Genomic DNA, 137,227 nt, shown 5'->3' on the forward strand with positions numbered 1-137,227 from the left:
TGTCACCACCACCAATAACACTGTCCAATGTTACAGACAAACCCTGGGACAGAACATGCTTAAAATATTGCCGTCGTTGAGAGTTGAAAGAAAGTAAAATGTGGCTTACAGTGATTTGAGTGTTACATAAACTACACACTGGTGCATCAGTTCCAGATAAAAGAAAACGATGAGTTAAAAAAATTGTGACCAATGCGTAGTCTAGTTAGAACAACTTTCTCCTTCCGAACCTTACGGAAGATAGACGGCCAAAGCCCAATATAGGGTTTTATTTGAAAAAGCTTGTTGTCACGTTGCTCACTCCAAGGAGGAAGAGGTCAAATGTACCTGACCTTCCTGGGTATTTAACAACATCAATACCCAAATACCCACACAGTCAAACTTGGAACTCACTCCAAGTAAACTGCCAGCTGGCATGGAGCCAAGCCTTGAATACAGGACCATAGTCCCTGTACGGAATAGGCACAATGGTGATAGTGCCAGAGCAGATGGATTTAGCTGCCGTGTTTATGGAATTGTTGCTCCAGACATCATATTTATTGTCAACGTGGTACCCTTACTGGAACCTATCTTCTCTTTGTTCTATAGAGACTTAGGTGCTACTAAGGATGTACTTAGTGCTGGGAAGCTCTACTTCAGGTTTTAGTTGTAATGATACTCGTGGTTATACTATACCACACAATGGGAACTTTATCATACCTCCTCTTTTAAGTCTTCACTTTCACTGACGACAATATTAATGGCACTGAATACTGCTGCTGGCTTGCTAGAAAGCTTTGGTTTTCCAACTTTAAAGGCATCAACACTCTAAATACTAGATTCTCCAACCTGACATCATCCTTAGCCTGCACTCTTCTTGTCATAGAGACAACTTCCAGCTCCAATAGGTAACAGTGAGGATGAGATTTCATAAAACCTACACTATTTCGATAATTTTGGTTAAGCAAATGAAACTTATCGTTGACGAATAACCTCTTGCTAACACTTTCATTGTCGTCTTTCATTAAAGACGTTGATACACAAATTACAACTTTCACCATGTGGCTGGTACCTTCCATACCCTCCTATTTTATTTGCAGCTAGCAGTTTCATGCTTTTATAAGGGAACATTGTTAAGAAAAAATAACACTTTGAGAGCTAATATGTTCTCAAAAGTTACCTAATATACACCTGATCTGTATAAGCGAAATTCTTTCAACAATAACTTTCTATGAGCTCATTGACCACACAGCTGGTCTTTGGAATAATTGGAGATTCAAATTTATTATGTGTAAAGTAAGATTCAGTGGTGTGTTACAGGTTGAATAAAAGAGATAAAACTTAGCGTGAGGTTGAACATAAAGTATAACTATGTGCTTGAGAATAATCTACAAACTCGATGAAATAGTTGTACCTGTTATATTGTGATAAAGATTAAAAGAAATTGTATTCATACAAAACTTATAATAAATAAAAATGTATAAAGTATGAAGATGAAAATGAAATTTATTTAAAGTTAAACAAGTACACAATTACTACAAATATAAAACATAATAATTCTTACCGCTCTTCCACCTCATTGGTTTGAAAATATCCAAACTTTACCATTCACCATATCTCTGTAGTTGACAGATCAGAAAATTTGATCACAAGTAATTAAAATCCTTACACTGTTCCACATGATGATAGTTGTAAGGTAGTTTCAAATACCCTAATTGTTGTACAGCACAATACAACTATCAGTGATTGCATTCTACCATGGAATTAACAAACACTCTTGACTTCACGTAATTTATACTAAACGCTTATTGCTACAGAATATACAGCGTAAAAGAATGAGACGTGCAGTTGTAGGCCACTGGTGACAAGGATTTTTCTCTGGGGACTATTTCGTACCATTAGAGAGAACCACAACATTGTTCTGTGGTTTATTTGTTTAATTGAAATCTGCTTTGCAGAGTCGCCAACTGCAATTTACCAGCTGAGCCATTAAAGGACAGTGTTTAATGAAATAACACTCTAAGAATTAGACAAACGATAGCATTGGATACGTTTAAACTAACCTTAAATGGACCTTTTCAAAGATGAACTTCAAAGAATGTTAAATACTGACTCCAAATGATTGTCAGAATCAATTTTAAAGACATAAGAGGACTAACTTGAAGATATGATCAACACTAACTCAGCAAGATGAGCTACACAAACATTCAAAATAATCATATCTAACTTTCTAAATGATCATATCTGACATCCAGAATGATCATATCTAACTTTCTAAGTGATCAGAACGAACTTGGAAAACTGATTTGAGCTTGTTTATAAAGATATTAATTATCTACTTTGAATTATATTTTTTATTCCACAAAAATAAAACAAAAGAGATGTATATTTTAAAGACAGCAATTTTTCATCTTCGTTATTATTTCCAGGTCTTTCGAATAGTTTAGTAACACTATAGAAATAGTTTAAAATATAAATAAATCCTTTTTTAGGTCATGCTATACCCAAGGCAGCTTGTTATCAATAGGTGCGATTACAAGTCAAACAATATTTAAACACAGCTGATAGTGTCGACAATTTTGAACTTTTGAACTTAGAAGAATTTACTAGTCGGTGAAGAAAAATAAGAGTGCTTTTAATAAGCTATTTCCTATCAAATATGAACCAACATTTGGGATCAGTTCTTTACATTATTAACAATGGAGTTAATCTAACATCACAGAGTAACCTTATTTAACCATTTCATCGGGCATTGGTAACTGGATTATCCTTATTAAATTAATTTATAATTTTGACGTAACTTAGAATTTTGGTTAACGTAATCTAACACTTACAAACTAACGTATAACATTGTAATTTTGTAGGTTAATTATCGAGTGCTTTATTTTTTACATTGCAGTGTTTGTTTGTTACATTGAAATCTCATATTTAGTATCGTAAGTAAGCAAACAAAATTGTCACTGATGGGGTATTACTATTTTATTATTTTTATTTTTAAATTTCAAAAGCTAAAGAAACGTTAGAAACCGAAGCCCCTAATTTTTGTGGTTTACGTGTGTTTTGTAATAAATGTTAAATATTACAGTGAATTATTTTTGAACATTTTTTATCAAGCTCAAAGTAAATGGTGAAAATATTTAGGTGTCTTATTGGTTTATAACAATTAGAAAAATGTTGATTGTCTAGAAATATTAAGTGAAAATAGAAAAAGTTAGAAAATAGTTTAGAAAGAGTTTTGAAATGTAGTTTGAGTGGTGTTTACTAGCTTAATTACTTTACAAATAACTCATGTTTTATCACAGTTTATAAACACTAATTCGTACTCCACATCTCAGGAAGTACAATAAGTTATGTTTCTAAATGAATAAATTATCAGATTTTACAAGTCTGGTTTGCAAAATAAATGGACTAAAAGATTTGGGCTGGATCTAAATTCAGTTTTGGTCATTTTGACACATTGTGGTCACCATATAACCATCAAAATATATAACTCTGAATAAACTAGGTATACCTTCACAATTTTGAAAGCATTAATTAACACTCCTACGAAAAGACGTTTCTAGTCCTGATTTCTCCAAACCCGTTCCCCTGGCTGTGGTTTCGCTAGATAGTAGATAGGGACAGTGGGAATCTCGTTAATCCATTCATTAATGGATTTAAATGGCAATTTCATTTAAATACAAAATTATTAGCCTAATATTAATAACCTTTCAAGTTGCTCTGGGGCCTATTAGGCCCCACTTTTCGTAGGAGTGTTAAACGTTACAAGTATTTTGCACACCAAAAATCTGATTTTATAATGAGATATTTTCACTGAAGAGTAATTTATGAATTTTCAAATATTTCTGGGTCAATCTTAATGCAACACTCCAACCAGCCTTAAAGAATAAGACAAAATTATATATATATATGAAAACAATAAAGTTAGTACTTGTATCTTTAGTTGGGCATTTTGCTGCCAACAGGTGAAACACTCTAAACCATTTTTGTTTTGAGTGAGACAATGTTTATCCACAAAAATTTGTACTGATTTCAAATATACATGTTTTTTTACAATACAAATAGTTATCACTCACTGTAGTAGGAGGTCTTATAATTACTGTAATTTTATCTTTCTAATGAAACTGTAAATAAGTTAGACATTTATCTGAATTATCTAATTGTGAAATAACCAACATAAAGTTCCTTCTAAAGGGAATTCTTTTTCTGTTGGTTAGAAATAATCCAACAACAATTTCAAAAAGAATTATTGACTGTTTTTTAAATAATAATGTAAGAGGGGATGTGTCATGTAGGTTGGATATTTTCTATGTAAGAAAAGGAAGAAGACTGGAGGTTTACATTCTGACTTGTCAGTATCTATAATATGTTTTTGTAATTTAGCCTTGTTCAACTATGATATATTTAGTGTGTGTGTGTGTGTAGGAAAAACATCTAATTAAAAATCTGATTTCTTTTCTATTCAAAGTACTTTATATATAAAAGCTTACCACATATCATGAAGATACAATTACTAAATTAAAAGTTATGTATACTTTATTGGTTACAGGTCAGTTAAAGTGACCAAGCACATATAGTGTGGTAGCATGCATTGATATTAAAGTAGTTTAATTAACAATTTTGAATGCAACCTGTATAAATTATTGTGACATGCATACTTTGGCACGTATATCTATACACAAGTTACCTATCTTATCTAAAAGTTATACAGAAATATTAAGATATGACTTTTTCTGTTTTAGAAAGAAGATAACGATACTAAAGTCTCCACACCTTCAGGCTTATCTTGGAAACAAAAAGTGACTTTAAAGATATTCTCAAAAACAGCATCTTGAATACCCAAATTTGATTACTGCTCATTTTGAATAATAGCTTTTTATGATATTTGATTGAAATATCCTTTTACCACATAAATAAACACTGACATGATTTTATTTAATTTTTAAGACATAGTTTATTTCTCCAGTGCTCTGTTTACCCTTCACAACACATTCAGATACTGAAGGTAGTGATTATAAAGTTCAGTTTGAAATATATGTATGTATGTATTTCATAGTAATGGATAACAAATAAAAATTAAATTGGTTATACTGTTCAGATTGATTTTTTAAAAAATTTAACCTGTATGGTCCAGATGGCTTCCAATGTTACTGGTACCATAAGGATATTCCACTGTAGACATTTTCTACACGACACAATGAAGGAAGTTCCATCATGATCTGGGGTGCTTTTTCCTTCCATGGAACAATGGATCTTCAAGTTATACAGGGGCGTCGAACAGCAGCTGATCACATTGGCATGTTGGAGAGAGAGCATCCTTATTGACTGAATGCCCTCGGTTGTGTAGAAATGACTGGATCTTTCAACAGGACAACGTTGAAATCCACAATGCCCGCAAAACAAAGGACTTTTTATGGCGATTAACGCGGTTCTTTTGCACCATTTTGCATGGTCGAATCAATGTCACACATACTCGCCCTTTCGTCGGTAGGGGTGTTATAAAGTCATGGTAAATCCCACTATCTATTCTTAAAATAGTACCCTACAATCGTCGGTGGGTCTTTAACTGCTATATTAAGGACGACTAACGGAAATAGCCCTCGTATAGCTTAGTGCGAAATTCAAACAAAAAATTATTTATCAACTGACATTTTCTGATCAAGCAGTTGATAAATAAAATAGAAGCTCCCTCTTTTACAGTTATTAGATTTGTCCAATATTCCTAACAATTCTCTTAAAAATAGTGAACTTAATATTTAATCAAATATAAAAATTATTAGAAATAACCACTTTATAATGAAGCATCTGATTTTCTAAATCTATCCTCCTCTGTTTAATAGCACGATGGCAATCATTGGTATTTAAAATATTAGAATTATTCTGCACTATGCATCAGTACTGCTATCAGTTAAAAATTGTTTTCCTGAAAAATGTAGTTCATGAAAGAATAAAAATCTGAAGTGTTCGTGATTGTGGATATTCTGCATCGAATTTAAAAGTGAAAGAACGGTTTAGTTTTAACATTTATTTCTTAAACTAATAAAATATTCGTTTTATCGTGTGATGAATTGTATTAAGTTTTTGTCCTACACTTTCTGCCAGGACAAATTAATTAAAAACAAACAACCACGAAAAAGAGAATATCTTCGACTCCAGCCACTAGAACAACAACTAAGTTACAGGCAGAGCACGTGTATTGAATATGATGATAGTAAAACTGATGATAAGAAAGTTCTAGTTGATTACTGACTTATACTCCAAGAATGTTGCTCAGTCGTAAAATGTTGCATCAAGTTGTATGTAGTCCTACAATAACAGATTTAAAGCATAGCTGCCTGTTTGCACTTTGATCGACTTCCTAGATGCGCCCAATCTACAATAATCTAACGGAAACCTTGATTCTGAAAATACGAACTCCCAATAATAATATAAGACTGGCGTCCTATTCTAGAAAACAAAACATGTCCCCATGTTATCAGATGATGGAAAGAGTCTTGTTCTTTTTGCAGAGGACACGCTGCACGTGCACGTGAACTATTTAACCATGGTTGATAGTCAGTTAAGCTATCTTTTTTCAGAGTTCTAGCACATCTGATGGATACAAAGTAATAAATGTACTTCAACTTTCAATTTATTGAACTCAGGCATAAATTGTAACAATCAGTGTGACGCAACCTCTAATAGCTACACGTCACTCTGAAAGATGACACATGTCAATGATATTTTAATAACCGAAAATGGTGCATGTAAATTATATCTTAACAGTGATACACGTTAATCACTGAGTACCATTTGAAAACAATAAAAATAAACTGCAGGCATATCACAACAATTCTACTGAAAATGTTGTATAATTAATACGTAGTTCGACATGTAGACAAAGCACAAAAAAACTATAAATGTCACAAGCTAATAACAATGTAATAATTGAAGAACCAATACGTGACTTAAGTGTAGTAATAAACGATGTGAAACACATTAAATGTTAAAATTGAAGAAGCTCATGTAGATCCTGCGTTTCAGTAAAAAATGTCGCATGTAAATCTTAGTGTAACAACTGTGAATTATTGGATGTATATTGTGACAGTTAATATACTTAGAGCTGTATTACAAACAATATAAACAGACACACAATTATTACTGAAATAAACATTTAATGTATAATAGCTGTTACATTTAAATGAGCGAAAAATATGTAAACAAACATTTCATTACTTTTGGTTTAATATTTCACACAACGTTTAACATTATATGTCGTAATAAGTAAATCGTGCATGAAAAGAAATCATAAAAAACATGAAAAAAACTCTTGTGAATTGTTGAACTAAAGCCACAGTCTCTTAAATTTAAATAATAGTTATGAATGTTCCGATAATATGGTAAAACTTTAAGTTTTCAAAGTTTATATTTAATTTGCTTGTACATAAACGTAAATAGTTAAATTACTAGGCCTGGCATGGCCGAGAGCGTAAGGCGTGCGACTCGTAATCCGAGGGTCGCGGGTGCGCGCCCGCGTCGCGCTAAACATGCTCGCCCTCCCAGCCGTGGGGGTGTATAATGTTACGGTCAATCCCACTATTCGTTGGTAAAAGAGTAACCCAAGAGTTGGCGGTGGGTGGTGATGACTAGCTGTTTTCCCTCTAGTCTTACACTGCTAAATTAGGGACGGCTAGCACAGATAGCCCTCGAGTAGCTTTCTGCGAAATTCCAAAACAAACAAACAAAACAAAAAACAAACAGTTAAATTACTGTGTAAGTTTCTGATAACCCAATAATATCAATGATACTGAATTGAAATATTTTGTGCAATTTTGTAAGTATCAATCACATTCATGTAGCTGTATAGTGTGGAGATAAAATCCATTTTTATTTCTCTTTACTCTAGAGAAAACATATTAACAATGGCGGTTTTTTAAATTCATTTATTAATTCTATTTCGCAGTTTTGAAGAAAAATCAGGTTGGTTTCCGAGCTTTTCCATCATAAATGTATCTTGGCTGTCAGAATTTTCAATAAGAATAACAACGTTTTCCTTGGGATGTCCTTGTTTACTGTTAGGTTTAACGATAATAAGTTCATCATAATTTTTCACATGTCTATCAGACAGAGGTCGCTGTATATATTCTTCAATAGCTTTTGTTTGTTTCGACGCTGGTGTTCCTCTCTGAAGATGTAGAATACAGTAATGTTTAGTGGCGCAACACTCAAAATTTGAGTAATAATTTTGCTATAACATGCATAAAAATAAATAAATGTTTCTATGAAAACTATAAGTTATGAAATTGGTTTCAGTTATCTCATAAATGTTTTCTTGAAACTAGGAACACTATTTCACACTTTGTTTCATGTAGTAAAAATAGCTTAAATACTGTTTTCCATTTATATTTACACGTTCACAAAGGATAACTAGATTGTTTATATTATTGCCTAGACAAGATGAAAGTACGGTTATAATTAAACGTCAAGTGTTCTATTAAGTTTATTGTTATATAACTAGACAAGATGAAAGTACGGTTATAATTAAATGTCAAGTGTTCTACTTAATTTATTTTTATATAACTAGACAAGATGAAAGTGCGATTATAATTAAATGTTAAGTGTTCTGCTCAATTTATTGTTATATAACTAGACAAGATGAAAGTACGGTTATAATTAAATGTCAAGTGTTCTACTCAATTCATTGTTATATAATTTAAGCATGAAAAGTTATGTGATCTGAACTACAAATGACTGGTTATTTACTTTGAGTTACAAAGAGAAATAGTTTTCAAACTGTCTTGTTTTTTTGCAACTTTGGAGTAAATCACGCACCTTATGGTGCTTTAAAATATTCAATAATTCATTATCAGTAGTAGTAGTATGTATGTGAATGAAAAATTACGAAAGGACATTCTGATCTTTATGTTTTCCAGATGTTATTGATGCTATGTACATTAGTAAAGGTAATCAGACTTATCAGATCTCAATGGTATCGAACATATATTGGTCTATTTTGGAAAAAAAATCGCATGCATCTAAACGACTCTGAACATTAAAGATTCTCAGAACGCATCTTTCTCAGTAATTGGGGATAACTCAAGGTATTAAAAACATTGATTTTAAACATGCAACATCTATTTGATATTGTACACGTAGTTTGAGGTAGTATACATTATATTAAAATGGAATGTTTTTAACTGTAAAAATGTAAAGTTACTTGTACCAAATATTAATTATAACGTAAAATGAATAAGAACTTAATTGAATTTCGAACCAAAGTATTCATTTTTTCCAGGTCGTTTTCATATATCGTCTCCAGGGTTGTTCGTTTGGTCACTTTTTGCTTTCTTAGTATATTAGTTTTTGTCTTCTTAACGTTCTTTGTAGGGACCTTGTTCCCACATTCATTGATCAGTGGCATAGCCTCCAATATATCCAATTCATTAGTGGTTATCTTTTTAGCACCAGGCTGTTTGTGTAAAACACGGTTTTTCAAACATTCCCGAGTTTTTTTCTTTCCAGTTGTAGAAACAACAAAGAACGCTGCACGATCATTACAAAAAGTAAATAAATAAGAATCACGTGTTTCAAGACCATTAAAATACATATTATTATTAAATAAGCTATGGATAATGGGTTACAGTTATAACTATAAATGTTTTTCATGCTTAACCAACAAATAATTGTATGGATTCTTTAGACAAGTGTATTCAGTTATAATGTTTCGAACCATGGAACGTAGTACTTCACATGAAGCCACATGTAACAACGTAGTACTTCACATGAAGACACATGAACCAACATGACACGTCATATAAAGGTGGAGATCTCAAATTAATACCTTGCTTGAAATCAGATCTATCAACATAGTGGGCTCGGCATGGCCGAGCGCGTTAAGGCATGCCCTCGTAATCTGAGGGTCGCGGGTTCGCATCCGAGTCGCGCTAAACATGCTCGCCCTCCCAGCCGTGGGGGCGTTATAATGTGAAGGTCAATCCCACTTTTCGTTGGTAAAAGAGTAGCCCAAGAGTTGGCGGTGGGTGGTGATGACTAGCTGCCTTCCCTCTAGTCTTACACTGCAAAATTAGGGACAACTAGCACAGATAGCCCTCGAGTAGCTTTGTGCGAAAATTCAAAACAAACAAACAAACAAATCAACATTGTGTCTCGTAAGAAGGCAGATACATGAATATAGTACCTCACGTGAAAACAGATGTTTCTAACAGCAGTGTGAGTACAGAAACCAATATTTTCAAATGATTACTCCCTGTTTTCCATATACTTTAATTATAAAGAAATTGAAGATAACATGTAACTTACAACAAAGCAACAAGACATATCGAAATGAGTGCTGTCCACCATGCGCATCTTGTAACTGTAGATTTTGAAACCGAAGGGAGCGTAGCTTTCGGAACCACTTCAGTTGGATCTTCAGACAGAGAGTCGTATTTAAAATCAGTTTACTTACTCTACCGATTTCGTAAAACAGATAAAAAATTTCAAATATAAGTTAACAATAATAGTAATGTGTATAATTCTTTAAGCCCACCAATAATCTTCATTTAACATATTTAAAATTATAATTCAATAAATACGATATTTCTTCACGACGGGAAATTCACATGAAATAAAAATGCATCTCAGAATGGCTGGTATGGGTATTAACACTTTTATTGATAAGCAGAGAATAACGTTTCAAAACGTTACGGCATGGCCAAATCCTATCATTATGGTCATAATGCGCATACGTTTGCTATGAATGATGTGGCCCGGCATGGCCAAGCGTGTTAAGGCGTGAGACTCGTAATCTGAGGGTCGCGTGTTCGCATTCCCATCGCGCCAAACATGCTCGCCCTTTCAGCCGTGGGGGCGTTATAACGTGACGGTCAATCCCACTATTCGTTGGTAAAAGAGTAGCCCAAGAGTTGGCGGTGGGTGGTGATGACTAGCTGCCTTCCCTCTAGTCTAACACTGCAAAATTAGGGACGGCTAGCACAGAGAGCCCTCGAGTTGCTTTGTGCGAAATTCCAAAACAAACAAACCAAACAATTCTTTTTTTTTTTAGAATGACGTTTTTAATTTCTGTGAGATGAAAGAAACTATTACTGAAATACTTTCTACTGTCTGTAAATTCCTAATAAAGTATATTACTTTAACACTTTTGATCCAAAATTGGAAGTCTTGAAATTTTTATATTTTGAAATTAATTCATACACTTTGCACTTATTGAAAAACATTGAACTTATATTACATACATTTGTCTGTTGAATTTCGCGAAAAGTTTCACGAAGGTTATCTGCGCTAGCTCTCATTAATTTAGCAATGTAAGACTAGAAAAAAGGCAGCTGGTCATCACCATCCACCGCCAACTCTTCAGCTATTCTTTTACCAACGAATACTGGGGCTATCTGTCATTTTACAACGCCCCAACGACTGAATGGGCGAACATGTTTGTGTGATGGGGATTCGAAGTCTTTCTTTGGATTATAACGAATTATGGTAATTCTTACCAAGTCAGTCTTGTCTTAATAATACCAGCAAAAATAACAGGATTTACCATAAACAACAGTCATCAATGAATCGGTTTAACATAAATGTATCTTTCACTTGTTATTGAATATTCTATTAAGTGATATTTACGTTACGAAATCGCTCAGGAAAAAGTGTTAGAAACGAAATGTTAAGCAGGTTATTATTTAATTCTTCTGGTGTTTGTGGTAGTTAAATGTACACAATATTCTCCAGTCTGAACCAAAGCAAATTTAACTTTTTAGAAAGTTTTGAAGGATTTGTACGAAAAGAAAATAGAGAAAAACACAAATTGTTATTTACAATGTACGAGTGAGGGTTTGAGAACTGCATTTGATACATAAAAGTTCAAGCGTGTCAATAATAAATGAGTTGAAACATCATTCACGAACAGATACAGTAAAGAACCAGCTTATTTGTTTACAGAAGGTTTTTACTTCATGTAAATGTAATGTAAAATGAATGAAAGAGTATGTTGTGACCAGAGTCGTATTTATATTCAATAACGCAAGGTTGATGATTGTGCTCGTTTATGTTGGTGCTTTCCTCCCTATTTCTCTGACGTAGCTTTGTGTACTGTTATTTGTTTTTGAATTTTTCGCACAAAGCAACTCGAGGGCTGTCTGCGCTAGCCGTCCCTAATTTTGCAGTGTAACACAAGAGGTAAGGCAGCTAGTCATCACCACCCTGATACTTTATATTTTTTTAGGTTTAGAAAGTTTAAAGAAAACTTTGTATTCGTGAGATTGATTTGACAAAGAGCATCATCTTTACTTTTAACATTGTTAACTGCTAAAACAGAATAGTCACATCTTTGCATAACTCTAACCAACGCATTCAAATGAGCTTAAACAAAAATATCACAAACATGTGGTTACATTTATAATCAATATTGTCAGTTAAACTATAATTTAAATGCTTTCCGAACAGTAAATATGGAGGGAATTCATTTTTAATCAATACACATGGTGGGGGAAATATCAAATTCAAAACTAACGGCTGAAGTACGTTCAAAATCGAGAAGGGTGATTTCGAGTTAAATGTTATTTCTATTAAATTAATATGGTTTAATAAACGAAAATAAGACCTAAAATAATAAACAAACTTTCAATTTACCTATGACATAACCTAACCTAACCTAATGTAGTGTTGCAAGTTGGTAATTTGATTTATCCAAAAACAGCTTACATCAATAAGGGCTTATATTCAATTGTAATTATTTCAGTCCCAGCAAAAATAGTTGCATAACTCAGTGTTACAAATGTGTAACTAAATAATTGTACATTTTGATTTAAAGGGGATATTCGACAAATTATGAAGAGTTTAAATAACAGTGTAGAAATATATTATTTCCAAGGAACTTTCAAAGTGTGATCACAGTAATGGTTACAAGGTTTATAGATCAAAATAATCCATAGTGTTATTAATATTGTAAGAATTAAAACCATACATTTACTAAAATGTATTAATTTCTGCATATAATCTTAGCAGAACTGCTGTATTAAATACTCAAAACTAACATCATATTATGAGGACATCGTGAATGTAACAGCTACATGCACTTCCAAAAGGTTATTAATATAACTTGGAGGAATGGTGCTTACTTGTGTGAATATAATGCACCATTTATTTTTATCAGTATTTTAGAGTAGAATTCATATAATTAAATAGTAATTGTGCACAATTTTCTAACTGCTGCATAATAAACTTACAAGGAAAGTATACAGTTTTATCACCTCACAAAAATATAAGACTAGAAACATATTAATCCATTACTTTTTAAAAGGTACAATAATTTTATATATAGCATGTGGTAATATGTTCACGTACCAGCACATTACAAATTATTAGTATACATAATGAATAATGGACTATTTTTAAAAAGGGTCCATGATAAGTCTGAAAACGTCTCGTGGTAGTCGTTTTTCGAAGATTGTTTTTTCTCTGTAGGAGTAAAAATGTTGAGAACACGAGACAGTAATAGAAGATTCTGTCGAACACAGCATCAGTTCCGTATCTGTGGGGTGAATGAGACTCTCTCGATAATGAGTGTCGGAATCTTCAAAAGTCGCTAACAGGTTGTTTGTCTGTCTTAGTTCTCCAGGCTATCTTGGAAATACATATCTAGGTTTCAACATGCTTGTTTGGAAGAAATCAGTTGATGTTTGAAAGTGCGTTTGTGATGATTAAGTTTTCATTATATCCTTCTTTGTATGGAGTGTCTGTGTAAATTTGTCTATTGACTTAAATAGCTTCTCGACTTGTGTATTCTGCATGAACATGTCTTTGAAATTTGTTTCTAGCTGTGGGTGCTTTTTTGGTAAGAATGGCTTGGGTGAAGGTGGCGGATGTCCAATGTTTCGGGGCCCAGCATGGCCAGGTGGTTGAAGCGCTCGAATCGTAATCTGAGACGTGCGGGTTCGAATACCCGTCTCACCAAACATGCTCGCCATTTTAGTCGTGGGAGCGTTATAATGTCACGGTCAATCACACTATTTGTTGGTAAAAGAGTAGCCCAAGAGTTGGTGGTGGGTGGTGATGACTAGCTGTCTTCCTTTTAGTTTAACACTGTTTAAACACTTTTAGTTTAACATCGGCTAGTACAGTTAGCCCTCGTGTAAATGTGCGCGAAATTTGAAAAGAAAAGAAAAACCAATATTTCATTGAAGTTTTCTATTTTTCTACCTAAAAGTTAAAGCTGAACGTCAAGGCCACTTATTAACGAGTGTTTTATATCTTGAATATTATGAAGTGTTTGTTTATTATGATTTATATGTTTATTGTAGAGCATATTAAGCGGGGGTATCCACCGTGTTGGAAGTCGATACACTTATCTCTGTCCCATTGTGGATCTTTTATAAAGTGAATGGAGTCAGTTGTTTGTTTGTTGTTAAACGCGATGTTTCGTGAAGGACTCTTTGTATGCTGTCGAAGGTTTTTAAAATTCGAATTTTACCTTATATGTGCTATCAGAATTGTTATCACTTGCAGCATTCAAATCAATAAACGATACATTCTACTTAAGTTGGTTACTTTTGTTGTGTTTGAGAAACGAGCTTTTGCTGAAAACGTGCTAAGTGTCTTAGTTTTGTTTCTCTTTACACGTCCCTCCCAGTGCCACACAGGTATGTCTGCGGACTTGCACCGCTACAAACCGGGTTTCGATACCCATTGTGTAGCTTTGTGTTTAATTCCAAACAAGCAAGCAATTAAATCTTTAGACGTAATATGTGAAAAAACAAAAGTAATTTATCACGTGACTGACTGGATAGTGATCAGCGTTTTGGACTGTGAATCGGAGGTCTTACATGTTGCCTTAAAATCGCGCCTCGCACTGTGGGTCTGTGTCAAAAGATCGACATTGAAATTACATTATTAGAGTGGCTCAAGGGCTGGATGTCAGCGCTGTTGTAGCCACTTTAAAATTAGGGACTACTAACCCAGATAGCCCTTGTAAATATCCGAAACAAACAAAATTATTTCTCTTTGTGGCCGTTCCCTACACAGCTTTGACCCTCACTGAGCTGAGACTCCGTCGCCTTTCGACTATGAGATTTCACTGACCCCTATGTCCTTGGGTTAGGTCTTGATGGGAGATAAATCGCTTGTACTTGTCGGGTTTTAAAAGACTTTCATAAAAGCAGTCTTCACGTATCAAATTGTTTAGATAGTTTGCAATAGCGTCTGTTTGTACAAGTTTGCACGAGATATTTCTATTACCTAGATTACTGAGACAAAACTAGTACAGTTTAACTGTTGTCTCCTGGCGACATATATTTCATAATAGTTTTTTACTTTTATGAGAGTTTTTTATTTGTTTCAAGTTCAAATTCTTTGGTAACAAGTTTCTCCAGTATAGCTGTTTACATGGAACACCAATCAAATATTACTTTGTTATTATATGGTTACAAGTCTTATTTTACATTGTAGGTTATTAGTAGCGTGTCAACCGTAGTCAGGATTTTTGAGATTGGAAGAAATATTTTTACCCTGGCATTGATTACGTAAAACAAACCGTAAAAAAGTTATAACATAATTGTTTAAAATTAATGGATTAAAATCAATCAAGCATGTCTTCATTCGTTGAATTTCTTTTTATTTTTGTTGTACTTTGGTCTCTCTAAGTGTTCCGGTCTCGTTCAGGCCAGTCGAGAGGTTGTACAAAGTAAATATAGGCAGCGATTATGTCTTAACTGTACTTTTCAGATACTACTTTTTGTTATCTTGGTTAAAAATCTTACACCTAGCTCCTGTCAGTACACTTTCTAAAGGATGGCATGTGTGAGGTTGTACAAAATGAGTTGAAGTAGTCATTAGGTCTTAAATGTGTTACCTGTACTTTTCAGGTACTACTTTTTGTTATCTTAGGTTAAAAAATCGTACACTTAGCTCCTGTCAGTAAAGTTTTAAAGATAGCATCAAAAGGGCTGAAACTGGTAAAGCAACCAAAGAAAACTTGTTACACTATCAAACTTGATGCTTCGCGTGAAGGGCCCTTTAAAAGAAATCCAAAATACTTCCGCAGCCCCGTAGGTCTTCAAAGTCGGTATTTCCAGGTCGACAGCGGTTATATGAATGCCGTAGGTGAATTTCGTTTGCTCGTCAGTTCATCGTTGTACAAACGGTTTCTTTAACGACACTATAATAAACATGAAAAGTAACTGATTTTACTCCCAGGTTTTAGACAGAAATATATAATTGTTCAATATGATAAAATTAGTTGGACTAACGGTTGTGCTCACTTGTCTCTTGTTAAATGCAAAGCTACATAACGGACTATATTTGACTGTGCCCACCGCTTATCGAACTCCGATTTTATCTTGATGAGCCTGTAAGATTACTTCTATGTTAGCGAGAGCACCCCATTCTAGTGGACAGTGTAAGAACTTGAAGACTGATGTTGATACAAGCCTTCACCTCGTGCAACTAACTATTCACGTAATGTAATACATATCTTCGAGATAATTTTGTAAACTTGGCTGAGAGCTGTAAATTCGAATAGCCCTTCAGTATTTAAGTTGTACCTGTGAAAAAAAAGAAGGGCTGGCGAAACGACGAGTAAGTAACTGAACAAGAACATTAAACAAATATTTGGAAGTACATGCTTGGATTGGAAAAGTTGTTTCAGTCTTGTATGGTAATACGACGTGAACTGGAAGATAGGTGTTAACCCTAAAGTTGATTTGGTTTTAATAACGTTAAAAAAACTCGTTGAACGTTTGAAACCTGTCTCACACGTATATCGCTGTTGTGCAACATTCGAATCTTCGTTCCAAACTTTTCTCTAAAACCAGTCGTTAACGTGAATTATTTTTCGTGTTTAATCAGCGATAACAGGAATCATTATGTGGATACAGATAATTAAGATTTATTTCCCTTTTGCTCTTAAACCTTTTGTTTAAAATCGTAATGCTATTTTCTTATATCTTTGTACCGATATCGCCTTGAAAACATACTGTTTATCAGTATTGTAGGGTCAATACTAACTAGCTCTTACTGTTAGTTTTAGCCGCGGCATAGCAGTTCGTAGTACACCTCTGAGTTGTTGTTTTTTAAAAGCACAAACGTTTAGCTCACAGCTCCGTCATTTCTTGATGTATTTGAGATTTAATTGCAGTTTTGAACTCAGAAGGTCAAACCCTTTCGACTGACTTATTTGATCACGTCCAAAGTCTCATACATGAAAACCATTCGTGACTGGCTTCAATCCATTTTAGAAAAAATAGTTTTCAGTCATTGCAAAAGTTTCATTAAGGTTGTTGTATAGTGGCTGTTTGCAAGAAACAATGTCAATGGTAATATGTAAATCCATTGTGAACCAAAACAATTTGTACTCAACAACACATACTGTAATAGCCTATATACTCAGTGATCATTCTATACTGGTACACATACAAAACATATAATCAATTGTAAACTGTACTGGACATTGAACTAATGTCCATTATGAAGCACATTCCACTTCTCAATGATGAACTTTACTGTATTTAAAAAGATAATCAGCGACTTTTAAATTTTTTGTAACCTTCTTCTGATCTATGATTTTCTACCTCCGTATAGCCTTTAATGATGTGTTATAGTTATCTAACCATAAAGATCTCGGGTGTGGAAGGAAAGTACAACCAAAAGAAAAAAATTGAGTATGCGACTAAAGGAATGAAATCAAAATTGGCGTCTATACTGGTAGCTATACTTATAGTATTGATAACAGATTTATGGTGAATGTTCATTCATTAGTCAATCAGGATTACGTGTTTGTTCAACTTCTAGCATGATGGTAGATGAAACAAAATACGTGGTCTAGGTAGCTAGTGAATGTAAACTTGCTGAAAACAAATAAAAAATACCTCATGTGTTGATATCACTTTTGATTTCATTCCTTCAAATAGTACACTCAATCATTTTTTAATCACACCGTTTTTTCACACCAATGTTGTCTTTTTAGTGCCTAACCCAGTATTTAGTAGTTCAATGTCCAGTACAGTTTACAATTGATTATATGTTTTGTATGTGTACCAGTATAGAATGATCACTGAGTATATAGGCTATTACAGTATGTGTTGTTGAGTACAAATTGTTTTGGTTCACAATGGATTTACATATTACCATTGACATTGTTTCTTCCAAACAGCCACTATACAACAACCTTAATGAAACTTTTGCAATGACTGAAAACTATTTTTTCTAAAATGGATTGAAGCCAGTCACGAATGGTTTTCAACGTATCAGAATGCAGCAAATCGATAAAGGTAGTTATGAATTTATGTTTATGTACTGATGGACCTTGGCCCTAGGATAACGTTCTGACAATTTTTGTCCGAATGTAGACCTAGAGTTTAGTATGTTATGTTAGACTGTCTTATCAACATTTTTCTTTATGAATTTCAGTATTTTTCTTAGCATTATAACTATATATGATCCGTATTATTTTGTGTTTTTTATTTCTGTATTTTTCAGACTGCAAGATGAAACATGTTCAATTAAGTGATGCACAAAAAAAAAACTGGCAAAAAACCCAACAAAAGGCTTTGGATTTAGTAGCCAAGACTAGATAGCTGACTAATTTTTTCACTGAACTTGCACAACAAGATCTTCCAAATCAAAACTCATCTCTGCCATCAGAAGTCACTTGTACTGTATCTGACTCTGACAAGATTGAAGTTGAACCAAGCTCCACACTTACAAGTACCACTTTGTCCACTTTCAGAACATTATGATGACGTTGAGGTGTCACAGATTTGCTCAACTGGCACAAGTTCCACTACTGATCTCACTTTGCCTGTAAATTCTCCAGATATCTCTGGTGTTAATGTTGATGCCAGTTGCTCTACAAGAGTTTGTCAGTTGACAAGCTAAAATATACACATATAAATCAGTTAAGTGTTCGATACTTAAAAGATGGGTAACCTATTGAATGCTTTTTAACCTTTCTGGAACTGAAAAGCCATATGACTGATGAAATGGCAAACCAGGTATTGCAGTACTTAAGTGAAGTTTGCAAACGTAATTTTTCAAAATATAGGGGTCAGTCTTACAACAATGCTGCCAACATGTCTGGCTTTTATAAGAGTATGCAGCAAAAAATTTTAGAAGATAATAAGTTTGCCACACATGTGCCCTGTGCAGCCCATTCACTAAATCTGATAGGCCGAGGTGCTGTTGACTGCTGTCAAGTCGCAGTTAATTTTTTCTCTATGATGCATTTGCTTTATACATTTTGTCAGCCTCAATCAGCCAGTGAAAAATTCTTAAAACTTGTCTTGGAAATAAAAGTGTGTTAAATTCCTCTGATACCAGATGGAAGACACATGTTATGGTAACAACAGCAATTTTGAAGTCTTTCTTTAAGATGTTGGAAGCTTTAGAATGTCTAGTTGAAAACCAGTCACCAAAGGAAGACACTAGAAGAGAAACAGACAATATTTCAAAGTTTATGCAAGAGCTAGAATTTGTTTTTATGTGATATGATATCAGATTATATTTTCAGTAAGGGACACTTATACTGATGAAAATTTGTAACCAAGTTGATTCTGTTAACATTATTCTTATATGCGCCTGTAAATTAATTAATGAAGAGTTTGAAACATTTCTTTTTCATGAATTTGTAATTTATAAAAGTTGGAATAAATTATGTTTGAATGTAACTCCATATCATACTTAGAATAGGGAAATGAAGCCACGTTTTACTTCTACCCACAAAATTCTCACAGAATTAAAACTATTGCCTCTGCTGTGCTTAAATAATTTATCTTTAGAACAATATTCAGTCACAACGGATTATCTAATTGACACGTACGGATTTAATTTTTTTTTCACTTTTAACATTCTTGTAGTCTTTCAGACAATATTGAATTTGTTCAATGAATTACGTAAACATAATGTAAATTTGTGAGTCGTACTTCACGTCTCTCATATTTAAAATTGTCCAGTTACTGTTGTATTCTTTGTATTTATGTTGCAAGTTCGGTTTTGTAACTTCTTTATTTGGAGAATTTTGGAGGTTGTTAATTTTGATGTCTCACTTGTCGAAGTAACATATTTATGTTGCACTTGTTTTGGAGAAAACAAAGGACCAATAAAACATATGATAAGTTTCAGTATATGTAGTATTTTATAATTATTGTACTTCAGAATATACCAGAAGTCTAATATTTAAAATATTATGTTCCTGATTATGTTTTACAAATATACCTTATAGTTTTACCAGCAGTATTTCTATACTATTGTACTACACGTACTCTAAGTTGCATTATCAACAGGACAACAAATATTGTGTTTATTATTGTAATAATCAATTTTTGTCTGTCTTGAAAATGCGTGTTTTAAATCGTACTCTTTAAATATGCGCGCGCGCACTTAACTGATGCAAACAAAAGGCGAGTGTAAATATAATTTCGTATACATTTTGTACGATGTATTAAATTTTTTTGAAAAGGTCTAACGTAAGATAGCAAAATAACAAGTTTACCTGTTGATAGTATTACGAACGGTAAACTTTGTCCTCAGTAAATGAAAGCAAAAAACGAACAAAAGTTAACTTATCTAACGAATATAGGCCGTATTTATTAAATAAAGGCTTAAGTCCTGTTACACCAAACACAAGCAGACATGCATTTTTAGGTATGTGCAATTAGAAATATTTTGTATTATTCTAAAAATCCAGTATTTTTAAATTATTCATACTAATATTTAATGTGATGTTAACAAAAGTACCGGTTTACGATTAGGGTGAAACAATGTCAAGAAAGTGTTGAAATATATTTAAATAAAACCTCCTAGATTTAAAAATATATTAACGAGTGAAAGATACTAGACCTAAAGAATAGGCCAGGTAGTTAGGGCGCTCGACTCTAAATGTGAGTATCACGGGTTCGAATCCCCGTCGCATCAAACATGCTCGCCCTTTCGGTCAGAGGGTCGTTATAATGTTACGGTCAATCCCACTATTCGTTGGTGAAATAATAGTCCAAGAGTTGGCGATGGGTGGTGATGACTAGCTGTCCCCCCTAGTCTTACACTGGTAAATTAGGGATGATTAGCGCAGATAGCCCTAGTGTAGCTTTGCGTGAAATAAACCTAAAAAACAGTAAACCTATTTTTAAATACTGAAACAAGACTTCGAAAATTTTCTGTTTCAAGAGTAAATAAATCCAAGTTCAGGAGTAACAAATATTTTTATTTGTTTTTCAGGTCACATGCCACATCGTGTTCTGGTCTGCAGATTGCCTAATTCTTTTTGTGATTCATGACAATCACACGTTTTACTACTTCACACCAGTACGAATTGCAGTGTTAAGCATCCATTGTATGACGTCATTTTAGTGTATTCTGGGTGATATATGACGCGTTGCTGCATTATCTGTATAGTTCGTAACCCGGATGAGATAATATAACATTGAGTTTACTCACTGGGATGATGAAAGTTGGTGAACAAAGTTTAAAGGTTGATGGAATTAATGTTACACAGAAACACATAAGAGAAGTAAACGACTTAGTAATAAAAAACAAAAAAATATGCTTTACCATCCTACCAATTTCCAATTGTAAATACAATTGAAAATAAATATAAAAAGTAAGTTGGTCATTGTTGACCCGCTATCTGTTGGTGATTTGAAACGATTTGGTTTTGTTTGGTTTGTTTGGGAATTTCGCACAAAGCTACTCGAGGGCTATCTGTGCTAGCCGTCCCTAATTTAGCAGTGTAAGACTAGAGGGAAGGCAGCTAGTCATCACCACCCACCGCCAACTCTTGGGCTACTCTTTTACCAACGAATAGTGGGATTGACCGTCACATTATACACCCCCACGGCTGGGAGGGCGAGCATGTTTAGCGCGACGCGGGCGATTTGAAACGAAACAATTCTCTTTTTATCATCAGACTGAACAATATACTGTCATAATAAATACTAATTGTCTTTACATACCTGATTCAAGTGTCACTAGAATACATTTATATCGTTGTACCCTTATACCCTTTCCTCTCTGACACGTTTATGTTCCACATTTTATGTTCTCCTTATATTGAATTATATTTATATTCTTTCTGATATTAAAGATAATAGGACAAAAACGAACTGCTTTATCGGCTTGGATATTATACCTGATAAACGACTGAACGCCTCTTGGAATTCTCGGAGCCCTGTGTTATTTTAGAGACCTGAATATTTATGTTTCATTTATAGCAAACATATGCGCGTTATAACCATAAGGATAGGATTTGTACTGAATAAAATTTTGCAGCACACTTTAATGACTGACAGAAATTTAAATAGAAGCAACTGTTGGAAATAAACGAAAACAGTGAAGACTGAATAGATTATAAGAAAGATTTTCTAGATATGTAAATTTCGTCATTATCCTAAAAAGAGCTGGTTATAGAGAATATTGTAAGCATAAATTTTGTACTCAAATTATAGCACAAATTTCTTTAAGTTTTTACTATACAACATGCAACTTGTATATCAGTTACAAAAAAATCAACAGGTGTAAATAGTTATCCCAGGTCTTCTGCAACAGGCCTTTAGATGCCGCTACATATGTGTCGGTCTGAAGTGGAAAAGGAATGTTGTCATCAAAGAGAATGACATATTTCCAAAATTTGTCACCATATGGCGCGTTCATAGCTCAGCGTGGCGTCGTTGTTCCAGAAAGCGTCACCAGAGGCTCGTTTCTCGGGCGCCATGAGTAATGTAACGACGTTATTGAAGGACAAGCATGAATTTGGTCAGTATGAGTATAACTAATAGTCAGTCTAAATCAAGTTACTGTTTGATTCTTTAATTATATATTGAGCGATTAATATTTTTTAGTAACATGATTATAATATTTCTTTTTTGAACAATTTATTACTTTTCTTACATTATTGTGATTTGATACAAAAAACGACACGGCTATTAACACAATATTTTGGGTAAACATATAACCTGTTCGTCCACCTTGGCTGTTCCATCCCCTACATAAAGTAACATAAGTAAAAAGATTTAAAGCCAACTCTTATCATTCATACACTAATGAAGCTTTGTTTTGAACTCACGTATATTTACTGCCACTACAACATCCAAAGGCCAATCAAACGTTTTGATTTCAACCTCTCCTCACATGACAAGCCCCTCTATCCTAGGTACCGAAGTAACCCTTCTCTGAACCCTTTTCAATAATTTAATATCTTCCCAAAAATAAGAAACTTAAGACTAAACACAATTGGCCGGGTGGTTAAGACACGTAAGCGGAGGGTCGCAGGTTTGAATCTCGGTCACAACCAATATGATTGCTCTTTCAGCCGTGAGGGCTTCATAATGTAGCGCTTAATCCCACTATTCGTTGGTAAAAGAGTTGACGGTGAGTGATGTTGACTATCTGCCTTCCCTTTTGTCTTACCCTGCTAAATTAAGGACGGCTAACGCAGATAGCCCTCGTGTAGCTTTGTCCGAAATTCAAAATATAACTAAACACAATATTCCAAATGAAACCTCACCAGTGACATGTTTAATGAAGTTATAGCCTCGTTAGCTTGTATTCAATATTTCTGTAGATACAACCTGAAGTCCCATTTACCCTACCACGAGCAACCACACAACACTTGGATGGCTTTAGAGATTAATCACTCATTACACCACAATTCTTTTGTTTCATGACAAAATCCTCGAGAGGCATAAATTATGTAATGTCATATCTTTCATGTTTTGTAACTGTCACAACAATAACACTTTAATAGTAAGCGAAGATTACGCGTTTAATGATTTTATTCACTATAATTCAAGCCAATCTTTCACTGTTAAACTAAACGACTGTTATATATAGGACTCTGAATGACAGACTTATATCAGACCAAGGACATTTGCCTAAAATATATAAACTATAATTTCTGACGAAGTCCATTTTTGTTTTTGTTTGCTCTTAAGTCATGTAATATACCTGCCAGACGAGATGTTTAAAGAATTTTCACAACAATAATTGTGATTATCGAACAAATATTTTGTAATAAAAATTGCGTAATCTTTAGCCCTCGGTGGGCTCAGCAGATAGCCCGATGTGGCTTTGCAATAAGAAAACACACACACACACGCATAATCTTCAGATTTTTTTCAACTTTCTTTTAAATTTGTATATTTTGAATTCAAATCAAAGCTGTTTCAAAATTAAATTGTGGTTTTGTGGTGTTACCAGAAATTTTTCATCTTTTAGTTTCTGTACTTTGTCAGCTTTCGGCGTTTAATCGGTAAATTTTATAATACATTATTTGTCTAATATTTTTGTTGCTTCTAAGCATTATAAAAACACGTGCTTACAATAATAATAATATTAATAATGAATTAGCTTCTTAGCAACACGGAAATTAGGAAAATTTTATTAAATTATATTGGAGATGAAATTTTTTTTACAAGTATTTATTTTTATAGCACTAGTTGCTGTAATAACCGCAATGACCACACAAACAAAAGTTACACGTGAAGGTATTGAACTCGACGCCTTGAACAGATTATTTTATTAAGTAGTTAATATCTATTACTGAATATTTCTTTCACTTTGGGCCCGGCATGGCTAAGTGGGTTAAGGCGTTCGACTCGTAATTTGATGGTCGCAGATTCGAACCTAGTCGCACCAAACATGCTCGCCCTTTCAACCTTGGGGGCGTTATAATGTAATGGTAAATCCCACTATTCGTTGGTAAAAGAGTAGCCCAAGAGTTGGTGGTGGATGGTGATGACTAACTGCTTTTTCGTCTAGTCTAACACTGCTAAATTAGGGACGGCTGGCGCAGATAGCCCTCATGTAGCTTTGTGCGAAATTCAAATAAATTTTTAATTTTCATCTTGGAAGATATTTTCATCTGTCGGAAGTTAATGTTAAACGTGTCAATGAAAAAGGCAAAATTCGAGAATAAATAGAGCTCTGCGTATTGTTTTTTTTCTCTTGGGTATCATATGTACTCTGGAGGGTCAGGTGCTCTTTGACCTCTTCCGCCATTCTTTACTTATATGATCATGCAGTGTTGGTTGGTGTTACTCACTGCTTTAGGTTCATAGTGGACTGAATTTACTCCGACCCTTTTAAGATCAATGTTTATTTACTGGTATACATATACAGATATTATTTTGCCCTATCAGTAGGAAGTCTAGTTTGATGGTGGCCCTTTTTCTAAATATATATTATTATTTTATCTTTTTTTTCATTTATTTATTTTTGTGTTTGAAATGTATGTTGATCTGGTAGAAGTGTTTAGGACTATCTTCATCATGTATGAGGTTCCTTTCTTGTTCGTTTAATAATTCATTTTTCATCCAATTTTTATCAAAATACTTTATTGTGCTATGTAGGAGTCTATCTGGTATGGTTAGTATGTTTGAATGTGTAAATTTGGATGATGGTGCTCTGGAACCTGTATGCTGTTGTGAAGAGTGTGTTTTGGATTGTTTGTAACTTCGTTTTAATTGTTTTCTCACTTACAGTTATCCACGTTGGAGCTGCATAGTCATTTACTGGTCTAATGTGTGTTTTGTAAATTTTTAGTATGTTGTCTGTTGATGCTCTACTATTCTTGCCAGTTAGACTCCAAGCATAGTTGGTTCTTCGCCAGAATTTTATTTCATTTACATGGTTAATCCATGTTAATTTTGTGTCATAGGTTAGACCTAGAAATTTTGCCGATGTGATAGGCGGAAGTGGTATTACATTCACATATATTTCAGGCTGTAGTTTTGTTTTTTGTATTTTATCAATTTTGTAAAGAAGACAAGTTGTGTGTTTGCTGTATTTATTTTTATTCTGTATTTTTGACAGTATTCGCTTATTCTGTTTAATTGTGGTTGTATGTTTATGGCTGCTACTATTGGTGTTGTGGCACTTTTCCAGACTGCCACATCATCAGCAAACTGTGAGGAGAATCCATGCTTAGGACCCTTCAATGGTAAATTGTTTACATACATGATGAAGAGTATAGGGCTAACCATCCCTCCCTGAAGGACGCCAGTTTCTGGAGTAAAGTACTCAGAAAAGGTTCATTTACTCTACATTTTCTATTTTTCAAAAAGTTAGATAACCAGCGAATAATTCAACGCGGTAATCCCACTTCATTCACGTGGAACCGTAGACCGTTGTGCCATACAGTGTCACATGCTCTCTCAATGTCAAGAAAGTAGTCGACAGCGCATTGGTATTGTTAAAACTGTCGACTTATTATATGGTTTAAAGTTGCGCTTGTACAATAAACATTATAGGTTTTCTAGATGTTTAAGTACAACAACTCATATATTTGGTTTTTGTTGCATTTCGCAGCATATGTGTGTCGTGTTTATCGGGCACTTATTACATTTAGTATCCTCTTGTTTTAAAGTTGTCAAATTTTGAATGTGGTTTTAAATTTACCTCAGTTTAGACAATAACACAAGTGCAGTAGGAGTATACGAGTATATATTTGTGTTGACCTACAAAAGTATACCACATGTACCATATACATTTCGTTACATGTGTGTAGAAATATACAAATAACTATTTACTCATAAATGTTTAAATTTGAGTCGTATTTCTTAATACATAGAAAGTAAATGAGAAATACTTTGAAAAACACCGATTTCGAGTACGAACTTGTGCACTGGTACATGTGTACTATCATTAAGCTTTCTTTACACTTGCGAGCGGGTTGTGTATACTTCAAATATTAACTTTTGATAAATAAAAACACACATCAAATTACTGTGTTAGTATCTTCAATATCCCTGTAATTTAGTCGGGTCTCTAAGTAAAATATATGTGGGTTGAAAAATCCCATTCCTTTCCAGAGAAACGTCTTATTGATCACATATTTACAAACAATTGTCAGAATTACGTACCCGGTAAAATAGTCTTTCTATTGGTCATAGTAGTCGGTGGTACTACTTAAGAACTTTCAAATGATTGGTTTGAAGGGCGTAGTTGCTCATGTTGATTTGCTAAATATATTGCTATCTCGACAAATCATAGAAGACAAAATAAGAAATTCTTATTTTATATTTATCATGTCCGTAGCTCAAATTCGAGTTTCTATTTCTTTAAGTATTTGTACATGTTGAATAGTGGGCGTGATGAAACAGAAACTGAGTAATGAGACAGCTGGACGTATTATATGACATACAGTAATAGATACTTAACTTTTGTCTTTACATTTCCTCTTAAATTAGGAAATTAAAACATATATAATTTTAAAATTTAGATTATGATCTACGTTTTGATACTAATCTCATTGACGTAAGTGGTTAAAATGTAAGTTAATAAAATTTTGAAAATAACGCTCCAAACGTCGTGACACGTGCAATTTAACTTACATGGGTGAAACCAAGGAATTTTGTTTGTTTTGAATTTCGCGCAAAGCTACTCGAGGGCTATCTGCGCTAGCCGTCCCTAATTTTGCAGTGTAAGACTAGAGGTAAGGCAGCTAGACATCACCACCCACCGCCAAATCTTTGGCTACTCTTTTACCAACAAATAGTGAGATTGACAAAGCGAGCATGTTTGGTGCGACCGGGATTTGAATCCGCGACTCTCGGATTATGAGTCGAATGCCTTAACACACTTGGCTATGCTGGGCCAAAAAGTGTGTGTGTGTGTTTTTTATAGTTAAGCCACATCAGGCTATTTGTTAAGTCCACCGAGGGGAATCGAACCCTTGATTTTGGCATTTTAAATCCGTAGACTTACCGCCGCACTCGTGGGTGAAGAAAACAAAAGGATATTTGTGCTTTACTCACCACGACTATTGAAACACGGTTTTTAGCAATATAAGTCTGCAGACATACTGCTGTGCCAATGGGAGCCTTTTACATATTTATCATAAATAGTGGGTTCAATTCATTTTCACCGAGTTGTTATTGACAATAATATTTCAAATGCCATATAAACTATACAAGTTTAATAAAAATAATTCTTACCTCTTACAAGAAGTAGTAATAGTGTGACTCAAAACTTACACAATATTTTAATCTCTAATATATGGTTTGTTTTTGTTTTTTGAATTTCGGAGCAAAACTAGAAAAGGGCTATCCGCGTTAGCCGTACCTAATTTAGCAGTGTAAGACTACAGGGAAGGCAGCTAGTCATTACCACCCATCGCCATCTCCTGGACAACACTTTCACCAAGAAATAGAGGGAGTAACTATCATATAATAACGCCCCCACGGCTGAAAGAGCGAACATGTTTACGAGTCGAGCGCCTTAACCAACTGGCCATGCCCGGCCCTAGTATATGTTAAGACTTAATATTAATAAATATTTTACCTTTAATATTGAGTTTATTTTAAAATAGAAAAGCTACTTTTGTGAAAATATCTCTCAATTTTACTATTACCAATAATTTCATCTCTCTTTCATACTTATATATATAAAAGTTTGGACATATACAGCAAATCAAATTGTTTCTAAGTCATACTCAAATCATTGATCAGATGGCACTAACAGTTTATTCACAATATAATGCAGGCGTACAACAAATCACCGAATTAAAATTAGTTTATGTTGTAATAAAGTCATTTGAAGCATCAAAGTTTTATTAAAAACATTAATGGATCAACCAAGTTAACAAATTAAATAACTGATTACAATTTTCTTTCTTCAGAAATTAAAATGTATTAAAATACGTTTCCAGATACATTTGTAAATTATCTGAATTGCTGACAAAACGACAGTTAATGAGTAGTGTTACCAGACTCCTCATCCATAAAACTTTACAGTTGGCACTAAGCATTCAGGAAGGTAGCGTTCTGGAGTCAGCTAAACCCAGATTCGTTCGTCAGACTGCCAGATAGTGAGGTATGATTTATTTCTCCAGAGAACGCTTTTCCACTTCTACAGAGTTCAATGGCGGTGTGCTTTATACCGCTCAGCCGACGCTTGGTATTGTGCATGTTGATTTTAGGTTTGCGTCCGGCTGCTCGGCCATGAAAACCCATTTTATTAAGCTCCTGTCGAACAGTTTTTGTGCTGACGTTGCTTTCAGAGGCAGTTTGGAACTCGGTAGTGAGTTTTGTAACTGTGGACAGATTATTTTACGCACTACGCACCTCAACACTCGGCGGTCCCATTCTGTGAGTTTGTGTGACCTACTGCTTTGTGGCTGACCTGTTGTTGCTCCTAGACGTTTCCACTTCACAATAACAGTACTTACAGTTGACAAGGGCAGCTCTAGCAGGGTAGAAATTTGACGAACTGACTTGTTGGAAAGGTGGCATTCTATAACAGCGCCACGTTGAAAGTAACTGAGCTTTTCACTATGACTCATTCTACTGTCAGTGTGGTGTAGAATGTCAAAGTGAAGAAATTCAACCAAGCGCGGGTAAACGGCGGGAGTAACTATGACTCTCTTAAGTGCCCAGTGCTCTGAATGTCAAAGTGAAGAAATTCAACCAAGCGCGGGTAAACGGCGGAGGTAACTATGACTCTCTTAAGTGCCCAGTGCTCTGAATGTCAAAGTGAAGAAATTCAACCAAGCGCGGGTAAACGACGGAGGTAACTATGACTCTCTTAAGTGCCCCGTGCTCTGAATGTCAAAGTGAAGAAATTCAACCAAGCGCGGGTAAACGGCGGGAGTAACTATGACTCTCTTGGGTAGTCAAATGCTTCGTCATCTTAGTAGTGACGGATTGACTCCTTTGGGTAGCCAAATGCTTCGTCATCTTAGTAGTGACGGATTGACTCCTTTGGGTAGCCAAATGCTTCGTCATCTAAATAGTGACGGATTGACTCTCTATAGAGCCATAGAACATTGCCAAAGTACTGCCCATGGAGGTACCTCCCAGCGGTGCGGCTGGATACAGGGTCCCCTGTAACTGAATCCTCCACACGTGAAGGAGAACACTAAAAACCCGTATGATGGGCTCGCCGACCATCATATGTCCAAAGGCAGGGGCAGTCAGCTCCAGACAAAGGAAGGAAAACCTTTTAAACCGTAGCGAGGACTCACCGAATTCGCTAGCTATCTGGGTGCCCGGTAGGAGGTTGCAGCCCTACCCTGTATTAGCATTTTGTAGGGACTGACCTACCCTACATCAGAGCTGATTGTAATAGATATGGAAAGTAATTTTAATGATAAAAGCTATGGTTTGGCGTTCGTGGGGTGCCAGGGCGACGGCCAAACCCATGCTACTTGGCACCGCTCGGGGATGGTAGCTTCCGAGCGATTCCCCGGCGTCGAGGGAGAGGAAAGCCTAAGATCCGGAATAGAGGTATTGAATGAAACCTATTCCAACAACCAGACACATATCCAAGGTGTTTTGATTGCAACTAGTCAGACTGCCAGGGGAGGCAGATGCCGAACCACTGAGGTGGACGGCCTAAGTTATGAATCCTCTGAAAATGAGGAAATAGAGTCTTTAAACAGTCGAACCACAGAGGTGGACGGCTTAAGTTACAGTCCCACAGTCATCAAGGGACAAAGGACAAATTTACCGAATAGTGACAAGGAATTGAGGTTGAAAGGGTAGGGAGGAAAGTATTTGTTAACCTACCCTATAAGAATAAACCTTTGGCTTGCGACCAGTGCCCACTCGAGTTTACGAGTTTTCCTAGATTTGCGGACCATCTGGCAAATATTCATAACTCGGTGGCACAAGCGAGATGTATGTTTTGTGGAAAAGACGATAGCCACCATCATGCTATCGCATGTCATATACCAAAATGTCCCTATCGGCGTTCCGTGGCGTTCGCCAATTAGTCTTCCAGCTTCGGCTGTGAAGTCTGCGGCCTGAAATTTAAGACCAAATCAGGCGTGTCTCAGCATAAGAGACATAAACATCCAAGGATCCGGAATGCCGAGCGCATTCAAATGTCTGGAGTTCGGACGCCGTCGGAGCGCCCGCGCCAGGTAGTCTGGTCCGAGGAAGAAGTACGAACCCTCCGAGAGATGGTAGTAGTATACACGGGCCAAAAGAACATCAATGTTCTCTGTGCAGAACATCTACCCGGCAAAACTCCAAAACAGATCTCTGACAAACGCCGAGATCTTAATAAACAAAAACCGCCCGTCTGCACTGCTTCACACACCATCAAGAGTCGTGGAGATCCTGCTGTCGTCGTTCAGTACGAGGAGCTCGACTGGGAATGGATTAATATCCCCGACCGGAGTTCTAAGTTCTGTTCGTACATATGTCAGCTGAGAGATCAGAAGGGACTCGACGAAGCAACCTGGCAGGAGGTCGAAGTTGAGACCAAAACATGGGTTGACGAGATCGCCCATTCTCAAACAACATGGAGAAACGAGAGAACTTCGACGCAGGCTCTTAAAGTCATTAATCCTGCTCGAAGGCCATACAAGAGGCGGTTCCACAGGGTTGAACGCTTTAAAAGGTTCCAGAGAATGTTCGATTTCGAACGAAAACGCCTAGCTGAGGAGATATTAGACGGCCGGGATGCTGTCAGATGTCCACTCAGTAAAGATCAGGTGAAAGACCATTACGATCAGGTCTACGGTGTTGCTAATAATAACGTCAATTTTGATGGCTGTCCATTTCCACCCAGGGCAGACAACACTAATATTCTGGAACCAATAACATCATCCGAAATGAGTCAGGCACTTCGAGGCATGAAGAGAGGGGCCCCCGGTCCCGATAAGATCACTCTTCCTTTCTTACTCTACCGCCTTAAGTATGGTATCGACGCCTCCTTGGCAAGTCTGTATAACATCTGGTTATTCACGGGCCGCATTCCCGAATGCATGAAGGTCAATAAGTCGGTGCTCCTTCCGAAAGGATCGAGTAATCTGCACGAGGTCAAAAACTGGAGACCTATCACGATATCCTCTATCGTACTTAGGTTATATTCCAGGATTATGGCCCGTCGCCTCGAGCAGGCCGTGCAGATAAATCCCAGACAGCGTGGTTTTATTCCTCAAGCGGGTTGCAGAGACAACATCTTCCTGCTCCGTTCCATCATGAGGAAAGCCAAGCGACATGGGACTCTGGCTATGGCCTTTTTAGACCTGTGTAAAGCCTTTGATACGGTTGGCCACCAACATCTTCTAGCCAGCCTTGCCAGATTCCATGTCTACCCGCATTTCGTCCGACTTGTAGGGGACATGTATCAAGATGGTGTAACGACATTTAGGGTTGGTATCGAGAATACCAAACCTATTCGCCTCCTCAGAGGCGTTAAACAAGGGGACTCCATGTCTCCTATTTTGTTCAACATTGCCCTGGATCCTCTCATCCGTAAGATCGAAGAGGTTGGCCAACCACTGGTTACCTAAACCAGTGGGAATGAAGGACCACCACTGGGTGAAGTGTCTTGCTTTGAGAGGCAAATGTATATCCCACACGGGAAGCCCTCAGTCGAGGGAATTTGAGTACTAACAAAGAAGTTGCGAAATGCCGGGGCTGCTCCGCTCCGAGAGAGACCATATGTCATCTAAGTGGTCAATGTCCTAAATTAAAATCTATGAGGACACGGCGTCACAACAAGATCTGTGACCATTTAGTTAAAGAATGTGTAAGTAAAGGGTGGAAAGTACTCGTAGAACCCACCATTGAGACAGACAATGGTGAGCGTCGGAGACCGGATCTAATCTTCCATCGTGAGGAAAAAGCGGTGGTTGTTGATGTGACGGTCCGATACGAACTCATGTATAGCTCCCTAGAGGAAGCATATAATTCCAAGGTCGCCCGCTATGAAGATCTCGCACCAGAAATTAAAGATCTAACTGGTGCAACTTCTATTGTTTTCCACGGTTTACCAATTGGTGCCCGCGGTGCCTGGTATCCGAGAAACACGGAAGTACTGGCGGACCTGGATATAAGATCTAAATATTTTGAAGAGTTCTTGTGCCGACGTGCGATGCTTTACACACTAGATGTATTGTGGAAGGCGAACAATGAAAACCACCTCGCCTGGTAAGGCAATTACCACCCACAATACATGACGAAATTTGAATAGCGTCTTGTCGTTAGACCAATGTAGGTATAATGTGCAAATGAATTGATTTCTTTATGCGTCTTCACTATCGGCATCTGTCGATATCGTCGACCCTGACGTAAAATTGGGTAATTGTATAATATCGATAGCGAAATGAACATACCAAACCTATTCGCCTCCTCAGAGGCGTAAAACAAGTGGACCCCATATCCCCTATTTTGTTTAACATTGCCCTGGATCCTCTCATTCGTAAGCTTGAAGAGATTGGCCGAGGCATATCGCTAGATAAGAAGCTGGATCCAGTTTCTAGACTAGCATATGCCGATGATATGGCAGTGCTGGCGAAAGATCATGCTAGCCTTCAGGAAATGTTAAACACCGTGAACGATTACTGTTCGGGTAACGGCCTCTCACTAAACATCTCAAAGAGTGCCGGTATGCTGATTAGGGGGTCCAGTAAGACCTTTACCGTCAATAATTGTCCACCATGAACAGTTAATGGCGAAGGACTCCCGATGATCGGACCCGAACAATCTTACTGTTACTTAAGGGCCAGTGTCTGTCCATGGACCGGGGTGTACAGCGAGCCTGTACTTCCTCTCCTCGAGAAATGGATAGATAACATCTCAAGGGTACCGCTAAAACCACACCAACGTGTTGAGATTCTCAACCGATTTGCGGTACCCCGGCTCCTTTACCAACTCGAATTGGGAGCTTCGAGTGGTAAAATGTTAAGAGATCTGGATAACTTAATTAAAAAGTCCGTGAAGAGCTGGTGTCATCTTCCGCCTTGCACGGCCGACGGGTTACTTTATTCCCGTTACAAAGACAGTGGCCTAGCACTTGTCAAGTTGGAATCTCTGGTTTCAACGCTTAAGATCAAGACAGGATTAAGACATGTCCATTCAATGAACAAAACTATAGCTCAGATAGCCAAAACTGATAACTTACTTGAAAACATCCAAGGAATCGCCTTAAAAGCGGGACTTCCGATCCCTAAGCCCGAACAGACTTCTGGAACATATCATTCTAATTGGAGAGATATGGAAAGGAAGCGCTGGGAAGGTCTTGCCCTGCAAGGGCACGGTGTAAGTCTCTTCAAAGGCTCAAGATCTGCCAACCACTGGTTACCTAAACCAGTGGGAATGAAGGACCACCACTGGGTGAAGTGTCTTGCTCTAAGGGCAAATGTATATCCCACACGGGAAGCCCTCAGTCGAGGGAATTTGAGTACGAGCAAAGAGCTGCTAAATGCCGGGGTTGCTCTACCCCGAGAGAGACCATATGTCATCTTAGTGGTCAATGTCCTAAATTAAAATCTATGAGGACACGGCGTCACAATAAGATCTGTGACCATTTAGTAAACGAATGTGTAAGTAAAGGGTGGAAAGTACTCAAAGAACCCACCATTGAGACAAGCAATGGTGAAAGTCGGAGACCGGATCTGATCTTCCACCATGAGGATAAAGCGGTGGTTGTTGATGTGACGATCCGATATGAACTCATGTATAGCTCCCTAGAGGAAGCATATAATTCCAAGGTCGCCCGCTATGAAGAGCTCGCACCACAAATTAAAGATCTAACTGGTGCAACTTCTATTGTTTTCCACGGTTTACCAATTGGTGCCCGCGGTGCCTGGTATCCTAGAAACACGGAAGTACTGGCGGACCTGGACATAAGATCAAAGTATTTTGAAGAGTTCTTGTGCCGACGTACGATGCTGTACACCCTAGATGTGTTGTGGAAGGCGAATAATGAAGCACACCTCGCCTGGTAAGGCAAATACCACCCGCTACACATCAACGAACTCGTGAGTCGTAATCCCTTGAGCTTTCACTATCGGCATCTGTCGATATCGTCGACCCTGACGTAAAATTGGGTAATTGTATAATATCGATAGCCAAATGCCTCGTCATCTAATTAGTGACGCGCATGAATGGTTTAACGAGATTCCCACTGTCCCTATCTACTATCTAGCGAAACCACAGCCAAGGGAACGGGCTTGGAGAAATCAGGACAAGTATTCCTTATACTTAATAAAGTATTGTAGTTGTAGTTAAAATGAACGAAAAAAGCGAGATGTATATAAAATTCAAGAACACCCTCCACAACCGTTCCAAAGGACGACAGTAAGGAATGGTAGTAGATGTTTTTACAATTATATTGTAATTATTTTGGTTTATACTATGTGTATCATTGTTTTAGAGCGCTGATTTTAATTGCATATGAAAAAGTATGGGATTTTAACTCATTACAGTCTTCAGAGTTTACAGAGAATGTTGAGAGAAACATTCAGTGAGCGACAGTTTTGTGGGGAAAACACTTTGTCAATGAAAAAGGCCAGACTCGTTCAAGCTGACAGAAAGACCATAATAACCACTTTTTATAGCAATGATGTGCAAAAGCATATTGGGCTACCTCAGCAGAAAACCACACCGGGTTTTACTTCTGTTAGCTAAGAATAGGAAGATGAGGCTACAGGGGATCACCAAAACTGGATGATTAAAGATTGGAAAAACGTCGCTTGGTCTGACGAATCTAAATTTCTGCTGCGACATGCACACTGGGAAGTACACGTCAACAGACAACTACAATACTCCTAGCTAATGCCAAATTTTGCTGAAGGGACACACCAATTATCGACTCTATCCATACATAACTTGATTCAGCTTTGAAATTAGTTCCTCAACATGTCGGCCACTTCTGTTGAACTATCGCCTGAGTATACGAGACAATATAAACTATCTATATTTCACCAATAAGAAAGGGTCGCTAAAAGCAAGTAAAAATTAAGATTGATGCACTCGTGGTTCATCTTCCATTGATGACGAGTTAATATCTCAAGTACTGTCTATAATTACAATGTGAAATAGTCTGTAACTTATCCATTAAAAGTTATAACAAAGATGTTTCTCACAAACAACACAATACTTCTAAAGCTTCTCACCCAACATAGAATATCTTTATGTGACACCTCTAAAGAGCCGCTCTTGCTACAGTAATCAATAAAAGTGTACATTTTACCAAATTTTCAATTTTTTCTTCTTGATGACAATGGATGAATAATAAAAGTAACCAGTTACCTGCCATCATATATCTCTGACCACAGGAGATGAACTAATTAGTTTCTTGAAGATGTAAAAGACCTATAATCCTTTTGGTTTGGAGACGTTATAAATCAATCTAGTGATGAACTGACAATGCCATAAATAATTTTGTGTTTTTATACAAATTAACAGAGAAAGTTCAAAATATGATAATAATTACATATATATATTGTGATTGAAACATAACTGGGCTGTAAGTTAATATTTGAGCACATTATATTAAATTATAAACATAAAACTGGTTCTGTGATGATATAAAAGTATAAACATATAGTCACGTGATTTTCATGTTTATGTATGGAAATATATTTCTGACATTTAATTTAAAGTATGAAAATTTTTTATTCCTTTATGGTATGTTGAGAAAAAGCACATAAAACTTATTCTGTTGATTTTTTCAAATAATTAGAAAAAATATGAAGACGCTTGTGAAAAAATTGAAAATATTTACAGATAGTGGTGACCATGTCTTTACTGTATCAAATACACCTACACTGCTGGAACAACGAACAGTGTTAAATTTTACCTCTTACAGTGGAGTCACCCAAGATTTAATAATGTCCCCACATATAAATAAAAAAAAAAATTGAAATATTTACAGATAGTGGTGAATGTGTCTCTACTTTATCAAATGTACCTACAAAGTCAGTGTTACCTTTTACATTGGAGTTAAGCAGGATTTAATAATGTCTCCACATATAAACAAAAAGAATTAAAATATCCATTATTATGTTTAACATGGTGTAGTAACAGTATGGTAAGTATTTGCGTACCACTTACGTATTGGTTTTGTTTGTTTTTGAATAACTTCTATTTCCGTATGTATGTTTTACGATGTAATTTCGGTTAATTCCCAAATTTCTTTATATATATATATATTAGTATCGTATTGTTTTTATTGGTTCATGTTACCAACTTGTTGTCATAATGGATAATGCCTATGGGATATCCCATTTATTAGTCAAAATCCAAACAGTGATGTTAATCCAGTGAGCAGTGATGAATAATCATAAATAAATCACACACATATTATGGTAGGGTTTACATTTTTATATATTTTTTGTTTTGGAAGGGTGGAGGTAGGGAGTACAATTAGTCGAAATGTTAGAGGCCGGCCTCTATCCATTTGCTTTCTTTTATAAGGTATTTAATGGTAACTGTGTTTCCAAAACGAGGTTTAGACAGTGAAAGACAGTAGAAGTTGAATCGTTGTTGGTGTAAACATTCAGCTTTGTATCGTTACTTACTTTAATTTTTTTCACGATTTTCCATGATGTTCGACTAGATTGGCATTGATTTTTGGATTATTTCTGAATGATGGAATATACCAAGTACATTCGGGTGGTATTATCAATTATGACAACAATTTGAAAACCTGGACAAATAATCGTAATGAAATATTCAATTCATTATTTTTTTATATTGCTCATTTAATCTCCTATTAACAATAAATGCAATCTATAGTATGCAAGCTATTTATACATACACATATACATGTAGTGAAACAATGCCAAAAGTCAATTTTCTAATCCGAGGCCAAACAAAGTCCTTTCTTTAAATGGAACTTCTGAAAAGGTTAGAAATTGTCCATAAAGACTTGAAAGACCTAACATCTTTGTCTGAGGTCTTCACAAACTGATTCATCAAGCCCACTTTAATTTGAAGTGAAGCTAACAGGACTGTCTTTGTGTCAACCAAACTTTCACGTTCAATGTTTTCTATCCTGCTATCAGGCTGACTCCGGGTGGCCATTACTTCTTTATCTGGTGCTGATTTAGTACTTTGCTCGTCCCATTTCACATACACACAAAAAAACAACAACAACGCAGAAACTTTGTATAACAGTATTGTTAATCCTACAACATTCAAAAGACTTTTAGGTCTCCACAAAGTAGCCAAACACATTTTTTATTTGACTTTATCAACAAGAAGTTTGAGATTTTTGTGTGTTTCCTTCAAGTGACCAAAATGAGTAATAGTAACAAATACATATATCTTATCGTTAAGAAGGAGAACACATTTGAGACCACTGTTGAAGGAATCAATAAACAATTACCATTCATTAAATTATCAAACTTCATCTCCTAACATCGATCACTCGGTGTAGATTCCTATATGTGGTGAGAAGACCTCCCAGGGAAGGTTATTCTTTCAGTTTACCTCCTCTGGGATCTAAACATCCACACACGTGTTTGCCGTGCATGATGACCTATAAAGGGGAAAAGAGGTTCCTGGTGGTTGAGGGATTCAACCCTAACACACCATTTTGGCCTTGAATTCCTGTAGATGGGCGACCTTGGAGTAGCCCCTTAAGGTCAATTGGCTAATCCACTTGGGCTAGGGTCAACCAAGTACTAGTGTTGGATGTTCTCAACAGGTGTTGTGGACATGTTATCTGATACTGGTCTTTGGGTATAGTGCTCATGAAACCCTGGTGTTGCTGCAGTGTTCTTGTTTGGCATTGTAGTCCATCCCGTCGTAGGACTCCATGGCGGGTGGGGTCAGTGAGCACCAAAATATTCTTTCTTATTATGGACCATCAAATAAAAACTTAAATAAAATAGTGAAGAACAGCCCACGTCTTGAAGATTTTGGGCAGCAATCTTCAACATTTGTAACACCTGTACCTCATTTTCTTGCAAATGTCTTTCTTTTTCATTCAGAAGCAAATAGAAGGATTTTCTGGCTCTCAAAGGTCAGTCAAAAAGCTTCGCTCTGGTGACATATTGGTGGAAACATCCACATCTCAATGCAATAAACTCCTTACACTCAAAGGCGATTGGGGATATACCTATTGAGGTTATGCCTCATCCTATTTTGAATTCATCATGAGGAGTTATTGTTGAGAAGGATTTGATGAGCATCCCCAGGTCATAGATCCTCTCTGGTTTCTCCACCTAAGGAGTTTCTGCAGTGAGGCATATCTCAAACAAGTATCCCAAGAGTAGGGTCCCGGCATGGCCAGGTGGTTAAGGCACTCGACTCGTAATCTAAAGGTCGCGGGTTCAAATCCCCGTTACACCAAACATACTCGCCCTTTCAGCCATGAGGACGTTATAGTGTGACGGTAAATCCCACTATTCGTGGGTAAAAGAGTGGCCCAAGAGTTGGCGGTGGGTGGTGATAACTATCTCCCTTCTCTGTAGTCTAATACTGCTAAATTGGGGACGGATAGCGCAGATAGCTCTCTTGTATCTTTGCGCCAAATCAAAGGCAAACAATCAAAACTAAAATTAGTTTACCGAGAACAGAACTACTTTGTTTAGCTAAACAACATGACGAACGATCTTACAAGTGAGACTCTATAAGGCGATAGAGGAATGTCTATAACCCTAATTCTCAAGGCTTAGAATTCCAATCTCCTACTGGAAAAGCGACACCAAATTCTACGTGTAATATTTTATTTTTGGATCTAATTATAAATAACATGCATCTCGGTGTCTACTTATTGTTGAAATACGTTCATATTACGAAAATATTCACCTCACACCTGTAGCAACCTGGGGTACGTTTAGCTCATCGTTTTCCATATTTCATATTAAATTATTGGATATGAACTAATTTCGTTTCGAATGTCAGCTGTTTAATAACTCGCTTTAATTACCAGATACCGAAATATTTGTTGTTGTTTTTTTACAATGAAGTATGTTTAGCTACAGCGTTATTACATATTAAACTGTTATTTTGCTTCGAAAGATAAAGATTATTAATCACGATTTGTTTGTTTGTTTTGGAATTTCGCACAAAGCTACTCGAGGGCTATCTGTGCTAGCCGTCCCTAATTTAGCAGTTTAAGGCCAGAGGGAAGGCAGCTAGTCATCACCACCCACCGCCAACTCTTGGGTTACTCTTTTACCAACGAAAAGTGAGATTGACTGTCACATTATAACGCCCCCACGGCTGGGAGGGCGAGCATGTTTGGCGCGACTCGGGCGCGAACCCGTGACCCTCAGAATACGAAGCGCACGCCTTAACGCGCTAGGCCATGCCACGCCCTATTAACCACGAATTAATAACTTTTATTTAAGAATCTAATTTATCATTATTAAATAATAGAAATAAAGCGTCGTTGCTATGACGTAATAAAATATTAAATATAATATTATCAAACAAATAAAGGAAGTTAACTTCCTTCCGTCACTGACCACAACTAGAAGGTCAAACTGTGGTCACTGGAGAAATGAAAATCTTCAGCACATGTTGTATACTTTTTCGTACAGAATTATTACAAATAAACAAATAGTTGTAAGTCTATCACAATATACTGAAAAGCATAATTTTACGTTTGTATAATAACTGTAGAACATAAAATATTTTACTGTATTTATAAAAGAATAAACGATACGTTCGTGCATTGGAGTTAAAGTGTAATCTATTAATACAATAAACTAATACGCTATTAACACTCCTACGAAAAGTGGGGCCTAATAGGCCCCAGAGCAACTTGAAAGGTTATTAACATTAGGCTAATAATTTTGTATTTAAATGAAATTGCCATTAACTGACCCTATCCCTTTATATTTTAAAGAGCAATAATATTTTGACTTTTCAGACATTTGCGAAATAATATTTAAAAAAATTTTTTTAAACATCCACTAAGGGTATTTTGGGGTCTATTAGGCCCCAGATCAAAAAACATAAAAATGACTTTATTTATTTCCTGAATAATTCTAGAACAGGCCTGGGCAACCGAAAAAAGCAAATTATAGTAAAAATATATTAATTTTACAACTTCTTTTCAAAAGATGGAAATTTAGGATAATAACTCTACTCCAACAATTAGTTTAGACGGTCCTGATTATTGCGTAGTTTGTCCAAAGTTTAGAAACTTTACAGAAGTATTTAGAATAATATAGAATATATTCTTGAAGCTTCTAGAATATTCTAGAAGAATCCACAAATCCTATATATATAGGAGCTGAAATCTTCAAACCGTGTCAAAAATGATATCTCTTGATGAAGCTGTACATTTACTGACAAAACCATCCGACGATGAAAGTGAACATGATAATGTCGAAGACTACTATGAAAGTTGTGATGATGATCCTTCTGAAGCCGAAAATGATGAACAAATCGCGCCGTACCCTTCTGAAAGTGGAGAAAGTAATCAAGAAGATCTTACTACGATGCCAGTGAACGAATTTTTGTCCAAAGATAAGTGTTTTAGTTATTCAACAACACCTTCAAGGATCAACAGAAGAATCGCAGCTTTCAATATATTCAATGGGAACCCAGGCATTACAATGGTTTCTACACCATTCGAAACATTCAAAATTTTCATTTCTGATAATATGATGGAACAGATCATTCACTCAACAAACACCGTCATGAAAGAACCAATTTTTTGAAGAAGACCTCTGGAAATGGATCGCAGCTAATCTTTCCCTTGGAATAAGCAAATCCAAAAATGCATCGATAGACGAAATGTTTTCAACCGAATTCGGTTTGCTATTTTTGCGAAAACTGATTACACAAGAAAAATTCAAAAACAATGTGCTCGAAAATCAGATTTGACATCCACTCTCAAAGAAATAGAGAAATCAAAGATGCCGCCATCTCTGGAGTCTGGATTTTTTTCATTGAAAATTGCAAAAACAGTTACAACCCAAGCGAATACCTGACAGTGGATGAACAACTATGTAACTTCAAAGGAAGAGTTGGCTTCAGAACATACATTCCGACAAAGCCAGGCAAATACGGAATAATGATTTGGTGCCTAACAGATGCAAAGACAAGTTACCTCCTCAACGCTCAAATTTATACTGGAAAGGTTGGAAATACGACAGAAACAAATCAAGGAAAAAGAATAGTCAGAGAACTGAGTCAGCCATTTCTTGGAAAAAGGAAGGACAATAACGACAGATAATTTCTTCACAACAATGACACTTGCCAAGTACCTACGAACAAAAACAACAGGACTTGTTGGAACCATACGGAAATCAAGAACCTTCCTGCCTCCTGAAATAAATGCAAAATCTAGAGAGTTATCACCAAAGTTTTTCTACCATGACGACATCACTCTTCTCAGGCACTCAGACAAACGAGGAAAATATGTGCTACTACTGAGTTCTCAGCATCAGTCTGGTGAAATAGAAGAGAACGGAAAGCCCGAAATCGTCAATCTTTACAATGCAACGAAGGCAGGTGTCGAAACTCTCGATCAACTTGTGAGATATTATACAACAAAGAGGCGATCAAAGCGCTGGTCAGTCTGCATATTCTCTAACATTCTAGATCTTGCTGCGTACAATGCTTTCGTTCTATACTCGACAAAACATCCAGAATTTCTTCGTCAATATAAATCAAGAGCCAGAAGAGAATTTATACGGCAATTGGTGCTTGAAATCAAAGAAATTTACTGCAAAGATAATGACAAAACAACCTCATGTGAACCGCCTGCAAAGAGGGCAAAAAGAGGACGATGCCATTTGTGCGGCAGATCAAAAGATAGACAGTCGAAAATTGTTTGCTCAAATTGTAAAAAAAATGTTTGTCAGAGCCATTCTAAAGTTGTTTGTAATGAATGTTACTAAATCACTGTGTTTCTATTGGAAAAATATATGTGGCCTAATAGGCCCCAAAATCACTTTAGTGGATGTAAATATTTTTTTCGTAGGAGTATTAACCAGTAGAACGTGACTTATTGGAGGTAGCTTTGAGAGATGGTAAATAAACTTGTATAATTTTGTGTATACTGTTTCGCTTGTTAACTGAATTTTCTTAGATTCACCGACACAAACGATTTCACTGTCACTTTCTTAACTGTACAATTAAAACTTACCCAAAAGTAATATTTTGTATACATACGTATATATCTAAACACACAAAATACACCAAAGTATTAGTTTTAATATACATTTACTACACAATAGCAATATTTAAACTCTTATCACATTTGTATGTGTAAATAAGTGTATGTGTTATGTCTTTATGTTGACGTTTGTATAGAGTTTTTAATATATTTTATCTGACTTTTGAAATTATTAATATATTTTCCTTTCATGGTTGTATGTCAGTAACCTTACAAGAATGTTTTATTTTAAGTGGTTGTTCTGTTTCATGCTACGTTTTGTTCGTAGGAAGTTATTAACTTACGTCTTTACGTTTGCCTTTTGATATTATGTGTTAGTGTAATTAGATTTTATGTATAATTTGTTTTAATTCTTTGAAAAAAAAAACGTGTGTGTTTTCACATGAATCTTCTTCTAATTTACAATAATTAGAATGTTAGTTAACGGTGAAGGCAAGTTATCCTGATTTCTACAACGATAGTTTAGATGTTGTAATTGGTTTCAAACTGATACAACAATGAATGATCATAAAGGCTTGAAATTAAAGGGGTGGAAAAACGTGTGGTATTCAATCATGTTACGTGTTTTCTACCACGTTACGTTAGATTTTTTAAAAGAGGAAGAGATTATATTAAGTTTTATAAATAGAAACTTTGTACGATTTCACTCATCATTTAACACATTGTCTTGTACGGTTTTTTTTTCAAGTCCTTTTAGATAAAATAATTACAAAACAAATAAAGAATAAGTATGCTAGCCCTAATTATCGATGCGTGTCCATGTTCTAATTCTCATTAATCTAATAGAAATCGTCAGGCACCCCAGTGGCTCAGCGGTATGCCTGCGGACTTACACTCTGAAATCCGGGTTTCTATACCCGTGGTGGGCAGAGCACAGATAGCCCATTGTGTAGCTTTGTGCTTAATTCAAAACAACACGAAATCGTCAGATTTTCTACACTCACAAGTTTTTATTTTATTATTAGCTCGCATAATCCGATAATATTTTCTTTATTTGTTTAGAAACAGAAAGGTAATATATGTGCTTAGTAAGTTTACTGTGCATGTTTCTTTATTTGTTGAAGTTATGATTGTTTTTACGGATAATTTTAAACATTCAAAACCCACTACAATCATTTGACACCAGAGTCAATGATACCAGTATCATTTGCTACTGATAGACAAGGTGATACCTCAATGATACAGCACCTCTTATTTAGTAATATTAATGACTGTCGGCATGTGTGTAGTAACTGAATCCTGAGAAGAATATCATTGTTAATTTTCTTACATAATACTCTGTTTACCCAGTTGGAAGAAAATAATTAACTGACTGGTTACAAAAACTGGTTAACCTCGGACACCCAGTAAAGATAACACAAAATAAGCTTGTTTTTCCCTTTGATTGTGTAAATCATTATTTTATAAATTATATCCAATATTTCCTCATTTCAAAATCAGATAAGTGTAAGAAAAATCATGATTACTAAGTAATACACTTTCCCTCGATACCTCCTGTTATTCTACGGCTCTTACCTCATTATTCCTGCGAAACATTTTCACCTGGGGGCATCACATACTGTTGAACAACAGCAGCATAAATACAGGTATTATAATCAATATTTTAAGGAATATCGAAGCCCGTCTTATTCCCGACAAGATAATAAAGCAAGGACTTTTGGTACTAGCTGCCACTAAATAAACACGTGTGGCGGAATACGCTTTTTTTTTTCTAGTGGCAGACGACAACCAAAGTGAAATAGTAAGTTCTGAGGACAGTAAGGCCAACCACGAGAAACTAGTTGATTCTCATGATACATTTAACCACCACCTTATTAACATGTTGATTGCCGAGTATTTCAGCTGCTACAATACAACTCTAATGCTTCTTCATTTTGTAACATTTTTCGTGACGCCATTTTGGATTGAAAGTGAAACAATTTGTAAGTAGGTCAAATGCATATATGGTGCTGACATCTACCGTTGAAGTTAGGTATTATTGAGAATTCTAATGGCTATATCATGCTTAAGAGCTAAATGTGGCCATTGAATCGGTATGTATACGATAACCTTGCAGTTGATCATTCAGTGTTAAAAATAAAACAGCAGAGATAAACGTTATGAAATAGAAGTTTTAGTTAATTAACTTTATAAACATAAAAATGCAAATTTTTATTTCAATGCGATTCAAGTTCAACCTTAAACGTACATTAATTGCAATAATGATAACATTATAAGAAGGTTTTAAAAGAACGCAAGAAGACATAAAAATAACAGATTAAAAGCTTTAACAAAGGTAATTACTTTTAACTGTCTCGTAAAAAACACATTTATACTGATACTGTTTATATATAAATAAAAACTGTTTACTTGCTGAAGCAAAATGAAAACAGCAAGGTCACCTGAAGCCTAAAACAATTTCGTCCAATAATTTTCATTTAAAACAAACTAAACTAAACATACAACACACACACATCGACATCTCAAGACTTAAAGTGTTTCGAACATAGTCTGTTAAATTGATGTAACCTTCAGTGTTTTAGCCAACACTGCAGAGTATTTTTTCACCCTTAGGTTATCTTAGACAAAGAAAACATTAGTTAAAATGGAACTCGGAATGTTTACAAAATTATAAAAAAGCCAATTAAAATCCCCAGAGACCCGGAAATGCTAGGCTTGAGTCCACTTTCATCAAATGTCCTGTCTTTACAGCCGTGAGGGTCTTATAATGTGACAGGAAATCCCACTACCTAATGGTGATGCATTTTGTATGTCCATGCAGAATATGGGCGAACTTTCATCAGTCTGAGGGTTGCTAGTTCGAATCATCTTCCTACTAAACATGTTCGTACTTTTAACCGTGAGGGCGTTATTACATGACGATGAATCCCACTGTTCGTTGGTGGCCCAATAGTTAGTAGAGAGTGTTGACGACAAGCTGGACGGTTAGCCAGCAGAATGACTAATACCATTTCTACTGCTCTAAGTCCTGTTACAAATCATGACTTTCACAGAATCTGATGTTACTGGTGGAATGTTGTAGCAACAATGGGATTAAATATCAGTAACAAAGTGCTTTAAGGTATTGTATAATTATACAAGTGTATTTGAAGGTATTCTGTGTAAAGTGACACACACACAATTAAAAATACACAAATGCTATAACACAAATTATTGGACAGGCTTTGTTAGCGTATTTCAAAACCTGCTAACAGTGAAGGTTTTATATGTTTTATCTTTTTCTAGGGCAAAGAAGTTTCACTGAGCTGTCCTTTTCTCAAAATAAATTCTTAATCAAAGTCCACGAAGATTCATAAAAAACGTACTTTATTGTGATATGTTTACTTCAATAATCATATAGTATGATTTAGTATCTCTATCACTTATATAAAATTATATTGTTAATCGTATTATATTGTTAATCGTATTATACTGTTGATCGTATTATATTGTTATTGGTATTATGTTGTTGATCGTATTATATTGTTCCACTAAATACTTCCATTTGGCTTCAACTTCACTGTCCTTCATTAACATATTTCCTTTAATACTTTGTTTTGTTGACTGCAGTAGTCAATACTTCCTGCTTTAAACCAAAAAGTTCATGGCTACAGCTGTCAAACATTTATCACTGATCTGGAACCTCTTACGTCATTGTGACATCTCCATAATCTTTGTCTTCCTAGGTAATATGATTTCTGCTAATAACGTCAATGGTCGAAATAAACGTTTTTCTACTAAGTGCAGCTCATTCTAAATAAATGATTACTTATTTTATTTTTTACGTATTTTTCCAATGCAATGAACCTGAAAATAATATTCAACAAACATGGATCTGATCCATCAAAATACGATGTCGTTGTTTAACTCCCTTTAAGCATGTCGTTGTTTAATTCCCTTTAAGCCTAACAAAGTTTAGCCGGTGTCTTGTCAAATAAGTGAATGTCTGTATCATTCAAATAGATGCGTTTTAAAACGAAACAGTTATATGGTTTCAAATACTTATATGACCCATGGGTCGTTTATGAGTCTTCAAAAGTTTTCGATTGTCCCCATTGTTCATTCTTTGCTAATCACTTTATAGAGAAACCCTATCTTACAGCTGAATCCACTCCATTCACTTTAAATTAACATTAAAAGATTATAAAGTGCTGAAGTTTATAATACTATCTATAGCTACTTACTGATGAACTAATAACATGGAAAAACATTAGTTCATAAAAATTTATATTATGTTAAGAACCGTGGAAAAGAAATATGTACAGCCTGGAAACTATGGAAAGCTGTTGTGTGTAGTAACAGTATAATTCAGACTGACTGGACTATATATCACTTGATGACACCTCATTTTATCCAAAATGAAGTTTGTCATATCCTCAAATAAGCTCACAATGAGGACAATTGACTCTGTATAAGGAGCCCAAATAAAGAAAAAACCAGATGGATTAACTGCTCAAAAAGGCATTTTTGAATATCCAACATATTATTATGACTAGATTAATAATTAAACTACTCAGAAAGGCATTCTTGAATATCCAACATTTTATTATGACTAGATTAATAATTAACTACTCAGAAGGGCATTCTTGAATATCCAACATATTATTATGACTAGATTAATAATTAAACTACTCAGAAAGGCATTCTTGAATATCCAACATATTATTATGACTAGATTAATAATTAAACTACTCAGAAGGGCATTCTTGAATATCCAACATATTATTATCACTAGGTTAATAATTAAACTACTCAGAAGGGCATTCTTGAATATCCAACATATTATTATCACTAGATTAAGTAATGTTAAGGAAGGGCGGGTACTGTCCTCATGTGATTAAAAAAAATCAGGGAATGTTAACAGTCAGGATGTTTATAGGGTAAACATTGGGAATAACTCTGAACTATTTTCTTGTATTCCACATCTTTCTTGTGACACTTGGTGATATTCCACATCTTTCTTGAGACACTTGGTGACATTTCAAATGTTTCTTGAGACACTTGGTGACATTTCACATGTTTCTTGAGACACTTGGTGACATTCTACATCTTTCTTGAGACACTTGGTGACATTCCACATATTTATTGAGACACTTAGTGACTTAAACCGAGGTGAAAATTCAAGAGAAGAGAAAAAAAAGCATAATTTCGACATTCACATGAAGAATGTTTGTTTGAAGTTAAGCTCAAAGCTTCACAATGGGCTATAAGAAATCTGCCCATGTCGGGTACCGAAACCTGGTTTCTACTTTTGTATATCCGTTGTGTCACTGGGGACTATATAAACAGGCTAACTTCTGCGTTCTGGAAATATACTAGGATGGCGAGAAAAACTCGTGAGCACAGCAGTTGGCAAAAAATAAGTCAGCTCCAAGAAGCTCCACACAACTTAATACATTTGGAGTATTAAATCCTCTGGTTGTAAATGGGTAGATGACAAAATATAAACTTTTATTGCAAAACCTCATCGTGGAATTGTATCAGTTATGAAAGGTGCATATTTGTATTTTTTGATAACGTTTCTAAAATTGGCTGTCAAAGTATCTTATTTTGATCTACTGACCTGCAACCTGACCATACATGCTAAGCTGTTGGTTGTTACTCTTATAACGCACCCGAAGCTTCAAGAACGAGGAATATTTTGTGGTATCTCATCGAACTCGAATCGCCAACTCTAAAATCCAGGGTTCTAACCTCAGAGCTTTTACACATTGAAAAAAGTTTGTATTGTGTATGTCAGTCGTATATAAATGTATCAGCTTTAAGTACGTTTCTTTGCTATGCGCAACAAATAGGCACGCCAAGATTCTATAGGTATATAAAATTATAGCATACCATGAAAAATATGGTGACATGTTCCGAGCACGAATGTGAAACAATGGTTGAACATGTATGTATGATAATATTCGAATAACGTTTTACCCTCACAATATTCGTATGAAATGAGAAGTTTACTTTATGTCCCAAGTTTCGTTTTAGCAATTGTTTTAAACCTCGGTTTTATTTGGTCTGTCTTTTACTTTTCAGAGATTTTTAAGTCTAAGAAGTCCTTTTATTTTAGTTTTTATTTGTAGAACTGATTCGTCTATCTAAATACTTCCTAAATAAATAGCTAAACAATAGAAATAATTTTTAACTTATTTGTTAAATAATAAATTGGTAAATTTCTAAGAGTGTTCAGATGGGGTTAGTTTTATGTTTACTCGAAAGTTAAAAGTATATGTTTTTTTCAACGTCTATGTTTCCCCGTTATTCAATCATTGTATTTGTCGTTTTGGTTTCGGCTACTCGTCAAAAACGTTTATGCGAAGTTCACAGCATGTTTTTTAGCGAAGTTCACATAATGTTCTTTTAGTGAAGAAACTGTTTCCAACGTCTTTTTCTTATGTGTTCTCGTCCTGTTCAGTAACGAATATAAATGTAATCCGTTAATTTGTTCAAGATCTTTACGTATCAGACAAAGCAAGTGTAAAGTCACGTGCGGTTCAAATATATTTGGACGTTTGAAATTTCTGGCTAACTGGTTAAAAGCTCATTATTTGCTAATCTCAGGTTGTCATGACTTTCTACAGTTCTCCCTTCACGAGCCACGAATGGATTCGTCAAATACTGTTCTAAGAAGTGCCTGGAATCGTTATCTGCCTTTGACTGTGTCTTAGTTAAATGAAAAACGCCAAACACAAGTTGTAACAATCACAATATTTATTCACAAACAGAGTTAAGCTAACACTTGAACAAGTGTATTGGGTTAGTCTAAAGGAATTCCGACAAACCTGGGGAAAAAAAAAATTATAGTACAGTAGTACCTCGGTTCTCGAACGACTCCCTTCTCGAACAATTCGGTTTTCGCACATACCGTTTCAGAAAAAAATGTCTTAGTTGTCGAATATAAACTCGTTTCCCGAACCTAGCTGTCGTGGCCTGAACCCCCAAAATAACCCGACTGATGACCCGAACGACCTTTCAACCATTTTCGTCCTACACTAAGCTTGCCCAAAACATTTTACCCACACCAGTCACTCAGTCCACACCCCCACTAAAATCTGCTGTGAACGTTCACGTTTTTCTTTTTGTTGTTGTTTTTCTAAATATTCTGATTAAATAAGCCACCATGGGGTCAAAGAAGTATAATAAAAGTAACAAACCAAAAAGAAAAGTTGTTAGAGCCACAATAGAGGTGAAAAAAAATCTCATAGCGAAGTATGAGAGTGGTGTTCGCGTGTTTAACCTTGCTACACAGTTTGATATGGTGAAGTCTACAGTCTGCACCATACTGAAAAAAAATGAGTTCATCAAAGGAGCTGATATTGCAAAAGTAGTGACAGTGCTTACGAAACAAAGATCACAAACAGTGGAAGAGGTAGAAAAACTGTTTTTGATTTCGGTAAACGAAAAACAGTTATCTGGTGATAGCATTTCTGAGACCATCATTTGTGAGAAAGCAAAGCAGTTACATGCTAACCTCCTGAAAAACACCGCTGGAACGAGTACTGATACAAGCGATGCCTTTAAGGCTAGTGGGGGATGGTTTGAAAAAGTTAGGAAGAGAAGTGGCATACACAGTGTGGTGAGACATGGGGAGGGTGCCAGGCAGAAACAAACCTTATAAGTTTTTAGTGAGAAATAGGTCCAGTGAGTCTCAAGCAGGTTGTAGCGGTGCAAAGCGACAGAAAAGAGAAATAACTCCAGAAGTATAGTTACCTGACGTTTTTACCTTCCAAACAATAATAACCCTTTTACTCTCCACGTTTCTCACCACCTTTCACTTACGCCATCAGCTCTCCTCAGCACAGGTAAAGTGTAGTTTAATTTTCATTTATTGTTTTTTTATTGTGCTTATACTTTTTGTGGTTGACATGTATTATTATACAGATATAAATAAGCAATTTGGAGGTCTGTCACAGATTAATTTAATTTATAGTATTTCTTATGGGAAAAATTGATTCTGTTTTCGAACAGCCTTCTGGAACGGATTAATTTCGAGAACCGAGGTACCACGATATATATAAATTTCTCCTTCCCCAGACTGTTGGTGAAGCTTTAATATAAAGAGAAAAATCAACTATTTGGTCATGTCGGCGTAATCAGAGTGTTGGGCATCCCGGTCGCGCCAAACATGCTCGCCCTTTCAGCCGTGGGGGCGTTATAATGTAACGGTCAATCCCACTATTCGTTGGTAAAAGAGTAGCCCAAGAGTTGGCGGTGCGTGGTGATGAGTAGCTGCCTTTCCTCTATTTTTACACTACTAAATTAGGGACGGCTAGCACAGATAGCCCTCGAGTAGCTTTGTGCGAAATTTCAAAACAAACAAACAATCAGAGGTTTGGCTGTATTTTTACACACGAAAATTTTAAATCAAGATAAAAACTAGGAAATTTAGTTAAAACGTAGAAATTTATATAAAACGAAGAGAAACTAATACAGCAGTTGTTGTACTTTCTGGTAAAGTAATCCTTAAAATTTTACGTATAAAAACAACAACCATTCATAATTTCATAACTTGTCCGCTGTACCATTTAATCATCAATCACAAGTTTGTTTTTTGTTGTTTTTGTTTTGAATTTCGCACAAAGCTACTCGAGGGCTATCTGCGCCTGTCATCCCTAATTTGGCAGTGTAAGACCAGAGGGAAGGTAGCTGGTCATCACCACCCACCGCAAACTCTTGGGCTACTCTTTTACCAATGAATAGTAGGATTGACGGTCACATTATAACGCCCCCATGGCTGAAGGGGTAAGCATGTTTGGTGCGACCGGGATTCGAACCCGTAACCCTCGGATTACGAGTCGCACGCCTTAACCTACCTGGCCATGCCGGGCCCCAATCACGAGTAACTGGTGATTCTTCAAATTTCAGATTTATAGAGTAGTGTTTCAATCGGATGTTTTATTTCTTCTATTTTAATATCTAAGTCACTATCCCTGAAGCTGCGTACGTATTTATGTATTTATATACTGAATAAATTATGAGAAACAGCTCTGTGTATCTATGAGCAGATAACGGCTCCTGGTGTTCATTTTCATCAACCAATGATTCGTGTTTTCCTCACTTTCATTGACATATCCAGAAAAAAGTATTCATATTATAAGTATTCGAATATTTCAGGACACATTATAGGAATCCTATACATATAGAATATAACACAACTTCTTCAGATAGTTGACAAATTGAAACATGGCTCTTTTTCGTTTAGAGTGAGGCGGTGATGTTACCTTGTCTCCAGGAAACATTTGCTTATGCTAGTGTTATGCTTTGTTTGTGTCAGAAATAGGAACTGTCGTCCATCACTGGGAGCGTAACCTTTTTTTCAGACATATCTATGTCTTTCAACCATTTGTCTTTTAAAATCACGTGAAAACTAAAGCACTCTCCCGTGTCGTAGATAAACAATTTGATTACTTCTGGACAGAAACTTCTAGACTGAGTGTTGAAATTCCAGGTTAATAGTAGTGTGGATAAATATTTTGTACAATTTTATAAGATTTCAACTGCAAAAAACAAAAAGAATTGTTATACCTTTTATCTGTTGGTGCCATCTGTTGACTATTTATGACAATAACTCGAATATATCTATACAAAGTATATTTAATGCAAGGGTGCAGAATTCCAAATTGTATTACGATAAATGTGCAAAATAACCTAGTGAGAGCATGGCCGAGCGCGTAAGGCGTGCGACTCGTAATCCGAGCACAGATAGCCCTCGAGTAGCTTTGTGCGAAATTCCAAAAAACAAACCTAGTGAGAAATGTTCACAATGTTTTTTTACATGATCGATATAACAAATAATAAGATTATCACTCAGTCTTCAAGATAAGAAATAATATAATTGATAATGTTTAGTAATTAGTTAGAGGCTGCAGATATATTCATTAAATATAAATAATTAGTTTTTCATGGTTTTCTATGCAACCTTTAATCATCACTCTAGCGTCTCGTGTTGAGGTGTGTTTATTTGAAATACCAGTTTATGAGCAGCATTTCACTGAAACATATCTTTACTTCTATTTTGCTCTCTCACAATAAAATATAACAGAGCAAAATTTCGCCACAAATTGTTCATTCTTAATGTGACAATGCAAGAATACCTTTCGCTGTTTGAAATTAATGTTTTATGGACAAAAATTACGCATGATAAGTGTTGGTGCCATATCAAATTTGGGTTCGATTCTCCTCGATGGACTCGGGAGATAGCCTTATGTGGCTTTGCTATAAGAAAAAAAAACACACATACTTGAACATTTAATATGAGCTAACTAAAAAAAAAGTTACCTCTGGCAATTACCTGTTTTTTTGTTTGTTTTTCACCTAAATTCTCTGTCACTGTATGTTGAAATAAGACAATGTATATCTTAATTACCTACTGACTATTAAAGTGTATGTGCTACATTATTTGTTTACAGTTACTTGCCAGAGGTTTAGGACTAGTTTGACATTCTGGTTTCTACTTACAATAGAAAAATTAGAAACAAAGTTAAACATTATAACAAACCAAGTCGAATGAAATTGACTGATTATTTCCTAGTGTTTGAAAGTGAACTAAAAATGAAAAAAATATTTTATAAAAAACTATATAAAAGTAATAATATATAAAAATGCTCATATGTGGAATATTATTTGTTTCTTTTGAATTTCGCGCAAAGCTAAAAGCTATACAAGGGCTATCTGCGCTAGCCGTCCCTAATTTAGCAGTGTAAGACTAGAGGGAAGGGAGCTAGTCATCACCACCCACCGCCAACTCTTGGGCTACTCTACTCTTTTACCAACGAATAATGGGATTAACCGTTACCTTAAAACGTCTCTACGGCTGAAAGGGCGAGCATGATTGTTGCGACAGGAATTCGAACCCGCGACTCTTAGCCTGGGAGTCGAGTGCCTTGACCACCTGCCATTAGCTATAAAGTCTAAATAACTCGAATTAGTCATTTGGTAAGCACTACACCCAACTGTGTGTTTTCTTATAGCAAAGCCACAACGGGCTATCTGCTGAGCTCACCAAGGGGAATCGAACCCCTGATTTTAGCGTTGTAAGTCCGTGGATTTACCGCTGCACTAGCGGGGGGGCAACACTCAATTACACAATCGCCTTCAAACATGTGGTCAGCTATCGGTCAGTTACTTCTTTCTTTCTTTGTGAACCTGACAAAGACCGAAGAAAAGTCGAAACGTTGTTCGCTCCTCTACATAGTGCTTTCTCTACTCATACCAGACGTTTTTACATGTATAATAGACATTTTTACCAAACATAATTCTAGTGCATAGATTTGGTTCTAAATCTTTCTAGTTCTGTTTAACTTTTGTTTTAATATAGATTGTGATTATCTTCACTACGTCTGTTCATGGATATCTAATAAAATATTGTTCATTATTGTTATATGTTCTTTAAATTCTCACCTGTGTTAAGGTTTGTTGAAAGATAACAACTATGTTTTTTTTCTGATATATAAGGCAATTGTATAGCAATTGGTAGTGATGACTAGCTAGCTACCTTCCCTCTAGTCTTACACTGTTAAAGTAGGGACGGTTAGCACAGATAGCCCTCGAGTAGCTTGGTGCGAAATTCAAAATATCTGATCAATTTCTACTTATCTTATTTATAGAATTTCGGCATGATTGACTTTTAAGATTCTTCTTTACGATTTCTATAGAATATTTTCGGGGAGTCCAAACTATGCTTATTTAGTCCATAAAATCATATAAACCATGGTATCATAATATATGTCTGTATGTTATTTTACAATAACTTCACCTTTGTTTAGTAAGGTTCTAACCTTTTTAAAGAACTGAACTGTGGTATAAATTTTACTGAAAGTTATTTGATAACATTTGTTATTACAACTGATTAATTTGATTAATTAATTTGTTATTAATTTAAATGAGTTTAACATGTCGCTTTCTTGACGCATTAAAAATTATAAGGAATCATCTAATCAAATAATTAAAATAACATAAACTAAATTCAGTGGCTTTTACTATAAAAATAACCCACTTCTCATTGCTCTATTGTAAAATAACAATTAATAATATATTTTAGCACCAAAATTATCGTGGTATTTTTCAATTCTTATGAACTTGTTAATTTGCTTGAAAAATTATTTTGAGCCTGTATATATCTATAAAGAAAACGTTCAAAACTAATTTCTCACAAACTCAATAACACTTTAAAGGGTGTGCACAGTTTATTTTATTGGAACGTTTGGTATCTTTACGCTTTTTTTTTTTTTCCGTATTGATACCTAATATATCTTCCCTTTAAATTACCACTTGCTGTCTAAAACACAACAGCAGGCTTAAGATATACAACATATTTTTTAATTTAAATTTTGTAAATATACACCACTTGTCAGTGACAAGAGCTACAATGCGTTAGCTTCAAGTTGTAGTTTTGAACTAAGCACAAAGCTACATCTGTGCCTTGCCCACTATGGGTATCGAAATCCGGTTTTTAGGGTTGTAAGTCTGTAGACATACCGCTGAGCCACTAGGAGCGCGTTGGTTTTAATATATACGTTGGCTTAAGATATACAACATATTTTTTATATTTAAATTTTGTAAATATACACCACTTGTCAGTGACAAGAGCTACAATGCGTTAGCTTCAAGTTGTAGTTTTGAACTAAGCTACATCTGTGCCCTGCCCACTATGGGTATCGAAATCCGGTTTTTAGGGTTGTAAGTCTGCAGACATACCGCTGAGCCACTAGGAGCGCGTTGGTTTTAATATGTCAATATAATTTAAGTTATATAAAATAATTTAAGTCAAATAGAAATTTCGACTGTTTTAATGGTACGGAAAACTATCAAATGTGATTAATTAACTAATCTATATTGCAAATCTCGCTTACATGACTAAGCTAAGTGATTTTATAATAGCTTAGGTCACGCATGTGCACATGGAAACTAGCTCATAAATCGCACAGCAGTGACTACTTAGGTAATGATTTGTTTTTCTCTGTCACGTGGTTAATCCACATTGAGCTGTTGATTTTACTTTCACAGGCCTTATTGATTAATTGCAGATGCTAAATAAATAATTAGTTCAGATACTAAAGAATACCATTTCATAGAAAAAAAACGTTTGAAAGATAATATAAAGATAAAATACAGGACATACAATAAAAATCAATCTTTTGATATTCCTCTGTGTTTCATAAAATATTAAAACATTCGTTGATCGGCCAGGTGGGTTAAGGCGTTCGACTCGTAATCCGAGGATCGCGGGTTCGAATCTCTGTCGCACCAAACATGTTCGCCCCTTCAACCGTGGAGGCGTTATAATGTCACGGTCAATCCAACTATTCGTTGGCAAAAGAGTAGCCCAAGAGTTGGCGGTGGGTGGTGATGACTAGCTGCCTTCCCTCTAGTCTTACACTGCTAAATTATGGACGTCTAGCGCAGATAGTCCTCGAGTATCTTTGCGTGAAATTCAGAACAAATAAATTAAAGAATCTTGTGACCCAGAAGTTAATGAATGTCTTAGAATGATGATGTATTCATTTTCTTCTCGCATTTACAAATATTACAAGTCGCTAACTTCATGATGGTTCACGCGCATGTTTCAGACTGTCCTTTTATTTTCGAAATTTTAATAACATGTAAGTTAGATATTATGGAGTATAGAATGAAAATGTATCGCTGTCTAACCCACTGTTCGACTGAAAGAAAAAAAACTACACTTCTTGGAATAACTGTTTCTTTTGTACGTAATAGTATTAGGCCTCTCTTTTTAAGAGTTTTCTAGACTCCTTAAAGATTCTGATGCTGTTTGGTATGGACGTTTATATTTTCGTCTGTGGGAAAAATCCTAATTGAGTTGGATATACTGGATGGCTATCCCTTGGTTTGGTCCAACAGGTGCTGACCCCTAGCGTGAAAACTGACTGCCTCACTGAAGGTGGAACACGGCTACTTAACTCACCTAGCCACCTGTCAGTATAATGTTCTTATGCCTTTCCAAGGTACATAAATGGCATTTTGTCTTGCAATATTTTCTTTCCTTCTAAATGTCTCTGAAGGCCTTCCATGGTTACCAACTTCATTTCAGTATTTCATGTCAGGTCAACATCCTATTATGACTGTTGTATCAGATTAGACATATCACATTTTCAGCTTTCCTAGTTACGTTTACACTGACAAAATCTGTAACAGTGGTTTTACAACTAATTTACTTTATCTTCTGCTATAAACCATCTGACTTTTACGCAGTCCTTAACGGATTAAGTCAGTAGTAGATATTATGTTGGTTGCACTGTCTATCTGTCGTTCATGGATTTCAGAAGTCCAGAGAAGAGCTAATTTTATGGCTTCTATGTCTTTCCTTTGGCTGCTGGTTTTACAGGCAACCAGCTTTCTCACTGGAACCACATGTAGTTGAGATAACAACTGTCGTAATTTTTACATATGTGCTAATCGGTTTTCTTCTGCTGCACTCGATCTCTTTGGTTTTTATTCTTTCAGCTGATGTCTACAGATCGTAATGATGTCAGGTGTTTATTTCACGTCCAGTCTCTCTGAGCTGATTTACACAGATCCTAATGACGTCAGAAGTTTATTATGCATCCAGTCTTTTAGCTAACTTTTACAGATCCTAATGACACCTGATTTCTACTGATCCTAATGATGTCAGATGTTTATTATACATCCGGTCTCCTTCAGCTGATGTCCACAAATCCTAATGATGTTTATTCCACGTACGGATGACGTTTGAGATCTTTATTTGATCAGTAATCTCGGTGATTAGTTTAGATCTTGTGAACTCATGACGGTCTCCTCATGCGACCTTTGGGCAGCCTCCTTATTGGTTGATGTCTATGTAGCTTCTGTGACACCTGAATATCCAAACAGAAAAGAGTGGTCACTTAATAACAAAATGCACAGTACTTACAGTTGAAGGCTCGGATGTTGAATAATGTTTATAAGAAATGTTGATGTCAAGCTGAGGCTTCATAGATGCGATAGGGTCTTAAAGGGTTTGGTTCTAAACAGATAACGAGTGAGTGTTGTTATTTAATAGGGTGAAGAAGGGTAATAGGGGAGATTTTCTTTACCTGATGTCATAATCAACAAAACGTTAAGATTAAGCAATGTCAAAGTAAAAAAACAAAAAACGCTTAAAGGTCACCCACTGACCCACAATCATTTCAAATAATCGAAATAACATATCGATATTTCTGGAGGCTAACAACACTAGAAACTGATATTCGATACCCGTGATGGGTAGAGCACAGATAGCCTATTGTGTAGCTTTGTTTTTTAATTCCAAACAAACAATCAAATATATTATTATTAATCTATTATCATATTAATTTGAGAAGCTTCAAGCAACACTTTGGTTGATTAACTCTTCGTTTATAGATTTATTTATTAAGAAGAGAAAATTGAGCAAAATTCTATAGGGATGTCCTGACTCCATTTATTTGAATACCAAAGACGTTTTATTTCCTCTATCTTTACGATTTACCTCTATCTCAGGGACTCAGAATCTTCTGTAAACGAATGTATATAAATCTAGCTAAGTACACATAAACGCTCTATGGTTGGTAGCAAATATATTTTAACATGCAAAGCTAGAAAATGTCGAGCGTAGCTCCTTGAAATATGGTTTTGTATAGAGACAGTTATGAACCCCCTGATGAACAATCGCCTTCTTATTTGTATACAAACTGTTGTAAATAGTTACGAAAATTTCATTAAATATCCTGTCTATATCTGCTCTCTCAATAAGCGATTAAAACGTGTTTAGTGCATTTCATGCGTTTAAGAGAACATCGAAGTCTTGTCAAAACTGAGAAAAGTGTAATTTATGGTTGATGTGCAATATAATAATATCATATCCTTTATACACGGTAAGTAAAGTTTACTGGATAGTGTGTTTCGCGTAGTGTGCCACTGTTTCTTTGTCCAAACCTATTAAACAAAAGTGTATTTTCTGTAAACATAATTGGATGTTTTCGACCTCTAATCGATAAGCATCGGAAACGAGACAACTGTCTAACAAATTCCCTGTATCTCCTGTCACGTGCAACTCACATTTCCATTCTTATTTCAACGACATAATGTGACACTTTAAAATCGGGCCTTTCGTCAACAGACCATTTGACGTACTTTAGGGAACATCTATAAACATTTCCTTGGCTATGACTTGTTTAATTTCAAATGGTTAAATTCCGATTTTAATTATACACATGGGATTAAAAATGATTTCTTTCAATAGTAATCAAATTCTGAAACCTAATCAGACGTTTCGATATTTTTACTTGTTGCAATAATAGAACAGTTTATTTGCGACGCTACTGTCATCAATAAACAGTGGAGAAGTTGATGTAAAACCGTATTTGTTTTTAATAATTGAGACTGTACCCGTAGTAACACTTGATTTGAAGTTATAGATACGGGCCCAGCATGGCCAACCGTGTTAAGGCGTTCGACTCGTAATCCGAGGGTTTCGGGTTCGAATCCCCATCGCGCCAAAAATACTCGCCCTTTCAGCCGTGGGGGGAGTTATAATGTTACGGTCAATCCCACTATTCGTTGGTAAAAGAGTAGCCCAATAGTTGGCAGTGGGTGGTGATGACTAGCTGCCTTTTCTCTTCTCTTACACTGCTAAATTAGGGACGGCTATCACAGATAGCCCTCGAGTAGCTTTGTGCGAAATTCAAAAACAAACCACATGAAACGGTATGGTTGTGAACCAATTTGTAGTAGTCAGTTACAACTTTCAGCAGTGTTGACATGTTTTTGCGAAAGGTCCGTACTTAAATGAACACAACTATCTATGTAGAATTATTACAAGAAATGATAACATATATAAAACAAAACACATAGGAAAATATCATAAGAAATTTGACGAGAACGTGGATTATGGATTTTCTCACTTATTTTACACAATAATGTACAGTTTTTTTTATAAAATTAGTTTCAGGTTTATTTTTAAAAGGTATTGATAACTTCTTCAACGGCATAAAACCTGGCCCTACAGTTATGTGTTGTTCTAACTTTCAGTTCCCAGAACTGAGATCTACGCATTAGTCGGACATCCGGGAAAGTTACCTTGTAATATTACGCCGGAATCGGACACGGACGTGGTTTCGCTTATTCTTTGGTACAACAACAAATCGGCTTCTCCAATATATAGCCTAGACGCCAGAAGCGGGAGCGTACATTATGGTAGACATTGGAGAAGTGACGACTTAGCGTCGAGAGCGTACTTCGAGATGAACTTTGACCCCGCCTATCTTAAACTGGATCCAGTGATAGAGGAAGACGAAGGGATATTCATGTGTCGTGTGGACTTCTACAAAGCAAGAACACGGTATCACGAAGTCGGAATGAACTTAATAGGTGGGTTTTAGATATAAAAATATAATTATATAAATGGAAAATAAGTTTGACACATTTACGCATGAATAACAAAATAAATATCTGATGTCACATATTCTGGACAAAGGTAATTAAGACTCGCATACTTTGATATTAACAATTGATGCTGCTGTTACAAAAGTACCAATGCAGTAATTTTAAATGTGAAAAGCGCTATGACTTTAGGGCCCCGGCATGGCCAGGTGGGTTAAGGCGTTCGACTCGTAATCCGAGGGTTGTGGGTTCAAATTCCGGTCGCATCAAACATGCTCGCCCTTTCTGCCGTGGGGGCGTTAAAATGTGACGGTTCATCTCACTATTCGTTAGTAAAAGAGTAGCCCAAGGGTTTGCGGTGTGTGGTGAATACTAGTTGCCTTCCCTCTATTCTTACACTGCTAAAGTAGGGACGGCTAGCACAGATAGCCCTCGAGTATCTTTGTGCGAAGTTCAAAATCAAAACAAAACAAACAATTAGAGTGTGTCACATATTAACTGCCACACGTTCAGTCGTTGTTAAGGCCCACCGTTAGTACAGCGGTAAGTCTACGGATTTACAACGCTAAAATCAGGGTTTCGATTCCCCTCGGTGGGCTCAGCAGATATCACGGTGTGGCTTTGCTAGAAGAAAACACACACACCCTCGTTGTTTAGTGCAAAGCTACATCACTGGATGTCTGGACTGTACCCACCACAAGTATACAGATTTCTCCACTAGGAGGCGTATTAAACATTTTTCATTATTCTTAATGTTAATGTCATAATCAAAATATTTGAATTCCTTTTGTTTAGTTTGATTTTAATTAATAAATATATAAAGGACACGAACATCCGTGTTTTTAATTTAAATTACATATATGCGTAATATTTTGACCAGTTATATTTCACTGTGTTTCCTATAAAATTGGTGATTATACTGTAAGTTTGCATTTTTTCCTTCTTTCCTGGCCCTGCATGGCCAAGTGTGTTAAGGCGTTCGACTCGTAATCCGAGGGTCACGGGTTCGAATCCCTGTCGCATCAAACACGCTCGCCGTTTCAGTCGTGGGGGCGTTATCATATGACCGTCAATCCCACTATTCGTTGGTAAAAGAGTAGCCCCAGGAGTTGGCGGTGGGTGGTGATGACTAGCTGCCTTCCCTCTAGTCTTATACTGCTAAATTAGGGACGGCTAGCGCAGATAGCCCTCGAGTAGCTTTGCGCGAAATTCAGAATAAACAAACAAACAAATCCTTCTTTTCTTTCTAATTCATAATAAACGTTTGCAATGAAATTGTGATATAAAATTCATATATAAATTAGTTTCTATATTTAATATTCAGTAAGTCCCAAAATTTCAAAGTTATTTGCGCCGTGTTTACCACAGGGAAAAAAATCGTGATTTTTAGCTTTATAAGACTCCAAACTTAGCACTAAACCATTGATAAGGGCATGAAATGGACATCATTAGTGTCACGTCAATAGACAATGCGTGACATTAATACGTATTACCTATCGGGAAATATTCTTTGATGTTTTGCTTAAAAGTCTACCTGATCTCTCTTCGTGAGGAGGTCAAAGGTCGCAAACTTGATAACTTGTAATTTGCTGTATGAAGGAAGTTAACTATTTTCGTTTTCTTGGCGACTGCGTAGGGTTTACGTGTCGTAAAACGTATCACTTTATTAGAATCTAAAGACATGTCCAAGTAATATCTTGTTTTGGAAGATATATATGGATCCCTGTTTATCGCAAATAAATATGTTTACCTTTTAAGCTTTTGGGACAGTTATTGATGCTAGTGGTAACAAATTACAACTGGAATACACAATTTCATTATACCTCCATTTTGTGTTGGTTCAACTGTTACTACAACAAACTTATTTTAATGTGTAAAAAATATCAGTTATGAAATATGTCATAACAGTCATAATAAATCTTCAGTTATGTGATCCCCCAGTGGCACAGCGGTATGTCTGCCCACATCCACCACTAGAAATCGGGTTTCGGTGGGCAGCGCACAGATGGACCATTGTGTAACTTTGTGCTTAATTCTAAAACAAACTGCTCGGCATAGCCAGGTGGTTAAGACACTCGACTCGCAATCCGATGGTCGCAGGCTCGAATCCCCGTCACACTAAACATGCTTGCATTTTCAGCTGTAGGGGCGTTATAATGTCTCATTCAATCCCACTATTCTTTGGTAAAAGAGTAGCCCAAGTGTTGGCGGTGGGTAGTGATGACTTATTGCATTCCCTCTAGTCTTACACTGCTAAATTAGGGAGGGCTAGCACAGATAGCCCTCGAGTAGGTTTGTGCGAAATTAAAACAAAAAACAATAAATTACCAACATGGCAAATTCGTAGTAGTTACACTGTTGTACTCATTTTGTATTTACAGTTTTGATGCGTTTCGAAATTATAACCCACGTCATTTACAATAAAATTTCTTATTTCTTATATAGACTCCCAAACGTCTTCTTCTAGTTTGCGAAAAGTTAGCTTGTGTTGGAAAGCCATAAAAACGTTATATCAAATAAGTCGAGATTCATGATACCACTTGGGGCATCCATTAAAATGGAAACAGGGTAGTGTATCAAGCTGAAATAATAAACAGAAAATCAAAGAACACATCTTTGTGTTCTTTGATTTTCAGTATCAAAAGCAGTGAAATGGTCAGATGCAGAAAGAAATGTCAGCTCGGATTTGGGAGCTTATAAGAAAATAATATCCACATATGTCATATATATCAGGTTTTGGATATTTTATGTAAAACAATAAGTATGTATGTGTTTTAAATTTCACAAAGCTACTCGAGGGCCATCTGTGCTAGATGTTTCTAATTTAGCAGTGTAAGACTAGAGGGAAGGCAGCTAGTCATCAGCACCCACCGCCAACTCTTGGGCCCATCTTTTACCAGCGAATAGTGGTATTGACCATCACATTATAACGCCCCCACGGCTGGGAGGGCGAGCATGTTTGGCACGAGCGGGATTCGAACCCGCGACCCTCAGATTACGAGTCGCACGCCTTAACACGCTTGGCCATGCCTTCTCGGAAGTAATTGTCTGAATTTATTTATATGTATGATTCTATTACACTTGTGATAATCGTTGTAAAGTGTATGTATAACATTTCTGTTGTGTCGCTGTTTGAAACTACTGGAGTATTTCGATAAAAACAAAAGACTTATTCTCGGAAAGTATAACGTCTTAGTTACCGACAAGTGAAATGATTTGGTGAAGAGCTTTGCTTACCCCCGTTGCTAGTGACATTTATCTTACTGTTTAACTCCATTGCTAGGGACATTTCCTACACTGAATACACACCGTTACTAAGGACATTTCCCGCACTGCTTACACCCGTTGCTTGGGACATTTCCCGCACTACTTAACCCCGTTGCTAAGAACATTTGTTGTTGTTTTTAATTAAGCACAAAGCTACACAATGGGCTATCTGTGCTCTGCCCACCACCGGTATCGAAACCCGGATTTTAGCGTGTAAGTCCGCAGACATACCGCTGAGCCACTGGGAGGCGCTAAGGACATTTATCCTACTGTTTACTTCCTTTGCTAGGGTCATTTCCCCACTGAATACGCTCCGTTGCTAGGGACATTTTACCTAATGTTTACCCCCGTATCTAAAGATTTTTACCCCACTTTTTAACCCCGTTGCTAGGGACCTTTTCCTTACTTATTACCTACGTCGCTAGGGACATTTCTCCTAATTCTTACCCACGTTGCTACGGATATTTTCCTACTGCTTTCCCCACGTTGCTTGGGACGTTTCCCTTACTGCTTACCACCTGTTGCTAAAATAATATTTCCCCACTGTTTAACTCCGTTGCTAGGGACATTTCGCACTGAATACACCCCATTACTAAAGAAATTTCCCCCACTGCTCACCTTACCTCCGTTGCTAAGTACATTTCCCCCACTGCCTACCCACGCTGCTAGGGACATTTCGGACACTGCTTACCCCCGTTGCTAAAAACTTTTTCCTCATTGCTTAACTTTGTTTCAAGGGACATTTCCCCTACTGTTTACCTACGTTGTTAAGGACATTGTCCCCACTGAATACACCTTGTTGCTAGGGGCATTTCCCCCAATGCTTAACCCCGTTGCAAGGGACATTTCCCTTAATGTTTACCTCCGTTGTTAGGGACATTCCCCAACTGAAAACACCCCGTTGCTACGGACATTTCCCCCACTGCTTACCCCACGTTGTTAAGGACATTTCTCTCACTGCTTATCCCACGTTGTTAAGGACATTTCCACTACTGCTTAACCACGTTCCAAGAGTCATTTACACCACTGCTTGCCACGTTGCTAGAAAAACTTTTACACTACTTACCCAGTTGCAAGAGAAACTTTTACACTGCTTATCCCTTTGCTAGGGACATTTCCCCCACTGCTCACCCCTGTTCCTGGGGTCATTTCCCCACTGCTAAACACCATTGCTAGGGATATTTCGGACATTGCTTGACCCAGTTTCTAGGGACATTTTAGGCACTGCTTATCCCCCATTATTATGCATATTTCCCTTACGCCTACTTTCGTGGCCAGAAACACTTTGCACACTGCTCACCCTTGTTGCTAGTAGTATTTCTGACACTGCTTATTTTGCGTTGAGAGAAACATTTCCCCCTCTGCATACACCAGTTGCTAGGGACATTTCCCCCACTCTAAACACCCATTGCAAGGTACACCTCCCCCTTTGCTAACGTTTGTTGCTAGGGAAAATAACCTTACTGTTTACCTCCGTTGTTAGGGACATTTCCTCACTGAATACACCTCGTTGATAGAGACATTTCCCCTACTGCTTAACACCGTTGCAATGGAAATTTCTTCTACTGTTTACCTCCGTTGTTAGGGACATTTCCTTCACTGAATACACTCCGTTGCTAGGGACATTTCCTTCACTGAATACACTCCGTTGCTAGGAACATTTCCCCCACTGCTTATCCCACTTTGCTAGGGACATTTACACCACTACCTACCACGTTGCTAGAAAAATTTTTACACTGCTTACCCCGTTGCTAGGGACATTTCCCCCACTGCTTACTCCTGTTGCTAGGGTCATTTCCCAACTGAATACACCACGTTGCAAGGGACATTTCCACTTTTGCTTAATCCAGTTTCTAGTTATATTTACCCCATTTTTTAACCCCGTTGCTAGGGACCTTTTCACCCACTCATTACCTCCGTTTTTCGGGACATTTCCCCCACTGTTTACCGCCGTTGCTAAGGACATTTCATCACTGATAAACACCGATGCTAAAGATATTTCGGACATTGCTTACCCCCGTAGCCAGTGACACTTCCGACACTGCTTACCATTTGTTGCTAGGGGCATTCCCCCACTTCCTACTCCTGTTGTTAGGAGCATTTTGGACAATCTTTATCCCCTTTGCTAGGGACGTTTCCAATACTACTTACCCCCGTTGGTAAGGAAATTTCTCAACTGCTTAACCCGTTGCTAAGGACATTTCCCTAATTGCTGACCCCCGTTGCTAGAGACATTTCCCACACTGTTTATCCCCGTTTCTAGGGACATTTCCCCCACTGCTTAACCTAGTTCTAAGGTCATTTCCCCTACTCCTCACCTCCATTACTAGGGACATATCCTTACTGAATACACTCCATTGCTAGGGACAATTCCACTACTGCTTTCCCCCGTTGCTAGGTATATTAACCCCACTTTTTAACCCCGTTGCTAGGGAGCTTTCCCCTCTGATTACCCCCGTTGCTTGGGACATTTACCCCACTTCTTACCCACGTTGTTACGGTTATTTCCCCTACTTATTTCCGGACATTGCTAGGGACAATTCGCCACTGTTTAATTCCGTTGTTAGGGACATTTCGCACTGAATACACCACGTTGCTCGGAAAATTTCTCACACTGCTTACCCTCGTTGCTAAGGACATTTCCCCCAATGCTTAACCCCGCTGCTAAGGACACTTTCGACACTGCTTACCCCCGATGCTACGGACATTTTAACCACTGTTTATTTCTGGTTCTAGTTACATTTTCCCCAATGCGTTCCCCAGTTGCTAGGGGCATTTCACCCAATGCTTACCTCTGTTCCTAGGGACATTTCTTCTACTAATTTCCCACATTGCTAGGGATATTTTCACCACTGTTAACCCCTGTTGCTAAGGACATTTCCCCCTCTGCTTACACCCGTTGCAAGGGACATTTCCCTTACTAGTTACCACCCGTTGCTAGGGACACTTCCCCACTGTTAAACTCCATTGGTAGGGACATTTCGCACTGAATACACCCCGTTGCTAGGGAAATTTATCACACTGGTTACCCTCGTTGCTAAGGACATTTCCCCCAATGCTTACCCCCGCTGCTAAGGACATTTCCAACACTGCTTACCCACAGTGCGAGAAACATATCCAACACTGCTTACACACGTTGCTAAGGACATTTGCCCCACTTCTTACCCCCGTTGCTAGGGACATTTTCCCAAGTGCTTTCTCCCGTTGCTAGGGACATTTCCCCCACTGTTTACCCCCGTTGCTAGAAACATTTCCCCCACTGTTTATCTCCGGTTCTAGGGTCATTTTCCCCACTTCATTTCCCCTGTTGCTTGGGACATTTCCCTCACTTCTTAACCCACGTTGCTAGGGGCATTTTACTCAATGCTTACCCCTGTTCCTAGGGACATTTGCCCCTCTTCTTACACCCGTTGCTAGGGACATTTCCCCTTCTGCTCACTACCCGTTTCTATGGACACATCCCCCATTACTTACCCCAGTTGCTAGGGACATTTACATCACTGTTTACCTCCGTTGCTAGAGACATTTCTAACACGAAATACACTCCGTTGCTAAGGACATTTCCCTCACTTCTTACCTCAGTTGCCAAGGACATTAAACCTACTGCTTCCCCCGTTGCTGGGGACATTTCGGACACTGCTTACACCCATTTTAGGGACATTTCCCCCACTGTTTATTCCCGGATCTAGGGACATTTCCCACAATGCTTTCCCCAGTTGCTAGGGGCATTCAACCAATGCTTACCCCTTCTCCTAGGAACATTTCTTCTATTGGTTTCCCCAGTTGCTAGGGACATTTCCCCCACTGCTTATCTTCTTTGCTAGGGACATTCCCCCTCTGCTAACACCCTGTCTAGGACATTTCCCTCACTGCTAACCACTCGTTTCTAGGGACACTTTTCTACACTGATTACATCCCATTGCTAAGGACATTTCCCCACTGCTTCTTTTTTTCCCAAGGACATTAAACACACTGCTTACCCCGTTCCTAGGGACATTTCCGACACTGGTCAACCCCAATGCTAGGAACATTCTTCCTACTGCTTACCCCTATTGCTAAGGACATTTCCCCCACTGAATACACCCCATTGCTAAGGACATTTTCATTAGTGCTTACCCCAGTTGCCAAGGAAATTAAACTCACTGCTTACCCCATTGCTAAAGACATTTCAGACACTTCTTGCTCCCATTGTTAGGGACATTTCGGACAGTTCTTACCCCTGTTGCTAAGAACATTAGCCCTACTTTTTACCCCCGTTGCTGGGACATTTCCCCCACTGCTTACTCCAAGTTGCTTGGGACATTTCACCCAAAGCTTATCCGTGTTGCTAGGGACATTTCCACCGCTGTTTACCGCCGTTGCCAAAAACATTTTCCCACTGATAAACACCGATGCTAAAGACATTTCGGACTCTGCTTACCCCCGTTACTAGTGATATTTCCGACACTGCTTACCACCCGTTTCTCGAGACATTCCCTTACTGCCTTCCCCTTTTGCTAGGGGCATTGCCGTTACTGCTAACCCCAATTATTAGGGATATTTCCCATTACTGCTTAACCTTGTTGCTAGGGGCATTTCCCCCCTGTTTAACTCCGTTGCTTGGGACATTTCGCACTGAATACACTCCATTGCTAGGGAAATTTCCCCACTGCTTACCCCACTTGATAGGGTCATTTCCCCCACTGCTTAACCCCTGTTCCTAGGGTTATTTCCCAACTGCTCACTCTGTTGCCAGGGTCATTTCCCACACTTTTTACCCCGTTGCTAACGACATTAAACCATTGATTATCACTGTTGCTAGGGACATTACAGACACTGCTTACCCCGTTGCTAGGGACATTTACCCCACTTCTTGCTCCTTGTTGCTATGGTCACTTCCACCATTGCTTCCACACGTTGTTAGTGACATTTCCCCCACTGCTCACGACCCGTTGTTTGGGATAATTCCCCTACTGCTTACCCCCGTTTCAAGGAATATTTCCTCCACTGTTTAACACCAATTTTTGGGACTTTTCCTTTACTGTTTATCCCCTTTCTAAGGACATTTCTCCACTGCTTAACATCGTTGCTAGGGACATATCAGACACTGCTTACTTCCGTTTCTAGGGACAATTCCCCCACTGTTTATCCCAGTGACCAAGGACATTGAACCCACTGCTTACCACGTTGCTATGGACATTTCCCACACTTCTTACCACCGTTGGTAAAAAACAATTCACATAGTGCTTACCACTGTTGCTACGGACATTTCCCCCACTGTTTACCCCCATTGCCAGAGACATTTCTTACTAATTACTCCCTGTTTCTAGGGACATTTCCACCAGTGCTAACTCCTGTTGATAAAAACATTTTGCACTGTTTACCAAACGTTGCTAGGGAATTTTTCCCTTACTGTTTACCCTCGTTGCTAAGAACATTTTTATCTGAAAACAACTCGTTGCTAGGGAAATTTCCCCAACTACTAATCCTGTTGCTAAGGATACTTCCTACAATTCTTAACCTCGTTGCTAGGGACATTTTCCCCTATGTTTATCTAGGATTCTAGGGACATTTCCCCCATTGCTTCCCCCCATTGCTAGGGTCATTTCCCCTAATTCTTACCCCACATTGCTAGGGTATTTCACCCAATGCTTACCCCTTTTTCTAGGGACATTTTCCTTTCTTCTTACACCCGTTTCTAGGGACACTTCCCCCATTCCTTACCCCTGTTGCTAGGGGCATTTCCCCCACTATTAACCCCACTGCTAGGGACATTTCCAACACTGCAAACCCCCATTTCTAATGACATTTCCCACACTGTTTGCTACATTGCTAACGATATTTAACCATTGATTATAACCGTTGCTAGGGACAATTCAGACACTGCTTACCCCTGTTGTTAGGGGCATTTTCTTCACTACTTACTGCCCGTTGTCTGGGAAATTTTTCCCACTGAATGCTCACCGCTGCTTGGGAAATTTCCCCCACTTCTTACTCTCTTTTGCAAGGGTATTTTCCCTCACTGCTTACCTTCCGTTATTGGGGACATTTCCTCCACTGCTCATCACCTGTTGCTAGTGACATTTCCAACACCACTTATTCCCGTTGCTAGGGACATTTTCCTCTCTGCTTATTCCCCATTGCTAGGAACATTTCCCCTTAAAGTTACCATCCTTGGAAGGACATATCCCCTATTCCTTACCCCCATTGTTAGGAACACTTCTCCCACTCCTTACCCCGGTTTCTAGGGACATTTTCCCCACTGCTAATCCCTCGTTGCTAGAGGCATTTACCCCACTGCTTACCCCACGTTGCTAGGGGCATTTCTTCTACTGGTTTCCCCCCGTTGCTAAAGACATTTCCCCTAATTCTTACCCCACATTGCTAGGGTATTTCACCCAATGCTTACTCCTATTTCTAGGGACATTTCCCTTTCTTCTTACACCCGTTGCTAGGGAGATTTCTCCTACTGCTAACCACCCGTTTCTAGGGACACTTTCCCCATTCCTTACCTCTGTTGCTAGGGGCATTTCCCCCACTATTAACCCCACTGCTAGGGACATTTCCAACACTGCAAACCCCCATTTCTAATGACATTTCCCACACTGTTTGCTCCATTGCTAACGATATTTAACCATTGATTATAACCGTTGCTAGGGACAATTCAGACACTGCTTACCCCTGTTGTTAGGGGCATTTTCTTCACTACTTACTGCCCGTTGTCTGGGGAATTTTTCCCACTGAATGCTCACCGCTGCTTGGGAAATTTCCCCCACTTCTTACTCTCTTTTGCAAGGGTATTTTCCCTCACTGCTTACCTTCCGTTATTGGGGACATTTCCTCCACTGCTCATCACCTGTTGCTAGTGACATTTCCAACACCACTTATTCTCGTTGCTAGGGACATTTTCCTCTCTGCTTATTCCCCATTGCTAGGAACATTTGCCCCAAAAGTTACCATCCTTGCAAGGACATATCCCCTATTCCTTACCCCCATTGTTAGGAACACTTCTCCCACTCCTTACCCCGGTTTCTAGGGACATTTCCCCCACTGCTAATCCCTCGTTGCTAGAGGCATTTACCCCACTGCTTACCACCCGTTGTTTGGGATATTTTCCACACTTCTTTCTCCCAGTTTCAAGGGACATTTTTTCCACTGTTTTCTACCCTTGCTTGGGATATTTCCCCTACTGTTTACCCCCTTTGCTAGGGACATTTCTCCACTGCTTAACATCGTTGCTAGGAACGTTTCGGACGCTGCTTACCACCGTTGCTAGGGACATTTCCCAACTGCTTACCCAAGTTGCCAAGGATATTGAACCCCCTGTTACCCTGTTGCTTGGGACATTTCGGACACTATTTACTCCCGTTGCTAGGGACATTTCCGACACTGCTTACCCCCCGCTGCTAAGGACATTTCCTCCTCTGCTTACACCCGTTGCTATGGACATTTCCCAATGCTTACTTTCCATTGCTAGGGACATTTTCCAGTCCATGCTACCGTTGCTAGGGTCATTTCTCCCACTGTTCACCACCAGTTGTAAGGGACCTTTCCCCCACTGTTTACTCCTCGTTGCTAAGGGCATTTCCATTTCAAAACAACTCGTTGCTAAGGACATTTGCCCCACTTCTTACCACCGATCTAGGAACATTTCTCCCACTGTTTATCCCTGGTTCTAGGGACATTCACCCCACTGCTTCCCCCCGTTGCTAGGGACATTTCCCTCACTGCTTACCCCACGTTGCAAGTGGCATTTTACCCAATGTTTATCCCTTTTTCTAGAGACATTTCCCCTACTGGTTTCACCATTGCTACAGACATTTACACCACTACTTTCCCCGTTGGTAGAAAAATTTTACATTGCTTACCCCGTTGCTAGGGAGATTTCTTCTACGATTTACCTCCGTTGTTAGAGACATTTCCACCGCTGAATATTACACTTTGCTAGGGACATTTCCCTCACTGCTTACCCCACGTTGCTTAGGACATTTCCACTACTGCTTATCCCCCGTTGCTACAGACATTTACACCACTACTTTCCCCGTTGGTAGAAAAATTTTACACTGCTTACCCCGTTGCTAGGGAGATTTCCCTCACTGCTTAACCCTTATTTTAGGGTCATTTCTCCACTGCTTACTTTCCGTTGCCAGGAAGTTTTACCCCAGTGCTTAATCCCGTTGCTGGGACATTTCCCCAACTGTTTACTCCCCGTTGCCACGGACATTTCCATCTGAAAACAACCCGTTGCTAGGAAAATTTCCCCCACTGCTCACCCCACATTGTTAGGGGCAATCCCCCAATGCTTACCCTTGTTGATAGGGACATTTCCTTCACTGCTTATCACTGTTGCTAGGGGCATTTCTTCCTCTGTTTAAACCTCTTGCTAGGGACATTGCCCTCACTGCTAATTACCCGTTTCTAGAGATACTTCCCCCACTGTTTACCGCCGTTGCCAAGGACATTTCCCCACTGATAAAAACAGAATCTAAAGACATTACGGACACTGCTTACCCCAGGGCCTAGTGACATTTCTGACACTGCTTACCACACAATTCTAGAAACATTTTCCCTAGCCTACCCCTGTTGCTAGGGGCATTTCGGATACTGACTAACCCTGTTGCTAGGGGCATTTCGAATACTGAATAACCCTGTTGCTAGGGACATTTCCCCCACTGCTTATTCCCATTTCTAAGAATATTTTCCCCACTGCTTACCCACTTTCTAGGGACATTTCCCCCATGTTGCTAGAAACATTTCACCCAATGGCTAACCCTTTTACTAGGGACATTTCCCAACTGTTTACTGCTGTTGCTAAGGACATTTCCCCATTTATAAACACCGAATCTAAAGACATTTCGGACACTGCTTACCCACAATACTAGTGACATTTCCGACAATGCTTACTACCGGTTGCTAGGGACATTCCCCCACTGCTTACCCTTTTGTTAGGGGCATTTTGGACACTGCATACCTCCCTTTTTAGGGACATTTACGACACTGCTTATCCCCGTAGCTAGGGACATTTCCCCCACTGCTTACACCCGTTGCTAGGGACATTTCCCCCACTGCTTATCCCCGGTTCTAGGTACATTTTCCCCCGTTGCTAGGGACTTCCCCCACTGTTTACCGCATGTTTCAAGGGGCATTTAACCCAATGCCCACCCTTGTGTCTAGGGACATTTCTCCGACTGATTTCTCCCATTACTTGAGACATTTCCCCAACTGAATATCTCCCGTTGCTAGGATCATTTCCACACTGCTAATCCCAGTGCTAATGACATTAACCCACTGCTTAACACCGTTGCTAGGGATATTTCGGACACTGCTTACTAACGTTGCTAGGGACATTTCCCCCACTGTTTACCCCCAATGCTAGGGACATTTACCCCACTGTTTACCGCCATTGCTAAGGACATTTCCTCACTAATAAACACCGATGCTAATGACATTTCGGACATTGCTTAACCACGTTGCTAGTTATATTTTCGACACTGCCTACCACCCGTTGCAAGGGACATTTCTCATTTGTTATTCCCCATTGCTAACGACATTTCCCCCACTGCTTACCCTCGTTGCTCGGGACATTTCCCCCACTGTTTACCGCCGTTGCTAAGGGCATTTCCCCACTGATAAAAACAGAATCTAAAGTCCTTACGGACACTGCTTACCCCAGGGCCTAGTGACATTTCCGACACTGCTTACCACACGTTTCTAGGGACATTCTCCCACTGCCTACCCCTGTTCCTAGGGGCATTTCGGAAACTGCCTACCTCTGTTGGTAGGGACATTTCCCCCATTGCTTATTCCCATTTCTAAGGATATTTTCCCCACTACTTACCCCCTTTCTGGGGACATTTCCCCCATGTTGCTTGGGACATTTCACCCAATGCTTAATCCTTTTACTAGGGACATTTACCCCACTGTTTACCCCGTTGCTAGGGACATTTCCTTTACTGTTTATTCTCGATTCTAGGGACATTTCTTTCACTGCTTTCCTCCCGTTGCTAGGGACATTCCCCCACTGCCTATATGTGTTGCTAGGGGCATTTCGGACACTGTTTATCTCGTTGCTAGGGACATTTCCTCCACTGCTTTATCCCGTTGCTAAGGGCATTTCCTCCACTGCTTACCCCTGTTGCTAGGGTCATTTCCCCATTGTTTATCACCGTTGCTAGGGAGATTTTGGACACTGCTCATCCCTATGCTAAAAACATTTCCCCTACTGTTTACCCCTATTGCTAGGGACATTCCCCTACTGCTCACTCCATTGCTAGGGATATTTACCCCACTTTTTGACCCCGTTGCTACGGATCTTTTCCCCACTCATTACTTCCATTGCTAGGGACTTTTCCCCACTACTTACCCACGTTGCCACGGATATCTCCCCTACCGCTTTCCCCACGTTGCTAGGGACATTTTCTTTACTGCTTACCATTCGTTGATAAAGACATTTTCTCACTGTTCACTCCGTTGTTAGGGACATTTGCAATGAATATACTCCTTTGTTAGGGAAATCTTCCCCACTGCTTACCCCCGTTGCTAAGGATATTTCCCCCAATGCCTACTCCTGTTTCTAGGCACATTTCCCCCACTGTTTCCCACCCTTCTTTGGGACATTTCCTCCACTTTTTACCCTCTTTTACTACGAACATTAACATCTGAAAACAACTCGTTGCAAGGGAAATTTCTTCACTGCTTAACACCGTTGCAAAGAACAATTGGGACACTGATCACCCCCGTTGCTAGGGACATTTTTCCCACAGCTTTCCCCTGTTGCTAGGGGTATTTTACCCAATTCTTACCCCTATTTCCAGAGATGTTTTCCTACTGGTTTTCCCCGTTGTTTGGGACATTTTCCCCACTGCTTACCCCCTTGCTAGTGACATTTCCCCCACTGCTTACCCCATGTTGCTTGAGACATTTCACCCACTTCTTACCCCCGTTGCTCGGGACATTTCCCCCACTGCTCACCCCCGTTTCTCGGGACATTTCCCTTACTGTTTACCGCCATTGCTAAGGACATTTTCCCACTGATAAACTCCAATGCTAAAGACATTTCGAACACTTCTTACCACCTGTTGCTAGGGACATTCCCCTACTGCCTTCCCCTGTTGCTAAAGGCATTTCTGACACTGCTTACACCCGTTGCAACGGACTTTTTCCCCACTGCTTAACCCCAATGCTATGGACATTTCCCCTACTGTTTACCTCCGTTGCTACGGTCATTTCCCCACTGAATACAACCCGTTACTAGGGATAATTTCCCTACCGTTTATCTCCATTGCTAGGGATATTTACCCAACTTTTAACCCCGAAGCTAGGAACCTTTTTCCCACTGCTTACCCACGTTGCTACGGATATTTCCCCTACTGCTTTCCCCCCGTTACTAAGGACATTTCCCTTACTGCTTACCACCCGTTGCTAGGGACATTTCCCCACTGTTTAATTCCATTGCTAAGGACATTTCGCTCTGAATACACCCCGTTGGTAAGGACATTTCTTCCACTGCTTATCCCCGGTTCTAGGGACATTTCCCCCCTCTGCTTACCCCGTTTTTAAGGGCATTTCCCCACTACTTACCATCGTTAATAGGGACATTTCCCCACTGCTTTCTTTTCGTTCCTAGAAGCATTTCCCTCACTGCTTACCCCTATTGCTAGGGTCATTTCCCGACTGCTTACCCCATTGCTAAGGACATTAACCCACTGTTTAACACAGATGCTAGGGATATTTCGACACTGCTTACCCCCTTTGCTGAGGACATTTCCGACTCTGCTTACTACCCGTTGCTAAGAACATTCCCCCACTGTTTACCCCCATTGCTAGGGTCATTTTCCCACTGCTTTCCCTTCGTTGCTAGGGAAATTTCCCCCATTGCTTAACCCTGTTGCTAAGGGCATTCATCCATTTCTTAACACCGTTGCTAAGGATATTTCGGACACTGCTTGCCCCTTTTGCTAATGACATATCCGACACTCCTTATACCCCATTACTAGGGACATTTCCCCCTCTGCATACACCCGTTGCTAGGGACATTTTCCCAACTGCTAACCACCCTTTGCTAGGAACACTTCACCCTTTGCTTACTCCTGTTTCTAGGGACATTTACCTTGCTGCTTATCTCTCTTTCTAGGGACGTTTTCCCCACTGAATACACCCCCCTTTCTAAGGACATTTCGCCCACTGCTTATCCCCGTTGCTAGGGACATTTACTTTACTGTTTAGCTTCATTGCTAGGGACATTACTCCCTTTTAATACACCCCGTTGCTAAGGACATTTCCCCACTGCTTATCCAATGTCCAAGGACATTAAACCCACTGCTTACATTGTTGCTAGGGGCATTTCGGACACTGCTTATTCCCGTTGGTAGGGACATTTCTTTCACTGATTACCCCAGTTGCTACGGACATTTACCCCGCTTCTTTCCCCCGTTGCTAGGGTCATTTCCCCACTGCTTAAAACGTTCTAAGGAACATTTCGGACACTGCTTACCCTCTTTTCTAAAGACATTACCAACACTGCTTACCACCGTTGCTAGGGTCACTTCCAACACTGCTTACCCCCGTTTCTAGGGACATTACCCTTACTGTTTATTCCCGATTCTAGGGACATTTCTTCCACTGCATTCCCCCCGTTGCTAAGGGCATTCCCCCACTGCCTATAGGTGTTGTTCGGGGCATTTCGGACACTGCTTACCCCCGTTGCTAGGGACCTTTCCACCATTGCTTAATCCCGTTGCTAAGGGCATTTCCCCTACTGTTTACCCCTATTGCTAGGGACATTCCCCCACTGCTCACTCCGTTGCTAAAGATATTTACCCCACTTTTTGACCCCGATGCTAGGGATCTTTTCCCTACTCATTACTTCCATTGCTAGAGACATTTACTTTTTAGTTCTAAAAATGAACATTAAAACAATAGTTTGAAGATCACGATAACTTTACACGTTTAATGATTTACCATCAAGTTGGAATATACCTAAGCCTAAAGCAAGGTTGCTACTGCAGCCTGTGTTTTTCAACTCTTCTGCATAAACACATTTTCTGGGACTTTGAGAAAAATATTATTTTTTTTATCCAGTGGGGGTATTTCGCTGTTATACATGATAACTTGTATAACTATCTCTCTTTATAGGGCATTCGCCTCTGGCAAAAAAGGTTCAGAGCAGAGCAGGTAAACGATACATTAAGCCTTATTTTTTGACTGTTAAGAAAGTTGGAAAGTCATTTCTGAGATAAAGTTATTATATTAAATTAGAACAAATTTTAAACGTTAATTGGAAGAGATGTATTTAAACAATGAGATACGGTGCTTAAAAGTACAACCTACTTTACTCTCTTTCCAAATCTGAAGATATTGATAAATTTTCTGCGGAAATTCTCTGCCATGATTCTTTTCTAAATTTATTTAAATAAAACTTGTCCCTTAGCGACAAGTGAGTTCTACTTTTGACGTAATTACGTATAGGCGGTGTTTCTATTGGACACTGTTACAAACCAACGTTGTTTTAAATTAGGTAATGATTGTTTCTACTGCGATCTAAATTAATTTTGAAATACAAAAAAAAAGAAGTTTGATATGAAGATAATAAAATTTAGGAACCTTTATTGCCACCCAATGTTTCAAACATAAACCCTTTCTTTCAAGTTATTTCTGTTAAATATACACGATTCGAATATCACTAAAATATAACAAGTAGAAGAATTTTTTTTTTTAATATCGCGCAAAGCTACTCGACGGCTAAATGCGCTAGCCGTTGCTATTTTTCAAGTCTTCAACCTTCAGAAAAGTATGAAATGTAATTCATTTAAACTTCTATCGGGTGTTTTTTAATCATAAATAATATATTTTGTTGTTTGTATTTTAAAACAGCAGATAACGCTACTAAAGTTTTATTGTAACCACATTTTTTAAATTTCGCACAAAGCTATACGAGGGCTATTTGTGCTAGCCGTCCCTAATTTAGCAGTGTAAGATAAGAGGGAAGGCAACTTGTCATCACCATACACCACCAACTCTTGGACTACTCTTTTACCAACGAATAGTAGGATTGACCGTCACATATAACGCCCCCAAAGCTGAAAGGGCGAGCATGTTTAGCGCGACGGGGATGCGAACCCACGACCCTAACATTACAAGTCGCACGTCTTAACACGCTTGGCCATGCCGGGCCAGATTTGAGAAGCAGTTGTATTTTAGTATTTTCTAAAATAGCTTTGTAATTGAATTTAATTTAGCTTTATAAATCTGAAGACAGACCGCTGTACTAGCGGGGGGCATTTGAAAAGCAAACTTATTCCTGACAGGAGTAGTGATAAAGTACTTTACACTATACAAAATAAATAATTGTTGTTTTAATGTTTCTAAAAGTATGATACTAAACTGAAAACAGTTGTAACTGAATTATTGTTTCTTTAAGAAAATTCTCATTTTTCTCATAAAAATAAATATTTTCATGTAATGTGCCATAAGGAGTTGAGAAAATGAAAATGTTATTTATCTTTATTCATGGAATAGTTTTTCATCTGCCTAATCAGTTTTGTTTTCATTCTGAACTGACTAAATCGGTCAGTCACTAGGTGGCGCTTAAGTTAAGGAAGAAAAATACGAAAACAAGCATAGCGGTAGTGGGGAGGGAAGTGTAATATCCATTTGTTAACAAGATTGTATGTTGATACCAGGTAGAGCGATCGAATCGAATAAAGATCGGTCTAAAGAATGTGAGTTCCTGAATATTGATAAACTTTTTAGTTGATTAACTCTGTGTTGGTGTTCATATCTCAATACTGTGATAAACTAAGCCAGACGTTGTTAACGTAGCCTGGAAGTGAACTGTAATCGACAGGATCTCCAAATTGTTATGTGATAGTCAACAGTGCGTCTTACAATTACAACACGTTTGTTACTCTGGTCGCCAGTCCATAAAACGTAAACATCAACTTATCCATTCTAACGAGAAATAATGATCTGTCTAGCTGAACTGAACTATGTCCATTGTCATGTAGGTTTACCGTGTTCTGTGAGAAATGGTCAACGCGTAGGAGGTATCAAGATCGAATGACAGGAGTCGACCGTCGTACAAGTAGGTATCTGATTAAAGAGTGATTACTATAGAGAGATATAAGTTTACTATGATGTATCTTTTATTCACATACCACAATTAAGGTAATATTAAAAGATATTAGTGCTTTTTATAATCTGTTGTATGTATAAAATTGACATATGTGACATTAAAATGACAAAAAATGTAAAGTTCTCGACCTTTCTGGGAAAACGCATCACATGATGTTGTTTCAGAGGCATATTTATTAGTTTTGATGGTAAAGCATCCATTAACTAAGGCAGTGCCTCCAGCTCGGACAGCAGTAAGTCTTCGTCTTTACAACATTAAAATCAGGGGTTTGATTCCTCTCAGTTGATACAACAGATAGCCTAATGTGGCTTTGCTTTAAGAAAACACATACACTTCACACACACCAAAGCAGTAGCAGAAGAAATGGAAAGAATGATTTGATCTGTGTCTCCATTATATTATTTGCTGTCATGCATACCAATAAAAATTTTGTTCTTCTGCCATAAGAATTTGCATACAAAGGCTACAAGAAGCTGAAATGACTTAAAGTAGCTTGTTCACAGCTGCAACCACTGGGCTAGTGTATGTTTGCTGTCATGTGTACCAATAAAAGTTTTATTCTTCTGCCATAAGGATTTGCTTAGAAAGGTCACAAGAAGCTGAAGTGATTTACAGTAGTTTGTATTCTTTATATCATGAATGAAGCAGTTAGGGTATGTATTATTTACAGGGGAACAATTAATATGGTTTTGATAAACATTTTCAAAAGTGTAGGTGGAGGGAACAATAGCAGTAAGGATGCAGTTGATTGTGTGATAATGCAAAATTAAGCATTTTAATGTATTGTTTTGTTAATGAGGTTATAAGTAATTGTAACAACACATATAACATTTTAATCTGTGTGTATTGTATCTCTTCATTTGAAAAAGGGTGTGTGTGGAAGAAACCACATTTATTAAAGAGGAGATGTGGATGACAAGACTTCAGGAAGTGCTAGTCTAGAGTTTTATTTCTTTGTTATGTCTGCACATCTAAATGTTAAATGAGAATCTCTTTTTCATAGAAGTGTAAGGAAAGTGAAATCACAATATAACTAGTTGTAATTTGCTAGAAAAAAGTAGTTTGAAGTTCCTGGATTGGGTCTTCAGTGACATAATTATGAAGTGTCTGTTTCTTTTGCCTAGAAAGTGATCAGTTTAAAACAGTTTGCTGGAAGAAATTTGTTTCTATCTCTATTTCAGCTCAGATAACTTCTTTTCTTACAAACAAACTGGATTAACATCCTTGTGTCTACAAACTGATAATTTTGCTTTTTAGTAACAAGTGAAATTTCAATTATAATATTTTTGTCTGTTCATTTGCATGTTTTTTCTTTTAATAGTTGGTTGATATTACATTAACAATTATTCGTGGAGAACAGAAAAGGCTGAAAGATTTTAGTGTGCAGTCTTCTCACACAATAAAACTTGAGTTTGAAGATTTATATGTAAATTAGATGGCCTATATATCAGTCAGTCTGCAAAACTTACTAAATTCTGTAGCAATACTGAAAATGAAAGTTAAACATGAAAAACTATTGATCCATGTTTTAGAACTTGTTTTACACTTGACAAATTTATTTTTAGTTGCTTGCATTCATCAGTGATATGATTCCAGATTATAATATTACTCTTTATCATGCTAATACTAACATTGACTTTTCATATGAAATAAGCCATTTTATTTTGATCTTTAATTTTTACTTTTAAATATTTGCTAGAACATGTCTTTATAAATAAAAGTTATGGGCAGTGGACCAGTCATTTTTGTAACTATCTGTGGTAAACTTAATGATTAATGTTATGAAGTATTTTCTTCAGTTAAAACTTGGATATTCCTCACAAGTATAAAATATAAAACATTGCCTGAGGAAGTATCTCAAGTCTTAATTAGTTACAGCATGCCTGTTTCACTATGACGTAATTTTTGTGTAACTTTGTTGATGTGATAAAGAGATCATCATATCAAAGTAGTGAAATATAAAATTATAGCAGTCTGATGAGCAACGTTACAGTAATTACTCAACAATGAAGTTATAGTAAATGTTTACAGTCATAGTTTACAGTCTGTACAAAGTGACCTGTATTGGCTGTAGTTGTGTAAACTAGTATTTTGTAAAATAGTCACAACTGAGTTATAAGTTATAAAAAGTTCTTAAATTTAATTTATCTTAAAATACAGAACAGTAAATAAAGAAGTAGAGTAAACAATAATATTTTCTAGTTTTGAACTTTTTTACTCATTTGGGGCTTGACTCAGTACTGAATATCAAGTCTCACAAAATTTTACAGTAAGATGTGAAACAAAATAATATTTTAGATTTAGCATGTGTACATTTCAAAATAACAAAAAGCCATAAATTACTATATCAGTACCTTAGAATTGCACTATAATTTATAAAACTCGGTAACTTAGCTCTGTTTGAGTCATATTCAAAAGTAAGTGTACATTAGCAAGTGCTTCCAAAAATGGCAACAGGTAGGTAGGGGCACTGAGACTAATTCAGTAAATGCAGCAAGCAGAAAAGATGGGAGATTCAATTTTCCATATTATAACTTCTCAATATCAGTAATTTGAGCTCCTAACTCATAAGAAACTATAGTCTTGGTATTTGGACATCACAAACTCTAATTTGAGCACATCATAAAATGCATAAAAACTGATATTTAGAAATTGTTTTGTTTTTTCAATATTCACTTTTAAATTAAAAATTTAACTAATGTATAATACTAAAATTTGAATTATAATTTCCAATTTAAAACCAAACTGATTTGTTTTGAATTTTCAGCAAAGCTTTACGAGGGCTATCTGTGCTAGACATCCCTAATTTAGTAATGTGAGACTTGAGGGAAGGCAGTTAGTCATCACCACTCACCACCAACTCTTGGGCTTCTCTTTTACCAGTGAATGGTGGAATTGACCATCACATTTAACACCCCCACAGTTCAAAGGGCCAGCATGTTTGTTGTGACGAGGATTCAATCCCTTAACCCACGGGTTACGAGTTGAGTGCCTTAACCACCTGATTTGAAATTAGTGTTTTGAAGAAAATGTTTAATGAAAAATTTTGTTGTAAGTAAATTTTTCTTATCCAACTTTTGTCATTAAGTCATAGAAATTGAAATGAATGTTATGATATTATGCCATTCAGTAGACATGTAGTATCAGAATGTGTATTTTCACCATCTCAGTTTCAAACTTCCAAAAGGAGTATGCAAAGTATGTTTTTTTATGTAACCATTTTTAAATAATACAAAATCATAAGTTATTTTATCCATACTATAAAATTCCATTGTATTAATCATTTTTATTAAGTAAACTGTATCTGGTCTAAAAACAAAATCTTTTGAACATCACCCTTTCTTCATAAACTATAACAACAAAAAAGACAAGTTTACTTGTGAATACACTTTGCAAAGCCTGAGAAATTGTGCAGGAGGAACTGTGAACTTTTGACTGGTTATGCTGATTTCTCCAAGCCAGTTCCCTTGGCTGTGGTTTTGCTAGATAGTAGATACAGGGATAGTTGGAATCTCCTTAATCCATTCATGCACGTCACTAATAAGATGATGAGACATTTGGCTAATCATTGAAATTAAATTTCCAAGTAACCATGGTTTATTCTCTTCAGAAAGCACACTAGCTGAGCTAGCACTCAGTTTATTAAACTAAGCTACAGATTGACCTTAATGTGTGATATTCAAGTACAGTAATGCCTGTCACACAGTTATAAGTAGCTGCAAAATACAAATCCCTAAATGTTTTGCACAGAATTGTTTCAAACATGAACAATAAAAAATCCCACCTAATATCATTGTGCGATCACCAAAATAATCATTACTCAAACATTAAAACTAAGTCTCTATCCAACTACTGTCTTATAGGTTTCTTAGGACTACAACAGGCTCATGGAGAATTGAACAAGAAGATGTGTAGATAGAGATGAAATCAATAACTTTAATACATATTCCACTCTGTTAATTCTTACTCTGAACCTTGTGCACTGTACTACAATCCATTTCACAGTAAGGAAGTACTAATTATTGTAATGATGTAAAATAGTCTCACTTCAGGATGACATGACAATAAAAACACAACTACAAGTGTTACAGCACAATAGATACAGCGTATAATGTTTGCCTAAAATAAAAGATCAGTATTCATATAAGACTTGCATCTGATTTACATAGATACTTTAACTCCATTTAAAAAAGTATATAACAACAGAAAATGTAACATACTAAATAAAATAAGCAAAAAAGATTAAAAAAATGTGAAGTGTTAAAACTATGAATCAAAACCAATTTATGAAAAACAATTAAAATTTGTCATACATCTGGAATGGCTGCTGCAGACCTACTACATGCAGTGAAATATTAAACTACTTATGTACGACCAAACTGCTCCCAAAAATAATTTTCTGATCATGACTTCATCAGTAACTAAAACAGTAAAAAATCACTATTTGTGTGAACCTCAACAGACACAACTACAATGTTAATCATAAACTGGATTCTTTTTATAAATCTTTAAATCATTATGATGTACAAGCACACAGAGATGAACTGGAAACTGCTGAGAATGATATATATGATATTGATGAAATAACTTTGTTGAAGACCAGTATTTTGTAGAATACAATCACATTTCAGTTGTAATGCAGTACATTTTATGTATATTTATATTTATACATATTATTATTATTACTCTCTACAAATAAATCTTGAAATATCAATTACTTATCATAGAGCACAGAACATTAAGTAAAGAAATATAGAAAAACAATGATGTTTCCTTCTCAATGAATGTGTACTTACTTTCCACAGTTTGCTAAGCCTTGTCACATTTTACAACTGAAGTATGTAAAATATTTTTCTTGTTTTGTGTACACATTGATAGAAAGAACATCATAGGTTATATTTAAGTACCACAGATTTCTAGTGTAATTAATAATTCTTATTAATTAAAATGTATTTATGTCTAAAAATATTTTTAAACATCATTCATCTCACCCTTCTTTGTGAGTCTACAACAACAAAAAAATGGATCTACTCATGAAGACACTTTTCAAACCTAAAATACCATGTGGGTAAAAATTCTGAGCTTTCAATTGGTTATAAACATTTCATAGAACAAAGTAAGAATGTGTAAACAATCATTTCCAAAAAACAAATAAATAGACAGAATTAACTTTTTTGATTTTCTAAATATAGTAATATTTCAAAAAATAGATAAGAAAGGAGGTTTTTTTTATTTTATATTCTAGCTTGTCAAAATTTGTTAATTTAAATTTCTATTTGTGAAAAAGTATAAACTTTGCCTTTGGACATCAGAAATATAATTTAAATAAAGAAGCATGTAGTATAGTACATGACAAACAAAATTTGGCATTTAGGAATTTGTTTTAATATATATTTTTAAATTAATTAATTATTGTGCACTATTACATTTGAATTGCATGCTACTACATATATTCATAAAATAATGGTTCAATAAAATTTTGAATGTAAATCTACAAATGTGATAACATCCCCCTGACCCCTACACATAGTAATAGGGTTAAGAATGTGTAGAATGAAACAAATACAATTACTAGTATAAAATGATAAATAACATTCAAGCCACCAGAAGCAATACTTAAAGATTATATATGCTATTACACTGTGTGGCATGGATTGTGAAAGCACTGTCTTCATATACTGTATGGTTTATGGAAAACATGCATGAAAGAGTGGTGTGCTTTGGACATGAAAGCTTTCTAATTGCATTTTTTTGCAAGGGCAATAATGCTGCAGACATACAAAATTTGGTTTTGGTAAATACCAACAAAATCATGTCAACAATAAAGAAGGGTACATAATAGCAGTAACTTGGGTGTTCAACATCATAATACTCTTGTATTAATGCACCACATATAGGTGTGTGAATTTCTACACATTGCATGTGGCATTTAGAGCATAATGAAAGCTGATCACTAAATTGTTACTGACTAGTCATAGCGTATCATTAGTTGAAATATATCATGCAGACTCTTGCCTAAGTGTCACACAAAGAGGGATATTTATGAATGGGTTAACATTCAAAGAGTCATATCCATAGTTTCATGAAATAGTTGTATTGTACTTTATACTTCGTTCTATATGTGAAACTTTATTGTTGTAAGATGTAGAAGCTACTTCTCTGAATACTTGTAATCTGATTTGATGAGTGATCAACTAAAGAGAGGGAATGGATATGGTCAGATTTATATGATTGCTAGCAGCAGTGCTTGTGTAAATTGTACACACTTGGAACATGGTTTAGTTGTATTTTTTTAAATTAAAGTTTGATGAAGGTAAGCTATATTGCCCACGTTAAGCAAGAATAAATTTGTGTCTAAGAGAAATAATCTCAGGTTAAAAGAACAATGGAAAACATCCAAGAATCATTATAAATTTGTACTGGCACATCTGTCTTAAGTAATGTAGTACTAATATTAAGAGTCATATATTAGTTATTTACCTTTTTCTAAATTTGTATCAGGAACAGCAAGATAGTTGTACTATATTTTCTATTCCTTTTCTTTGTCATGTAGAAAATTAAATTTGATAACAGTCTGTTAGCTAAGATGTTATCATTTTTATGATGTGCATTGTTTATAGTGTACATTCAGGTAGATTTGATTAGTATGTAGCTTACCTAGTTGCAGCCAACAGTAAATAATATTCCACAGTTTTGAAATATATATGGATGAGTGCAAAGTGAATTGTTTTAATTTGACTGTATACACAATGTATAGTTATTCTAAATTTACTGTATACATAACAACCAAGTATATACCTTTTCATAACTTGTAATGACTACATACACTACTGTGTACAGTATTTTGCTCGTGATTATGTAGTTCAGACTGCATAACTTTAAAAATAAAATTCGAAGACAGACATGTATGTAGTTTAAAGTTTAAAATCAACTGTATTATGGTTATCTATTTATTTTCATTTACCTCTACACAAACAAATTGTGTGTAAAACGTTCATCAGATATTTACAACAATGTTATAACAATAACTTGACACACATAAATGCACAGTTATAGTAATATTGTCTTACATGACATAATTTAAACTTGAAGTGACCGAAACAAATCATCTTATTTAAGTTATAATGAACATTAAAATTTTAACACATACATAAGCTCTTAACTTTAGGTTTAAGTTTTACTTCTGTTCAGCATTGTTTTGACCAGAATTGTATGTTTTTTACTAAATAGGTTTGCCATACATTTTTATGTAGAATGAGCACGCTTGATAAATGGTGACCTTCAAGTCATTTGTTAAAAATGGTATGGGGTATTATCCATATTAATATTTAGAACTCTGTTGTTTCTTGTGAGTTTAACTGTTGGTTGTTGTGGAGGACTGAATTTGAAGTTGAGTACGAAAACAAAACAGGTTATTGTAATATCCTAGATGTAAGAAATAGTGTGTTATAAGGAACTTTACAAAATCATACTGTTTACTAAGATTGTGGGAGTTTTAATATTTTCTTACAAAACAGTAAGAATGCCACTATATTTTTGTTTGAAATGTTTCCAGGGTCTCTTGCTTATAATGCTGTACTGGTATCTCTCACTTTCTTAATATTTTCTTTAAATGTTGCCTGTGATAAAGTTTTTGTTTGCTATTCTTTCTATTACTTTTATATTGTTTTAATAATTTCACATTGTGCTTTTGCTGTTTTTTTACCTCATGAATTGTTTGTACTGTCTCACTGTATGGGTATTGTAGTTAGTAATTTAGTCTACATATTGCTTGCTGCACATGAAGAAGTGCCTACTTCAAGTTTTTCCATTTAAGAACTTTAAAGATTTATACTGAATACTATTCTGTTTTTTCTCAAAGTTTTTTATAGTAACATTAAATGAAGACCAGTAAAACTTGTTAAACAGTTAACTTTCTTTTAATTCTATATTTAACTGGAAAAGAAAAGCTATGCAAATTTTACATGACTTGAATCATGATTGCCCAGGAATTCGTTAAAATGTTAAAAATAAATTGGGACAAAATTGAGATTTTGTGTTCAGAACAAGATTTAGTGTGAACAAAACTGTATTTTTCTTCTTTACAGAACTATAAGATTTTAAGCCTTTTTCACTGTGTGAATGGCCTTCAAGTTCAACTTTCCAGCTCCTTGTCGTCATGTCAGTGAGGCTGAACAAGATTAATGTGAAGAAGCCTGTGAAGGAAGAATCTGTCCATCAGAAGGAAAAGTACCAATAAACAGTGGAGGTGAAACTATGGGGGTAGAGGTGTCAGTCACTCCACAGCACGTACGCGTTTGTCCATTTCCTTTTTTTTTCAAACATTAAATTTCTTGAAGTGAGCTAAACATACATAGTGAAGCTCCTACAGTAACATCTAGAAGACATTATAAAGGCAGGGGATCAACAAAATGGGGTCTTACTTTTTAAGCAATCTGATGCAAAACCGTTTATGAGGGAGTGGTTACAGAAGGCTGTGGATTTCCTCTACTCCATATGGGTTGATCGATGTAGATCTCTTGTTCTTTTCAGTCAATCTTACAAACCCTTTTAAAATGTAAAATTGAACAGCAGTTTTCTTGTATATTAACATTTAATATGTGTATATGTGTCAATTATTTTTAAAGCTGACATTTGTATTTCCAAGCTCACAGCAGGCAAGGTCTAATTATGGACAGTGTTTTATAATGGGGAAAAAGAGCACTTTTGGAGCATAAGAGGAGAAAGACAGGTACATTAGTTCACCCATCCACCTCCATTGTTTGTGTTTTTGAGCTCCAATTAAAAACCAAACTATCAAATGTCTTGTGATGACTGAAATGTTGTTCTAGAAGGCTCTGTGCCTTATTGTGAGATAAGAAATAGAGTACTTTTTGTAATTATTTTAAGTATAAAATGAAAGAACACATTTGTTTAAAACTGTTATTGTGTTATGAGAATTACATACAATTCAAAATGCTTTATATGATTGGGTGAAAATCACCTAGATTTTACATGTGCAGAGAAAATTGTAGTTACTAGTTCTTATGTTGCTAGGACCCTGATGAGATGTTTGTTAGCATTATAAGCATAACATCAAAGCTTAAAGTGGTTTGGGATATTGTTGTTTTGTTTTTTATAGGTACTATAAAACAACTCCACTGTCTCAAAACTGTCTTCGGTCTACACCAAATATCTTACTCTATTTCTTTTCCTTTTCATTCAAGTGCAAATGGTAAAATACAACACAAAGTAACAGTGAAACAAAGTTCATCCAACAGATGCATACAGGTTTTCAGTAAGGAGTCTAATTAGTATATCCACTGCTGTGAATAGTAGTTAACAACTGTTGGCTTCTTGGAAGGGTAAGGTTCAATAGCCAGTGCAATAAATACTTCCTGGATAGAGGAACTACATTTCTCTTCTTAAAATGTCATGTAAGAGGGGGGATAGGAACAAAAGAAATGAACCCTTTCATTACAGACTCGCTGTGTGTGACTTCGTTCATAATCATCAGTTTCCACACTATAACTTTTAAAATGATATGTGTATCTTCACAAAATTTGACTAGCTTTCTGTAAATATTACAAGTTTTTTGTATACAAAAAAATTCAAAGTATTTGATCAAGTATTTTCACTAAAATTAAGTTATCTTTTGAAATTCAAGAATTGTTCAAACTAGTCCACTTTCTCTTTTCCTCCTCTTCAAAAACTGCATTACAACAAACTTTATTTAAGTGTTTTCAACCAATGGCAAGTAGTGTAGTGACTAAAATATATAAGTTCAGGGTTGTAAGATAAAATACACTGTTTAATGTAAGTAGTGTTAATTTTGTGAGTTAATATTTCATGACTGTTTTGTTTCACAATAAGAAAGTTGAAAGCAGATGGTTATTGTAAGTTGTGTAATTGATATCAAGGCTACAGAGATTTCTAGAATACCTCAATGTAAGATATAAAAAGTGTCAACAACCATATAAGAGGCTACAGAGTAGGAAGTGAGCCAAAAATAAAGCCAAGGAAAAAAGAGTTTCAGTCAGAGAGAAGTTAGAAAATGTGAAATGAATTATTTAAAATAGAGAAAAATAGTTCGGCTTGTCAACTGCATTTTAAACCAATTGAATTTGGCCAAAATGGATTTTTGTCAAGAAGAGAACCATACAGTATTTAGATTCAGTTGTGATACATGCAGTGTGAAGAATTTGTCATGTTTCACTTGTTTTGAACATATTTTAAAATAAGTGGAATGCATGCTGTTCATTTATTTTTGAATTTATCTCCAAAAATGTGGCAAACATCCACTGTAAAAGAATCCTTAGTCCAACACACAAATTTAAATTATTATATACACTATTTAAAAGTGAGTTTTTAATTGAAATGAAATCAGAACATTGGAATAATTGTGGTTCTTCAAAAAGCTATAGGAGTGGGTGTGCTTTCAGATCTGATGCACCAGTGTCCAACTGTATTTCATAGTCACCAAAACTGTTTAAAATGTGTTAACATTTTCACTTTGAGGCAAAAATATTAACTGTGTTTTTAAAGATGGGTAAAAAATACATAGTAATGTTTTCAATTATTTATTAATAAAATTAATTATACAAAAAAATAGGTGGTAGAAGTAAAGCACCAGTTCACCACAGGTCAATAGCTGTTTTGGCATGTGGCAAGTGGTGACCATGTTGGACACCATAGGTCTGAGAGATCTAGAGCAGGTGAAAAACAATACTCTTTTCTCTCTTTACATGTTGTCTGAGAAAGAAGGAAAATAACTTTCTAAATCCTGTCTTGATTTGTTGAAGGTAGAATTAGGTGGTGTACAGATGCCAAAAACCTCATTGCTATATTGTGTATATATACAAAACACAAAAATCTGTGTCTGTTTCTTGTTCCATTATCTAACTAATCCGGGTTCACTGGACCAGTCTTAACCAAACTGTGTATAATGTTTTCAAAGGAGCAAAAACAGTAGTGCATTCAATAGATGACTATCCTTCTTAATGAGGGTAAATGTGAAGATAATTTGGAAGTGGCCATGCTAATGGATGGTTCCTAACTCCTCCACCCCATTATTGCTGTAATTGAACACTTTGATTGAGTTAACATCAATTATATTCATCGATGCACAGAGCACACAAACATTTAATATATACATCTCGAAGACTGTGCTGGGCTCTCTTTGGAGGAATTAAATGAACAAAGATGACTGCCTTTGTTACAATAATGCATAAACTGAGATGAAGTTTCTATTTCAACAGCCACCATAAGGCTGGTATGAAAAGCTGTTGTTTGAGTTGTAATTTCTTACTTTGACCTGTCTGTAAGACACTTCTGTAGCCATTGGCTTTCTATTAAATAATCATGTGAAACACTGTAGAAAGATGTCATGTGCTGGGTGTTGAAAGCAGGTAACAGAATGCACCCCTACTGACATTACAATTGATACTACCTCTTTCTACAGGGTCATAATGACCATTATACAGTCTAGTAAATGAATGTTATAAATGAATTATATGAAAATCAGGATTTTTCTCATTTATCATATCTTCCACCTACAGATTTTGTGTAAGTTCATGTACAAATAAAGGAAAGGTACCTCAGCTTGATAAATATGAAACATAAAATTCTGAGTTATTTTTATGATTCTAGCTCAGAACTTCTTACTAGGGCACGTGCTAGTTGACTTCTAGGTGTTGCTGTACCTAACATGAGTCATCACATATGGAATCTGCTGCTTCATGGGATAGTTCACCTGGTATCAACTTGAGTGTGAATTTGTATTGTTAATGGCACCAAAATAATATGTTCTTCTGGATTGTTGCCATTTAAGTTGATTGGCCAGCTACAAGGAGAACATAAATCATGTAATTAGTTTCTGTTTTGAAAGAATTGTGACCTGTAAAGTGCAGCATTTTTATCTAGGTATGTGTTGAGTCTGCAGTGCATATTTTAATAATAATTTTTCCTTTTGAGTCTGTTTTAATTTTCATTCCACTTGTCAATTTTATTTTGCAAAGTGGTAAACATGTGAAATAATTATAAATTATCAAAAAGTTAGAACTTGTATTTGGTAAAGTCCATGTTCTTTATAATGTAATATTTTCTCACACTAATCTTCCATCTCAATAAATCATCAAGTCTGTCACATTGCAGGGTGTGGATTACACGAATGCCTCTATTTTTGTAAACTACAATAATTAATCACATCAGTACTTCCAAAGTTGATTTTTCATACTATGGATCTCTGATAAAGCTGTTTAAAGTTTATTTTATATAGCCTTGACAGAGCCAACAGGGGCATCTAGTCAACTGTAAAAGTGTTATCAAAGTAGCCATTATTCTCAACCAAAACATATATGGTTAAGGTGGAATAGAATACTCTTCATCCCTACCATGTCTTGTATTGAGTGAATCATTATGGTTTGCATTTGAAAATAGGTCTTTGTGGTCATCCATTGCATTGTTTCAAGTGTTGTTGTTCCTTCAGACTCTCCATTGTGTTTTATGCCCTCACTTTTCTTCTAATGAAGATTGATAACCCTCATTACATTCCAGTTTTCCCATAAGTACCACATCTTTCTTATATGGGTGAAATGTATACCTGGCTCAGTCTTCCACATCAGTTTTCCAAATTTGACTTTCTTGTCTTCAGGTGTGTCCTTTGGATGGCTTTGGAAGATGCTTCTTTCCTTCCCTCAAACTGATTCTTCCACCTATTCAATGTAAGATTCTTGTTATCTGTTGATATGACATAATGCACTGTATTCGAAGTTGTAATTCACCTAAACTGTTAATGTATTTCTGGAAGATTCTTACCAAATTTCACACTTTCCATCTTACCTCTTCATTAAAACCTGATGCTTCCAAATTCTAAGAGAACTTAGTGATATCTGGTAGAATTGAACAGATGAAGTCATAAGCAAAATGAGAATACCTTACTTTATTACTGATGGAGGGTTGTTACATGATAATTTTAATGAATAATTTGCAATCAAGAGGAGGCAGAAACTTGTGACATGCTTGAAAACAAGGTTTACAAAAAGATGGCAGCATTGAATAAGAATATCTATTGATGTAAAAGGATTGTTTGTTTGTTTTATAATTTCGTGAAAGCTACATGAGGTCATTCTCCACTAGCCATCCTTAATTTAGCAGTGTGAGACTAGAGGGAAGACAGCTAGTCATCACCACTCACTGCCAACTCTTGGGCTACTTCTCTACCAATGAATATTAGGATTGACTGTAACATTAGAAGGCCCCTACAGCTGAAAGGGTGAGCATGTTTGGTGTGATGGGGATTGGAACTAGCAACCATCAAATTACGAGTTGAGGGTCTTAACTGTCTGGTTATTCTAGGCCTGTGTAAAAGGAGATAAGTACTTATTGGAAGTTAATTTTTGTACATAAAATTATAACTAACACAATAATATTATAGAATATGTGATGTAGATTAAAAAATAAATATGCAGGTTAATCAGTCTGTAGAATGGTATTCCTGAAGTATTGAAAATATGATTCAAATTATAAAATTTAGTAATTTTGAATAATTAAAACATCTAACACATTTATGGTTTTCAAAGGAAAAAAAAAATGTAGTGTTACAAGCTGGTAATTTGATTCACCCAAAAACAGCTTACATCAATAAGGGTTTATGTTCAGTTGTAATTATTTCAGTCCCAGCAAAAATAGTTGCATAACTCAGAAAGTGTTAAAAATGTGTAACTAAATAATTATACATTTTGATTTAAAGAGGAGATATGACAAATTATGAAGAGTAAAATAACTGTAGAAATACATTATTTCCAAGGAACTTTCAAAGTGTGATCACAGTAATGGTTACAAGGTTTATAGATCAAAAATTCCATAGTGTTATTACTATTGTAAGGATTAAAACCATACATTTTCTAAAATAGATTAATTTCTGCATATAATCTAAGCAGAACTGTTGTATTAAATATTCGAAACTAACATCATATTATGAGGACATCGTGAATGTAACAGCTGCACACACTTCCAAAAGGTTATTAATATAACTTGGAGGGACAGTGCTTACTTGTGTGAATATAATGCACCATTTATTTTTTATCAGTATCTTAGAGTAGAATTCATATAATTAAAAGTAATTGTGCACAATTTTCTAACTGTTGTATAATAAACATACAAGGAAAGTATACAATTTTATCACCTTACAAAAATATAAGACTAGAAACATGTGTTAATCCATTACTTTTCAAAAGGTACAATAATTTTATAAGTAGCATGTGGTAATATGTTCACGTTGTAGCACATTACAAATTCTAATGATACTTTTATTGTTTCAGTGGTTCAGGAACGATCTACACAGCTATAGTAACTGCTACTGGGTTTTAAGTTGCAATTAAAGAGATCAATGAAAACCAGGAAAAGAGCTTATCTTCACCAAACTTATAGTAGTGGACAAAAATAAACATCCAAACCATCGTCAACTATTTGGTTAGCTATCTTGTTGGTGGTGAGCTTTGGGTTAGTGTTATTAATGTTACATTTTAGTTAATTTTTTTATTTTTAATCTTACCTGTTATAAATTGTATGCTAACATATTGTCTTTATTTAATTAACTGGTCAATTTCAAGCAATTTTACAAGTTTAAGAATATTTTTGCATATCATTCTCACAGGTTTGCTTTGTTTAAATTGTAGTTGTAAGTAATACGTGACAGTTTTAGTGTGGGAGGTTGCAGCCACATTTGGTTCTGACATAATGACTTTTTCAATTCATTCCATATATAAATAACTTTGAAATAACTTTATATATTTCTGTTCTTAGCTTCTACCGGTATGTTATCTCCAACCAGCACTCTTTAGTTTTTATTATGCTTGTTTCAACTTCTTTATATGTACGTCTATTATGTACACGGTTGTTGAAATTATTTTATTCAAGAAAGGTTGTGTTTGTTGAATTATTTGCAGCTTATACAGTACTCTCAAATGTAGCATTATTTACAAAACTGTAAACATTGTTTAGTGTGTAATACAATAAATATTAAGTTTTCAGTCTCTTACACAAAATACAATCCAGTGTAATCTTTTATAAATGTTGGGAATCAGATTACAGCATTGGCATCTAAATTAGAGTTAATTTTGTAAGGCTTACTAGTAGTTATTTCTGTTTTCTTTTTCTTTCGCATGATAACTTTATTTCCTGGTTGACACTTGGCATTGTTGGTTCCAGAATTAATAAAAAAGAAAAAGTACGGACCAGAGGTTTACATCTGGTTCCTTGGTATTTCATCAGAAAAATTCTGACATGGTAAGTGTAGGTAACCAGTACTTACAGCCAAGGAATAAGAGTTGATTGAAGTTCAATTTTCTCCTTGTTTGGGTATCTTGCATTTTTCTCTTTTGTGAATTGTTTAAGTTTTAAAAGTTACAAGTCCATGAAATTAGATGGAAAGTTAAATACTTTGGTGCAACAATAATATAAAAATGTGATTTAATAAATCTCAGAGGGACTTCCAGTGGATAAACTTAGTATTTCACCAATAATTTCAAGATCTTTTAATAACTTGGGTGTATTAATGCTTTGCTTTAGTTAAACATAGATATTTCTCTCGTAAAGTTTAATAGTAAAAATTATCATTGTTTCACGAAACCAAAATTCTTAAAAGCTACATTTCTGTATTTTAAAATACAATTGTCTGCTTTGTCCAGAATTTCTTCACCAACAACAGGTAATAGATATAATAAAGACAAAAACAAGAATGTTCACATAATTCAAACATGTAGATGTAATGAAAGTAATAATGAACAGTGGAATGATGACAGCAACACTGAATATTTAACAAGACTATATACAATTACAAACAGTTAATAATTGAATCTTGTGGAGTGTATGATATAATAATCTTTAAAATGCATAAAGTATAGTGTTTTCTGCCACAATATCACTACCATCTTGTTAAACCCCTATAAATAAATAGTAACATGTTAGGTAATTCACTCAGGGTGTTCTGCTGCTGTAAAGTTATATTTTGTGGAGATATTTATACAGTATTACTGAGTATTATCCAAAGATTTGTACATTCCGATGTCATGGGTGTCAAGTGACATGAGTCACTAATAGTGCATGAAGCAGATTGTATTTTTGTGTTTTGTAAGTAAGGTATATTCTATCTCTGTAATGCTAGTGTCATTAACAGTATTGGTTATAATTTCTGATATATATAATTGTTTTCATTATATATACATGTATATTTTTATTATCAGAATTATTTTGTGTTGTTAAGTTATTGATTTAGTCATCAAGTCACACTCCTTTTTCAGGTACTTGATTTAATATTAACAAATGGAAACCAAACAATTTAAATAAAGATAACCTGCCTACAGATTTTCAAGACTTTCTAGACAGGTGTCTAGAAGTGGACGTAAATAAATGCCACATTGCACAGTACTGTGCAAAAGTGTTAGGACAAAGTCAAAAATCAGATTTCAGGCAGCTTTCAAAAAACATCTGAAGATAAATCACAGGTAAAATATCGATATTTTATTATTCTTCACATTTAGTGCAAGAAAAATTTAGTGAGAGTTCAACAAACAGTGAATATTTGTTGTGTCTCCTTTTACTTTAATAACTATGGAAAGTCTTTCAGGCTTTGTTACAAGATGTTTAATCACAGTGTCCTTTGGGAGTTTAGTCAAAATGTCTCTGATACACTCCCATATAGTTTCATTGGAAGTCGCTTTTGATTTTTCAAGTTTTTGATTTATGAAATTCCAAATCTGCTCATTTGAGATGGGGCTCTTAGGGAACTATTGTATTATTTTGAATAACTCCAGTAGCTTATTTCTCAGCTAAGTAATTTTTGCATACGTTGGATGAGTGTTTGGGATCATTATCCTCTTGGTAGTAGAACTGGGTCTGCCATGATGGATCATTATTTAGTGGTCCATTATTCCAACTATTTTGCAGAAATTTCCTGTCATCTCTACAGAAAAACACCTCAAACCAACACATTGCCTCTCCCATGCTTTATCACAGATTCTGTGCATTGAAATAAGAATCTTTCATCTTTCTTCTGCTGGATGTACAATGTACACTTTGAATAAACTATTTCAAACTTTGACTTTTCTATCCATATTACTTCTTTTCAATTATCAGCAGTCCAGTTTCTTGTCAATACTTGGAGAACAAAGTAAAGGTTTTTTAACTGCTACATGATCAAATATTCTATCATCATTGACTTATCTTGATATTGTAGATCTGGACAAATTTCTTTCATTTGTTACATGGTCATTTATCTCATGCTTGAAACCAGTTTTCTTTCTATCCAGAAGGTTGCATAAACAAAAGTACTTAATGCCAGTATCATTGAATCTAGGTGTTCTGTTTCTTCCCTTCTTATTTTCAAATTTATCTGTATTGTATTCATTATTTGTGGTGTAGTTGACAGTAGTTGGGGAAAATTTCAAGTCTACAGCAATTAGATGAAGAGTCCAACAAGCATCACATAAAGTTTTTATGCAAAGTCTCTGATCTACTGACAATTATTTCCTCATTTTGAGTTGTGGAATGATAACGTCATTTGTGTGTTATTAGTGTTTTTATCAAGATTTATTTGTGGATTGCTATTAAATTTATTCCTTCTAACACATACTGGTTCAATATGCTAGCTTCTTTCTACATAGTTGAGACATTGCATGTTGTATCATGACATTTATTTCATGCCCTTAAATTTACCACTATATTCATTCAAACAGAACCATTATGACATGTCCAAGGTACAAGCATAGGAAATTCTAAAAACTCAGTGTTCTCACCCGAGCTCGTTTAATTGTTAAAAAGTGATCAATGAATCACTACCATGGCATTGAAATTTACAATCAGTAATAACATGGAAAAATTAGCCCATAAAATGGAAAGAATGAAAAGATATTCTTTTGCCCTTGCACTTTCACACAGTATTGTATAAAGAGACTAATTAAACAAACTGTATGTGATGTATAATAAGCAATTTTGTTAAAACGATGTTTTATTTTTCACCCAGCATCTGTTCATTGAAGTAGCCGGCCAGTGAAAACAATACATCCCACTACAGTGATAACTAGATTCACATTAATAGCTCAAAAAACAAATATCCCAATATACATGTTGAAATATATTGACCATGAAGACTGGCATCATTTTAGGACACGAAAATTAACAGATTGTTTTTCTTAGATTTCTTCTAGAGCAGTAGTATATTGGGTGCCACGACTTTCTATTATTCAACTTATTAGATTTTGAAAATGATATCCATTTTTCCTCCACATAAAAATGTTGTTACGAATTAGGAATAAATAAAACTCTTGCTTAGATCAAATTATTATTTTATTTGCCACAATGAACAAATGTTGTTACGAATTAGGAATAAATAAAACTCTTGCTTAGATCAAATTATTATTTTATTTGCCACAATGAACATTTTTTATTATGTTTGTTGATAAAAATAAAAAAAAATGAATAAACGAGAGGAAAGTTGATGTCAAACAGATATGCATTCAGATTCATCCTGATATTTTTGTGAAATCTACATCATTTAGTGTCAGAGCTATGTATTATGATCTCACGTATTGCAAGTTGAACTTGCAGTCTGTGAGTTGTGGGTTGAATCCTTGTTCAAAGAAACATGCTTGTTTTTTTCAGCAAAGTAGTCATTATAATCAACCCTACTTTTCTTTAATAAAAAGTAACCAAAAGTTGACAGTGGATGCTGATGATTAGCTGCATTTTCTTTTGTCTTTCGTAGCTAATTTTGGGATAGTTAACACAGATAGCTTTTGTGTGGCTTAATGAAAAAATTCAAATAAACAAACAGACTTAGATATGTTCATTTTAAGTCAGTTTTCTAATCTGAGGCTAAACAAAATCCTTTTAAGTGTTGCTTCTGAAATTGCTGGGAATTCCTCATACAGATACTTGAAACAGTCACCATCTTTGTTTAAGATCATTACAAACTGATCTATCAAACCCAGTTTTATATGAAATTAAAGTAATAGGACTTTCTTTGTGTCAACCAGGCTTTCACATTCAATGTTTTCAATTCTAGTATCCGTCTGACTTTGTGTGGTCATTACTTCTTATCCAACACTGATTTTGTGTCATTTATCCCATTTCACACACAAAATCTGAAAACTTTGTCTGACTGGGCGTTTAATACAACAACATTCAAAGGACTTTCAAGTTTCCACAAAATAGCCAGCCATGTTCTTTGTATTAGACCTTATTAACAACAATTTTGATAGTTTTGTATGTTTCCTTCAAGTGAATCGATTGACTAATAGGAACATACATATATGTTACTGTTTTGAAGAACAACACATTTTGGACCTGTATTGAAGGTATCAGTGAACTATATCCACTCTTCATTTACAGGCTGCAACTCATAGTATTGGTGTTAATACAACAATATTGTTTCAATAAAGCAGTGAACATTCTTGCCAAATGTATGGAATAAATTCTTTCTCTTGATTTCTAGAAGCTTTGGTTTAGAGTTATTTGGCATAATGGCTGTTTTCAGAAAGTAAAATAAGACAAGTTTTAAAAGACTTGTAGCAAAATTTTAATAATTATAACTCACCAGGTTGACTAATGAGTAGTTCAAACAGCAGCAGTTCTGATTTCGAGCTATTTGATGTAACGGCTGTTTTCTAATTTGAAATCAAAGTACATGGACTTTTAAAAGAGAATTACATTGAAAAAGATGTAATGTGTAAATTTAAAAGTAAAATGGCATTAAAAAGATGAATGGCCTTTAAGAAACTTAAAATTTTTTGTAATGTTACTGATAAACCATAGGACAAAACATGTTTAAATTGGTGCTGTTGTTGAGACTCATAAAATGTGGCTTGTTGTGACCTGAATGTTACAGAGACAACACAGTAGTGCAACAATGCCAGATAAAAGAAAACAATGAGTTAAAAAAACTGTGACCAATGCATAGTCTAGTTAAGAAAACTTCCTCTTTCTAATCCTTGTGGAAGCAAGATGGCCAAAGTTTAATCGAGGGTTTTATTTGGAAAAGCTTGTTTTCACGTTACTCACTCCAAGCCAACTGGCACAGAGCTGAGTCTTGAATACAGGACCTAGTATACAGATGGTTTAAAATCAGTTTGTTACTTTAGTTTTACTTTTCCCCTTCTCTCTTTGTTCTGATTTATTTGTTTTTGGTATTTCCTTAGTTTGGTGTTCATATCCCTCCATCTTATATCTAGGTGCTTTGTCTTGTCCATTTTTTTTTTTTATAGTTCTATTTTTTGGGATTGTTCTCAACCCTTTGGAATCCAGGGTTTAGACATTAGAGGTTATTCTTCTTTGGAACCAGTCTCAGGCTTTGGTCCTGTCAGTGCCTTCCTCTCTCACTTCATCTCTCAGTTTTCATTTTTCTCTAACAACCTGAAGCTTTATATGTCCTATCTCATAATTTCAATCTTCTTTTTACATACTTTACCTTTCTTATTGTTCTATTTTCTATCCACGTCTCACTGATCATCTGTATCTTCATTGTTAACAGAAGGAATTGTAGAATCTGTCTCTCACTGTACTCTGGATTTTTATTCTAGTCTTTTCGTTGCCCCCATAAAGTTGGGTGGTTCTTATTTTGTCATTTCTTTATCATCTCTGAATCTCTACATGTATCTTCTTCTGCTTTAATTGTTTAGGGTCACCAACTGATCCATCTTGCATATTCTTCTTTGAATGAGTCTGACCATAGACATTTTTGCATCTCCTGCCAGTTTCAACATAGCACAGCCTCTTTCCTCTTTTCGTTGTTTGTCTTTGGCGATCTCACAGACTGGTATGTGAACTAAAAGTAACACATTTGTCTACCATAACTTATATAATTATGCAGTTTCCTTTTTCTCTGGATTTTGCCTCCTACCAATTTTTATTCTCCAGTATACTCAGAAGATCGAGTGTGATGACTTTTGTTTGTTTTATTTTCCAGTCATTTTCATGTGGTTTATATACGTATTATGGTACCTTGATTAATGTACACATTTCAACACATTGAAAATTCCTCATTGATAAGAAAATGAATGTAAAAAGGTGATAGTCATCTGATACAATGTTACATGAAGAACAACATCTTACACTTCTCATTCCTGGTGCCATGTGAAACCACCAAGTTGCTGTCTTTACCTCACAGGTATTACTAAACAAAAATCTGAATTGAACACAAGAGAATGGAAAATATTAAACCCATCTCCTCCTTCTAAGTGGCCAGTGTTTAAATGAAAGTTTTCTGGGAATATAATTGACATAGCCAATTCTGAACTCTTATTAAAACAAAACAAATAAAACAGACAATTCTTTCCTGATCTTTCTTACTTCCAGTGAATTTTCTTTGCCTTGTCAAGAGAAAACTTGTGCTTATACAGAGATTGTGTGACCTTCCCATTGGTAGAGGGCTACAGCAGTGTGATTGTCATAAGCTGTTATAATGCACATGGGAGCTTGTTCAGGGTTGATGGCATGTGGTAGTTGTATGTAAGTGAATAGCTCTTAGTGGTGCAGAGGTAAGTAGCTATATGAAAAATATTTTTACATAAGGTAGATTTTAACCCTGTCTCTCAACTATTGAACTATCCCAGAATGAGTTAAAAATATGATTACATTTCTTGTCATTGTAGTTTGCGCAAACTAAGTTTTACTGGACAAAAGTTTAAGGAAAATAAATTTTGAATGTGATTACCAAGTTACAGATAAATATATTTCACTTGTAAAGGGTTTAACAATTCTTGTTTTAGGAATTTGATTTGGTTTTAGGACTTACAGTATCAAGATAATTATACTCACTATAATTTTCAAGTATTAAGGTGGAAACTTTTATTTCAAGCCAATTTGAATTGCTATTGGTTGTGGAACATCTGTTAATTAGAAGGTTTGTTTGAAGTTCCTTCAGCATGAACCTTATTTAAGTTTCTAAAAAGCAGAAATTTCATTCCTTCTATACTTATGTTAAATAGTGTTCCTGATGAAATATAGTGTGCATGTTGTTGTATATAAGATTTCTAAGACAAATGTTTTTTTCTTTTTCTTACTCTTTCAGTAAGAGGGAATTGTTCAGTGATGGCATTAATCTTTACACTGAAAAGTGTGACACTCAAAACACAGCTCGGAGGGACTCCAAGTTCCTGTAGAAAAGAACAGGAAAGTTTCGAACCCACAGGAACTTGGAATCTCCTGTCTATTAAAAAAGTTTTAATAAAAATGGGCAAATGACCACATCACCCATATATATGGAGGTCTCACAAAATGGATACGATCTCTCAATACTGTGAGAAAGATCAGAAAACGTAGGAAAAACTAGTTCATTTATTACATAAGTGCTGAAAATGAGTCTAATCTGGAAAGTTCGTTCTTTCTACCACATGGTAGAGATGTAATGCTGTCTTTACAAGAGATAATGACCCCAAAAATATTTAATCATGCTGTAGATTATGATTTTCGTCTGCCATGGCTAGTCTTTGCCTGATTCCGGTCTCCTGGTGAGATCTCCGCTGCGCTGCGATTTCTCGCTCTGCTGTCGTTGATTTATCAGGTGGTCTCTGCTTGTAGTATTGGTCTGTGTGGCCAATCGCACTTCTAACTAGAAAAACGTTCTTCAACTGTGCTGGTTAGGGAAGCCTATCTATTCAAAGTTTTCCTTTTTCACGTGGAAAAAATATGTCTAACTTGTCTCACTCTTGCCACCAATCTCCTCCACGAAGTAATAACTAAGAGTTTGTTTGTTTATTTTGAATTTTACACTAAGCTACTCAGGTCTATGAGCTCATCACCCCTACTTTAGCAGTGTGAGACAAGAGAGAAGGCAACTCATTATCACCACCCTCTGCCAACTCTTGGGCTTCTCTTTTACCCACAAATAGTGAGATTAATCGTCACCTTATAACTCCCCCATGGCTGAAAGGGCAAGCATGTTTGGTGCGACAGGGATTCGAAACCTCGACCCTCAGATTTCAAGTCAAATGCCTCAACCACCTGGCCATGCCAGTCACGAAGTTAGAGTAAGACTTAAGAGAATTTAAATTAGTTTGGTTCAGAATATCAGTGGGAATGATACTATATTAACAATAATTATAAATAAATGAATAACATATATTGCCTACAATATTTACAGGGCCATTTTTCTAATGTTTTATAATTTTAATTTTGTTAGTTGAGTACTTGAAATTAAACCATGAATTATGATGTTCTTGCATAATGTTTAAGGTCCAACAAATAACTTAATATTTCATACTAAATATGTTTACTGACAGTATAATAATGTTTGATACTTAGAAGTTTTTTACAATGTTAATAAAGTGTTTATTTTCTTACTTATTTATAATATTGTTTGTGAGGTTTATGCAATTTTTAAAGGCATTCTCTGTTGATGTTCATCATTTTGATGTTTTTGTATCATTCTGCATGGAACTTAATTATTGTATTAGTTGGAAGAGTTCCAGAAGTGAATAAAAATTTAATTAAGTAGGAAGAAGAGTATGGTTTAAAGTATACATCATTTGATTAGAATAACCATTATAATTTATTTTAAGTTTATCAGTGTCTTATTTTGGGATATTTGATATTTATATGTATCAAAAGCTAGTTTGTATACTTCCAGGGGAACTGTATAGGCCTAAATGGAGAAACCTTGATAGTTATGCAAGTTATACCTTTTTCTTACATTAATGATGCATTTGTAAAGGCAGAAATGGAATATCAGTAATCACAGAGATAAGTGTGTATTAATTTGTTATAACTCAAAAACAAATTAAATAAAAAAAAATGCTGCATTGATTGAAAATTTCCCAGGGTACAAGCTACAGTGTGGGATCACAATATGTACCCTAGGGTTTTGAGGTGACTTAAGAAATAGGACCCACACTGCAGTGGGGATACACTGTCTATCAGTCTTAACCTCCATTCACCATTCTCATATAAGAAATAGAGTAGCAACACATACAGAATTAGAAATAGAAGTTAGGACAGTGAGACGTGGGTGCTCAAGCCCACAACTTCCTACATGTGAAAATGATGTGAGACATGTTTTTACACATAAAAACTACACACATGATTTATAAAATACACTGCAACAACTGTCATGACTTCTACATTGGGGAAAGAAGCAGAAAAATGGAAACTAGATTCAAAGAACACAAAAAACTATCTTCGCACGTTTTTCAATGCGACAAATGTAATAAACACATTATCATAGGAGACTCCCAGATGCTAAGTAGGAAAACAAATGCAAAATCAAAGAAGCCCTACTTATAGATATAAAATTAGAAATTAGGAGGTAGAGGTGTGGGTGCTCAAGTCCATAACTTCTCATGTTTTTGAGTTATACCAAACTAGTATAATTTGTTAGAGGTTTAGGTTTGCTGTTTTAATGGAGTCATTCCTTCTGATTTTACACATTTCACTATTTAACTTCATTAAAATGTATTTATTTTCACTAATACATATTAACAATTGTGATAAAAATACTGACAGAAACAAGTTACAACTTTATGTTGCATAACAAAAGTTATTAGTGTAAAATGTTTTATAAATTCCAAAAAAAATGAAAATCAAACAAATTCAAGTATTTGGAAAGACTTGAGACCTACTAGAGCAATAGCTCTGATGATAAAATGATGCTTTTGAGAAAGTCTTTAAAAGATTTAATGAATGAACATGAATTTGGAAAATGTTTTTCACTGATAAGATCAACAGTAGAGTTGTTTTATGGAGGATTAGACACTTGTTCTGCAAATATTAAGGCTAATTTGTGACACCTTTGCTATTTTTCTTATAAGAGCAAATAAAATTAGTTTATTAAAATATGTTCTGTGATTTAAAAAATTTAAGAATTGGTTTTATGGTGAATCATACCATCTCAGTACATGCATTGTAAGTATGGTCTTTCACTGTCTTTTCATCCTTACTTTTATACATGGAATTGGTCTCTGTTGGTACTAAGTTTTGTAGTCAGTGAACAAATTTTCAATATCTTGTACATATGTGAACAACTATTTCTGTCCTTATCATGAAGTTAGAAACAATTAAGGAATGTTATGAAGAAAAAAGTATTTAAATGTGATTGTTTGGAAAGTTTTGAAACATTCTGTTGTGTATTGGGGGGAAGGGAGTTTCTTCTGGAAGTGGAATTTTATGTTTAAGAATTAAGAGGATTTCTTAAACTTTCAGTAGGTATGGATAAACCTACACTACATCATACGTATGAAAAAATTGCATTATAAAGGTACTTGTCTCAGTTTATGATGACAGTATTGTTTGTTTATTTAATATAACCTTCCAGTGGATACAAATAATTTGTGGTCTATGCAGAAATGACTTGAAGTTTCCCTCTTCATGTTATTGTAGCATGTATTGTAGTACCAATTGCATGCTAAACAACTGAGAGAACTGTTTAGAACTAGAAAATTTAATTGGTTACCTTCAGGCAGTATTTACATTGATTAGTTTTGTGCAGTTTAATCAAAACTATGACTTAATCAATTGTCACAATAATAATAAACTAATTGCAAATAGAGATAACAATTTTCTCTATTTTTGGTAATTTTATTTATCCAAGTAAAAACAATGTTACTTTGTTTGCTTCTGAGCACAAAACTGCATACCTGATAAATTAAATCATGAACATCAGCAGAGATGCCAACCATTATGATTTAAACGTAATCATTACGATTTTGGTGTATACATTACAACTACATGCTCATACAAACAAATATTATGACTTGTTGCAACTCCCAAATTATTATGTATTATATAGACCTATATAATAAAGTGATAAATTGTTCCGAAAGGGCTTGAAAGGGGTGAAAAGAAAATTTCTCGTGAGATACAAATAAATTTTGATAATAAGTAAAAGACATAGTCCAAATGGCTACTTGCAATAATCATGTTTGTGCTTGAAATAATAAAAAAATATTTGTATCTCCGACATCTACCAATAGTTTAAGTGCAGTGCTTCTCCTACTGGGTACATGGGGGAATACACAGTTATGTCATCAGTGCTTGTCAGCCAATCAGCGTTCGTGTCAATGGGTATTTATCATTTTCTAAGCAGCATAGAAACACCAATGCGATCGTTCACAAGTTGGAAAAAAAGAGGCCTCGTTTACCAGATTGTCTTGTTTCTGGCAAATCTAAAAGGACTGAAACTGTGGAAGGGTTCTGTCTACAATCACTACGCTCAGTCATTTGAAATAGTTGGCATCTCTGTATTAGATAGTATAAAACTTTTAATTATAAATATGCTTTAATGTCTAGTTTATTAACATGCATGGATAATAAAGTTCATTAATCTTTTTAATGCCATTTAAGTTTTTTTTAATATATACATTACACATTTTTAATGTGGCTCCCTTTTGAAACTCACAGTATATGTAATTTGATTTGAAATTAGAAACTGGCTGTAAAATTAAATCACTTGAAACCAGGACTGGAAAGGCCAACTTCAGGTGACTAATGCTGCTGTTTGAACTACACATTAGTTATCCCGTCTATAATTTTGCTACACTTCTTTTAAAACATTTTTGTTACTTTCCTTTTTGACAATGGCCACAACGTCAAATAATTTGGAACCAGGACTAGAAAGGCCAACTTCAGGTGACTTATGGTGGTTTTTGTACTTACCTTTTTGTCCTCCTGGTAAGTTACGATAATTACAGTTACACTACAGAAAGTCCTTTACAACTTGAATTACTGTGGTATTTCTCTTAATGTTGTAGACTTGATGTAAACTTTGGTTTTATGCTATTTATGTGTTGTTTTTTTAAACATTATTTTGTTTTACCTTAATTTCCTTTCATGAATTTTACTAAATTTACTTTTAACTTTTTACTGGATGTTTGACATAGATAGCCTAACTGCTTTGTGCTATAAAACACTAAAACAACCAACCAACCAATCTCTCAGAAACACTGACAAAACTCCCTTTCTGATAGATTGTCATATCAACAAACATATTACCACTGTGGATATTTTCTTGTGTGACATGTTCTTTGTTACGATACCTTCAAAAGTATACAAATGTCTAGATTTTCTCTTAGAAACACCTTGCATCATGGAATCGTGCTTAGATGTTAGCTTCAAAACTGGTATTTGCACTGTGAGTATCAACAGCATTTTTATACCAAGTGATTCTCTTGTGCTGCTACTAATCTTATTAGTCTTCTCTTTTTGCTTGTTTCTTGTGTATCTGTTGCCATGAAACTTCCTGGTTTCTGATTTGTGAGGACCATGCTTCATGTCCAAATTAAAATATTCAGGAATTACAAGGGTAATAAACATTTTTGTTAGACTACATGAATAAGTAAAAGTATTTTCTTTGTTTAACACATAGAGTTTAACATTTTTGATTGACTCATCAATAAAAGGTTATTGGTACAGTCCATTGAAAGGAAGTAGTAATAAGAAAATCTGCATTTTGATAATAAGGAGGAATTACAGATAAACTGGGTAAAATTATTAACAAAAATGGATAAAAACAATTGTGGATCTCACTGCCATGAAAATGGAATGTAAATAGGGCACTTAAATAGAAAATCTTTTAGATTTCATACATTTTAAGGCTTTACTGTGGTTCTCAGAGTTTTTGATAAGACATTGAAAATATAGGGGCTAAGGATTCAAAATATGGAAAAGATTATTTGTAATATTTTTTGATATTTTAAGGGAACATGCTGTTGTAAAATTAAGAACAGGGAATTCTAGGTGGGATTGATCTGTTCATTTACTGATTCAGCCCCTAAGGTGCCTTTCCAGATGAAAATTTCAGTTAGAGTTATTCTGGTAGAAATTATTTTTATTGTACTTAATCTTTCTGAACTGTAGTTGATTATTAGAAAGCACCAAAATATTTCGAGTTGTATCACTTTACTTACATTTCTTATACAACCACAAAAAAGCAAATATTTGGCTGTGAATATAGATAGTTTTTCTAAAATTTCTTTAAACACATTTTAAGGGTGTTGAGTGTTGATATAATTACTAGAACCTTCTTTATCATAAAATCCTTTGTTCTTGAGAATGATTGCATGAGAGATTGTAATGTTGTACTTGTTTTTAAAATATTCCTTCTTACTATAAAAGGTGTAACTTCCAATAATCTTACAGCAGTGTTGGTATTATGAGTACTTATCACATTTTCAAACAATTTTCCCTTTTTATGTAATTGTTAAGAGCAGAATGACTTTATAACACCCTATGTCAAAAGTTTGAGTTATTCATGTTTTTGCACTTGTTAACAGAGTTCTTAGAATTCTTGCACTATTACCAGCAGCACAGTGTGTGGACTTTTAATGCCAGAAAATTGGTTCTGTGTTCTGATACACATGGTGGGTAAGCAAAGACAGCCTATTGTGTATATTTGTGCTTAGTTACAAACACATAAATACTTAGAACTCAACAAAACGTTTAGTTTCTGAACAGAATTTAAAAAAAAAATTATACAACAGACATAATTGAAACACAAATTAAATTTTTATTTTCTTATTCATAATTGTATGCAGTGGACAGACATCTATATTCACAAATAATATTATCCTACTAGTAAAATGTGTAAAAAAATGAAATATATAGAATTGACATTTCAAGTCATAGTCTTAAACTGAGGACATTTGAATTCATGTTTGGAAAATTCCTTGTAAACAAATTTTTCAATATTTGTGTACAGTAAGAGATATGATATCAGCTTGGTGAATAAGTATGACTTGTATAGAGATTTCTAAAGCTAACTGTGATAGAAAATTGGCTCAGCTAAGTGCAAACCTAACTGACAGCTGTCTGTTGTTTTCAAGTAATGTTATTATAAGGTTGATAGTGTTGTTACATTTATTAAACAACAACAAAATAAAAATCAAACTTCTTTAAAGCCTCTGTTTGTATGTAATTTTCCTTTAAGTATCGTATAAGAAAGATTTAATACCAAACTTAAAATACTGAGTAACGATGTGTGCTTGTGAACAAATTTTGTGCTGTGTCTTTTTGTGTAAGTATTAAAATTGATGTGTGGATTAAAGATAAAAAAGTAGTTATATTTTGGTGTCTTTATTTTTCTTTCAAGTGAATAAAAAGTATTACATTTGTTCAGAAAGTGAGATAGAAAAATAACACTTTCATTTAATATATATTAATTAGAGCATAACCTGCTATTTTGTAACTTTGATCTTCATCTACATATTCAGAGTAAATGAATGGATCATTGTGATATAATTTTTGAGCAACAAAATCTTTGAAAATGCAGAATAACTTTTTATAAACAAGTACTTGTGTTGAGCTGTACCTCATGTTTAAATGTTCTAATGCTGTGTTTTTATCACCCAGATTAATCATGATTCTAGCCTATCTAAACATTTACATTGGATAATACACTCCAAAGGCATCTTCACATTACAAAAGGAGAAACATTATGACATTTATGAAAAGTTGTTTTACACCTAATGCAGAAAATGCTAAATCACATGTTCATTGCAAATTTAATCACTTTTTATACCCTTATTTTAAAAAAGACCAGAAAATAGAGAGAATGGTGTTTCATATTTTAAATATTTCTGGGAGAGCATGCCTCTGGATCTTCCTTAAGATATTGTGCATAAAATATGGTGTAGAGTCACAAGCCAGCACTACATAGTACACTGACAGGATTATCTCCCTGATTCATTAGTATCACCCACTTAAACATACTGAAAACCTTGTCTGTTGATCTTTTCTGAAGAAATCTTAATATAACCTTTCCATCCTTGGAGTAATTTTAGGAGCTGTGGTGTGAACAATTTACAACAAATCAGTGTCATTACTCAGACAAAGCTCACACAATATTTCAAGTGAAGACTATCGAGGACCAACTAGTGACTTGAATAGAAAGATAACTTCCTCTTTTTTACTTGATAATCAGTTTAAGTTGCATCACTCTGAACAGTCCTTTATACATCACTCTTCCTTCTTGTGTATGAAGACCAAAGTTGTACACCACTTCATAAGTATTTGGTGGATCAGAGCAAGATATATTGATTATCTTTCTTATGAAGTAGTTTGATCCTAGAAGCACTTGTCACCTTGTAATTCAGAAGTTACTTTTTGTTTCCTGAATGTTTAACAGAATTTGAATTAATAACTTTTTCTTTAATTATGTTTTTTATGTAAATCACTAAGATTTTCTATACTTAATCTTTTCCCATAGAAAGGGATTTTAAGATTATAAAATTTATTTATTTTATTATAATTTCTTATAACTATAAAGAAATATGATTTGATATAAAATTGCAGAAAGACTTGCCAACATTATGGTTAAGAATGTAACTGAAATGTGTCTGAGGTAATTAACCACCTTAATACAAAAGTATCTAATACCAAATAATTAGTAGTAAACTGTATTTTAACAAAAAGATTAATTATGGGCCATTGAAAAACAAACTTTATATTATGTATTATAAACATTCTCCCTGATTTTATTCCTCACTCATGTTTAAAATTAACTGTAGCAAGTAAATTTATGAAAAGTAATTTTTTACAGCATCCAATCAAGAGCAGTTTTCCTGATGAAGTCACTGGTGGTGTTTTATCAAAAGTGAAAAGAAAATTAGGCTTACTAGAAGTTTCCAAAATGGCAAGTGTATCTGAAGAATTTTAAAAAAATGCACTTCAAACAAAAACATTTAGGCTACTGATTGTGATCCACATACATATTCCATTATCAATTAAATTATATTCTATTAAACTTGTATGTGTGTTTGGTCATTCTGACCAGTTCTGTAATCTCCATGTAACCATGAAACTACATAAACTACTGAAATGTTCTAAATATAGAAAGTGTATCATCATGAGTTTTAGCAAATGTTTATGTAAAAGTTACAAGCCATTTATTAACTGAAATTATATTTCAAGTAATTCTGTGTAAAGTGTGATTTTTCATGCTAAGAATAAAATTAATTGTGCTCATTTCATGGTTTTTATGTTTAATTTACCTTACTTATAATACCATCTTAATGAATATCATTTTTTTTATTTTTCATAGAACTTTAAACTTGCTCTCTGATCTTCACCACCATAACACCAACTGTAATGAAAGTAGTGAAACAAATGTTGGACATACAAAATAATTGCAGATTGTGAAAATGCAATAACAATTTTTATTTTAGCACAGTCTCAGTTTTCTAAACATTTCCTGATTGGCTGCTTTTGATTTTATTATTTTACAATGCCTTTCTAACCCAATATAATGATGTAATTGTCAAATATACACAGTAGTAAAACTTAACCAACGGACTGAAATACAAAGTGTACAACGGCACTGAACATCTTCAACATCCAGATCCCTTCTTCCACCTCTTGTGGAGCAGATTGATTTTTTGTTCAAAACTGAACTATTTGTCTCTTATTTAAGTTTCTGCCAGGACCTTGGCCTTGAAGATCCTGTACCCTATTCACCATCTGAGACTTCAGCCTTGAACAGGGTCTTTCCATATGTCTCCAGTTCAGAGTCTGTACACTGGGTTCCACTGGTTATACTTTTTGGGAATATACAGTCTGCCATTCTTCCCTTTGGTCTTCATATTTAGGTGAAGCTGACTGAGTTCAGTATGTCACAAATTTACATTGCTTTTTCCATCAATCAGCCCACCACACTATGTTTTATTACCACCTCTGCCTGTTACCTTTCTCTGAGTCATCTGAGGAAGGTTGATACTTCCATTTGGTTGTACTGTTTTCATTGCCAAACATCTTTTGAACCATTATTTCATTCCCAGTTATACAGATGGTTTAAAATCAGTTAAGTCTATTGGATCTGCCATGGTTTGTTGCAGCTAGGTGGTTTTGTACAATATCCTCTCTACAGTTTCTGTGTTCACTGTCAAGTTATATGGCATTTCTTTTGTTCTGGATGATATCAAAGCTACACAGTACACTTACCGTTCTATTTATACCAACTCTCTTCACTCTCTACTGGTCAGAGAATTGCTTTGTGTTAATTCTCACCTTATTTTCGCAATATTCAACACTGACTGGCTTATTTTTCTTCTATCTTCTATTCACATCCAGTTTTTCTGGATAACTGGCCATGTTGGTATTCACAGGAACGAGTTTGCTGACATTAAGTTGGTCTGTTCTGGTGCTGTCACTGCTTTGATTGTTCTGTATATGGACTACAGTACTGTATTCAAGGCTCAGCTTCTATTTCCCGTATATTAGGATTGTTTCCTGTATACTAATATCACCTATATTTCTATTCATTTTTTTATTTCCCGTATATTAGTTTTTGTTACCTGTATATTAATATCACCTATATTTTTATTAATTTTTCTATTTCCCATATATTAGTATTGTTTCCTATATATTTCTTTACATTATCATTTTCTGTAATTCCCATTCCTTTTTATTTTTTTTTATTTTTCTATTCTGTGAAACCTGTTTTAACATTTTTTTAACTATTGTCACTGCCATCTTTCATGTAATTCACACATTTTTTTATGTACATCTAAACATGACAGGAATGTCTTCTGTTATTATTGACATAAATGACATCAACACCTGTACTTGTAATGTGCCCTACTAATCATTGCTCTTTATTATCCTAAAAAAGAATAGTCAATCGAGTTAAGATATTTTATGTCACCTTTATTGGGTTATATGTTGTACTGATAAAGATTTGAGCACTCATTCAGTTTCACACGTACATAAACAGTCAAAGGATTGTTAGGCTAGTTTGGCCTGCTTGAAATGAATAGTGTATTTTGTTCAGTTTAAATTCTTGCTCTTGCTCAATATGTTACTTATTGATATTTCTTTTCCAAAAGTTTAGTGATGCATTTGAAAGCCACGCTGTGTAACATTGAATAGATTCAAAATAGTTATTGGTATCTGAATAGACCTATTTGCCTAAAGGTTCCATCAGTCTATAGAAATACAGAGATAAAAGTTACAGTTTTGTAAATCACCTTTTGAGTATATGTATAAAGATTGGCTCTGCTTACTGTTAATAGGAAGATTTTGAAATTTTCATGAAACATTAAGAACAAGTTATGAAGTACTTTATAAAAATGATAAACGTATTATGAGATGGACTTAAAAATTGAAATAACTTTATTTTAACTAAACATTTTAGTAAACTGAAAACATTGTAGATCTACATGTTGCATTCTTTGGGATTAAGAAGCTTTATGGCTGTCAGGTATTTACAGTGTTAAAGAGTATAATGTGTGCGTGGTAGAAGGAACACTCTAAATGTCCCTCTGGTGTTAATATATATAATAAACAGTTTGTGTCATGCTTCTTTGTTTTAATAGTAATGGTCTACAATTTATATCATTGTTTTGTAACAAAACTATCAATTGATATTGTTAGGTCAACTATGGTATTTATGTTGTGAATGTTTAATATACATATTGGTTTGTTTTTTATTCTTGTTAACTTTGGTGATACAACAAAGCAATTTAATTCAGAAATTATTTAGATTTAGAATTGATATTTTGTCTTTATTGAGCTTAGAGTAAGTTATTGCACAGTACATTTGTAAGCTTAATTATAAAACAAATAATACCCTAGGCTCACTTATTGCACCATGATAAGTTAAATTGCATTTTATTTATATTTTTTCAGTTGTTTATTAACATTGAGGTATAGACAAAAGTAAGATAAAAGTTACCAAGGGTTTCAGTGGAGTAGTGTTTCAACTAAGCCTTTGTTACAATAGTGTTTTACACCCAATGCTTATATTTAGGCCATTAAATACACCTTCCATTACTAATGTTAAGATCAGATGATAGCTAGTTGTGTCTAAGTGTGAATGTAAAGTACATAATTCCCTCCAGTCTTACACTGTTAAATTAGGGATAGCTAGCTGACTTCCATCTAGTTTTACACTGTTAAATTAGGGATGGCTAGTGCAGATAGCCCTCGTGCATGAAATTCAAAAACAAACAAATAAACATAATTAAAGATGTATTAACTGTGGAAACTCTACTAAGTAAAGTAGTTACATATATTTTTCGATATCACATCTTCCAATTATTTTAGTTTTGTCACAGAGTCCATCAGTCTCCTTTCACTAAAACTGATTTCTTATTATTACTTTCTGACTTATGGTGTACAATTCCTTCTTCTTGTAATTTTTGTTAGTTAATTTACATATAACTGTTTACTTTATTTTGGTGCACTGGAATTTTTCTTGTAGAATTTTTGTAGTTATATTTTCTTATTACTTCTAGATCTTTTCATGACATGGGACTGGGCAACCTACTTTCATGACTATGGACAATAAAATAGTAATTATTGAAGGGTAAACCCACAAGTTGCTGTAGTTCTGCTTGAAAAGTAAGTGGAACATAAAAGTAATCAAAGTTAATTTTAAACATCACTATTATACTGTTTAATTATAAATTGTTAGTCTTTCCAATAATTATTATGCATGTTTTGATTTTTAAAAAAGGAAAATGAAAACATATAGCCACCTTAAAAGTTGTATGTTTAGTTACCTAGTCATATGTTGCCCTTAAGATACCTGATACTATTGATGTCTTACTCCAAGACATGTCCTGCAAGATGTCAAGTTTCATTTTTTTAAATTAAAAGTTAAGTCTTATTTAGTTTCTCAACTAGCCTTTGACGGGTGTAAATACAAATTTAGAAAGAATGAAGGTAAGATGATAAATAGGTGTAGACTGTGAATAAATAACGTTTTATTTTTTCTTTCTTTAATGTTAGTTTATTTTTAGTATTGGTTAAATTGTTTGATATATGTATATATATATTTGTTTACGAGGATTATTTTGCATTGTTATCTTAAGATATGTGTTTAGAACAAAACTAAACCTCCTAAGCTAGCTGAATCTTGTGTTTTGGATTATAGCACAAAATTTGCTTGCATTGAGGGTGCCATGACAGATGAATTAATACCTTCTAATCATAATAAGTATGGTGATATGTTAGATGTACATAATATTCATTTCTTGTTTAATTTTTATTTGAACTATATAGGTATTTTGTTTTGATCAGAAGTTGGAAACAGTTCTGGACTTTATTACCAAAAAGTTTCTCTCCGTAGATGTTTTTTATCATAGTAATATATTAAACATAACTTGAGAATTCTCTGATGTCGAGAAACCCACTTGTTGGAAATTTACATGCAAAAACGGCTCGTTTGGGTTGAGAAAATATTTTACATAGAAGGTCGAAACGTTGTTCGCTCTTCTACATAAAATATTTTCTCAACCCAAACGGAGCCGTTTTTGCATATAAATTTGTGAATTCTCTGTATTGATACCATAATTATTAATGAATCAGTTTTAACTGTCTAGAGTTTAATAATAGTTGAATGTCTGTTGTGTAGTCAGTTAATCATACATGCATACAATTTGCACATATTCACAAGATGATAGGTTCCAATGCTTTAAATTAAATAAATATTCTTAGATTTTCATCTCCACGTGTAATGTGAGAGTAATAAAACATTGAATACAAAGTAGATAAATATTATCAATATATTATTTTTGTAAGGTAGATAGAAATAAAATCTTAAATTTATGGTATAATGTTTATAACTAAAATTCTATTTTACATTTTGAAGTTAATAATCATGAATGTGTTAGTTAATTTAGCCATAATTAGTTTCATTTAGTAGAAAACCACTTAAATTCAGAATGTTTGTTTATTCATATATATAACACTGCTTACCACAATTTTGCACAATTGATACTTTCTTGCATATAAATACAATAATTTTCCTTAACCTTTTTTTTATGTGTGTCTAGGCTTTTTTATAATGAAAGAACACCTCATATCTGTTAAAGCATGTCTTGTTAGTTGGCATAACTAAGAATATAGATACTTGTAGGAATATCATGAAGTATATATTTTGTATAGGTTGATCTGAAAGTAATTTTGAAAATTTTATATTTAAGGTTGTTCTATGTGTAAGCTTCTTTATAATAGAAGTTATATATGGTTTTAACTATCAGCTTTGAGTTGTACTTATGAGATAAAATTCATGTTTTTTGTTTATGTGTTGAAATATCCTTAAGTCATTGAATCAAAGTAATTTTTTTAGAAATATGTAAAGCATATAAGTGTTTGAGTAATTTTGCACAGTAAGTATATGTGTTTAGAAGTTACACTGTGCACAAAAGCTTCTCCACTACAATAAAAATACAAGTGTTCATGAGTAGTTTGTAGATCCTGATTCTAAAAATTGTTGAATATTACTGATCACCTCTAGTTTTTGAGCTATGTTAGGTTTATTCTAAATATTCTTATATATTGTGAAAATAACTCTCTCTGATAACTTTATTTATTTATTGAAAATTGCATTTAAGAATGTTCAAAAACAACATTTAATTATATACTGACAATACACTTAAGCTATGTTTAAAACTTTCATCATGGTATTATTTTTTATTTCTTTTTTACAAAATACTTGACTTACTTGTTGTATCTTTTATGTATGTTGTCAGTTTCATGCTACAAGAATCAACAGTAATCTTCCGTCATCACAGGATTCCACTGTCTTTCTTGATGTTACTGTTCTATTATAGACATAACTTAAGGGAAGTGCTCACCAAGATTATTGCTCACTGCACCTAGATCATTTGATAAGAAACTTAATAAAAGTGTGAGAAGTGTAACTTTAGTGACATCTTGGACCCAGTTTTCCTCTTCTTCTCAGGGATATCATCAATCATCACAACATACTTTTCATTTCTGTAAATTCCTAAGAAAATTTTAACAACTAGTTTGAGTGATTTCCTCGCAGTAAGTTCTTTCTGACTGAGTAATGTTTCAAAATCACCGTTCATCAGCACTTCCCAAATCTGTGGCCCAACAAAAATACGACCTTTTAGTTTTTACTTCACTAAATTTTTGAAACTTATAAGACAGATGGAGTGAGGGAAGAAACATATCTTGATGATTCACTGAAAGTTGGAACTCAACTTTCTGTTTTCCTGGAACGTAATTCTCTCACTGGTCTTTCCTTTTTTTTAAATGAATTTTATGATATCGGCTATCCCAGACAGACAAAAAGCTACAGTGTTTGGTATACTCACTTTATAGACTTAGCAGTAGTGGATATTTGATTGTTTCAGGAATAAGCTGCATGTTCCACTATGTTCACAGCATTAATAACAGGAACCAATGGCTTAGTGTTCACATTATGTAAAAGCACAGTTTTCACACTAACTTTAGATGAATTGGTAAAATGTTTTCTTTCTTGAGAGTATATTCAGTACTTGATTCTTCAATTAGTGCATCAACATTTGTTCAGAAACACAAAGTATCTTGCATGCTGTCGTGAGAAGCAAGACTTTTATGATAAATTTCATTGCCATAAATGAAATTTCCCCATGCTGTTTCAGTATAAAACAAGTCACAAATCTGATCATTTAGTTCATCTTGTGTGATCAGATGAGGCAGTTTATGCTGAGATGTCACAGGGGTAAAATTACTAAATGAAGAAAGTAAAGATGATTCATTGTCTTTTTTGCAGTATAACTTCTATTTCCCACTTTGCTGCTGGATGTGACACAAGAAAATCATCCCCATGAGGTACTGGTTTCATCACAGATGCAATCTCTGGATATTTAGTGTATTGTTTAGTTTTGTCTGAATATCCAGAAATATTAATGCAAAAATAACAGTAAGTTATTTATTTATTATAATATTTAAAAAAAAATTTTTAAACATCCAACAAGGGTATTTTGGGGCCTATTAGGCCCCAGATCAAAAAAACATAAAAATGACTTTATTTATTTCCTGAATAATTCTAGAACAGGCCTGGGCAACCGAAAAAAGCAAATTATAGTAAAAATATATTAATTTTACAACTTCTTTTCAAAAGATGGATATTTAGGATAATAACTCTACTCCAACAATAATTTTAGACAGTCCTGATTATTGCTTAGTTTGCCCACGCCTGTTCTAGAACATTCTAGAAACTTTACAGAAGTATTTAGAATAATCTAGAATATTCTTGAAGCTTCTAGAATATTCTAGAAGAATCCACAAATCCTATATGTATAGGAGCTGAAATCTTCAAACCATGTCAAAAATGATATCTCTTGATGAAGTTGTACATTTACTGACAAAACCATCCGACGATGAAAGTGAACATGATAATGTCGAAGACTACTCTGAAAGTTGTGAGGATGATCCTTCTGAAGCCGAAAATGATGAACAACTCGCGTCGTACCCTTCTGAAAGTGAAGAAAGTAATCAAGAAGATCTTACTACGATGCCAGTGAACGAACTTTTTTCCAAAGATAAGTATTTTAGTTATTCAACAACACCTTCAAGGATCAACAGAAGAACCGCAGCTCTCAATATATTCAATGGGAACCTGCTCCAAGAGTCTCTACACCATTCGAAACATTCAAAATTTTCATTTCTGATAATATGATGGAACAGATCATTCACTCAACAAACACCGTCATGAAAGAACCAATTTTTGAAGAAGACCTCTGGAAATGGATCGCAGCTAATCTTTTCCTTGGAATAAGCAAATCCAAAAATGCATCGATAGACGAAATGTTTTCAATTGAATTCGGTTTGCCATTTTTGCGAAAACTGATTACACAAGACAAATTCAAAAAAATGTGCTTAAAAATCAGATTTGACATCCACTCTCAAAGATATAGAGAAATCAAAGATGCCGCCATCTCTGGAGTCTGGAATTTTTCATTGAAAATTGCGAAAACAGTTACAACCCAAGCGAATACTTGACAGTGGATGAACAACTATGTAACTTCAAAGGAAGAGTTGGCTTCAGAACATACATTCCAACAAAGCCAGGCAAATACGGAATAAAGATTTGGTGCCTAACAGATGCAAAGACAAGTTACCTCCTCAATGCTCAAATTTATACTGGAAAGGTTGGAAATACGACAGAAACAAATCAAGGAGAAAGAATAGTCAGAGAACTGAGTCAGCCATTTCTTGGAAAAGGAAGGGCAATAACGACAGATAATTTCTTCACAACAATGACACTTGCCAAGTACCTACGAACAAAAAGAACAGGCCTTGTTGGAACCTTACGGAAATCAAGAACATTCCTGCCTCCTGAAATAAATGCAAAATCTAGAGAGTTATCACCAAAGTTTTTCTACCATGACGACATCACTCTTCTCAGGCACTCAGACAAACGAGGAAAATATGTGCTACTACTGAGTTCTCAGCATCAGTCTGGTGAAGTAGAAGAGAATGGAAAGCCCGAAATCGTCAATCTTTACAATGCAACAAAGGCAGATGTCGACACTCTCGATCAACTTGTGAGATATTATACAACAAAGAGGCGATCAAAGCGCTGGTCAGTCTGCATATTCTATAACATTCTAGATCTTGCTGCGTACAATGTTTTCGTTCTATACTCGACAAAACATCCAGAATTTCTTCGTCAACATAAATCAAGAGCCAAAAGAGAATTTATACGGCAATTGGTGCTTGAAATCAAAGAAATTTACTGCAAAGATAATGACAAAACAACCTCATGTGAACCGCCTGCAAAGAGGGCAAAAAGAGGACGATGCCATTTGTGCGGCAGATCAAAAGATAGACAGTCGAAAATTGTTTGCTCAAATTGTAAAAAAAAATGTTTGTCAGAGCCATTCTAAAGTTGTTTGTAATGAATGTTGCTAAATCACTGTTTCTATTGGAAAAATATATGGGGCCTGATAGGCCCCAAAATCAGTTTAGTGGATGTAAATATTTTTTTCGTAGGAGTGTTAATATCTATCCAATTTTTTTTCTTATAATGTATTGCAGGAAAACATTCATTATAAAAATAATAACATATATATGTATTGTTACCTACAGCTGTGATTGGACATTTACTTAGTAGAATTCAACCAATAAAATTATACTATAAGAGTATCTGAGCAACGTTAATGTTTGGAAAAGAATTTCAGAAATTTAGTCAATTACTAAGAGGCTTGTTCGTTTTGTTTGTTTTTTGGAATTTCGCACAAAGCGACTTGAGGGCTATCTGTACTAGCCACTAAGAAGCCTACCAAATCTTGATATTTCATCTTATAAAGAGACAAGTAAGATATTATGACAGAAGTATCATTAAGAAGGATTTTTTTGCTTAATTATATTTTCTGTCAAAACCCAAACTCAAATGTATGAAAAATATATTTTATCACTTAAAAATGTGAAAAACATATACTATTATAACCAGAAACGAAATTGTAAGCAGTTCCTTGTACACCACTTGTTTCCAACCGAAAACTCTCAGTCACTGTGCTTCTGTTAATTTCGATTGGAGGGGCTAAAGCGGTACGATTGTATCTGTAGGAGATAAAATCATAGTGTAAAACTTATACAGGTGATATTTTAATGGTTATGTTGGTATTTCTTACAGTTTTATTTAATTTTTTATTCAGTTTATTTAGCACCACAACACATTATTAACTGTCCTTCTGGATACACGTTAAGGAAAATCATGGACGTAAGTTATGAATAAGGATATACTTTGGTTTTCATTCTTTTCATCTTTTCATGTAAAAATTTGAGGGACATAATCTGTTTTGTAGAGATATGTCTTTACAGTAATTAAATGAGTAAACTCTAGATAAACAAGAAATGCATTTGGAATCTTCCCAACGTTAAAACTTTTACTGAAACGAAGTGTTTTTGCTAGTTTATTTTTAAGTATATTTTACACGAGACGGTAGTTAAAAGCCGACTACAAATTTGATTTTTCTTAAACAGAGACACAAAGCAACTTGGAATAAATGGAAAGAATATGTTTTATTATAATATGCGAAGTAAGCAATATATGCAATGAGATTTTTGTGAATTTCAGTTAGAAGAAAATATTACAAGAAGAAAACACCTGTACTAATTACATCATGAAATAAAAGATCACAAGTTACGTAAAATTTCTCCGGGTCTTACAAATAACTACACGTGATAGTAATGCTGGGTGTTGTTTAATGTCGAGTGTTGGGGGTCACTGACTGATGGTCCCATGTTCGAGGCACAATGTATCGCTGAGCACGTTACATGCTTTTAACTGTAGGGTGTTTTAACTACCTTAATCAGTGTCGTTATTCAGTTAAGAATAGTTACTTAAGAGTGGTAACTACTGCTGATAGTTGTCCGTATCTAGTTAACAGTTGTAAATAAAGAGCGGCTCTGTCTAAAACTTAGGAAGGATTTGAAATTGATTTTTGTACTTTCTGTTGTATAATGTGCCATTTCTTCAGCTTTTGTTTTGGAGACATTACTTCGGATGCTTTAACAGCTGTCTGTTAAGAAAAGTTTTTATTATTATTCTCACAGCCATCGCCAGTATCTCGTGTTGTATGGACAGTACTTCGAACACTTCCACGCCTGTTCTCTCTTAACTTATTATAGACGTTAAGGCTGTCTGTGTTGTTATATTGTTTTGTCACCATGTTTGTTTGTTTTTTATCAGCCTCCTTTTTCTCTTTTCGTTGCATCAAGTTTCAGAATAAATTTACGTATTTTTGCCATAAACACAAACGAAATATTAAGATAAACATTAACAAGTACATTATGGGAAATACCATATGTCAAACTCTTGGTTACTACTATTTTACTAATGAATAGAGAGTCGAACGCCCTCACCACCTGGCAATTCCTACATTATAAGTTTTGTTGGACTAAGTTGTTAACGGATTTTCTTTCCGGTTATCACAAAATGAAGTCAGCTGTAAATTTGAATTGAACGTAAATTATATTCATAAATTTCATTTTCGCTAAAAATAATATTAACATTTTAATAACTGTGGTTCTGTTTTTCATACTTACCGAAGCAACCTTAAACTCTAAAAATGTGTTTTTCTTACAACAAAGCCACATCGGGTTATCTGTTGAGTCCACCGGGTAGATTTGAGAACCTTCTTTTGGTGTTGTAGGTGCTTCCTGCTGCACCAGCAGTATACTGTAGAAATGGCACATCATTATTTATTTATAACAAAGACATATTAATACTTACATTAAATGTTGCTTTGAAAAAGTATTAAGAACTCTTTGAATACTCTTTCACTAACAAATAGTGGGATTCAGCGTCTAATTGTAACGCTCTCACCACTTAAAGAACGAGCTTCTGTGGTGTGAGAGAGATTCGAACCCGCGATTCTCAGATTACGACTCGGGTGTCTTAACCACATGGCCAAACCGGGCCGATTTACCATGAATCTGCGACAAGAATAAAACATGCAAACCGTTTTCTCAACTAAACATAAACAATCTATAATAAATACATATTATGGCCATACGTACACACACCATACAATCTATGTATAAACTATTTATTAGGGCCCGGCATGGCCAAGCGTGTTAAGGCATGCAACTCGTAATCTGAGGGTCGCGGGTTCTCATCCCCGTCGCGCCAGACATGCTCGCCCTTTCAGCCGTGGAAGCGTTATAATTTGACAGTCAATCCCACTATTCGTTGGTAAAAGAGAAGCCCAAGAGTTGGCGGTGGGTGCTGATGACTAGCTGCCTTCCCTCTAGTCTTACACTGCTAAATTAGGGACGGCTAGCACAGACAGTCATTGAAGAAACGGCTCCAGGCCTTTAGAAGATCTGCCAAGAACGCTATACAAGACATTTCTAGCAGAGAACATGTTTATTTGCCTGCTAAAGAAGAAAGACAACAAAATCCGTGCAGGTCAAGAAAATCACATAATTTTATTAAAAGGCTGAGGATTTTCACGTGCTTCAGAAGAACAAAAGGAAATACTGACAACCAGACAGACTTTGTTTGTCACGACTCGTAAGTACCAGGTTTTTATGATTTATGTTTGTTTTGAATTTTCGCACAAAGCTACTCAAGGACTATCTGTGCTAACCGTTCGAAAGGCCGTTTGTTTTCTTTATTTCATCTAAGGATATCAATGCTAATCTTCTTCAATTTAGAAGTGAAAGACTAGAGGGAAGGCAGCTAGTCATCAACACCCACCGCCAACTCTTGGGCTACTCTTTTACCAACGAATAGTGAAATTGATCCTCACATTATAACGTCCCCACCGCTGAAAAGGCGAGCATGTTTGGCGTAACGGGGATACGAACCCGCGACCCTCAGATTACGATTCGCACGGCTTAACACGCTTGGCCTTGCCGGGCCAATGATTTAAGTAGGATACTGAATTTTCATACAGCATATACTGAACGTAATGTATTACATTACAAGAAACAAGTTGTAATACATACATTTTCTAAACCTTACTGGAATTCTGTTGATAGATTAATACCGATATTTTCAATTGATGGGTATTCTGTCCTCACGAGAGCTAAATGAGAAGTCAATATCATCTCATCCTTTCTAATTTTAAACAACTAACCAACCTCTCAGAAGCTCCCTCTGAAATAAGATAACTTATTGAACTCCTGGGGTCGGAATTGACTGCCATCTATATTACGCAGACACAACTGAAATTACGGATTGTAATTAGCTGCACTTTGGCTTGAATTTTAGACATTTAGATACGCAACCCCATATGTTGAATTTCATGTACTGCTCTCCGATGCTAGTGGAAGATATTAGAATAAATTAATAAAGTTTAACTTTAGTAAATATCTGTTTCAAATAAGTGTGTTTTTTTCAGATGTGAAATATACAATAGTTTTGACATCACTTGTGGATGATCGATGATTTTTAATTTAGTATATTCATTTCACAGTAAAGTTTAAATTGTGTGGAGTTTGTATATCATATATGTTTGTGAAATATCTTTAAACAACCATGACTTGTGTTTTATGTTTGTTAGTATCATAAACTTGACATGACAGTACTTGAATGTTTTAAGTTTTTTCACCCATGTTAATATAAAATAGAAACATCATTCTGTATATTAACTTCTTTTTTTTTTTTTCACAAGATGTATAAAATCACACTCCAGTCTACCTAGGTCTAGATATAGTTACAATAGCTATATTCTTGTATCCGATGACACGAGTGGACGACTTATTTATAGTTTCACTCATATGGATCACTTGTAGTGGAGCTAATAAAACCTCTTGGAAAATTATACAGAATTTTCGTAGGGCAGAGAAAGATCGAAAACAGCGAAGTTAAGCACCCTCTTGTTTGTACCAGAACAGCGTTTCTTTTATTGTTATTACAATAACAGAGGACCAAGACCACCTAGAGAGATAACCTGTTTTACCAATTGCGCCACTGTGTGTTGTTTGTTTGTCACTCAGTCAGGAGACTCTACTATGATGTCATATGAGTGACGCTTGAAATTGCAATTTGTCCTGCCGTGACATTGGTAAAACGTGCACATGCCATGAATCACGAGAAGAATTATGGACTCTGTAAGAGCAAGACATATGAACTTTAAAAGCGAGAAATAAAAATATTTGTTACTCGTGATTTTGTTTTTGTTTACTATTCAAACAAAACACATTAGAGAACCCTTCAGTAAACATCTACATTATTAATATATTTCAAGATGAAAGGATTATTATTTGCAAGTTAATTCATTGTAGAGAAAACAAAATTATTCTGACAATATAATTTTCAGTCTTATTAAAAAGACTGTTTTTATAATGTAAAAACAGCTACATTATGTTTCATAGCATAATCCTGCAGAAACTAAGGTAACGGTTATAAAATACAATAATTAAAATGTTTAATTGATGATGAGGTAAAAGGTCGCAACGATGTAATTATTAAAATTAACCTCGTATAGAAGTTGCTGTTATTGTATTTGAAATTAATTATTTGGTCTGTCAGATTCCTTACTAGATATCAAGATAAAACCAGTTTAGACGCTATTTAATATTGTGGAAATCAGAATTTTTTTATTTTATTTCAGGGGAAGAAAAATTGCCTGAATAATTAATTGGTTTTGAAATCATATACAAATCAAATGTTTTACATTGTAACTGAAACGACTGTATGAAAACAGTTATACAGTCCCCTTTATTAGTTCTACTCTCTGAGCTAAAGAAAGGAGGTAAACAAATAAAGTTTATACAGTAGCTATGGTGGTCCTAAGACCCAGCCCTTAGGTACCCTAGTAACAATATTAGTCCAGCTTCAATAATCTCCATCTGTAACAACCTAACTCTTCCATCCGGTCACTCTTCTGTCCAGTTACTTATCTCTTACACCAACAGAGATACGTTTCTTCACAGCCATTTATGTGGAACTTTGCAAATGCTTTCTGACAAATCCATATAAACCTAATCTACACCCTTACCCTGACCTATATAAGCAGTAACCTTTTCAGAAAATATCAAAAGATTTGTAACGCAAGATTTTTCTCAGTGGAACCATGGGTACTATACAATGCAATACTGAACTTTGTTAAACGGCTTTCAAAGCATGTTTTAACATAATTTACTAATATTTTCCCACAACCTATAAAAGACAAATGGGTCTACATTTACTGAGACAATTTGTATTACCTCTCTTTAAAAAAACTATTTACCTTAGCTAACTTCCAATCCTTTGGTTTCTACCAACTACTTAAGAACTGACAGGAAATAGTTTGAAATGGCTCATATATCCAATATTTATACTCCTTCAAAACCATTGGAGAAATGTGATCTGGCTCATGATACTTATCATTTTTTAATATTCTAATTTTTTTTAAACTAGTTCAAAAATAATGTAGCAATTTTTTTCAAACTCGTTTATTTAGCAACTGTTCAAAACGTGGAGTACTGCTTAAGTCTTCGTTAATGAAAATCGAAGAAAAACAAAATTTAGTAACCCAGCCATCATATAATTATCATGCACCAGCCTCTCTTTTTCATCCTTGAATGGCGCCATCTGCATTCTCTCACTTTGTTTACCCTTAATGTACTTAAAGAAACCCTTACTGTTCAATTTTTAATTTCCAGCCTGTCATTTCTTGTACTTCCTTTTCGAAGTTCTAATTTCTTGGTTCACAATTTTTTTATCTCCTATAATCTTATGAATCTCTTGTCGTACAAATCAATTTAAATTTCTTACATTTGTGATGCTTTTCTTTAATTTTATCACTTAATCTCTTTGTGAACCAACTTTCTTTCTCTAAGGAATATGGTTAATTTGAATACTGAAAACTTTATATTTAAAGTTTTTCCACACGTGATCAGTGGCGCCGCATAATTCATCCGACCAATTCACAATAGATGACTCTTGTTGCATCCTTTCAAAATGGCTCGGCATGGCTAGGTGATTAAGGCAACTTGTGATGCAACACTCTAATGATTTTACGGAAACAATACGCACAACTATGATGCAGCTTTTCAGTTATGTTACTAAAACACTATATTTTACTTAACTTTAAATATTGCTACTGAAACAGTAGCTGTAAATGAGATGCGACTTGAAATGATATCAGTGATACAAATTCTTATGCAAGAAATTTGAAATTTAAATGATTCATATTTTGTAGAAGGGTACAGAATTTTAAAGATATTAATATATATTTCAATAATCATAAAGTTAAGCTTCTATCTTGTAAATATTGCATGCTTGTTTAATATTATAATTCATTAGACATAGAGAATTCAGTATAGAATTCAAAATATTGCTTGTAAAAGTAACTTCTGATTGACACTCTCTGTGTAGCGACAGCTGTAACGTTTCATCACGTTGGTCCATATAACCTCGGTGTGATTTGATGTTTTTGAAACAATGATTTTGAATTCAGAAACTGATTGTTATGTTAAAATAAAGACTCATAGTACATGTAACAAAACCCAGTCATGATGATTTCCCAGCACCATTTCAACAGTCCAAGTCACTAAAATCTATCGGTATTGCATTTACCACTTCACTGTTTCATTCTCTGCTGTTAGAGGTATGCGATGAATGAACAACTATGTAGTGGAAGCACCTTTTATAGATGTAACTTGTTTCACTTCTGAATATCTTTCTTGATTGTGTTGCACAGTATTGCCAGGTGCACATAAAAGAGTTTTGCCACTGTACTTTGTGTTTGTGGATTTTAATCCGTTACAAAATGCCGAACTGTGCTTACTACAGCTCAAACACAACTGGTAGTAAGTCCTTTTCTGAATGGTTCTTGTGTCGCAACTTGATCCATTTTCCTTTGTTTCACAATATAATAAAGTATAAGACACATTCTCATTTTGGAAGTTCTGAGTTTTTAATGTGAAAACATCTGTATGTTAAGAGTGTAACATTTTACGTTGGAAAGCAACACTGTATATATTCTTTCGGAAAGTAATTAGTTATTGATAACAATACACTATCTACATAAAGTTAAACAATGCCAAAATGTAATCCTTAACATGCTGTCCCACCTCTAATTTACATTGGATTTGACCGTTATGTGATTTTCTGATCTGCATATTTAAAATCGTTTTGGTATAACACACTTGACCCGTTTATTTTTTCTGTAAAATATAAAGTAAATTAAAATGACGAGTTTGTTGAAGTTGGTAATGCATTATTCTTGGGTTATAATTCGAGATAATGTTGTTACTTCTGTTGAAATAACACTTCAGTTCATCGCTTGCATAATACCTAGAAAGGCTCAGCCAGATGGTTAAGGTGCTCGAGTTGTATGTAATCTGATGATCACGGGTTTGAATTTCGTCACACCAAAGTTGCTCGCCCTTTCAGCCAAGAACAAATTAAGATAGGGATAAATAACGGATGAGTGATTAGAAAGTCTCCTGCGATCTTTAAATCCTCATGTAATTTCCAGTCACGTTCAGACATATTGAGTAGATGCTGCTTCCTGATTATTTTCTACGAATACTTTGTCATTACTGAGCAGCTTGGATGTTTATTATCATGTATTTCAGTGCGCTGTGTTGGTTTATTTCTGTAAGTTGTTTGTAGATATCAAATGAAATAATGTTTTCCATACAATATTTTATATTTCATTCATGTATCAGAGAGGTCAAAGCAACCAGTAAACATATGTAGCTACATAATCAAACCATAGCAAGGTGTATTTTAATACTGAAAGGTCTTTTGTTTGTTTGGAATTAAGCAAAACCACACAATGGGCTACCTGTGCTCTGCTTACCACGGGTACCGAAACCCGATTTTTTAACAGATGTGACTCCGCAGACATGCTGCTGTGCCACTGGTGGGCAAAAATGAAAGGGTTTTACTTTCTGCACAATTAAAGATAAATAATATCTGAATAAAATATGTATTAGGCTTTGACTAGAATTTTAGATTTCTGTTGGTATTCCAAATGGGGTTATTACCATGTAGTGATATTTTTACTTCTGTCATCTTTGGCAAATATTATTAATTGGTTTTTGTTTATGAATGATGAGTCTACATTTAAATACATGTTCCTCGAAATGAATGTATTCTTAAGCCTTTGTTCGATCTTAAACATTACGATTTGGGATTCCAGTTAACATTAAAGTGCATTAATATCGGATAATAGTAGTGAGTGAAAAATGGAATACTCTATTGTTCACTGCTCATCTCAGTGAGCAGTTTCGAACGGATATTTAAAATCATAGTTAAGTAATATGCGATACACATTTTTCTGTAGCTGTTTTTTAGTTTTTTTCAATTCTAATAAATATAACTGGTCAAATAACTTTTGTATAAACCTAAAGAAAGATAAAAAAGTAAAGAGAAATATATTCTACAAAAATAATACAGTATAAATCTACATGACATTCAACCTAAGATACATGAAATATAGTAGGCACCAGTTCAAAAGCAGTACACAATCACTGGCATGTTGCAAGGATAGTTTATCAAATGTTGTAAAATACTCTTAGGACATTTCATAGAATCAACACACAGTAGACTCAGAAACGTCAACAAGTATTATAAAACCTACATAGTAAGTATAATGACTGCTACTCTGAAATTGTTTTGAGTTTTCTACGTCATTGTCTGAGAATTCATGACTTGCAAAACTTCCAAAAAATTTTCTTTTGTTAATTATTCTATTGATTTTAAGAAATTTCAAGGCTCGTTTAAATAAGTTATTTACTGAAGCAATTGTGTTGCGTAAATAAAACAAACGATTCAAAACAGAGTATAATGTTTGTGGTGAAGTCAGTGCACTGTATAACTTTTCATTTTACTAACAATTAGAGAAAAAAAAATGGTTTACACTAAACACTCGTTTGGACTGTGAAATAATCTTTTACCGAACTACAGCTTCTATACAGAAATAAATTATTTTTTTTAGATCGTTCATTACTATTTTTTCTAACATTGTACTTTTAGTGAAAATAAACTCTTGAAAATACAAGAAAAAAGTAAGTTGTCGCAGGAGGAAGATCGTGTTTCTCAGCAAATAAAAATTAGTATTATGAGAGTTAGACGTGCTATAAAAATAATTACATGTAACACAGACTTTGTACAGCGGCTTAAATATGTGGTTTGGACCCTCTCCAGGTATGTAATCTCCAAGAACAATGGTTGTGAAAGAAATGAAGAAGTAATATATCAAGTCCAAAAAGTCCCAGTCAGGCTCCAAACAAGAAAATATAATAGCATGGATCAAACAGAACAGAGTGATTATTGCTGCCAGGAAAGTAGAAGAAAATCGACCCGTATCTCTAATTAAATTAAATTGAAGTACTGTGGAGAACAAGTCTAACATTATATTTTACTGTTCACAGTGTATGGTGTATCATAAATAAAGAACAATAAACTGGTAATATCTCAGAATTCTCCGCGCAACGATTCTTTGTTTTTAATAATTTTTGATGATATCTTTTTTAATGTAATTTTCAGGCGATATTTGATGTCACAAGGAATAAGGAGACTTCTTGACCACTTACTATTTTTGCAGTTTACCAGCGATTTCAGCAAACTACAAATGTTGGTTGAATGTGTGTAATTAAATCAAAGTTATTTCATTGAATTTTACTTGTAATCATATATTTTATGACGCATACAAGACAATTTGCATACAAATTACCATTATGACATTATCGGGATAAAATATAACTGTAAACAAAATGTCAAATAAAGTTGGTAATACATCTACTCTTTTTTTAACTGAAACAAAACAGTACAGTTCTACGATTCAAAAATAAATCATTTATTACGTCCATGTTTTCGACCATCGAAGAGTGATGATATCTTTACTGACGAAGCTGGTCTTTACTGGTCATAATAAATTATGTATTTTTTCAAGTATCAATTACATTTACGTTTTGTTTTAAACATTCGTATATCAGTGGTAAAAGTATGAAGTTTGATATAAAATTATTAGTACACGTTGAATAAAAATGTTTTTGATGAAATAGACAGGCCCAGCATGGCCAGGTGGTTAAGGCAATCGACTCGTGATTCGATGGTTGCGGATTCAAATCCCCGTTGCACCAAACATGCTCGCCCTTTCAGTGGTGTGGGCGTTATAATGTGACTGTCAACTCTATTGTTCGTTAGTAAAAGTGTAGCCCAAGAGTTGGCGATTGGTGGTAATGACCCTCGTCTTACACTGCTAAATTAACACAAATAGCCCTCGAATAGCTTTGCGCGAAATTTAAAAAGAAAACAAGAACAAGTGAAATAGAGAAATTGGTGAATAAATAGAAAATTGATAATGTCTTAGTGTTTTTACTTCAGTTTTATAATATTAAAAAAAAATATGAAATACTGTTAACTTAGTACCAAAAATGGCATTTCTCTCGCTGATACTGTTTGTTTGTTAGTGGACCAAATAGTAAAATTTCGTTTTGCAATTTGAGGCGAATAGTTTTGATTAATATTGAAATGTCAACCTGTAAAACCCTCGTTTTACTTTAAAATTTTTTGCAAATCCAAGGTCGTATCACATTATATAAAATTAGTAATCCGTAATCCGCGAGTAGCAAATTAAAATTTTATTACTGAATATAAAAAACACACTCCAAGTAAACGATTTCACAGAGAAGTGCAAAAACAAACAACAACAAAAACTGGAAGAAAACTCAAAGGAAACTATTTACAAGATAATGGTGAATACTGATTGTTGAAAGCGAGTAAAATGAACTAATTCTGTTTGTTTGTGGAATTTCGCACAAAGCTACTCGAGGGCTATCTGTGCTAGCCGTCCCTAATTTAGCAGTGTAAGACTAGAGGGAAGGCAGGTAGTCATCACCACCCACCGCCAACTCTTGGGCTACTCTTTTACCAACGAATAGTGGGATTGACCGTCACATTATACGCCCCTACGGCTGGGAGGGCGAGCATGTTTAGCGCAACGCGGGCTCGAACCCGCGACCCTCGGATTACGAGCCGCACGCCTTACGCGATTGGCCATTCCAGGCCCGTTCAATTATGTATCTCTATTTCAAACAACATCACTCTGTTTAAGACACGCACACACTCTAATATAACTTATCTATTTCAAATAACATCATTCTGTTTAAGACACGCACACACTCTAATATAACTTATCTATTTCAAATAACATCATTCTGTTTAAGACACACACACTCTAATATAACTTATCTATTTCAAACAATATCATTCAAACACACACACTCTAATATAACTTATCTATTTTAAACAACATCATTCAAACACACACACTCTAATATAACTTATCTATTTCAAAGAACATCATTCAAACACACACACCCTTGTATATCTTATCTATTTTAAACAACATCATTCAAACACACACACTCTAATATAACTTATCTATTTCAAACAACATCATTCAAACACACACACTCTTATATAACTTATCTATTTCAAACAACATCATTCAAACACACACACTCTAATATAACTTATCTATTTTAAAACAACATCATTCAAACACACACACTCTAATATAACTTATCTATTTTAAACAACATCATTCAAACACACACACTCTAATATAACTTATCTATTTCAAAGAACATCATTCAAACACACACACTCTAATATAACTTATCTATTTCAAACAACATCATTCAAACACACACACTCTAATATAACTTATCTATTTCAAACAACATCATTCAAACACACACACTCTTATATAACTTATCTATTTCAAACAATATCATTCAAACACACACACCTCTAATATAACTTATCTATTTTAAACAACATCATTCAAACACACACACACTCTAATATAACTTATCTATTTTAAACAACATCATTCAAAACACACACATTCTAATATAACTTATCTATTTTAAACAACATCATTCAAACACACACTCTAATATAACTTATCTATTTTAAACAACATCATTCAAACACACACACTCTAATATAACTTATCTATTTTAAACAACATCATTCAAACACACACACTCTAATATAACTTATCTATTTTCAAACAATATCATTCAAACACACACACTCTAATATAACTTATCTATTTCAAACAACATCATTCAAACACACACACTCTAATATAACTTATCTATTTTAAACAACATCATTCAAACACACACACTCTAATATAACTTATCTATTTTAAACAACATCATTCAAACACACACACTCTAATATAACTATATCTATTTTAAACAACATCATTCAAACATACACAGTCTAATATAACTTATCTATTTTAAACAACATCATTCAAACACACTCTAATATAACTTATCTATTTTAAACAACATCATTCAAACACACACACTCTAATATAACTTATCTATTTTAATCAACATCATTCAAACACACACACTCTAATATAACTTATCTATTTCAAAACAACATCATTCAAACACACACACTCTAATATAACTTATCTATTTTAAACAACATCATTCAAACACACACACTCTAATATAACCTATCTATTTTAAACAACATCATTCAAACACACACACTCTAATATAACTTATCTATTTTAAACAACATCATTCAAACACACACACTCTAATATAACTTATCTATTTCAAACAACATCATTCAAACACACACACTCTAATATAACTTATCTATTTTAAACAACATCATTCAAACACACCCACCCTAATATAACTTATCTATTTTAAACAACATCATTCAAACACACACACTCTAATATAACTTATCTATTTCAAACAACATCATTCAAACACACACACTCTAATATAACTTATCTATTTCAAACAACATCATTTTAAACAACATCATTCAAACACACACACTCTAATATAACTTATCTATTTCTAATATAACTTATCTATTTTAAACAACATTTTTCTTTTTAGCACAAAAAAACAAAAAACAAATACCAGTGGTAGTTAATATAACATCTTTATTTTAAATGTCGTCATTCTGATTTCCACACCAAAAAACTGAAACATCTAAATACTGAATACTATTTATAACCACCATAGACAAATGCAACATCCTCATTTTTACAGTGATAGTAGTATTTTATAATTTTAATATTAACAATTGTATTATTACTCAAGATTACAGCAGGAATTTTCAATACTGTAATATCTGATGATGCTACCTACAATGTTCAATATTCTCACACTTGATAATGCTTCAATATTGAATATTATAAAGTTTAGTAATAATACAATGTTCAATATTTTAACACTTGATGATGTTACCATGTTCAATGTTCTAATACTTGGTTATGTTACAATGTTCAATGTTCTAATACTTATAATACAATGTATACCATAAGATGTAAGTACACATTTTAATGATAAACAGTTTTGTTGTTGTTTTTGATACTTGAAATCTGCACACAAACTGTACATGCTAGCTGTCTCTAATTTCGAAATTATAGACTAGAGAGAAGGCATCTCGTTAACATCACACATCGCAGTCTCTTGGGCTACTATAATTGAATAGTGGGATTTGTCTACCACCTTTATGACATTCTTACTATTTCAAAGTATTGAGTGCGAAGAGCCAAGAGACACAAACCATCGGTCCTCAGATTGACAACCGTCACGATAACCATTAAACAACGCTTAGACTAATTATAAACTGCTTTTAAATTTATAGAACTAAATGATAAATTCTTCAAATAGAATTTTCATCCTGAACAGCACATAATGAAATACAAAATGTAAAGAGTGTGGTCAGTATACCAGAGAGATGGTAGCCAGTCAATAACACGTTATCACAAATAGGTGATGTGGTTAGAGCACTCGACTAGTAATCTGGGAGTCGGGTGTTCGAACCAGCCGTTCCACCAAATATGCTCGCCTTTTCAGCCGTGCGTGTGTTATAATATAATAGTCAATCCTACTATTCGTTGGTATAAAAGTAGGCCAAGAGTTGACGGTGCGTGGTGATGATTAGTTGCTTCTCTCGAGTGCAGATAGCCCTCGTGTAGTTTTGTGTGAAATTAAAAAACAAACAACTTGCCAGAGAGACTTTCAATTTTATGGTGCGCCCACAGTCAAAATGCAGGACGTGTTTAGTGGCGTCACGTCTTGAACCTGAGCTCCATTGATCGGTAAGCTGACTTTGTAACTATTTGGCCACCCCTGGTTCCGCCACAAAAGACCAATGTATCACCTTAATATAGGAAGGTGATGTACCATCACAATATATATATATATTATATTATTATTAAAAGGCATTCTAATAGTCTACTTCTTACTGCTGCAGTAGCGAATTGTTTCATCCTTATATTAAACGATTGGTAAAGATGCCCGAATTTGTAGTTTAAGAAGTGGAGAAACCACGTATCGTGGATCATTCAGCGTTTTACGTAAGCTGTCACCAAGATTAATGTTAGTGGAATACCAAGTGACTCACACACGATACAAAAAAAAACAACTCCTTCCTCTCGATAGTGGAGCCACGTGACTGTAACCTGTATTACAAAACTCAGATTAATATCTAAAAACACACAGTAAGTGTTTTTATGTCTCTGTCATATGTATGCAAAAATCAACATCAAGTATCTCTGTTTTCCTGAAATTATGGAGGAGCATTCTTTACTATGACTAGCTGGGGTACCTGTACCGTGGATGGAAGTTATGTGAATTCATAATTAACGAAAGGTTATCTCAGGATATGAAAAGTTTTATCTCTACACATAATAAAAAAAACCCTAAAATAGCAAAAAAATAAAATTATGAAACCATAAATTTGAATATATCTCCTCATGGATGCGTCACGCCAAATGTGCTCGCTCTCCCAGCCGTGGGGACGTTATAATGTGACGGTCAATTCCACTATTCGCTGGTAAAAGAGCAGCCCAACAGTTGGCGGTGGGTGGTGATCACTGGCTGCCTTTTCTCTAGTCTTACACTGCTAAATTAGGGACGGCTAGCGCAGATAGCCCTTGAGTAGCTTTGCGCGAAATTCAAAAACAAACAAACAAACCACATGGATGCAACAAACCTTCGTGCCAAATTTAGTGAAGATCCATCTCAGGTGCTAAGTAATGAGGGGGGAAAAAACAGCAAAATGCAAAATTGATAACTTGTGTATTTCCTCATGGATCTAATGAGCTTCCATACCGATTTTTGGAAAAGATCCATGCAAACTGTGCGAAGTATTTACATGGCCAAATAAGAGTAGTACTATTCTTTTATATATATGACGCCAGTAAATTAGATCTGCGTGTGTTGTATTTATGACGTCATATGTTCGCCCCGAGAGCGAAGAAAAATGAATTTTTCTGGAGAGGAAACTGAAGTGAAATCAGAAATTCGTAACCCTACTGCAAACCTACATGCACTCAGGATAAATATTTCGAGAAGTTCGAGGTTACAAATTGCATAATAAAACGTTTTTCAAGTATCATTCAAGCAAAAATTCCATTATAGTATGAAGAGTAAACTTGGTAAGAAAACATGGCTTTAACAACAAGCACCAAACTGTAATGTAAATATAAATATAAGGTAAAAATAGATAAACACACATAAACATTTAGAACACCTACATTACCTCTTTGTTTAATCTTTCAGTTACTGTGATTATGTTTAACTACCTTTCTTTAATGCTTTTATAGCTATGCCTGGTTTATTTTTAAATAAACCGATACGAGAAATGAGTCTTAGGTTACATTTCTTAAGCTTAGAAATATTAGAATGAAAAACCCCATCGAGAATTTTTTTTTTAATTTTACAGACGCAAATTAAAGACAGTTGATACTTCAGCTTACCATTCTATACCCACAATCTTTATTATATTCTTACAGTATTATGTATTATATCTGTTAAAGTTTACACTTGTAATATCACGTGGCAGCAAAACTTTAAGTTTTAATTTTCTCTTTAAACGTTTCTTTCTAAAATAAAGGAGTAAAACTTAGATAATATAAAAGTTGTAACGTACTTTATAATAACAATTTCATCAAAATACATACATATTAAAATGGTTTAATTACATTTTAACGTAACTCAGTAACATGGACATTAGGTTTGAAAATGGGTTCGTTGACACATGTTGACAGGAGTAATGCCATACTTTTAATCATAACATATTCATAACAACTACTTTATGTCTACGACCAATGACGAACTCAATTTCTGTAAATCTGAAGCATAATATTTTCATATCAACGACTTTATGCCTACAATCAATGACAAACTTGATTTCTGATAATATGTTTCCAGTCAACTTCAGAGGTAGTTACTTTAAAGTTACTAAGTTCGTTAGTAACATCTTTCTTTGTTAGGGCTGTGGTATATAACCATACCTTGTGTTTTTTACCTCCTTGTATTAATACTGATTTATTTTAACATTTGGTATTTATGCAATTCCAGCATAACATGGTCAAGCAAGTCACTAAATTTCCTTTGCTCAACATGTTTTGTATCATTCACCTAAATAACACTACATGTCTTTTTTTTGTGGTAGAAATGGCAATAACATCATCTATTATTTGTGAAGTTGTACATTTAACATTTTTATTGAAAGTCGAGTGATCTCTTGAAAAATTAACTTCCAAATATGTAATGTTAACCAGGTTGGATGAGTGTGTTGTTAATGAGTTAATTCAATTAGTAACATGATATTTATTCAGTTTGGAACATGGTCTTAACAGAATTATTATTCCTTGTGATTTCATCTAAACACCTTACAACAACATCAAACCTGACTCTACACTAAACGCAACCATCCATTGTAGCATATATTTGTTTGAATAAGGATCATTTACTTTGATTTTACATTTATGTCTCACGAATTAAGGTAATCTAATATTACAAAATTATTTCACACTACATGTCTTGAAGAATCTCCCATTATTTAGCTGAACTATAGTGCAGGAAATCGGTGCCAATTTCAATTTGTAAACTCATCGTTAGAAATATTAAAATATACATGTTATTTTATAAATTCTATATGTATTATTTTGGTATAAGTTAAATGACTAATAAATTAGTAAAGTTTGCCGAATACATTATATATTAGAGTATTTTAGCTGCATAAAGAGAGTTCAGGTATACTGAATAACTTGGATCAACTAATAAGTAAAACAAATACAAGTCGGTCCCTAAACACGAAGCAAGGTAGTCGTTGGACCTGCTGTCCTTTATTCAGCTGACCCAAATGTACCTGAAACTACGATGCGATTATCCCACATTTCCCGATCAAACTCTTTATAATTAACTACTTTTATCTCTCAAAATTGAATAACATAGTTAAAATCTGGATGTACAATGCCTAGTATTAAGTTATGTCTGAGGAGATTTCAATCAATGTATTAATCGGGAACGATTTTTTTTTTTTTAAATCTTCTGTTTTACTTTATAAGGGGGCCCGGCATGGCCTAGCGCGTAAGGCGTGCGACTCGTAATCCAAGGGTCGCGGGTTCGCGCCTCCGTCGCGCTAAACATGCTCGCCCTCCCAGCCGTGGGAGTGTATAATGTGACGGTCAATCCCACTATTCGTTGGTAAAAAAAGAGTAGCCCAAAAGTTGGCGGTGGTGGTGATGACTAGCTGCCTTCCTCTAGTCTTACACTGCTAAATTAGGGACGGCTAGCACAGATAGCCCTCGAGTAGCTTTGTGCGAAATTCAAAAACAAACAAACAAGCTTTACAAGGTGATTTGTTACACTAGAGTTTAAACAACTATCTAAAAAATAATTATGTTTAAAATATAATACTGTACAAAATAAAACAAAAACTATATTCTTGTCTTTCTATAGATAGTTTCAGAAATATTTGATTTGAGCTTGTTTCTTGCTGACTAAAACTATTTACATTCATATTAAAAGCTCGATAAATTCTCATTGTCAAAAATTATCAGACACAACTCTAACTTAGTAATATTCTTATAATAAAACAGTTGCTGTATACTTCATGACCAGTATCAGTAATATATCTTTAAACGTTCGGGACTCTTTCAGCAACATTGCTGACACTTGAATATAGCTTATAACCAGAAGAGACTTATCAATTATCATATCAAAAGAACCTTCAGTCAAAAATCAAAGTATTATTCTTCCACATTTTATATATCCAATACACTTATGTCTGTTATTTTAGAACACACCTTACAATAACAATGTGAAATTACAGGCTTGAGAAAAAAACTGATACATTTATTGATAAAATTTCTAAATACACTGTTAATCTATAAACACTTTAGTTCATAAAATACCAGATCAACTTTCATTCAACTTTTCTACACTATGTTTTTATTACGGTTGCAGATGAAGTCTATATTTTACATCTGTATAACAACACGAGAAAATAAACAGTGATACATCATACGAAACATATTTCAATACACAAATAAACGAATAATGGATTCAAAATAAACTAAAGATGTAAGATTTCACTTTGTCGGCACAGAAAATTATTTTATGTTTCAAATGTTTTCTTCAGATGTAATCGATTATCTTCTACTTCATTGAAACATCATCAAATACATCAATAATAAGAGGTGCAACTGAAGTTAGGTTGGTTTTTAATTCTATACTTTGGATTCTGGCAAAGAAAATCTGCAAGAGCTGTGAGTTTAGAAAGTGTATATTGAAGTG

The 137,227-nt window shown here is 35.0% G+C and overlaps 1 long non-coding RNA gene across 1 annotated transcript; it reads left to right on the forward strand.

The window, feature by feature from the left end:
* Positions 1 to 41,860: 41,860 nt before the first annotated feature.
* LOC143236648 (uncharacterized) lies at positions 41,861 to 118,776 on the forward strand. The gene is made up of 2 exons (XR_013019641.1): positions 41,861 to 42,615; positions 118,071 to 118,776. It is a non-coding gene; the product is annotated as an uncharacterized LOC143236648 (long non-coding RNA).
* Positions 118,777 to 137,227: the final 18,451 nt, after the last annotated feature.

This window comes from Tachypleus tridentatus, chromosome 13 (assembly GCF_004210375.1).
Source record: "Tachypleus tridentatus isolate NWPU-2018 chromosome 13, ASM421037v1, whole genome shotgun sequence".
NCBI lineage: Eukaryota > Metazoa > Arthropoda > Merostomata > Xiphosura > Limulidae > Tachypleus > Tachypleus tridentatus.